At 48.1% G+C, this 135,548-nt stretch overlaps 14 protein-coding genes across 18 annotated transcripts in view; 7 read left to right on the top strand and 7 right to left on the bottom strand.

Moving 5' to 3' along the window:
- hmcn1 (hemicentin 1) overlaps positions 1-6,146 on the top strand; it is a 68,414-nt gene extending 62,268 nt beyond the window's left edge. Inside the window, exons 83-97 of the mRNA XM_067230229.1 lie at positions 108-278; positions 446-592; positions 728-865; positions 945-1,066; positions 1,507-1,744; positions 1,916-1,978; positions 2,121-2,240; positions 2,421-2,555; positions 2,669-2,782; positions 2,973-3,098; positions 3,257-3,385; positions 4,704-5,081; positions 5,249-5,368; positions 5,561-5,687; positions 5,780-6,146. Of these exons, the coding sequence (XP_067086330.1) occupies positions 108-278; positions 446-592; positions 728-865; positions 945-1,066; positions 1,507-1,744; positions 1,916-1,978; positions 2,121-2,240; positions 2,421-2,555; positions 2,669-2,782; positions 2,973-3,098; positions 3,257-3,385; positions 4,704-5,081; positions 5,249-5,368; positions 5,561-5,687; positions 5,780-6,146 (2,495 nt within the window). The remainder of the gene's footprint in view (positions 1-107; positions 279-445; positions 593-727; positions 866-944; positions 1,067-1,506; positions 1,745-1,915; positions 1,979-2,120; positions 2,241-2,420; positions 2,556-2,668; positions 2,783-2,972; positions 3,099-3,256; positions 3,386-4,703; positions 5,082-5,248; positions 5,369-5,560; positions 5,688-5,779) is intronic.
- Positions 6,147-7,488: 1,342 nt separating this feature from the next.
- arpc5b (actin related protein 2/3 complex, subunit 5B) lies at positions 7,489-11,457 on the bottom strand. The gene is made up of 4 exons (XM_067230291.1): positions 11,197-11,457; positions 10,228-10,300; positions 9,411-9,587; positions 7,489-9,102 (listed from the first exon to the last, which is right to left on the bottom strand). Exons 1-4 carry the CDS (start codon positions 11,334-11,336, stop codon positions 9,040-9,042), a joined length of 453 nt encoding a protein of 150 aa, XP_067086392.1. The 5' UTR covers positions 11,337-11,457; the 3' UTR covers positions 7,489-9,039.
- A 2,994-nt stretch (positions 11,458-14,451) lies between these two features.
- On the bottom strand, positions 14,452-27,519 carry pla2g4ab (phospholipase A2, group IVAb (cytosolic, calcium-dependent)). The gene is made up of 18 exons (XM_067230717.1): positions 27,452-27,519; positions 25,931-26,066; positions 24,999-25,080; positions 24,477-24,625; positions 24,270-24,383; positions 23,826-23,863; positions 23,317-23,461; positions 22,318-22,454; positions 21,954-22,176; positions 21,410-21,524; positions 20,155-20,292; positions 19,583-19,672; positions 18,658-18,723; positions 17,478-17,720; positions 17,141-17,325; positions 16,600-16,789; positions 15,622-15,779; positions 14,452-14,937 (listed from the first exon to the last, which is right to left on the bottom strand). Exons 2-18 carry the CDS (start codon positions 25,961-25,963, stop codon positions 14,800-14,802), a joined length of 2,244 nt encoding a protein of 747 aa, XP_067086818.1. The 5' UTR covers positions 25,964-26,066; positions 27,452-27,519; the 3' UTR covers positions 14,452-14,799.
- A 1,144-nt stretch (positions 27,520-28,663) lies between these two features.
- ptgs2b (prostaglandin-endoperoxide synthase 2b) lies at positions 28,664-33,432 on the top strand. Its single transcript, XM_067230718.1, has 10 exons — positions 28,664-28,786; positions 29,018-29,134; positions 29,257-29,400; positions 29,563-29,706; positions 30,157-30,338; positions 30,450-30,533; positions 30,661-30,907; positions 31,276-31,562; positions 31,953-32,100; positions 32,533-33,432. Exons 1-10 carry the CDS (start codon positions 28,720-28,722, stop codon positions 32,943-32,945), a joined length of 1,833 nt encoding a protein of 610 aa, XP_067086819.1. The 5' UTR covers positions 28,664-28,719; the 3' UTR covers positions 32,946-33,432.
- Positions 33,433-45,748: 12,316 nt separating this feature from the next.
- Positions 45,749-50,465, top strand: pdcb (phosducin b). Its single transcript, XM_067230721.1, has 4 exons — positions 45,749-45,805; positions 47,359-47,420; positions 48,750-48,898; positions 49,448-50,465. The coding sequence occupies exons 2-4, from the start codon at positions 47,372-47,374 to the stop codon at positions 49,961-49,963; spliced, it is 714 nt and encodes a 237-aa protein (XP_067086822.1). The 5' UTR covers positions 45,749-45,805; positions 47,359-47,371; the 3' UTR covers positions 49,964-50,465.
- Positions 50,466-54,558: 4,093 nt separating this feature from the next.
- tprb (translocated promoter region b, nuclear basket protein) lies at positions 54,559-75,044 on the top strand. Of its 2 annotated transcripts, none has more exons than XM_067230355.1 (50): positions 54,559-54,709; positions 55,113-55,217; positions 55,315-55,388; positions 55,476-55,572; positions 55,689-55,792; positions 55,899-56,063; positions 56,180-56,272; positions 56,539-56,619; positions 56,720-56,807; positions 56,904-57,044; positions 57,190-57,296; positions 57,441-57,638; positions 57,793-57,900; positions 58,042-58,268; positions 58,502-58,665; positions 58,815-58,957; positions 59,123-59,271; positions 59,581-59,743; positions 60,308-60,442; positions 60,596-60,736; positions 61,204-61,557; positions 61,659-61,811; positions 61,932-62,048; positions 62,198-62,401; positions 62,753-62,937; positions 63,116-63,263; positions 64,078-64,215; positions 64,481-64,612; positions 65,061-65,191; positions 65,473-65,683; positions 65,985-66,131; positions 66,406-66,604; positions 66,764-66,957; positions 67,102-67,175; positions 67,321-67,517; positions 67,837-68,100; positions 68,280-68,443; positions 68,843-68,923; positions 69,061-69,294; positions 69,398-69,535; positions 70,688-70,784; positions 71,229-71,380; positions 72,308-72,376; positions 72,450-72,541; positions 72,627-72,748; positions 73,032-73,130; positions 73,222-73,375; positions 74,036-74,154; positions 74,256-74,342; positions 74,610-75,044. In XM_067230355.1, exons 1-50 carry the CDS (start codon positions 54,559-54,561, stop codon positions 74,657-74,659), a joined length of 7,140 nt encoding a protein of 2,379 aa, XP_067086456.1. In that variant the 3' UTR covers positions 74,660-75,044. The 2 variants fall into 2 exon arrangements, with proteins under 2 accessions (XP_067086456.1, XP_067086455.1); XM_067230354.1 differs by having other exon boundaries at positions 68,280-68,444; positions 68,835-68,923.
- On the bottom strand, positions 74,474-81,688 carry prg4b (proteoglycan 4b). The gene is made up of 15 exons (XM_067230356.1): positions 81,401-81,688; positions 81,175-81,255; positions 80,707-80,823; positions 80,454-80,573; positions 80,129-80,203; positions 79,950-80,018; positions 79,396-79,455; positions 79,003-79,287; positions 77,782-78,615; positions 77,266-77,352; positions 76,863-76,999; positions 76,612-76,768; positions 76,381-76,488; positions 75,795-75,923; positions 74,474-75,187 (listed from the first exon to the last, which is right to left on the bottom strand). Exons 2-15 carry the CDS (start codon positions 81,239-81,241, stop codon positions 75,075-75,077), a joined length of 2,358 nt encoding a protein of 785 aa, XP_067086457.1. The 5' UTR covers positions 81,242-81,255; positions 81,401-81,688; the 3' UTR covers positions 74,474-75,074.
- A 954-nt stretch (positions 81,689-82,642) lies between these two features.
- Positions 82,643-88,947, top strand: scyl3 (SCY1-like, kinase-like 3). Of its 3 annotated transcripts, none has more exons than XM_067230806.1 (14): positions 82,643-82,703; positions 83,368-83,597; positions 83,822-84,007; positions 84,391-84,504; positions 84,652-84,708; positions 84,815-84,917; positions 85,278-85,389; positions 85,611-85,688; positions 85,830-85,969; positions 86,253-86,443; positions 86,595-86,766; positions 87,077-87,259; positions 87,346-88,112; positions 88,256-88,947. In XM_067230806.1, the coding sequence occupies exons 2-14, from the start codon at positions 83,433-83,435 to the stop codon at positions 88,316-88,318; spliced, it is 2,331 nt and encodes a 776-aa protein (XP_067086907.1). In that variant the 5' UTR covers positions 82,643-82,703; positions 83,368-83,432; the 3' UTR covers positions 88,319-88,947. The 3 variants fall into 3 exon arrangements, with proteins under 3 accessions (XP_067086907.1, XP_067086906.1, XP_067086908.1); XM_067230805.1 differs by having other exon boundaries at positions 82,684-82,904; XM_067230807.1 differs by lacking the exon at positions 82,643-82,703 and adding an exon at positions 83,023-83,068.
- A 1,866-nt stretch (positions 88,948-90,813) lies between these two features.
- Positions 90,814-99,138, bottom strand: firrm (fignl1 interacting regulator of recombination and mitosis). Of its 2 annotated transcripts, none has more exons than XM_067230542.1 (22): positions 99,050-99,138; positions 98,622-98,726; positions 98,396-98,536; positions 97,526-97,685; positions 97,343-97,427; positions 97,101-97,239; positions 96,536-96,625; positions 96,376-96,440; positions 96,143-96,291; positions 95,240-95,369; positions 94,808-94,994; positions 94,189-94,271; positions 93,907-93,958; positions 93,580-93,669; positions 93,151-93,336; positions 92,730-92,846; positions 92,566-92,661; positions 92,314-92,427; positions 91,846-91,950; positions 91,572-91,652; positions 91,286-91,462; positions 90,814-91,168 (listed from the first exon to the last, which is right to left on the bottom strand). In XM_067230542.1, the coding sequence occupies exons 1-22, from the start codon at positions 99,113-99,115 to the stop codon at positions 90,950-90,952; spliced, it is 2,637 nt and encodes an 878-aa protein (XP_067086643.1). In that variant the 5' UTR covers positions 99,116-99,138; the 3' UTR covers positions 90,814-90,949. The 2 variants fall into 2 exon arrangements, with proteins under 2 accessions (XP_067086643.1, XP_067086644.1); XM_067230543.1 differs by having other exon boundaries at positions 90,814-91,170; positions 91,330-91,462.
- A 3,898-nt stretch (positions 99,139-103,036) lies between these two features.
- si:dkey-51e6.1 lies at positions 103,037-104,288 on the bottom strand. The gene is made up of 3 exons (XM_067230657.1): positions 104,097-104,288; positions 103,401-103,525; positions 103,037-103,287 (listed from the first exon to the last, which is right to left on the bottom strand). The coding sequence occupies exons 1-3, from the start codon at positions 104,236-104,238 to the stop codon at positions 103,195-103,197; spliced, it is 360 nt and encodes a 119-aa protein (XP_067086758.1). The 5' UTR covers positions 104,239-104,288; the 3' UTR covers positions 103,037-103,194.
- A 1,901-nt stretch (positions 104,289-106,189) lies between these two features.
- On the top strand, positions 106,190-121,232 carry selp (selectin P). Its single transcript, XM_067230228.1, has 23 exons — positions 106,190-106,261; positions 106,396-106,474; positions 106,625-107,038; positions 107,287-107,391; positions 107,547-107,738; positions 107,865-108,056; positions 108,400-108,588; positions 108,685-108,870; positions 109,058-109,224; positions 109,408-109,566; positions 114,976-115,054; positions 115,171-115,560; positions 115,734-115,838; positions 116,257-116,445; positions 116,555-116,743; positions 116,892-117,077; positions 117,722-117,907; positions 118,047-118,232; positions 118,645-118,830; positions 119,132-119,320; positions 119,476-119,664; positions 120,186-120,308; positions 120,735-121,232. Exons 1-23 carry the CDS (start codon positions 106,259-106,261, stop codon positions 120,800-120,802), a joined length of 3,951 nt encoding a protein of 1,316 aa, XP_067086329.1. The 5' UTR covers positions 106,190-106,258; the 3' UTR covers positions 120,803-121,232.
- On the top strand, positions 111,535-114,550 carry LOC136937046 (L-selectin-like). Its single transcript, XM_067230782.1, has 9 exons — positions 111,535-111,577; positions 111,666-111,738; positions 111,845-112,237; positions 112,341-112,448; positions 112,646-112,840; positions 113,428-113,607; positions 113,961-114,050; positions 114,233-114,254; positions 114,333-114,550. The coding sequence occupies exons 1-9, from the start codon at positions 111,542-111,544 to the stop codon at positions 114,412-114,414; spliced, it is 1,179 nt and encodes a 392-aa protein (XP_067086883.1). The 5' UTR covers positions 111,535-111,541; the 3' UTR covers positions 114,415-114,550.
- Positions 121,233-124,764: 3,532 nt separating the features above from the next.
- lmx1a (LIM homeobox transcription factor 1, alpha) lies at positions 124,765-132,315 on the bottom strand. The gene is made up of 8 exons (XM_067230227.1): positions 132,288-132,315; positions 131,777-131,957; positions 126,929-127,146; positions 126,637-126,812; positions 126,352-126,429; positions 125,797-125,878; positions 125,534-125,704; positions 124,765-124,907 (listed from the first exon to the last, which is right to left on the bottom strand). Exons 1-8 carry the CDS (start codon positions 132,313-132,315, stop codon positions 124,765-124,767), a joined length of 1,077 nt encoding a protein of 358 aa, XP_067086328.1.
- Positions 132,316-133,336: 1,021 nt separating this feature from the next.
- rxrgb (retinoid X receptor, gamma b) overlaps positions 133,337-135,548 on the bottom strand; it is a 13,592-nt gene continuing 11,380 nt past the window's right edge. The window contains 5 exon segments of the mRNA XM_067230719.1: positions 133,337-133,864; positions 134,395-134,465; positions 134,467-134,501; positions 134,897-134,988; positions 135,109-135,241. Of these exon segments, the coding sequence (XP_067086820.1) occupies positions 133,717-133,864; positions 134,395-134,465; positions 134,467-134,501; positions 134,897-134,988; positions 135,109-135,241 (479 nt within the window). The 3' untranslated portion in view covers positions 133,337-133,716.

Genomic DNA, 135,548 nt, shown 5'->3' with positions numbered 1-135,548 from the left:
GGGGGGGGGGGGGGGGGACGGTGTGTGTGGGTGAGAGGATTTCAGATTTATATAGAAAATAAATATTTCTGTAATTCCACCATTTATTTATTTCGGTTTTCTCCCAGTGGACGGTAACTGGGGGGCGTGGCTGGCCTGGGGTCAGTGTTCTGCCTCCTGTCGGGGCGGAGAGAGAACCAGAGTCAGGGTCTGCAACAACCCGTCGCCTAGCAACGGGGGCCGTTCCTGTCCGGGAGACTCAAACCAGCTGGCCAGGTGCAACCTCCAGGCCTGTCCAGGTAGGGGGTCTGGAGTGTGTGTGTGTGAGAGAAAGAGTGTGAGAGTGTGTGCGTGTGTGTGTGTCCAATTGTACAGTTGTCTCATTTAATCCACTTGAATCAGATGGAAGTATAATATTGTTTTCACGAGTGTGTACCTGATCTGAGCATGCCTCCCTCTCTCCCAGACGGCCCGCAGACAGCCCGAGGCAGCATCATAGGAAACATCAACGACATCGAGTTCGGCATCGCCATCCTCAACGCCACCATATCCGACGACCAGTCCGGAGGCAGGGTGATCCAGGCCACCGTATCAAATGTACCCCGGACGCTAGGTCAGTGTCAGGACAGCTCATTACACTCACAGGGGGTGATCCTTGATTTGAACCACCAGATACACCATGGAGAAACAACGCTGTGAATCATTGGGTCATCGATACAACTCCTGACCTATGACCTTTTGAGCCTAGGTCCTGCTATGAGGAAACTCATCTCCATCCTGAACCCCATCTATTGGACGACGGCGCATGAGGTGGGGGAGGCGGCCAACGGCTACACCCTCACGGGAGGCGTGTTCAGACGAGAGACACAGGTGGAGTTTGCCACAGGTGAGAGAGAGTGGGTCTGGACCTGTGTGTGTGTGTGTGTGTGTGTTCCAGTTAAAACGTTTCTCTCTCTCCTCCACAGGTGAGATTCTGAGGATGACCCACGTTGCCCGGGGGCTGGACCTGGACGGAGCGCTCCTATTGGACATCGTGTTGAACGGCCACATTCTGCAGCTTCCCTCTCACGCTGACATCAGCATAAAGGCACGCCACAGCTCCGCCCACACAGCACTACACTGAGGAAACTCCTCCCTGTCCTGTAGCTTGTGAGAGCTTGGTTTCTTCTTGACAGTATTTAGCTCGTATAACTAATCTGGATGTTGAGGGCATTGACTTGTAGAACAACACATTTACATTTAGTCATTTAGCGGACGCTCTTATCCAGAGCGACTTACAGTAAGTACAGGGACATTCCCCCCGAGGCAAGTAGGGTGAAGTGCCTTGCCCAAGGACACAACGTTATTTTGCCGGGAAACAAACTGGCAACCTTCAGATTACTAGCCCGATTCCCTAACCGCTCAGCCACCCGACTACACCCTAACATGCATCTCAGAATACAACTTCCAACTCCCTTGAAAGCCTAAAATGATTCAAGTGAACATATTGAGGTTGATAAGCTGTCGATGTGTGTACTTCCTGTCCAGGACTATACGGAGGACTACATCCAGACAGGTCCAGGGAGGCTGTATGCTCTCTCCACCCGCATGTTCAGCGTGGACCAGGAGACCGTGCCCTACTCCTGGAACCACACCATCACCTACGAGGCCTCCAGGGGCAAGATGCCCTACCTGGTGCAGACTCTGCACGCCTCGGCCATCAGCGCTCAATACCGGCCCCTGGAGGAGGTGCTGGAGTACAAGATCCAGGCCAGCATTACCAAGGGTGAGGAATACCAGAGGAATACCAGAATCATGCTTCTTTCTCTCTCTCCTCTCTCTGTCGTGTGATCTGTGTGTTCTTTTATCTGCAGTCCTCCTGTCTTTCTCTCTTTTCCTTCCCTCGCTCTGTTTCTCTGTGTTGGTATGTAATGGCGTGTGTTCTTATTTTATTCAGGAGATCGTAGTAACCAGTGTCCTAATGGCTTCAGTTTGGATCCTGCTGGGCCATACTGTGCAGGTGAGTCTCTCTCTCTCTCTCTCTCTCTCTCTCTCTCTCTCTGTCTCTCTGTCTCTCTCTCTTTGTCTCTCTGTCTCTCTTTGTCTCTCTCTCTGTCTCTCTGTCTCTCTAACCGTGCTGTGTTCCTCTGTTGCTGATGAAGATGAGGATGAGTGCGAGGTGGGTCAGCCGTGCTCTCACACCTGTCACAACGCCATCGCTACCTACTACTGCTCCTGTCCTGACGGGCTCACCATCTCAGCTGACGGGAGGACCTGCCAGGGTTAGCGCCAACACACACACACACAAAGACTCTCACACACACACACACACACAGACTCACACACACCCAGACTCTCTCTCTCTCACACACACACACAGACTCACACACACCCAGACTCTCACACATACACACACAGTACCTGGAACACAGCAGGTGTCTGACGTCTCCCTCTCTCTCCAGATATTGACGAGTGTGCGCTGGGAGGCCACATGTGCCACGACGGGCAGGAGTGTGAGAACACCATCGGCTCGTACCGCTGTGTGACGCGCTGTGGGCGGGGCTTCAGGAGGACGGCCGACGGGATGAGTTGCCAAGGTTACCCAGCCCCTCCCCTTCTCCACGCTCGCACACAAAACCACAGATGAACTCACGTGTCATGTGACATACCGTACGTGGATGTGTGACAGATCGATGACGGTTGTTTTCAGATGTGAACGAGTGCCAGGAGCCTAACCTGTGTAACCAGCACTGTCTGAACACGGTCGGTAGCTACCGCTGTGCCTGTGAGCCCGGGTTCCAGCTGAGGAACAGACGGTGTATAGGTGACACACCAAACCAGCCTCTCTGCTGATGCAACATGCCTCCAACCCTAACCCAACCCTAACCTCTGAACCCTGACATGGTCCTCTGTCACTCTGTTCATTCTGCATCTCTTTGAATTTCACCCTTCCTTTCTCTCTCCTGCTCTCTCTCTCTGTCTCTCTCTCTCTCTCTCTCCCTCTCTTTCTCCAGACATAAACGAGTGCAGGCAGAGGGTGTGTCGTACGGACCAGCAGTGTAAGAACACCAGGGGTGGGTACACCTGCATCGACCTGTGCCCCGCGGGCATGACCAAGGGCGGCAACGGGACATGCGTGGGTGAGTGCCACCCGGGGCAAACCTTTAAACGCCACAAGTTCAAAGCCGTGTTTTTCGGGTTTCTCTAGAACCGGTAGTGGTGGAACTCGATGGTTGATGTTGTGTGGATAGAGGAATACGTCGATGGTGAGTGTGGCTGTTCTCCGTTCCTGCTCTAGACATCGACGAGTGCCAGGATGGGACCCACCAGTGCAGATACAACCAGATCTGTGAGAACAGCCGAGGGAGCTACCACTGCACCTGCCCGCGGGGGTACCGCTCCCAGGGGGTGGGGCGCCCCTGTGTGGGTACGTACCTCCCCCCCCCATCCCCTTCCCAGCCCTCCACCCCAACCGCCTTGCTTCTGGCAGCAGCTTCCGGCAGAACTCTCTCCCTCTCTCTCTCGCTCTCCTGCTCTCTCCCGCTGTGTCTCTCGTTCAAAGCTTCCCCCCCCCCGCCCCAGCCTTCTCGCTCAGCTGTGACATCACGCAGTGACAACACTCTGTGACATCACCCTGCTTGCTGACATCACTAAAGCAGTGCTAACCTCGTCGCCGTCACAGAGACGAAGGGGGAGGAGCTCTGGGGGGGCAGAGCAACACTGGAGGACGCTCCTAGGCTCAGCCCCGGCCTGGACGTCATGGGGTAGTCATGTAGACACGAGACTGAGGAGGTCAGGGGTCAGGTGGGCGTTCGGACTGGAAATGGTTTTGCTCGTGCTCCTGTCACAAGACCAGCGGCAGCTCCTCCGCCCCCTGTCCCGGCTCTGTCCTTCACTCTCTGACCTTTTACTTCCTGTCCTTTCACCTTTGACTTCCTGTCCTTTGACCTTTGAACTCCTATGGTTGCTATGCATTGTAACGGCACCCGTTCACTGTGACACCCCTGTGACATCGTTAACACTGGACCTTGATGTCTGAAATCCCCCCAAAAGAAATGTCAATATTGTTGCAATTCAATTTTATTTGGTATTTTGTATGAAATACTGATTGCCAAATTCTTTATTCATCAGTTTGGTTCAATGCAAGCTCTAGTGTTTGGTATGGGAAGCTTATTCTCTCATTCAAATATAAATATGTAGACAGAGCACTTGCATTGAGCCACAATACATTTCTGCCTTAAGGACTTGAATATGTATTGCCATGCAGTGGGGTCATTGACATATCCCCTTCTCTCTCTCATCCCCATCTCCCATCTGTTTCCCGCCTGAAATGTTCACCTCTTCCTCATCTTCATCTCAAACTACTCTTTGAACCCTTCCTTCATCTCTTCATCCATCCTGCTCTCCTCCTCCTCGCCTCCTCCACTTCCTCTCCCCCTCCTCCTCTTCCTCTCTTCCTCCTTCTCTCCTCCTCCTCCTCTCCTCCTCCCCCTCCCCCCTCTTCCTCTCCTTTCCTCTCCTCCTCCTCCACCTCTCCTCCTCCCCCTCCCCCCTCTTCCTCTCCTTTCCTCTCCTCCTCCTCCACCTCTCCTCCTCCCCCTCCCCCCTCTTCCTCTCCTTTCCTCTCCTCCTCCTCCTCCTCTCCTCCTCCCCCTCCCCCCTCTTCCTCTCCTTTCCTCTCCTCCTCCTCCACCTCTCCTCCTCCTCCCCTCCCTCGCTGCTGCGTCTCCTTGTGACGGGGGCAGACATTAATGAGTGCGAGCAGCCGCCCCAGCCCTGCGCCCACCAGTGCGTCAACACCCTCGGCAGCTTCAAGTGCACCTGCCCGCCAGGGCGCCACCTGCTGGGGGACGGCAAGTCCTGCGCGGGGCTGGAGAGGCTGGAGAGGCTGCCCAGCTACGAGAGCTTCTCGTACGGCTACCGCGGCTCCCAGCCCTCCCCGGAGCGCCGTTCCTTCCAGCAGCAGTACCACAGCCTAGCCTCCCAGAACTACCACTCCTACACTGCCAGTGGGGGGCGCTATAGGTTACGTACTCGCAGGGAGACCCCGCCCCCGGCCCCGCCTCCACGGCCTCGCCTCGCCTGTCCTCAGGGGTACGAGGCCGGGCGTGGGCGTTGCCGAGGTAACTATGGAGGAGGTGGGGGTGGAGTGGAAGGGGGCGGAGTCAGGGACTGAGTGGAGTCGTTCTGACCGCATGCGTGGCGGTGCTTTGGTTTGTATGTGGTCAACTCGGGGGTCTGAGTGTGGGTTTAATGGAGGATTTCTATTTGTGTGTGTGTGTGTAAACAGATATAAACGAGTGTGAGGTGAGGGACGCGTGTCAGCACGAGTGTATGAACACTCCGGGAAGTTACCGCTGTCTTTGTCCTGCTGGTTACCGCCTCATGACCAACGGCAAGACCTGCCACGGTACTCATCGCACTTCAAATACTCTATGACTTTTTATCTGTCAATTCATTCAAGAATTCCATCTAGATATAGCAAAAAAAATTGTCTCACTTTGAAGTGTTTTTTTCCTTTGTGTTTTGAGTGTTTGTTCCTTAAGAGTCTTGTCGGTGTCGTACTCGTTTGTCCATCCATAAAAAACATGTTTCTCCTCAGATATTGATGAGTGTCTGGAACAGAGTATCCAGTGTGGAACCAACCGAATGTGCTTCAACATGAGAGGAAGTTACCAGTGCATCGACACTCCCTGTCCACCCAACTACCAGAGAGACCCTGTCACAGGGTAAACAAACAACCCCAAGTATCCAATAGCATCTTCTGAAAGATGTCAGTACATTAAGTACTACGATTTTAAGTTTCCCATTGTCGTTACAGGTTCTGTTTGAAAAACTGCCCTCCCAATGACCTGGAGTGTGCCTTGAGCCCGTACGCACTGGAATACAAGCTGTTGTCCCTCCCCTTTGGCATTGCGGCCAATCAGGACCTGATCCGCCTGGTGGCGTACACTCAGGACGGCGTGATCCACCCGCGCACCACCTTCCTGGCGGTCGACGAGGACGCCACCCTGCCCTTCGCCCTCCGCGACGAGAACCTCAAGGGGGTGCTGTTCACCACGCGGGCGCTGCGAGAACCCCACACCTACCGCATGAAGGTGCGGGCTCTGTCCTACAGCCCCGACGGGGGCATCGAGTACCAGACCACCTTCATCGTCTACATCGCCGTGTCTGCCTACCCTTACTGAGAGCACTTTAACGGACGCGGAGGAAAAAGGGGGTTTAGGGGGGGCGAAAGGTCGTGACCTCTGTGCACGCCCGCCACTGAGAGAGAGAGAGAGAGAGAGCGTGTGCGTGATGTGTGTGTGTGTGTGGTCGGCCACGTAAAGGACTTGGGATGAGTTGAACCCTAGACAACTCAGAAGTCATTTGAACATATCAGGAACATGCTACATCACAAAACAACCAAATGACAATGGACCCGTGTATACAGAAATGTCCTTGATAGAAACACAGGCTTGGGTAAGCAAGGTCAGGAAGGGAGTGGGTGGACAAAAGGAACAGATTCAGATTGACAGTTGGAGGAGCATCTGAATTAGTGAGGGAGGACGGCTGAGAGGACAGCACTGCGAAGCCGGAGACAGACTGAGGAGGGACTGAGCACTGGGCCCTGAGGCACACCCAAGTCATGTGACACAATCAAGACCTTTGATTGGCCGGCAAAGAACCAGATATGTATATTTTGGACAAATGTTTCCAAATGTATGGTTTTTACAATTAACACCATGACTTTTGATATTACTCACAGACGATAATCTTGAAATGCCTGCCCGTTTTCGAAATTCTGGTCATTTCAGTTCACGGCAAAGGAAAGAGGATTCATCTGTGAAAATGTTTAACATACACATTAATGGTTCTTTTCTTTGAGGGTACAATTGTTGACCCGGTCAACCCTGACATGTTAGGTCTGCCATAGTGTGTACAGATATCTAGGGCCAGCCCAGACTGTTCCTTTAGACTGTCTCTTCAGAACCAGTTGGCCTGAATGTAGGCTCCCCTCTCTTCTTACTCTCACTGTGGTAAAGAAAGCAACACGAATAGCTAGCCTATATTTACATCTACCTATTAACTTATTTGGGAAGTGCTTGAATATGGAAAAAGGGGCGGTTCCCTCCTTGGCTCAGCTCTTTTCTGGTTGGTTGGTCGCCTGAATAGCGTGACGACATCAGAGGATAGATTTGTTTCATTTAATCGGAAGCTTTTGAAGACTCAAGATCTTTTTCTTGTCAAACTCTCACCCACCTCAGGTAATCTCCCATTAAATCAGTCTCAACCCCTGGATAAACAACACTCGCCATTTCACTTGTCTGTCTCTCTTGTTTTGGTCATTAAAAAGCAATGTTGTCAATCTAAAGACATATGTATGGCTCTGTTAACTGGTTCACGCATAGTAAGTTACCAAGGTGTATTCTATTTTTATGATTTGTATATAAGTGTTTTCTTATGTATTGCCATATTGTACTGTATTCTTTTTTTTTTATAAAAAAAAAAAAAAAAAATGGGACAAATATACAATCAAAACTAAAAGACTGTCTTTCATATACATCTTTATTAAGCACTAACATAAAAAAGACATTGAGTAAGGCAGTTTTTACACCAGTTTGGTAGGTTTTGTTGAGTTTTTGCACTTGGTCGGAAGACCATCAAACATTACTGCATTAGAAATATGTTTCCTAATGTCTGGATATATAGCCACAAATGAAATGATTAAAATCTAAAATAGCACGAAAATGTTATATTAAAAGTGGGACTTGGGATTTATGGCCACTGATTAAAGTGTGTCAAGAGAAACATAATTTGCATTTATAATTTTTTATCAAAATTCTTTTTTTTGTCTCACATTGGACAATTTTTTTGTGGCTGGACTTTGTGTCCCCACAGAAGTTGACACAAATCATGAAAGCAGCGATGTCACCTGTAAACACAAACTGCCGTTTCACTTCACAAAACTCAGACCCACACTTTCAGGAAAAACAAAATTTTGGCAACAAATGCAGTCCACCTGACGAGGCAGAAAAGACTGGGAGACACCAACTCAAGTGTGCCTTCAACAGAGGATAACACGCAAGACTGTGATTCAGAAAACATCAAGATAATTGAGGGATCATGCAGATACTGGCAACGATTAGTTTCCAAGGTAAAACCTTGTAAGTAAACTGAATAACATGTCTGAGATTCCTTTGTGTCACATCTGTTTGCAAAGCGACCGACCTCAGAGGGGAAAGTCAATCTAAATGCCGGACGCAGAATCTTTTCAGATAATAAGGGACGAGGACAAGCACAATACTATCTGGCGATGCCCGTTTAAAAAAGGGGGAGAGGTCTTTCAGGCTGCAATAGCACAGAGCAAGATAATGGCCATTAGGTGTGGGTGGGAAAGGAATTAAGGAGTGGGATTATAAGAAAGCTGTTAGTGAGGCATAGACTATGTTGCTCTGGGGGAAATAATCCCTAGACAGGAAGGATGGATGGATAAATGGAGGATAGACCCCTGTTGGTAACTGCCCCCCCCACCTTTTAAATCCACCCTGCTCCATCTGGGACTGTGCTTTTCAGGAGTCACCACTGCCAAGGTCAGACAGGGATTTTCTGGGATTCACACTTTCCCCCTCAATAAATCTATGCATCTTAAAAGCAAAAAAAAACTGAGTTATAATTCAAAACTACGAGAAGAGTAAAGACTATCGTCTGATAGGAGACTGTCCTGAGAAAAGTAGAGTGAATTAGCTAAATAAAAATGTGTTAGGATGTGTGTAAAAGGGAAGTAAAGTAGAAAAGGCTTAAAACAATGCCAATACAGCATGTTCAACTACAGTTTTTGTGAAGGAGGTGCGTACACTGTTTTGCATGTAAGGTGTGTGTGTGTATGTGTGTGTGTGTGTGTGTGTGTGTGTGTGTGTGTGTGTGTGTGTGTGTGTGTGTGTGTGTGTAGACAGTGGGACAGAGATGTCAGTGGCAGGTGGTTGGGAGTTCCTGCGCTGCACTGTGTGAACAGTGACGTCTGTTTGACTCTGTCCCAGACAAATTTCCCGGTGTGACGTGGTGTGTGCTCTTTTGTTGTGTTCTTCTTCATGAGTTCGGCTACACCGTCTTCCTGGCAGTGAGAACGCGGACGATGCAGCCCACTCCGCCCGCAGAGAGCGCCTTGAAATAGGAAGAGACAAGATGACTTCATTAAAAACAACTTCTATCAATTCTGGGTTGATCCAAGACGGCGTTGATGATGGCAGCCTCGGCCGGTCGGTGCGCCCTGTTTTGTCTGTTAATTCAGTCTGCCACAGTAAATTCTGTGTTTGTGTTAACTTACATGGCAATGAAAAACAATTCTGATTTAGCATCTCGGTTGTTGATGTGTGTAGGCTTCGAGAGAGAGACACAGAGAGAGAAGGCGACACAGAGAGAGAGAGAGAGAGAGAGAGAGAGAGAGAGAGAGAGAGAGAGAGAGAGTTTACCTTTTCATGCCACTGCAGCAGTACAGCACTGCTGTTCTCTGACGGGTTCTCAAATCCTTTGTAGATGTACTTCATAAGCAGGTCCACGCCGTTCTTGTCCAGAGACTGGACCCCCTTCTCGATGTCACTGCTCTTAAAAGCACTGAGAACTTTCAGTACCAGGCCCTCAGCACGATCCTAGTCCACAGAACCGTCAGGTCAACCCATGGAACAAAACAGGACACAGACAAACAGGCAGAAGGAGAATGTCAACAACAAACTAGCCTACGTACACGGAAATTTAAGAAGTTACGCATAAATAACATAAATAAGTCAATTTCAAGTTCAAGTTCAAGTCTTTTATTGTCAGATGCACAGAACAACACAGGGTCAGACTGGGCACTAAAATTCTTAGGACAAGACAACGCAAAGTCAGAGAGGAATTTAGGAATAATGTATTTGTTTAGCAGACGCTCTTTCCAAAGCACAGGGGGGAACTTGAACCTGCTACCTCTTGATGTGCAGTCAAATGCTCTACTTATGAGCAGTACCCATCCCTTAGCCATATGTTTAGCAACAGATGTGTTTTATAAGTTGCAGAGGTGGCAATATTTGTAAAAATCCATGGTTCTCAACCCTGGTCTTCAGGGACCCCTTACCCTGCATGTTTTAATGTTTCCCTGCTCCAACACACCTGATTCAAATGAAGGGGTCGTTATGAGCTAAATAACGCATCAGGTGTGTTGGAAGAGAGAAACATCTGAAACATGCAGGGCAGAGGGTTGAAAACCACTGGTCTAAAGTAAGTGTTCACTTCCTAGTGGTTTTGTTGACTAACCTTGACGTTCTGGTTCTTTGTGTTGATTGGCGGGTTCTTCAGCACGGCTTGCAACGCATCCATTAGGTTCCCTGTGCACTGAGGGTCAGGACAAACTAACAGGGAACAGACCTGAATACCTACACACCAGGAAGTCTAAATATTCTAGAAAATAGATCAAATCCCATTTCCTAGATGTGTTTGGTGAAACACATAGCTTATGCAGTCTGCAATACACACTGCACTGCAAAGTCTTGACACACCAAATTCTGGAAAACGATTAGTTCTTCAAAAGACTTATATGGTGTCAAACTACACTTCCTGATTTGGCACCCCCAGCTTCTGTCAGTCAGCCCACAGTTTTTCTCTGATGGTTGAAAGGTTGTCTGAATGGTTCCTTCTGCTAATTATATGCATGGAACAGTCTTGCTAGTTCGCTAGACGGAAAAGGAATTGTACCCTGCCTTTCAGGGGAGTTGCACGGGCGGTTATCTTTGGAATGTGGCTGTCAGACAAGTCTGGACAGTGATGAGCCCAAGGTACAGAACTTTGAAAAGTACACAAAGATGGTCTAAGGTTCGTCTGCAAGTAAAACATAGCCACAACTTTGCAATATTTCTTGATAATGCACTTACCCTTATTAGATCTAATTTGCAAATAACTTGTCATCGGGTGCAACAATTACACTACCTCCCAATAGCACCCGGAAACATGTTCTGTGATACAATTGTTGACACATTATAGGAATTTAAGATTATTTTGGCTAAACACACAAAATGAGTTGCTCTCCAGCAAACTAACTTCATAGCTAGGTGCATTAGCTACACGCTAACCCACCACACCCCGAAAATGCAGCTGCATTCATAATTGACAGTTCCAAGCTAACTAGTATATTGCAGCAGATAACAAAACATGTTGTGCAAGGCTTAAATAACTATCTTGCTAATATACCGGCTAAATAGATAGATGGCCTCATCATGAAAAGGATATTGTCTAATCAATGAATCAACCTCCGTCTCGTCAGGACCAAGTTGGTTTTCCCCTCCATCATCCTCGTCGACAAATTTGTTCTCGTCGTATTCATCTACGTCTACTTTCCTGAAACGATCAGATACTGTGTTCTTCGACATTATGCTAAGTAACTTTCACCTTGTGATTTTATGTGTAAAATAATACGGCCAAACGAGTCGAGTTCTCTAACGAGCTGTCTTTTAGCTTCCTCTATGATCAACGAGTCAGCTCTGCAGCAGCACTGGCTGCGGAATCGGATCGTTTCACTTCCGCGATCGTTAGCGCCCCCGTTGGCAAGAGTGGTACTGTAGTACACATATTACATTCAGCCACAAGAGGGAACCAAAACCTAAGCAGTAGAATGTTGACCTTTTTTTAAACTGTCTGTGGACGTATTTTTAAACAAACGATATGTTATGTTAGTATGAAATAATGTTTATTATGGAATCAGACCCAGCAAAATTTCTAACGCTTTTTTCTTCTTCGCAATTACTGAATCTGCATCTTTTAACTTGACTTAACGATTTACTACTGTGTAAAACGTCTGTATTTCCGGTCAGGGTGCAATGCAAACAGATAAAAAAGACATCTTCTCCATGGAGAGGCTGTGTGACTCATCCTCACTAGGCCTGCTCTTAAAAGGCTTACCTGTTAGTAAATCACGTTTTGAGTTGAGTAGCCTATATTTAAACATTGTTAACAAAAAAATTGACAAATGTTATCAAAAATAGGTAAATGAAGCACCATACAAGTTAATGTTACAATTTTAATGTTATCCATTCGTTATTTCGGTAGGTTTTAGTGGTTAGTTTGACTGAACTTCATAATGTCACTCCTAGTGCTGTTGTATAGGCATTTGGACCCAACATGCACTTTGTCACAGCAGATCTAACTTGAAACCAACTTCCAAATAACTATTTTAGGTCTGACGGAGTACAGAACTTCCTCTATGTCAAAAGACTACCCTTGGTGTGGTGTGGTGTAGTGAGGTGCGGTTGAGTGCAGACACACCTATTGGAAGGGCTGTTAGCATTTCTTATGTGACACATCTAGACAATTGGCCCTTCGCAGGAAAAATAAATATAAGCTAAACATGCTAGATTCCGTTTGGTCCCAACCGAACCTCACTTCAGTGAGACGGTATGGGTCAGGCCACGCCCCAGTCTGAGTCTGCTGGTTGAGAAACGATTGCTCACCGAGTTGGAAGTAGATGTGGAATGTAGATGCTTTTGACGTGGAATAATACTGGAAAAGCTTGCTGGTGTCAGAGACAGTGGAAGTCAAATGAGTGTGTGTGTGTTTTGTGTCCCGGCATAGGCCCGTTTTTCATACATCTGTGTGTGTGTGATAAATTGACCCAGACAAGTAATAGAGGCGGTATTTGTAAGACGGCTGCGTTTTGAATGTGTGAAGGCTTTGAGTGTCTGTCTGTCTGTCTGCTTGCCTGCCGGCCTGCCTTCTTGTCTGATGCAGCACCTCAAAGTGAATCCACAAAGAGGGCGTTCAGCAAGAAGTTTGTGTGCCAGACAAAAGCCCCATCAGACTTGCCGTAGAGAAAAGTATCCCAAGTACATAATTAGCCCCTCTAATAAGACTTTTGCATGATTCCTCAATTAGGGAATGTAATGATTTACTGTGTGACGTGTTCTGACAGGCCTTTGGGAGCTAGGAGGCAGTATGGGCGACTAAAGTTAAACAGTTTCCGGTGTTTCTGAGGCATAGACTGAAACTTATGGAAAGATACTGTACTGTACAGTGCATTTCATGTTAGTCAGAGGGCTTTAAAGGCCTATAGAGGAATTTTTCTGAACGTTGAGTTTTTATGACTTATTCTTGCCCACCAAAATATCTTGAGGGGGTTGGATTACTAAGAAAGTAGACAGAAAAGCAGTAATTTCCTTCTCTTTATTCATGAGTGGGAACTTTGCACATTGACTGTGTATGATATGAATGAACAGAGTAAAACAGAAGTTTATGTACACAACCTAAAAGGCCCATTATAAAGAGGTTACACGACGAGACTATTAAAAAATGTTACGAAAAAGAAATTTCAAACCAAAACATCAGGTGTACTCATTCTCTCTATTCACAATACCTAAATAGTTGGTATGTTATTGTATTTATAGTAAATATAAACATTGTATAAATCAAAAAAGAGGAAAAATGATGTCACGTCACATAATCCTCAAAGTGAAAACAAAACCCTACAAAAACAAAAACTACAACAAAGAATAAAAGCTAAAACCATCGTTAATTGAGGCAAGTCCAGTAAGACCAAGAAAAGCTGATCATTCTATATATATCATCTCAACAGGAAGAGCTAAATAACAAGCCTGGGGTCCCTAAGATTAGGGAACAGATTCCAACAGCAGCACGTGGCACCTGGAGGTGAAGGTGCAACGCCTCATATTCCTGCCCTCAAACGCTGCAGGTGGAGGTGTAGTGTGTCAAACTCCACCCAGAACTGTCGAGAACCCTGTAGAAGGTAAGAGAACTTACTAACTTTTCTTTCTTTTTGGCATCGCGCCACTCTTTCTCCACCCCTCTCACCTCACCTCAGCTGAGACACCCTATCTGGGAGTGGAGGAGGGACTGAATGGGGTCTTGGGTAACATCTCTTCAGCCTTTCTCTTGCTCTCTGAAGAGTCGCAGAAGGGTCAGAAAGAAAGGAAATGAATCGCTTAAAAAAAAAAAAAAAAAAAAAAACCTTGGTTGAGTGTCTAAGGGGAAACCCGAAACGACACACACTCCAGAATGTAAACACGCATGAATACGATCGAGGGAGAGACACAGGCAAACAGTTTCTACGGCAACCCGAGACTCGATTTTGTTAATTATTTTCTGAAAATCAGAGGGTTTCAGTTGTGAGATACTCCCTAGGTGAGTAAACATCATTGAGATGTTTGAGGTATTCCAGAGTGTACTTGTGGAAGGAGCATTCTCCTGGCGAAGGCTTCCAGTTTAGAGCATATGTTTAGACCAACAACGTTACTACATAAAGCTGCATGGTCCATATACAAGAGTTGCACATGACATAAAATAAGGAAAGTCTATTGATGACACAGTACAGTATATGCTACCCAAACCTCTTATTACCCACATTACTACAAACTTCAGGATCCTTTAACTCCTACTCCCTTTCGTCTTTCAGATCCAACAGGTTTCCTAGGTGTACACCAAACCTACTTGATTCACATCAGTTAACCCTTGTGTTATCTTCGGGTCATTCTGACCCATCAGTCATTGTGACCCACCGTCGTATTGCGACAGATTTACCGCATACAAAGACAAAGTGAAGCATTTTCTTTTAACAGCTAGGCTGTCTCAGACCCCCCACATTGCAAAGGTTAAAAGAAAAATATTTTAATTTGTTTTTGTATTGGGTCAAATTGGGTAAACACAACGATGGTTCGTTATGAACCTTTGGGTCATGTGACCCGAAGGCAGCACGAGGGTTAAAAGAAATAGGCACAATATACTTTTCCGAAAAGGAAATTGTCTTTTTTTTTCTGTCCGAAATGTAGGCCAATCTCAAGAGTCCATCTGGGCCTTGGACGCTGATTGGTTCACCCAGTCAGACTCTCAATTCTTGGGTCTTGGGCCAGGCTCTCGCTTGAGGAACTTCTTGTTGTGGATCTCGTTGAGTGACAGAGAGACGTTGCAACGAGAGGGGTTTTCCTTCCTGTACACGATGCTGTCCTTAATGGCATCTTTAATCACCTGTGGACACACGGTGGGAGGACAGGAACAGGTGAAAAGAGAACGCACACAGGCTTGCTCCATCGACTGTTCCTTGTAATCTTGATCGAACCATTGTTGGCAGGCAGATAGCTCCCTCTGCCTCCACACAGGCGTTTGATGTTGGGGTGACCCCGATTAGTTTCAGGCAATTGAACCCACTTTGATTCTGCTATATGAGGTTTTACATGCGTTATATCTGATTTGCTGAAGGGACATTTCCTTTAGGTGGAATGCTGTTTTACATGCATTACTTACGGTTAGCCAAGCAGATCTCCCTAAGGGCTTACCCATGGTACTCACTGCTTTAATGTTCCACATGGCTATCCTCAGGTGTATGTGTTTGTGTGTGTGTGTGTGTAGGGTTGGACTAAAACCGCAACATTGCATACAGAAATATTCTGGCCATGAAAAAACCCTCTTTAGTTGGCTAAACCGACATTTCCTATTACGTATATCAAATACAGAAAGCAATGTATCACTTTGAATAGAACAAGGAGTCCAGGCTGACCCTGATATGCACTCATGCATGAAACATCAACACCACACAAACTGTTACATCTACTCCACACCGCCCTCGACATATCTAACCATGCGGGTTCTCAACTACAGTGTCCTTCATGGACTGTTCTGAGTGATGGCTACTGTAGGCACTGCAGAACTGACCTCAATGTTGTTGAGTGTGTTGAACTCCATGAGATCGTGGAGTTGGGTGTAGGCCTGGTTGGAGTACTGAAAGTTAAAGGTGGAGTAGGGCGTCTCTGGGTCATCGAAAATGTCAAAGTCAGCAAAGTCCTTGTCTTTATCAGTCTCCCGAGGGACCCCTGCGAAGAAAACAACAGTTGGGCACCATATGTAGGTGAAATAGGAGAGTGGTGCTCACTTCTTGATTTTTACATTTACATTTAGTCATTTAGCAGACGCTCTTATCCAGAGCGACTTACAGTAAGTACAGGGACATTCCCCCAAGTAGGGTGAAGTGCACAACGTCAGTTGGCATGACCGGGAATCGAACTGGCAACCTTCGGATTACTAGTCCGACTCCCTCACCGCTCAGCCACCTGACTGATTTTTAAAGGGGCCGATTTTCATATCTCCTCAGTCGTATAGGACAAGTAAAATATTATTTTCCTATGATTGATGAAACCACTACATCTGACAAACGCAGGCCTTTGTAGAGGCTAGAGGAAACATGGAGGCATGTGACCTGTAGGGGAATGGTTCCATCCTGAGTGTATGACACAGGGTGGTCTGGTTAGCTGTAGTCTGTGTATCTTTCTATGGTGGATACATCAACCTGTTTACACACTGAGCTCTCCCGATGGAGTGAGAGATTCCTGCTTGGAGAATCCTTTAGGGAACCATAATTCAGCAGGCCTGGCATCTTGTAAAACGCATATCTTACAGGCATGCACAAACACACCCACACACACACACATACATTTCTACATGTTTAACCCCCTAGAGGTGTATATTCATTGAGGTCACAGGAGTTAGGGGCCCATTTACAGCCTCTACAGTTCACCAGAAATGAACTATGAGGAAATAAACTGGAACTTTCCAAGCCGACTTCCCAGAAGGGAACAACTTGCCAGTATAATAACAAGGCTACTGATAAGACTTTTGTTCGCACAAGATAATTACCAGGGGCTTTGAAAGTCCTGAAGTTGATGTTGACCAGGACAAAATGGATGACAGTGGGGCAGTTCTTGTCACCCTTGTTTGGCTTGAAAACGTAGCATTCTTTCAGACCTTCACGGTCAAAAACCTTGGGGTCGATCTTGGGAAACGACAGCTTGTTCATCCTAGCCCATTTCTCGGCCAGCAGAAGCTCCTAGATTGAGGACACCGAGTTAAAAAGCACTTCAGAATAAACGCATTCAATACGTTAACTTGTATTCCCCTTTTCGCTAAATCGTATCGCCTTACAGTACCACAGTCGCCTTACAATATATAGTTCATCCTTGTTTATTTTCACAGTTGAATGAATAATCTATTACTTTGATCGTCCCAGAATTTAAGAAGGAAGTGTTCCATTGTTGTGATACTGAAACCTACAGAGTTCTGCATTCCACATGTGACACAGCTGTTTCCATCCTGATCGATTCTTTCCACAACATCAACCAGGCATTAGACCAGGAAGTAAACCAGGAAGTAAACCAGGGGGTAAAGAGGGACCTCTGACCTTGAAGGGTGGGCTGGAGTCGCTGGGGCGTGCGGAGAAGTCAAAGGAGATGATGAGGTCCACGCCTCGCTGGGGCCTGAGGATGAGCGGGTAGGGGAGGTTGTATGTCAGCCCGCTGTCCACTATGTGGATCTTCTTGCTCTTGACGTCCAGAGGCTCGTAGATGCGGTCGAACTCATCGGGGTCTGCGTGCAGATACAACACACCATCAACGCGTTGCTTGGTTGACTAATCTGCCACCGATCTACAGCAGAATGTTGTTTTTCTAGTATGTAATGTACTGTATATATATAAAGCAGGTTTGACCCCCCCCCCCCCCCTCCACACACACACACACCTGTGACTGCGTCCACTTCATCCTCGCAGTTTGGTGATTGGCACATATGCTCGCCGAAGGGGGAGTAAGGCATGCTGGTGTTCAGGTTGAGACCCAGCATGAAGTTGTGCACCTTACCCGCTCGCCCCTCCCGCGTGTTGAAAAGTGTCGAGTCGCTGAACAGCGAGGTGATCGTGCGCTGGACCCAGCTAGCCTGGGCATGACGATGGTACTCCTCTTCCGCTTCCTGGTTCTCCGTGCCAGCTGATTGGACGGGAGGCGGCAGGGGGAGGGACAGTGTCCAAACATAAAATAATAATTGAGTTATGGGATGTTTACGCCCTTCCAGACCTGTTAGTCAAGGATGATAAGTTCACCTTGAGGAACCTGATGACCTTTTAGAGAACACAATTTTTTATTTATTTTTTAGTTCTGAATGTCAACTATATTTAGCTTTCCCATTTCTTTTTCTCACGCTTTCCTTTTGATGGGGAGGGGAATCGAACAGAATCACACCCATCATCTCAAAGCCACACTCAGACACAGAGGCACCTACACGCCATGTCTCGTTGTAAAAGCTAAACACAGTTCTTAAGGTAAACACCTGATGCAACACTAATTGTCAGGTGGGAAAAAAGGTAAATACCACGAAAACCATGATACAGGCTATTTGGGGAATCGGTTACTCAAAGCCCTGGGCGATTCATGGTGAGGCCCTAACCTAAATGTATAATGATTCCATGCCTTGTAGGTGAAAAAATGAGAAATGAGTCAGTGCGGTGATTTGTAATGTGTCAAAACATGACTTGACACACTGGAGACACACACTCTTACTGTTATCTTCAGAATCCAGTTCCCTTATATTTCCTCAGTGTCTCCTATACGAGTGACTACAAGTTTTATGGACTTCAGCCTTGTTCAGCGCACTTCAGATTGGACGTTGATGCTATGCTAATCCCTCAGTGCTGTGCCTTTGCCACGGTACAGTAGGATTTACATTACATTTAGTCATTTTAGCAGACGCTCTTATCCAGAGCGACTTACAGTACTTACAGGGACGTTCCCCCCGAGGGTGAAGTGCCTTGCCCAAGGACACAACGTCATTTGTCACGGCCGGGAATCGAACTGGCAACCTTCAGATTACTAGCCCGATTCCCTAACCGCTCAGCCACCTGACTCCCTAGGATTGAGCTGTTCCTACCTTTGCAGGGTTCCTCATCATTGTCCATGCTGTCCTGTCCCACGATGTGTTGTGGCTTTATCTGTTCTATGAGAAAAGATAAGGACACCTTCATTCATCACTGGAAACATCCACTGACTGAAACCGTGACTTTTGCCAAACTTTAAGGAGGGAAGCACATGAGCTACATCGTACGAGCTAATGATTTGTTTCATGTGTCCGTTTGGATTTTGTACTGAAAGCGAAATGTATGAAAACTTCAGCAAAAAATGTAAACTACGTCCACAGTAGGTACACGTTTCTTATGACGTATGTGAGGTCTATTATCTTTCTGTTATTTAATCCTTTTGACTAATCTGTGATTTACAATGGCCATCAAAACAAATCACCAGGCAATCATTTCTTTGAATGGGAAGAAGTCAATGGATCTATCAACACGCATGATGTGCAAAGGCGACCATTAAAAAATCAATTTAGACAAACATCTGAGATGCTCATCTTAGGGAGAACGACAGGGACCGGATATCTCTCTTTTCATCTCACGAATCACACCCCAGACAGAGAAAGGCCAAATGGCTATTTTGGGAAACACTCAAAGTAGTGAGTGATTATCTGCAACTACTGTCACTGTGTGTGTCAACATCGATCAACTTTCAGACAAAGAAACAGATGTAATGGGATACAAGGAGAGGTGAGATACTACAATGAGAGGTGAAGTTGGCAGGTTGCAGATAGACACAAATGATTGGAATGAGGGCCGGACTAACCACAATTACTTCAGCTGTCAATCACCAAAGACTTTAGTTTTCAAGCAGCTGAACAGGACACGCTACAGTTTATCCTAAACGGACAGGGTCTGGTTTTGAAGAACCTCACAGTGAGTTTGTCTTAGGTTCAGTGCCGAATGTGAAAGGTTGGTTCAGGGGGGGTTAGAGAGTGATTTTACCAAGCTCCTCTTCCATGGTGCTTCCCCCTGTCGTGTCCTTGACCCCCAAGACTCTGTTGAAGAGGATGGAGAAAGCACTGCCCCACACACCTAACAGAGAAAACACAGTTAAAAATGAGAAGTTTTGTTTTAATCCCAATCAGGAAACACAAACCTGTGTATTTGGCCCTCGGGCTAGAGTTTGTGAGTCAAAGTTTGGATAGTCATTACCTAGGTGGAGGGGATGACAACCCTGACTCATAGGATGTCTGTGCTGTTCGGCACAGCACAATTCCCTCTGGCAGTTTCGTTCCGCCTGCAGTGGCCATATTTGTTTTGGACGGAAGTCCAAATAAAAGCGGGATAACCACTATCCTCTAAGGTCCAGTAGGGTTTAAACAAAAGGCCTCTGTTTTGTATACAACACTAACAATGTGAGTAACGTAAGGTTTACTGAAGGTTTTTTACTCAGAATGTAGAGTTCCCGGGTTTACCCCTTGGTCTCTCATGCGGTGTATGTCATACAGCACACTATCAGTTCCCTCGAGTCGGGTCCGAACTTTCTCCTAAAACATCGGTCTGTGGAGCCTCACCCATGAGAAAGTGCAACGGGTTCTCTTTATACTTCTTCACAGCGGTTCCCATGAAGAACTTGCTTCCGAAGAGGTCCGGTGTCATGAAGGTGCCATACTTGGCCATGCCGATCTCGTACGGGCTGAACTCCACCCAGTCTGTCGAGAGAGAGAGAAAACGTCCATCCGTCAGTCAAATCGGCCAGGACACAGTGCACACACGCCATCGCTCGTTTTCCTCCAGCTCAAATCTTTTGTTTCTTTTCAAGCGGGGGAGGAGAAGACGTAGTTTGAAATAAGATAAGGTGAACGACATGCCAGCTAACGCAAGCCTCTACAGTCAACACCAGGTACACTTTTGTTTGTTGTGGAAAAAAAAAAGTGATGGAGGCACCGGTGTAAAGCAGTGTCATTGATCATTTGTCAAGTCAATTTTAAGAGGGAACACATTGAAGCCAATTCCATGTACTGTACTACACAAGTTATTTACACGTGTAAACATTGCACACGTTTTGACACTTCCTCAAAACGTACAATGCCTTCCTCTTAGTTGGTACTGGATTGTAATGAATACGTTTACAGCAGTTGCAGAGGTGGAGCGAATGTATTTATTTTATTCCGAAAGGTAGGGTATTTCCCTGTATAACTTGGCATAAAGAAGGGAAAGCCACTAACAATTCACTGGAAAAGCAAATATGTATTTGCATAAACTGCAGGAAGTAAATGTGGAATTGGACATGAGACTTTGTGCTTGTAGGACCGTGTGTCTTTTCTAAGAAAGATCTAAAGATCTTGAGATCATCGGGGTTAATCCCAGTCTTGTTTGGCATGCAGCCTTTACCCTGTGTCACCCTCCCACATTCTCACTGCTGATGTTTGGCTGTTCAGCACGCTGACTAAAACCATGTCTTATTTGTGGTCTAACAGTCTAACTCTGTACTCCTATTGGGTGGCTGCCTTTCCCCTTGCTGATTGACACCTACCTGGTTCCCATGGCCTGTTTGACGGTATTAATGTGGTCCGCTGTTAGTAACTACTCAACATTTTGAACACGTCGCACACAAATACAATTGACACTTCCTTCAAAGCAGACATTGACAGATCTACCTAACGACCTCTCGCGGTGCGCAGAATGAGCGGCTCTACTAGGAAACGCATTGAGATCATCTGATCATCTCTGGTTACTGATTATCTTGCAGTACTATGCAAAACATTTCATTGGAAGGCACACGCACGCACGCACGAACAATTCACGCGCTCTGAGAAGACGGCTGACCTGCGAACATGAGCTCAGACACGTCTGGTTTGACGTGCAGACAGGTGAAGAGAGGGAAGGGGCACTGGGCCTCGTCCACCTTCTCCTGCATCTCGCTCAGCTTGGTGTCCATCCTCTGGGAACGCAGAAACACACACAAAACACACACAAAAACCATCAGTTTCACTGATCTTTTTGAACAAGAAGAGAAAGAGCAAGCGAAGACAAAAGCAGGAAAATGAGATGGAGGAAGTCGGGGGGGGGAAGAAAAGATGAATCTGTCAATGTTTGTAGAGGCAAAACAGTCATGGGATTGGACAAACGAAGAGACCGGAAAAGTAGAACAGAGAAACAGACTAAACGAGATACAAGAAGCGCTCTCCAACCACGTTCTTGAAAAGCCACCTTCCTCCAGGTTTTGTGGTCCAGCCCGAATCTACCACCCTCTATCATAAAGATTTCCTTATTGATAAGACGGGTAAGGCGGTGGACAACCAACAGGAGGGTAGCTCTCCAGGAGCAGAACAGGGGAGGCTTGACACAGTGGTCCCTAAGATCTCCTCACCCCCGGGATGAGCGTGTCGCCGATGAGCATCCCGAAGATGTCGGTGAAGGTGACGGGCTGGCCGGCGGCCTTCTTGGTCCACAGAGCCTGGATGTAGGTGGTGATGTGCTGGGGCATCAGCAGACGCAGGGGGTTGCCGCTCACGCGCTTCATCAGTTCCTGGTTGATCTCCTTCGGGCCTTTGGTGGGGAAGTCGGGGTGGGAGTACAGAGTGGACATGTACCTGCGGGTGGGAGGGAGGGAAGGAGGGGAACACGACCATCTGTCAGAACACAGGGCCTGTGTTGGTGTTGATCTTGGCTCGAGGGTAGGGAGAGAGGGAGAGAGGGTGTTCTGTGGATGAAACGGGTTGAGTTCAACTGACCAGGTGGATCCTGAGAGACCAGCCACATATGTAGCACAGTCCAGAACCCCCGACTCATACAAGGCCTTCATCACCCCCGAGAAGCCCACCATGGCTCGGAATCCTCCCCCAGAGCCCACGATGGCAATGACTGGAACCTGCAGCACGACACACAAAACAACACTGCTGTCACAGGATGACGTAGATTAGGTTAGTCATATCACATGGGTGTGAAGATGCTATCAGTGAATCAGTACCCCAAAGTGTTGTTCCGTCATTTTTGGTTTTAGAGCTGATTTCCTGTTTTACTACTCTACTTTGTGCAGACTCACAAACCGTCAATCTGTTTCACTGCTGTCAAACCAAGCAGCCTAGACAATGTTCAGTAATATATATCTGTACAGCTCAATGTTGTGAGACGTTGCATGTTGTGAAACGGGCCAGCGATGGAGTGATGGTGTTTCAGGGGAGGGGGTGGGGGTGCTGCAATGTGCTGTTTACATTCGATGCAGGGAGATTTCCAGGCCTTGCCGGCTGACGCCTGGGTGTGCAGCCAGGGGTCAGACACGTCAGGCTCTCGGAGGAATGCTAAACTAGCCTGAGCGTTGAGCACGTCTGCGTTCTCTTGCTCTCTCTCTGTGTCTCTCGCTCTCTCCCTTTTCTGTTCCCCTATCTTCTGCTTCCGCCATTCCCCCTCTTCCCCTCCCCCATTTACTGTATCTTCTCCTTATCTCTGTTTTAATATCCTCTTCCTCTTTTACTCTCTTTCTCTGTTTCTATCTGTCAATGATTGCTGTAGTATTTACTGAAGTATTATCTTCATCTTCGTGGTAACAACCACGTATGTTGGCATATTCGCTCTTTTAAATGTTATCTTGTACGTTTAAAAACTGGTAGTCTGGTTTCTGGTCTGCTAGCAGAAGCAATGCGTTGCGTAACGCGTGACTTGCATGTGTGCAGTGGGTTTTAGCAATAGGCCTCAGTGGAAGCCTGGGTCCACAGTGTGGCTCTCTCCCCCACCTCCTGAGGGGAGCTGGGAAGAAAGCGGGGCTTCTCCATGCTCAGCAGTTTCTTGATACCCAGCATGGCCCTCTCTCTCCGGGTCTGCCTGTACAGCTTCTCCTTGTCACACAGGGCCAGGCTAAACCGCAGGTCCAGGTTGGTGCTGAGGACAGGACCGGGAGGAAATCATGACACTTGTAATGCAATATTAAGCAACGAGCAGAGCATTGTAAATCTGTAGTATCTTTAAAACACGTAAAGCTGTCCTGGAACTAGTGAAACCGTGTTAAAACAACCCTGTACTGTGCGCTTGGCGCATTGTGAATTAGCCACGTTGACTGGTGCTGAGGTCAGCTCTCTAGGTCAACTCCTATGCTTTGAAGTGCATGCCCATACAGCCCCATACATTTTGCTCGTGCATAGGATAAAGTCACATCGGGGTGAGCCAAAGAGATTCGCCATAGAAACATTACAAAACGAGTTTTATGATCAAGCAGCCAAGCAGGCTGACATATAAGAACACGTACCAGACCTCCAGGCACATCTCCAGGTATACTTTGGTTGCCTGTCATAATAACAAAGAGCTGGTTATTGTACAGTGCAGTAGATAATGATTAGTCGGTCAACACTGGGATACCGCAATCATGGGGTGGGGGTGGGATTTAAAGGGAGGGATGGGGGTTGAAGGAAAGAGAGAATGGGAAGAGGAAGGAGAGGGGTGGTAAAGAGAGGATGTAAAGAAGGAGGGGTGGTAAAAAAGGAGAGGCAGGAAAGAGAGAGGGGTACACGCTGTACAATAAAGAGAAGAATGACAAAGAGGAAGGAGGGGACCACAGAAGCAACACCACCACATTAACCTCAGGCATTAAAGAGTCAGTCATTAGAGAAGCCAAATCAGTCAAAAAGCAAATGAGAGGTTTTAGAGGTTTGTCTGTCATGTAGACCGAGTTCCTGGAACACAGGCATCTTACTTTGCCAATGAGTACAGGCACGGTCTCAGTCTGTCCCACGGTGAGCTTGGAGATTTCAAACGACGCCGTCCCAAGGGTCTCGTCCATAACATAGTTTGCGTCCATTAGTGTTATCTAGATAGGTGGAGAAAAAAAGGAATAACGTTGTTAAACTTGAATAAAACACGAGCCAACTGATCAACTGACACAGGGGGTTCCACGGCCCACCTCCAGAGTGTTCTCCTGGTTGGGGTCCAGGATGAAGTGGAACGTCTCGTTCCATTTCGGGTGGATGTTGTTGTCGATGTGCCGTGTCTTCTTCCTGCTCTCGGGGGTCGTGGGGATGAACAGCTCCACATAGGGGTCAGGCGTGTCCACTGCACACAAACACACCCTCGTCATGCACAGCAGAGGCGTTGTAAACGATCAAGGAATACAGGCACTGCATGGTGCTCGTCACTGCTAAACCGACCTGGCAATTTTACACGTTGAAATACTGATTTTGTACTGCTTTACTTTCATCAGGTGCGTTTGACCTTACGTTGTGTCCGTTTGGGCGTTTTGCATAATTTCATTTCAAACCAAACGGTTACATTTGAATCCAAATCATTTGTATTTAGCCAGATGGGTCAATTGAGAAACCAATTGTCATTCACAATGATGACCTGAACCTTCTAAAGACCCATGTCAGGGGTCTTCTCCATGCTGAACTGGTAGGATCAGAGGGACAGGTGTGTTAGACAGACTCACGCAAGTCACCGAGCGCGCCCTTGGTGACGTTTTCTGCTCTCACCACGGTCACTTTCAACTTGTGCGAAAACTGCTGTTCGACCTGGAAGACCATAAAAAACACCTCATGAGAAGACCCACTTCAAGCCAACACAAGCCAAGTTACATCACCGTGAGGTGTAGAGGACAGCGCCCCGTAAAGACATATCCACCTGCTTTCCTGTGTCTATATATATTATGAAAATATGTGGTTTTAAAGCGGCATGAAGACCTGTTGCTGATAAAGGAGACTAAACAATAAGGCTGTGTTCAGGGGCGTAGCCAGGACATTATTTCTGGGGGGCCAGCTCTGGCCAGTCTTTTATTTGGGGTGGCACTTGATTGTCAAAAACTACTATTTTAAAACTCACACACTGCATCACTCAGAGCAGCAGTTTTCTGACGGTATCCAGTGGTTAGCTGCTAGTCTCCATTGAAGCGCTGTCAGAATGCAGGTACGTTGGTTTGTGTCTTGCGCTGTTGATGGGGGCGTGGCCCAACATGTTGCGAATATGGGGCTTGTTGCGTAAGTGACAAATGACAATATAAGACGAATTTATAAAAAAAATACTAATGCATTTTTTCAGCTTCATACTGTTTCTGTTCAGGAGGGTTTAAAAAGGGTTTAAAAAGTTTTTTTTTTTTTTGGTGAGGTTGGGGGGGCCGGCAGGGTGGCCATTCTCTGACCAATGGTGGCCGTGGCCCCCCCTGGCCACCACGTGGCTACGCCCCTGGCTGTGTTTGTGACAATCCTCAAGATTTCTTTTATTTCTATGGTGTCCTTGTGGACCTTTCAGTTCTGCTTCCATAGACTCCAAATACGTTTTTACAACATGCAACAAGGATCGAGTAGGCAAAACAATATCTCGTCTGAGTAACGATACCACTGTACTGCAAATGAAAGTGTTACTCACGATGATGTACTGATACGGGTCTATGGCAGACATGGCTGTCGTGGAAGAGGATGTGTCCTTCCTGCTTCTGTCTGGACGCCAGCCGTGAACTTGGACTCAGGATGAAGTGTGAGTTACACACAGAAGCATCTAGAGACTGGGGATGCACACAACAGGATAACGTCAGAGGTGGAGTGTCAAGTAAGACAGGTTATTCGGATAAAAACATGACAGAGACACAGAAGAGCTTAAGTATAAGGCACAAATGATTTCAACACACCTGTTGATTATGATTGCAACTGTACAGTAACTGGTAAAAAAGAGCTGGGCTATTAATAGATGTGACAGCACTGAGGGGAAGTGTGCTAAACTACATGATAAATATTGCCCTGTTGGTTGGTGTGAATTTGCATTTGTTTTTGTGTGTGTGGGGTTGTGAGAGAGGGTGTGTGTGTGTGTGTGTGTGTGTGTGTGTGTGTGTGTGTGTGTGTGTGTGTGTGTGTGTGTGTGTGTGTGTGTGTGTGTGTGTGTGTGTGTGTGTGTGTGTGTGTGTGTGTGTGTGTGTGTGTGTGTGTGTGTGTGTGTGTGTGTGTGTGTGTGTGTGTGTGTGTGTGTGTGTGTGTGTGTGTGTGTGTGTGTGTGTGTGTGTGTGTGTGTGTGTGTGTGTGTGTGTGTGTGTGTGTGTGTGTGTGTGTGTTCCTGTAAATAGCATAGCAAGGTCAGTGAGGCTTTTCTCGGTTGGTTAACAAAGCGTAACATTTCTGTGAGGAGTTCAAGCACGTATCGTGTGTCCGCTGTGCTAGTCACGTAGTTTGCAAAGATGGTCCAAGTTCTGAATGTGCTCGATGAGCGCCTGTGCGCACATCCCTTCTTTCACAAAATACCACGTAGGCCTACTAAGAAGATGTCACATCTAGTCTCACTTGTCCCACAGTGTCATCAACACACTCAAACTTCTCAACGTTTTTACGGTATTGTTGTATTAATCTACTTATTATTGTATTGTTTATAAACACACAGACATTCCGAAATCAGGGTTTCTTCAATGAAATGTACAACCCAAAGTATCATATATCACCATAATCCCAGTTCGTTGCAATTGCGCGCCAGTGTGACACTTCCAAAATTATTACGGATTAAACCACGAACAAAAGTATCCCAGGACAGAATAAGTGAATATTGGCAAATATGTTAGAGTTCCATATGTGGGTACATGATCTTTACCAAAATGGCTACAAGCGATGGCAACGAATTGATCAACGAAATTATAGTTAGATATTTTGTCTAAGTTACAATTCCATTTGCCACCATAGATAATATGTTGTATTATTCAGAAGCCGATAGTAGTATGTGGCCGACGTGCCAATACATTAAAACCAGTCTTTGTATCCGCTCTTACGTAAAAACATGTGAAAGCCTGTCTTGGTGCCAACAGCGAGCAAATGCGCACCGTCAAAGTGACAATTTAGAAACAAAAACGGCATTAACGCCAGAGGTGTGATCATCAAACATGTGCTATTGTGTACCTATTTTTCCACGTACCTTGAGTTGAGAACTTTACTGTAATCATTAATCCTGGACAATATGACATGCTTTGCAGTCCACCGTGCACGGGGAAAGAGATGGAGGAGGTGCTACGAATTTCTGGGAAGGCGTTCACACCCCGTCACTCAACTCTCAACTTCAAGAATATAGGAAGTATCTTTGTCAAATCGAATTTTCAAGAGAAAGTTATCATGGGGATATCTGAACATTGAACAGTGACTGGTCATTCCTCTAATAAGATTTATTGTAAACAAAACAAAAAAACAGACAAAAAGAATGAGAGAGTTACAGGGTGAACCTGTCACGGCTTTAACTCTGGAGAGAAGAGCGTACTCTGAGGTGCGGAACAATTTCCAAGTGCGACCCTTCTTCCGCATAGCCATGTCCATTTTCTGTGGGAAACGTATGGCATTAGAATGTGAGTTAACCACACGAGGGCGCGCAAAGACAAGGTGGCTGTACACAAAATATGCTAAGGGGGATTATCACATGGAGGAGGGGATCCCTCACTGAATCGCTCCTCCCAAGGTTTCTTCCATTTTTTCTCCTACAGTGAAGTTTTCTGGGAGTCTTCCTTGAGGGTTTAGGTTGGTTGAGGGGCAGTTCTATGGGTGTATGTGAAGCCCTCTGTGACATGCTTGCGTGTAAAAAGGGCTATACAAATAAAATTTGATTTGATCACATCTGATTTATGAATATAACGAAATAACCTACACTACACACGGAATGTTTTTTCTTTTGCGAGGTTACATTACGCACCTCTTCATCACAGTTCTCTCAAACCTCGATATAGTTTACAAATAACATAATGTATAGGATACTAAAGGTTATGGCATTTAGGCAGCTACCATATATTTTATAGTATGACATTTAAACACCTCAAATGTCAGTCTCATATCACTACAATTTATGTAGGGTGGGTTGTTAATTACAAGCCTACACATAATCGAAATGTTAATTCCACTGAATCACAGACGTAGGCAACACTGATTGTCCCTAAATCAAGTGTCTGAGATTAATGACTAAAGTCATTTGGTATGGCGATGACCAATGCTTGCCACTGGTCAATTCTTTGGCTAGCTGTTTCATTCAATAGACTTGAGCTCCGAGTTTTGAACTAGCAGGCGGCAAAGGAGGTTGGAGTAGCTACTACGTCATTCTTGCAGTATAAAGGAATGAGGTCGAGCCTCGTTGGTCCATTCACAATCTCAGAAACGGACTCCTCTGGAGTGAATTGAAAACAGAAGCGCGGTATCAGAAGAGGCATGGGAATGAACAGAAGCATAGCTGCGGTTCTACTTTTGACACTGGGCATACTTGTCTGCGAAGGGGGTAAGTAGCGAAATGAGAATACGTTTCTTACAGTAAAAAATGTAACAGTGGGAAAATATTCTCAATATAGCATTCTACAATATTTATAATATTCTTAAACGGCATGTATCATCAATTATTAAAGATAGTTTTGGTTAGTCTTTTCAAATAATAATTTATAGTTTTTATTTGGACAAATGATTACTGTACATGTATGTTGATTTATTAACTGACCAAACGATTCATTTACAGGTAATCCTTGCTGCTCACAACCATGCCAGAACCGCGGTGTGTGTACAGCTATGGGAGCCGATGACTACGAGTGCGACTGTACGCGGACAGGATATTACGGCCAGAACTGCACCACACGTAAGTAAAGTTCTTAAAATAAAAAAAAGACAAAAGCAAAGTAACGAATTAGATCAATGTGTTATCTCAGGAAAAACATCTAATAATTAACGTTGTTTGATCTTAACATTCTCATTTGACAGCTGAATTCTTCACGTGGATGAAAATCACACTGAAGCCGACTCCCAACACGGTGCATTACCTTCTCACCCATTTCAAAGGACTCTGGAACATTATCAACAACATTTCTTTCCTCAGAGACGCTATCATGAGATATGTGCTGACATGTAAGTCTAACTTTACCGTGGTCACAGCTGCTCTTTATAGTCTTAGACCTAGATAGTCTCAAATTATGCCCTTTAATTAAACGTACTAAATCATGGAAATAGACAGTGCCTACGTAATGACGTTAAAAATGACTGTGCTACATTCGTTTATTCTCTCCACAGCTCGATCGCATCTAATCGACAGCCCTCCCACATACAACGCAGATTATCACTACAAAAGCTGGGAAGCTTACTCCAATCTCTCCTACTATACCCGCACCCTGCCTCCGGTCCCCAAACACTGTCCTACCCCAATGGGGGTAGTAGGTACGCTTCCTTTCCCTCTCCCTTTCTCCAAAACCTGTTCTCACAGATTCTTTAACGCTGAGCAAGAAAAGCTTGTTCCCGTAACATAGACCGCACATGACAGAAAGTTCCTGTCGATCAGGCAGACTCTCATTGTGAGGGGATATCACATCGCAACCTCTTAAGCTATCCTTGTTGTGTTGTTAAGTACGGGAAATTGTTGCACTGCAAGCCTAAGAGGGGAAGACACACTATGTGTGTTGCTCCAGTGTTGATCCCAAAGAGAATGCCTTCATGTGAATTGAAACCCGGCCACCCAAACCGAGAGTTCCTTTCAGACGATAGCTGAAACGCATATCTAAAAAGCAACACAAAATCTATGATTTGAAAGTCCTATCCAGAGTCCCATCCTGTTAAATCCTATCAGCTGAAACGTCGCGCTTTGTTAACCAACCGCGCTCTGTGTTGCAGGGAAGAAGGAGTTACCGGATGCTTCCATGCTGGCTGAGAAGCTTCTCCAGAGGAGAGCCTTTATCCCCGACCCCCAGGGCTCCAGCCTTATGTTTGCCTTCTTCGCCCAGCACTTCACCCATCAGTTCTTCAAGTCAGACATGAAGAAGGGGCCTGCCTTCACCAAAGCCCAGGGTCACGGGGTGAGCTTGGGTTTGAACAGCACAACACTGCAGGGAATCCATCATAGGAAGACTCGTAATGCCCAGTAAAAAAGAACTTAAATTCATATTTATTTCTTGACTGCTTTTCAGGTGGATCTTTCTCATATTTACGGGGACACCTTGGAGAGACAGCACAAACTCAGACTCATGAAGGACGGCAAGATGAGATATCAGGTATGGAACACATCTGTTCTACACTGCAGGCACACCTGAACACTCCCTAATCTGCATGTCTCCCAGCTGACAATCACCTCATCTTCTCCCAGCTGACAGATAATCATGTTTTGCTCGCCCTTGACAGGTGGTGGATGGAGAGGTGTACCCCCCTCTGGTGAGCGAGGTCGGTGTGGAGATGCACTACCCCCCTCACATCGCCCAATCAGATCGCTTCGCCGTGGGACACGAGGCGTTCGGATTGGTCCCGGGACTGATGATGTATGCCACCATCTGGCTGCGTGAACACAATCGTGTGTGTGATATTATGAAGGAGATCCATCCTGACTGGGATGATGATAGGCTCTTCCAGACCGCTCGCCTCATTCTGATTGGTGGGTTGCTTAATTTTTTATAATATAGGATATATTGTGTTTGTGACAGATTGAAATTGGGTTATTGTCTAGATATATTGTTTTACTCTATATCAAAGTCAGGCTGACACTATAACAAAGCTGGAAATGACTTCCTCAATGTTTTCAATATAACTTTGCCTGCTCTAATATTTGTCTTGTGACCACACTACTTAAACATTAACTTAACGGATAAGATCATTTATAACCTTCTGTAATTTCAGAAAGGGGAAACTCGTTCTGCTGACATAGAATTGTTGGATTTGATCCCAGTTTTACTTTGCCAAGCTCAAATAAATGTAGCATGAGCTGAACAAAAACTGTAACGTTACCCTGATCCGTTACCATAGGTGAGACCATCAAGATCGTAATCGAGGACTACGTCCAGCATCTAAGCGGTTACCACTTCAAGCTCAAGTTCGACCCAGAGCTTCTCTTCAAGCAGCAGTTCCAGTACCAGAACCGCATTTCATCCGAGTTCAACACCTTGTATCACTGGCACCCTCTGATGCCTGACAGCTTCCTCATCGAAGACCAGGAGTATAACTACAAGCAGTTTGTCTTCAACACATCGGTGGTGACAGAGCACGGCATCAATCACCTTGTGGATTCCTTCACCAAGCAGGTGTCTGGACGGGTAAGCCTCCTTCAGGGCCACTGCTGTCACACAAGCAGTTGCTACGCTTAAAATATATGCGAGTATCATAATAGTGATGTAGTGACTGTTATTATTTATGTATTTTCAAGTATATATTTTGGGCCTTTTTTATGGCTTTATTGGACAGAGGCAGTAAGAGATAGACAGGAGGAGTATGGGGGAGAGGGAGGGGGAAGACGTGCAGAGAGGGCCCGAGCCGGAATCAAACCCGGGTCTCTGCATGACCCCGATTTATATAGTGACGATTATAGTGAAGGAGTCCTTAGTCTGTCGGCTTCTTTCACCGTGTTCTTTGTCTTGCGTGTTCACTCTGGAGAGCCGGATTTGGACTGACCAGTCGTGACCTCTGACGTTTGTTCTCTTCACCAGGTCGCCGGAGGCCGGAACGTTCCAGGAGCCGTCATGTACGTGGCCATCAAGTCCATCGAGAACAGCAGGAAGATGCGCTACCAGTCCCTCAACGCCTACAGGAAGCGATTCTCCATGAAACCCTACAGCTCCTTTGAAGACATTACAGGTGAGACAAAGACACGAATGGGAGTCATGGCATTAGGAACATCCGTTTGCCATTTCTTGAGATTGCAAAGTTTGCAGTTTTATCGTTCCTGGAAAAAAGGAAACTTGAGAGGACAGATGTGCTCTGAAGCACCAGATAGTGTAAGCAGTTTGTAGAGGCAGAGATCTGGATGTAAACACTCAGTGAGACCTCCAGGAGTTCAGCTGCTCTGCACTGCCTCAACGACAGCAATGTGAATTCATTAAGATGAGGTTTCCCCTATGATGATGGCGTGTGGCATCTTTGAACGTGTATTCATGGCCAATTGTCATAACAATAACATTTATAGATAAGAACGTAGATTTATATGGATGTAAGGCAACAGAGAAGACATGGAGAGAAGCCAGAACCAGTAACTGTACTAACCCATCTGTTTGTGTGTGTGCGCTTCAGGAGAGAAGGAGATGGCTGCACTGCTGGAGGAAATGTATGGACATGTGGATGCCGTGGAGCTCTACCCAGGCCTGCTGGTGGAGAAGCCCAGAGAAAACGCCATCTTTGGGGAGACGATGGTTGAGATGGGAGCCCCCTATTCCCTGAAAGGTCTGATGGGAAACCCCATCTGCTCTCCAGAGTACTGGAAGCCCAGCACCTTTGGTGGCAACGTGGGCTATGATATCGTTAACACAGCTTCCCTGCAGAGGCTAGTATGCAACAACGTCAAGGGCCCGTGTCCCGTGGCGTCCTTCCAAGTGCCTGATGTAAAAGAAACAGGGTCCTTCACCATCAACTTAAGCACAGCACAGGCAGGTGGGAGGGAAGTCAATCCAACTGTCATTCTGAAAGAAAGGTCCACTGAGCTATAACACTTAGATTTGAGATTTGTTGTTAAAATGATTTATTTATATATATATATATTTATTGTATTTATACAATTCTGGATTTGATGCAATATTTTTTATACATATATTTTGTACATATTTAGTAAATTTAGATAGATTCTTGTCTTTGTTGTATTTATAAAAGTTTATTTATTGTATTTTGGAACTATTATGACCTCTGAACTGCACTGTTATTAATATTTGTTTTGTTTTTAATTTATTTTTAAAATGTTTCCATCAAAAAAATCTCTAACATGAATACTTGAATTATCCAACAATTTATAGTTTACAATCTAACTGTTACATTCCACCTGCCATTGTAAAGCTAATAACATAGTTTGATGAGAAACTGAATACAAAGCCTAAGTTGATTCTGTACTGATTTACAAAATGTTATTTTTGCACAGCAATGTCTCCAGAAGTGTCTTAAAGTGTTTTGTCCTCTGATAAATAAAACAGTTACTTATTTACATTGTGAATATGTTGTCCTTTAAGAATGTGGCACACACGCGCACACACATACACACAAAAGGACACAAAACCACCTCAGAACTCACCACAGGTGCGTTGCCGCCTCAGTGAAGTAGTTTATTGTTTGTTTTGGAAGAAGGTATCAGAAAGGGAGTTGTAGGTAGTGACTATGACTTGCCTTGGCATATTACTTGAATTGTGCACATAACAATTTACCAAGAAGGAAACTACTGAAACATGATATTTGGATGTTCCAGTTATAAACCAGGAAACTATTTAAAGAAAGATGGGCTACTATTTTCTAAATAACTTTCTTGATTTTGGGTCAAGGAAGCAGGGCCGTAATCATAATATATATTGGGGGGGGACATCCCCCTCAATATTCAAATCTGGTCAAAATGTACCCCCCGATATTTTGATATAAAAAAATGATATAAGTGTGCTACGCTACGACATGCAACCATGCATGCTGTCCGAAATTATCATAATTTTGTTTATCATTCATAACTAAACATAACAAGTTTTCAGGGGGGGACCCTCAGACAGCATATTTCGTCAATGTTCCCCAATGTTGACTCAATGGCTACGGCCTTGCAAGGAAGTCTTGACTTTTAGTCCACTTAATCCACTTTAAAACCCTCATCCAAACTTGGTAGGCTAAATATTCGTATCACTTCTATCCAGAAAAACGGTTTGACTAACCAGTGGTATATTCCAGTGGAGGCTTGAGGGCTAATATAGGTGTCTGTTACTTCACTGGAATAAGACTGAACAATACACAGTGACACACAAAACACGCACACATCCCATACGCACGTAAACGGGCGCGCACTCGTGGACAGACAATAACACGCGCACACTGAGATTAATTGAGTCATGTGCATCACTTGTCATCCCAATCAGACTTCGGTCCTGCCCCCTCACGCTCCTCATCCTTCACATCAAAGAGCAGGCGTAGGACTATCTGTCGCACGTAGTTTCACTTGGCCAGTCACAGCAGGAAAATGACCTGATTGTGCGTGTGCATTATTAGTGTGTGTCCCCTTTTCCTAGTAGCCCGAGGGGAGAGGACTGCTGCACAACAGAAGTTGCCGTGTCCAGGTTCCCGTCTATGAGAGGAGCGGGTGAACAAATCTGTCTTTGTGTGTGTGTAACAAGCGTGTTGAGTCCGTGGGCCCCGTGGTGGGAGGGGATCAGGAAATCGCCGGGGGGTGTTTTCCCACCGTGTGCCAGCGGACACCGCCGTCAGCGCCAGCAGCTCGGACGCGGTGACCGGCTGCCGGAGTTACGTGCTGCTGCTCAGGCGCTGGCGATAGAGGCGGGGGCCACCGGAAACGGCTGCCCTCTGGCTCACCACGGTGTCAGGGCCCGGTGTCAGGGCCCGGTGTCAGGGCCCGGTGTGGAGATGACACCGCTGATTGGTTATTAAGTTCACCTGCCGGTCACAGCACGCACAGCTCTCACCGTATCTGGTAGGTTACATCACTCAGGTCATGCATTACATTCATCACGACTCTGTGGTAAATTAGTCATATTCATTTGAATTTACGTTTTTATTCGGCTAATTCACTTTCAGTTGGTTTGTTGAAATGCAGCCAGTATAATGTCAGGTTTCTCTATCTTGACGTCTTGCTAAATCTGACTGTTGTGGTGTTGTACTCGAGGTGACGACTTGTACTGACAGTACCTGCCCCAGGACAAAAGGTGAGATCATACTTCCTGTCAAGTCTGCTTTCCTCCAACCAATGATGATGGGACATGTCCTTCGAATTGAGCAATTAGAACTTGCTGTACCAGTGACAGCTTTGAATCTTCCTCCTGTCACCAGGCAACAGCTACAACAACAAATCCTCATAAGTCGCACTGTATGTGGTCACCTTAGTGGCACAGTGTTTTTTGTCTCACTACGTCGTCAAGTGCCACATACGTAGTTGAGGTTCTTTGTTTAGTTTTTTTAACATTGCAAAAGTTTGCGACCTGTGTCTCTACCTATGTAGATCTGTGCCCTACGATACAGAGCCAAAGTTGGAGAACACCGAGATAGCAAAAAGACCAGCTTCAACCCCTTGAGCCTTTGCCTCTGTGAGTGTCTGTGTATCCATCAACACCCTTGAATCTCTGACCGTGCTATGTTTAGCGGATGATTTGAACGCTCACTGCCCTTCTCCAAGGAGGAATGTCTTCCGCCAGATCCTATGTTTAGATTCCGAGTCTCCACCTCTTCTCTGGACTCAAACCCACCCATGCCTCTGGTCTGACGTGTCGCTTGTGTGCAAACCCTAACCCTGGCTTTCCGGAGCCATATAAGGCAGTCGTACCACTCTCTAATTGTGTTATGATGAGACAAGATGAGAAGTTTGGCCAGATGAGGCCCTATGCTGAGTTTGTTGATACACAAACTCTATCAAACAGTTACTGTACAAACGCCCACATTTCCCATCCATACTGGGCCGGATTGATGGAGTAGGGATGCATGCAGGTGGTCAGCTTTGGGCTTTAAATCTGTTTGCATTTCTGTGAAATAACTTCTGGGCTGTTCAAGTGTGAAACTTCTAGCAACTCTTAATTTTGGAAAGGAAGATTCCAGTCTATGATTTGGTTGAAAGCAATTGAACTGCCATGGGTAGTATACTGAAGATAAAACAAACAAAGGATTCTGTGTGTCACAACTTCTGAATTTCCTTGATGGTAGTTGGGTTTCATATGTCTGGTGCAATAACATGACGATCCGAACTGTGACAACACAATACGATTCAATTTTCATTTTCAAAAATGAAATGAAAATGTCATTTTCATTTTGTGTTATTGCTAAGAACTGTTGTTGCTCCAGTTTGAATAAACAATACCTGGCAATATGACAAACCTGCACTTTCACCCACTCAGGTTGTCAAATCAACATTGGACATCACAAGCAAATATTTCCATTGTACTGAAATCATCAATGCATACAAAGCATTGATGACTAAATGACTAATGACTAAATACAATGAGTATCTATGCACATATCAAGGTGGGAAATTACTATTTAGCAACACAATGTTTTCTTATACATCTAAGTTCTGCAAAGCAGATCTTGATAGGAATCAATGTTTGGCTTTGCTGCTGCGCTGCCTCTAGAAGATCGGCTGAAGTTTCCCACGCAGTTGACCGAAGCTTAATCAGTGTCTGCTTTCAGCACGTATTTACAATTAAGTGAAATAATTAATCTCCCTGGGATGGTGTATTTGCACACTTTTGAAAGAGAGAAAGAGAGAGGGAGAGAGAGACCCATGGACAATGAATAGCCTTGAATCATCCGTAATAGGTTGGTCAGTAATGGTCCGAGCTGAAATAAGATGTGATTATATAACACTGTATTGATCCCCATGCAGAGGCATGTGGGTGGAAATGAGAAAAGAATGAATACACAATTAAAACACAATGGACAACAGTGTGTAAAAAATGTTATTGCGAAGACCATTCAGTCATGCACTTGTAAAACTTTACATGGTTCTTTTCCACTGTAGTCAATGTCTTAATTGATCAGAGGTCATGACACACCCATTTACTACATGAATCCTAACCACAAATGTGGTTCACTGACTGACAGTCATTTATGTATTCATACAAAAGCATCTGACAAAGCAGGCACTCCAATGATGCTTAGATATTCATGTAGGATGAGCACAGGAACCCAAGGTGGGGGTGGGGGTGGGGTGGGGTGGGGGGTGGAGGTGGGGGGTGGAGGTGGGGTGGTGGCTGGAGGTGGGGGCTGGAGGTGGGGGTGGAGGTGGGGGCTGGAGGTGGGGGGTGGAGGTAGGGGGTGGAGGTCGGGGGTGGAGGTGGGGGGTGGAGGTGGGGCTGGAGGTGGGGGCTGGAGGTGGGGGCTGGAGGTGGGGGCTGGAGGTGGGGGCTGGAGGTGGGGGGTGGAGGTGGGGCTGGAGGTGGGGGCTGGAGGTGGGGGCTGGAGGTGGGGGCTGGAGGTGGGGGCTGGAGGTGGGGGCTGGAGGTGGGGGGTGGAGGTGGGGGTGGAGGTGGTGGAGGTCCTGTTGTCTGAAAACACACCTCATGCTGGCTTGATCTGTTATCGGAAACCACACCATGAGCCAGAGATCGCTCCACATGTGGCATCGGCACAGGGTCAGTGCGCTGGCGGAGGGGGTTTGGCTCGGATTATTCAGTCAGTGAGCTGTTCATGATCTGATTTTGGTGCTGGGTGAGTTAGCTTTTCGCTAATGAGCCAGCACTAGGATGTGACACCTGGCCCTGATACCCTCCTGTTGACACTTGGTCACGTATGGTCTGAATGCAGGCTGCCTGTTACGGTTCGCAGCTGAAGTGCTCCTCAGGATCCAGTCCTGGTAAAACCGAAACTAGGTTATTGAGACCTTAACCTTTGCGTCACAATCTTTATCTTCTGACGCCATCCTTCCCTCCAATGTATACTGAATGAAATCTGTTATTAGGGACTGTTTGTGTCAGATGTAAATATGTTCAAGTTGAGGGGGTTCTGTTGTGGTCTTTGGAGTGTATGTTTGTTGGATGTGTGATGCGTGTGAAGTCAATTGTGGGTTCTTATCACACAAAGAGGTTATGAAAGATGCGCCTGCTAAATGAGGACACTACATTTAGTCATTTAGCAGACGCTCTTATCCAGAGCGACTTACAGTAAGTACAGGGACATTCCCCCCGAGGCAAGTAGGGTGAAGTGCCTTGCCCAAGGACACAACGTCAGTTGACACGGCCGGGAATCGAACTGGCAACCTTCAGATTACTAGCCCGACTCCCTCACCGCTCAGCCATCTGGCTTGTATAATAACACTAGGGTTATTATACAAGAGTGCACATAAACGAAAGTTACTTTTTACATTTAAAATGTGCAGTTTTTTTTGTGTGAAAGCAGAAGTTGTGTTTCTGATAAACAGAGAGCAACAAACTCAAGAAGGACCCCTGACCACTGTTACTGTCTTGTCATCATTTGTCACGTTTCAACTGAAATCTATGAAGATGGGTGAGGTGGATAACGTGTTCGTCAAGGTCAACGCCAAAATACTCTGGGTAGAAGTGAGACTTCCAAAGATAGCTGAAAATCAATATGTAAATATGATTACGCTAATATGTCTGCATTTAACTCTGAATGAATGAGTCATGGCGGGAGAAGAGATGAAGGGACCGTCTGTAAACATGCTTTGGTAAACAAAAGATGTAGAAGGGACTGGGGATAGTAATCAGAAGGTTGCCAGTTCGATTCCCGGCCGTGCAAAATGACGTTGTGTCCTTGGGCAAGGCACTTCACCCTACTTGCCTTGGGGGGAATGTCCCTGTACTTACTGTAAGTCACTCTGGATAAGAGCATCTGCTAAATGTAAATGTAAACATGCTTTGGTAAACAAAGGATGTAGAAGGGGAGCAGGGTGAGATGCGTGGGTAGGGGAGGAAGTCACGGCAAAGAGAGGGCCTGGCTGCTTTTCTTCTTGCCCTCTGACACAGGTATTTACATTTGTGTTGTTATCTTCCCCGGGGGTGACATACAACACCTACACTAAAAGTCACGTAAACAGCGATTGCGTCATCTTCTGTTAAGTCTTCAAGGTTACTACGGAAAACAAAATAATGGTTCTCACATGGGGGTATGGCTTCAGGTGGGGGTATGGCTTCAATCATCGATACTCCTCTTGCGTTTCTGTAATTCCTGGGTGTTTGTGAGTGTACACATGACAAGCACAAATATGACTGGGTGCACCGCCGCAACAGTGAGACACGTATGACTCTGTCAGGAGTTTCAAGTGACATACCAGAGCAGCTATTCCTCTGAGAATCACACACAGTTGGGACGCAGACATCCCAACTTGCAGAGACTCATTTCTGGGAGGTAGCTTCCCCCCCCCTCCCCCCCCCCGGGACGCAATCCGGACGCATGATGTACACCTGTGTCCACCAGAAATGAGCATTGGACAGTCTCTCGCTCGCTCTAAATACAAAATCCCCGATTTCCGGGAGATTGCGTAGAATTTGCGGGCGTCAGGGAGCCGCTATTGAAATGCGGGAGACTCCCGGAACTTCCGGGAGACTTGGGATGTCTGCGGACGTCTAAAGATCAGAGGATCTTGGCGGTTGCATGTATACAGGCCGGGAGAGGCATTCAGAAGGGCCATGCCACTGATTGTCCGCTGACTCGAACAGTGCACTGAAGAGAAGATTGGGGTTTCAAGTCTTGGCTTTGCCTCTAGTGCCCTCCAGTGGTCAAGCAAGACATAGGGAAAGTTCTGTCATAGTTTCCTCATGGGAGCCAGCGTTCACCAAAACAATAACATTACAGTGAAGTGAAGTGAGTAATGGCCCTGAATATAAACTTGTGTTGTCATTATGATAACACAAGATAGTAAAGGGGGGGGTGGGGAGTTGCCACGTCAGATTTCCCTCCCCGCTCTTACGCACGCAGCTCCACCGAACGGGAATGCTGTTGTGTAATGCACACACACACACACACACATGGCACACACACACGGTGAATCAAGGAAATAAGGGGTGTCATTAAATTTAAACACCAAACCGCTACTAGGAGATTGTCCTGTAGTGAAACGTCCGTCTGTGACTTTCTCTTATTTCCCAACCGCACATGTGTCATGACAAGGAGGAAAAGTACTGACCTTATGTTTGTCTCATCTGTGCAACTAAGGACCTAGAGATGTAACAAAATACCCCTGGAAGGTTTTGAATCTGTTTTTTTATGTGTCTGTGTGAGTGTGTGTGCGTCTGCATGTGGCGGAACCAGTTTGTAGAAGTATAGGGTAGATCATTTTCAACTTTTCCCCCCAAATCTCTTGCTGACCTTTGGAAGACACTATGACTGCTGTCAGAGTCATATAAACCGTTGTAATGGTCATAAAGCATAGAATCTGCTCCAAATGGGCCCACACATGGGCATGGCATGTGCACAGGCTATCACACGTAGACACGAACATTATCAAAGTTACAACCAGGCACACGCAAACACACACACACATATTCTAACATGCATAGGAAGCCTAGGAGGGCTGATTTTCATTAGAATAAAACTTTCCTTAAGAAAAGCAGCACGCACACACACACACGCAAACACATACCACACACAGAGAGACAAGTCCATTTACGATAAATGTCATAAATTGGATGCAGATGTGCTGAGCTCACAAAATCAGTCGACTAGTTGACAAAAAGCAGACGTGTCTTATGGTCAGACCTACGACTTAAAAGTCAAACTTTCCTTTCAAAGATTTCCCCTCCTGCACTCATTCAGACATTACAGTGTGGACCCCCCTCAAGGGGGTTGGTCGACCTCCCTGAAATATTTTTTTTGCAGTTTGGGATGGTCCCTGGCTGATCCCTTCTCCTGCAGGACCCACAGTGAGTTGCCTCTTGGTTCGGCTGTCACGTCGCGTTCAAAAGTTCAGTCGTTCTTTTCGCCAGGCATTTCTTTTCCCGCTTTTCCTTGATTGATATGTTTATTAGTGTGTGAACCCGCCGCTGCCCTTGTGCTCACCTCTGCTGTTACCGCCACTCAGCAGGCAGAGTGCGCCGGGGGGGGCGGGGGGGGGGGCAGGGGGTAACAGCAGTGCGCCGGGGGGGGGGGGGGGGGGGGGGAGGGAGGGTGGAGTGGAATTGACAGCAGGTAATGAATTAGCTCTAACCACCAAACCAAGCACCCCGAAGGAACAGCCTCGCTACGATTCAGCGTCTCTCTCTGCCTCGCACGCTCTGTGCCTGTGTTTGTGGGAACGAAGCTGTCTCTGAAACTGTCTCTGAGATGCTGCACTCTCAGGTGACTCCAAACGTTTAGGAGCAGTTATGGGGAAGGTCCTGTACCTGGGTGTTGGATCACGTAGTTGAGAGGAGATGGAGCTGATGAAAAGTTCAGGAAAAGGGTTATTAGGGGCACGACCGGCAGACATTGCATAATAATGGAAAATGCCATTTCTTGTGTCTCAAACATGGAAGAACCCACTGTCTGTTACTCAGAGGCTGACCCTGATAAGGAGGTCATAACTGAGAAAGCATTGACCCCATCCAACTAGGAAACAAACTGAAAGGGCCTGTGTGTTCTTCACTTTTCAATGAATACGGATGTGAAAAGTGGGAGTCAGGTGGCTGAGTGGTTAGGGAGTCGGGCTAGTAATCTGAAGGTTACCGGTTCGATTCCCGGCTGTGCAAAATGACGTTGTGTCCTTGGGCAAGGCACTTCACCCTACTTGCCTCGGGTGGAATGTCCTTGTACTTACTGTAAGTCGCTCTGGATAAGAGCGTCTGCTAAATGACTAAATGTAAATGTGAAAAGGAGTCAGAACAGCAGGTTATGGTACCCCCAAGCTCCTAACGACCTTCCAGACAGACAACATAATCCAACATCAACGAAGGAGCCATGCAACACAGCATTTCCCCTCCCCTCCCCCCCCCCCCCCCCTCCCGCTACACATTTATACCCTGACGGACGGAAAAGTACAGCTTCGTGAAACGGCCAACGTTCACAAACCTCACTTTCAGCTCTTCATGTATTTCTACAGGGAAGGGGTTGGGACAAGTACAAAGGTACTGCAGACTAGTAATTATTCCCAAACCCATTCTAGCCATGTGTACAGACACAAAAGGAAATCCCACCTTAGCTCTTTCGTCACTCTGACGTAACCAAACAGAGTTTCTGCTTCGAGAGTCGGGGGTGTGGAAGGGGGGGCGGGGGAGGGGGGAGGGGGGAGGGGGGAGGGGGGAGGGGGGAGGGGGGATTAGACCAGACTAATCCCTATACAGTGCACATACATATCTGTGGCATGGTTCAAGACTGTGATCCGGTTGTGAAACCAACTATGAGGCAAGGACCACATGGGTATCCCCTTATACAGTCAAGATGCCCTCATGGTTTAATTAAAAAACAACTGTGCTGTGATTCTTCAAAGTGACACAAAGACTAGAACAACCGAGTAGCTGATTGATTTACTACTGAATTGTTTAACTAACCAATAGATGAACTAGCTGGTAAAGGAAGAACCTGGCAGATCAGGCACTGATGCATCAGGGGAAATCCGAAAGGTGAATTCATCGTTCCAGACGGTACATTGTCTCCGGCTTCTACATCTAGTACTCGTCATGCTAACTTACACGCATCGTACCTTGGCACACATGTCCACGACCTCTCCTCTACTGTAGAAACCACATTCCATTCCATATATGTACATTGTGGAAGTCCCTGCATACCATGTCAGCATGTTCTGCTCCTTGCTGCTCCCAAACATCTAGAGAACCTTCTGTGGAAATGCATAGGAGATAGAAAAGTGATAACAGAAATGTGGATGTTCCAGTTGATCCTGTTCTGTGTACATGCATCTGCATATAATATTACAGTGCATTTAATAGTTACATGCTGACAGGATTTTCGAATAGGTGACTGATTACATATCTCAAATCACTGATTGCTTGAAAAAAAAAATCATAGAACAAGTATAGATAAGCATAAACTTCCATTAAACTTCAACAATTCTGTGTAAAAGGGTTTTCAGAATTTGCTTCGATGCATTTAGGAGGGAATGATTCCTAGTGACTGGTGACATTTCTCGAAACACTGTGTGCGTCAGGAAACATATGGTTCATATAGAACCACATGGTCTGGTGTAGTTATGTAAAAAAAAATGGGAAGTGATCATTCCAACACATGTTTCTGTTTCCTGTGGAGGATCCCTCTATTGTTCTTGGGCCTGCTTACCAAACTCTCGCACAGTTACACAAAAAATAAACAATGATTTATGTATTTTCACGTGCCTAATGGCCATATATAACTCTGTCTCTACCTCTCCTTCCGTAGCTGGCACAAGAGACATTAGGACATACATGAGTCACACTGAAACCCAAACACTGCATCAATCATCTCGGACATAGTTTTGGTTGCCTCCATAGAAAACAAAACATCTTAATGATCTATTAAACTCTTACCAAACACCACCACCCTACAAACAAAAGATTAGCAATCACCACAAAAATGCTAATAAACACAACGATCAGGTAGCTTGTAACCAGCCTACTGGCACAGCCTAGTGACACACCTTTCCTGTGAAAAGAATTGTCAAGAAAGAGTGTGTGTGTGTTGGTAATTCTCAGGACACCGACAAGCTATGATGACGTGTAATCCATTTTACTCTGAAAACATTTCAGCAGTTCTCACACTCATGTTCGTACTAAGCTAACAATAGCTTGGTTAGAGGAATATCTGACATAATTTGCATTTAGCTGAGCTCGTAGAAGGCATGCGTCTACTGTAGTCTAAGGCTCTGATTCAACGTGAGAATAGCACTGGATGCGGGCCCCCTACAAATTGCATTAATCCTATTTAAATCCGTTGATCTTATTGTTTTATTCTTTCCCTGACAATGGACTCAATTAACTAATTTAAAAATTGGATAAATACAAATAAATAGATAAAAATAAACGCCGGGGACCCAGTAAAGCTGCAAACAATGTCTCTCCGTTAGAGGTTACAACATGTCATTGAATTTCTATTAGGCCTCTGTTTGGTGCCTGGATCACAAGCTGGTTCCTTTCAAAGGAGGAAGATCATGTTTGGCAGTTGACTGTTGACATCCAGAGCTTACTGAGGAACTAACAGGTGTTGGCTAGCTTGTTGGTACCAAGACTTTATCCCAAGGCGTCTTACGTAAGACACTGCCACTCACAGGGATGGCGCAGGATGACGATGTCAGGAGAGATGTCACCGGCCACAGTGGTAGACAATGACACATCAGGTGTCGTCATTATTTTACCGTGTTTTTCTCACAACATTTGCTTGGCTCTTACGGTCTCTTCGTCACTGGGTTTAATGCAATCATGGACAAAAAGGTCCATAAAAAAGCCTAAACAGAATAGCTACACACAATTAAAAAACAGAATAGTTTGCTGAATCAATTCATTATGCCAAGAGCTCAGTGTCGAGTCTTAATTCGGGATCATTGTGCCGGTCATAGTGTACCGTTCTGAAAATAGTCAAGGTCTGAAAGAGAATTATGAGCTAATATGAGAGTGTGTCCTAAAATAAGTAGAGTCAGGCTCCATTGAGGTAATCTACTCTCAATGAGGAACAGAACTCTGACCCTAGCTGTCTGACATCTGCCTGTACAGCCAAGCCTGGTAAGCCCTTAAGCCTAAACTCTGAACCTGCGGTGAACACCGCTCCCACTGTCCTCTGGATATAATCTGTGTCCGCGGTTCGATATCGCAGTGCTGTGATTCAGCATTCCATATGCGAGTCTCACCTGTGCTAACCCGACTCGTACATGACCTTATAAGGGAAGCGTTTAACGTGTGACTACCTAACAGGGTAAAACTTTCACACATCTCACACTCGTTGTGTGATAAATGATCAGATCATGAGACCTTTGAGTGGGGCAGTGACACCTTCCAGTCATAGAATAAACACATAGATTGAAGCCCTTCACCTTTAATTACCTTGACTTCCAAAGCAGAATACCCTTACGGAAGGAAAATATATTGCAGTATATTGGAAAATATAATGTGATATATTAGGCAATATATTTCCATATATGGGATTTAATATTTATATTTTATAAAACATTGCAACATATTGAACATGAATATATACTTCTTAAAACTGAAAGTTGATAGACAAATCCATATTTGGGTTATGAAGCTCAGTGGGTTAAAGCTTTTGACTGCAGATCAAAAGGTTGCGGATTCAAATCCCTCCTGGACTGTAAGTCGCCTAAACAAATACATTATTATTGTTAGTGTGTTACATCTTTCATATAGCTAAACTGAAGTAAAACTTCCAATGTAAACTGGACTAATGAACGAATTATATAAGATTTGTTTTCATGTAGAACCAAATGTGCTGGTCATATATTATATAGAATGTTTGTATGAATTCTTAAAACTCTTGATAACAATAAATTAAAACGTAATTAATTCCTTCAGTCAAATTGTGATTAGCATCAAGTGGATTATTGACTTTCAGATTAAAGAAAATCCATTTGAGGTTAGGACGATTCCTTTTATACTCTGTGGCCTTTTGTATATTTTTATGTCAGTCTTTACATCGTGTCTCTTTGTATCTATAACGGTCTCCTCACTCTTCATGGGTCTCTAATTCCTGCATTGAAATCCTCTTAGGATCCATGAGCTATTTCTGTGAGACCCTACCATGATGTCTATTGCACTTTCTCTGAAATCTCCCTTGGGCCCTGCCCATTGGCTGCCACAGACACACACACACACACACACGCCCACACAAAAAACACACATCTAGACACACACAAACACAACCACAGTATTAGATATCTCAGTGAAGTGATTGACCAGAGTCCAGTGCAGGCAGCTGAGTAGAGTGGAGCAGTTTGTTCATCTCGACCTCAGGATCACAGGTAAGAGGAAAGATGGGGATGCCCGTTATGAAGAATGGCTTTCAGTCTTTGACCGTTTCTGTCTTGCTGTTGTAAGCAGCATGGCTTTATGTTGACGCTTTTACATCATTTCGTAGTGCTAGTCGTTGGTGAGACGCTGGTTGTTTCAGACATTATGAGGGATGATTTGAGAGAAACTTGGATACACTCTATGGTTTTGTTGGGGATATGTGTTTTGGGTGCTAAGCATGACAGATACATTCGGAGTCCTTGCGTAGCCATCTGTTTAAAACACATTTGTTTGTTCACCTAAAAAGTTTGTTTTCTACTCAACAAATACTATGAACACACAATTTCATTTTCATGTCCCCAAACGGCAATTGATTCTGCAGTAAGACTAGCATACTGACAAAACTTTATGGCACAAAAAAAAACACCTTATAATACCGTACAAACACAGCCATCTATGCAATCTCTCTTTAATTTGTTGCTTTACAGAGTGCATTGTCGTATTTATGTTAACAACTATTTATCATTGGAGAACAGGTTTAATATTGACTTTTATTACATTTGTAAGGTCTTAAGGTCTTTAAACTAAGAAGTTACGTCTCTATAAAATGTCTATATCTTCTAAGAATTTTCCAATTGATTGGTGATTGGAGAATTTTCTCACTCTACCGTTTGAACAGGGAGACACTAAAGTTCCCCTCTAAACTGTGTTAGCCTTTAGCACAGTTTTGACACCACCTCTCTACAAATCCATCCTAACCACCTGAGCTCAGAAACAAGACCCTGCTCTGATTTAAAGAGGTTGAACAGAGGTTGAACAGGTAGGGTCGAGATTGCATGGAGTGAGGAGGCGGTTGTCGACGATGGAGATTAGCCCATTTAATCCAATAACGTATTGACTTTGCACAGGCCAAAGCAAGTACCCATTGCCAAAAGCAGGTATTACATCACATGAATCACAGAGAACCAGAATGTCCTTGACTTTAGACCCAGTGCTCATTCAGGTTGTTAGCTGTCTTGAGACTTCGGGAGATTTGACTGAATAGAATTGGAAGATTCAAGATACAATTACAATCCAACCAAGATATCACTCCAAAGGAGCAATATTTGATCTTTTTTATATTAACTGCATATGCCAAGATCCAAAGGTAAAGTAATCTACTTAGACCACATCAGTAACCTTGGACTGGCTCTTAGGCCACTTTGTTCCTTGGGTGTTCCTGATCCCCTGAACTGGAGTAATCCAGCACCATGTGTGACATAAGGATTTTATTTCAGAACCCATGGTGACTCAATGCATGGTGGAACTTAAAGAACCTGATGCTGTACTTACCCACCCCTCCGACAAACACGCACACACACACACACACACACACACACACACCATACACTCACACACCATGCACACACACACACCATGCACACACTATGCACATACACCCACACACACCATACACACCCACACACCACAGTTGTTGGTTATTAGGAAGATAAGAGGGCCCTTTCAAATCTATACATATGCATCAATTTCATTTGAGTCCTTTTCTCTGCTCTTCTTACAACAGGTAACCCATAAACATGTCTGACAGACCAATAGACGAGGAGGAACTTCCAGTCACACACACAGGTAAGATAGAGTGTCCTTTCCAGGAAACAGGATTGGATTTCAAGCAATGAGCTGTCTTGTGTTTCAGAGTTTTAGGCGCACAATATCTCATCCAGGAATCACTCAAATTCCATATTTGAGTGATTCATAGGTACAACCTACGAAAAGTTAACAAGTGTTAATTCTTAAACAATTGAGGGTTACATGCTATAACTTTATGTACAGGAAAGAGGACAGTTTTAGAACAGATCACCAGGCAGAGACAGAGACAGAGAGAGAGACAGACAGATAAATACAGAGAGAGAGAGAGAGAGAGAGACAGAGAGAGACAGAGAGAGAGAGAGAGAGACAGAGAGAGACAGAGAGAGAGAAAGAGAAAGAAAGAGAGAGAGAGAGAGAGAGAGAGTGAGAGAGAGACAGAGAGAGAGAGACATAGAGAGAGAGACATAGAGAGAGAGACAGAGAAAGAGAGAAAGAGAGAGAGAGAGAGAGAGAGAGAGAGAGAGAGAGAGACAGAGAGAGACAGAGAGAGAGAGAGAGATAAGTAGTGTAAGTAGATAAAGCAGACAGCCAGACATGTAGCATGTTGGCAGTTTGACAGATGCTCAAAGCAGCTTTCCCTACTTGCTCTAACCCAACCATGGTGCAATTAGAAGGAAGCCTTAAGGATCTGGTTATGGCTGTAATCCATCACACAGATACTGCACGAACCCCCACCGCCCACCTATGATTCACTTCTCCTGCATGCTGTGCTTGTCAATCACACTGCAGTGACCATAGATATATATAAAGGGTAGATGTCTCGTCCGCGTTGCCGGCCAACGGAGTCGAACGTCCGCACATGGCGGCCATCTTGCTACAGTCAACTCGCTCACCCATAACATTGTGTTGGTGCTACATGTACTTTTTAAATAACCATAACTTGATCGATTTTCAACCGATTTTTAAACGGTTTGAATGTTATCAACGTCAGAGATGTCGTTATGCCACTGCATACTTAGGAATAATTATGTTATAAAAAAATATATAGAATAGAAGTATGCAGTGGCATAACGACATCTCTGACGTCGATAACAAACCAAACCGTTTAAAAATCGGTTGAAAAGCCGTAAGACATCTAGCCTTTATATATATATATCTGGCTGTGACAGCTTTTCACAGTCTAAACCTGAAACAAAGATGGCCGCCGTCGTGCTCCTGTGTTCCTAGGATGAATTCCATGTGATCTGATAATTCAATCAAACCACTCAATAACACAGAGGAGTAACACTAAACACTGGCTATTATGATGCCTATATATAATATACATATCATATTTATATGTGTTATATATATGTTATATTTTTACAGGCCCAAAAGGAGTCATCAATGACTGGAGGCGATTCAAGCTGGAGAGCATGGACCAGGACTCTCTGCCCCCACAGAAGAGAGAGTTGCTGCGTCAGATGTCATCCCCACAGAAGCCCAACGATGACCCCAGGGGAGGCCTCAACCGCAAGGTCTGTCTAAGTCTAGAACAAAACACAGTGCTATGCTGTCCAGACACAACCGTGAGACACACGACACACACTGCAAACCTCCATCTGATACCAGTCGTAATACTGCCTTATAGGGAGATAGTCAAGGACTGGCCGACACACTCAGGAGCAAATTACATTTACATTTAGTCATTTAGCAGACTCTCTTATCCAGAGCGACTTACAGTAAGTACAGGGACATTCCCCCGAGGCAAGTAGGGTGAAGTGCCTTGCCCAAGGACACAACGTCAGTTGGCATGACCGGGAATCGAACTGGCAACCTTCAGATTACTATTACAGATTCCCTCACCGCTCAGCCACCTGACTCCCCTATTTGCCAAATTGCTAAGCCACATGAACACAGCTGTGGAGTTCAACGTCAGATGGGCAGATGAAGTTTCCCCAACACTGTCCCGATCACCCTGTCATTCATGGGGGGTTATCGTCACCGGGGTATTTTACATCCCTACCGTGTGATGTTACACCCTACCGCACTGTCAGTGATGCTCGACGTTTGTGTCGTGCTTTCAGATGAGCGTCCAGGAGTACGAGCTGTTGAAGGAGGAGGACGAGAACAGCCTGAAGAAATATCGTCGCCAGTGCATGCAGGAGATGCACGAACGCCTGAGCTTCGGTCCCAAGTTCGAGGGCGTGTACGAGCTGGAGAGCGGCGACGCCTTCCTGGAGGTCATCGAGAAGGAGCACCGTCTGACCGTGGTGGTGGTCCACATCTACAAGGCTGGGGTCAAAGGTTGCGAGGAGCTCAACAGCTGTCTGGACTGCCTGGCTGGCGAGTATCCCAGCGTCAAGTTCTGCAGGATCGACGCGGTGTCCACGGGCGCCGGCGAGCGTTTCCACGACGACGTTCTGCCCACGCTGCTGGTGTACAAGGCCGGCGAGCTTCTGGGTAACTTCCTGGCGGCAACGCAGCACCTGAACGAGGAGTTCTTCGCCACAGACGTCGAGGCGTTCCTCAACGGGTACGGCCTGCTGCCGGAGAAAGAGGCGCCTGGGATGGAGGCAGAGGAGCAGGCGGATGTGGAATGAATGGAGGCAGGAGAGAGTGGTAAGGCAGGCGGATGTGGAATGAATGGAGGCAGGAGAGAGTGGTAAGGCGAAAAGGGAAATATTTTATATGTTAAAATAAAAGGTGGATTTGACGTTTAAAGACAAGAATAAGTTGAATTATTCTTCTTGGTAAGAGTCTAGCAAATACTGTACGCAGTCTCACCTGACTTCACTAGAGGTGCTCAAGCATAGAAGGTGCAGCGTGTCCTTGAGAGATCCTTTCACACCAACCAGGGAATAAACGTGAACAGCCTAAACACAGATGGCTTTTTTACCAAAGCAATGCTATACAGTGGTAACAGTCACAACAAGCTGGTCATTGTTTCAGTCTGAGTTTAGTGGTTGTATGCAGAATCTAGACAACTGCAAATGTGACGAAGGGAAACTTGTAGAAAATTTTACAGTTTTGGCTGTAAACCAAAGCTAGTTAGCGTTGTCTTTACAAGATTATATGAGGTTGTGTTGTCTGTATGCAACTGTAATTTGCACATTGTAAATATGTATTTCCACTACTAACACTAGTTAGAAATAAAAAATACAAAACCTTGAACCTGTCAATGAAGATCTTTTTTGGGAATCTGGATGTTGACTAGTATTTTGCACATATTTAGCTACAACTTGGATTCTAACCCGAAATCACAATGATTCACACAACATTACTTATTCCTTACGAATAACATTACGTTACATGGACCATGTGGTTGTCACTGGGGTGGTGGAGAGAATGGGTTCTTTCCTGTTTGTCCTTTTGAGGAGGTGGCATCAAGTCATGGAAACATTCCCCTGGTAGTCTCTTAGCTGGATTTGACAAGATTGTGATTATTCTATCATCCTGTTTGTTAAGATTAGACTTTTTCCCTACGTATTAACACTATAGGTTCAAACTCCTTTTCCCGTTACTTGGCAAGTCTAATGTAAATGGAGTATTTAGCTGTTTTGGAAAATGTAAGCAATCATGTCTAAGATCGTGAGTCAATGGTTTTGATAACAAAAAGCAAGACGTGTAATGGTTAGAGAGGGGGGATGTTCTATATCTTCTTAGTATCAGAAAAGAGGATTGCAATATAAAAAAGTATACATTTTAATCTACATTTTATTTATAGAAAATAGTGAATACATTTTAACGATGAAAGGAAAATAAAATAAAAACTCTGGTACAGGGAACACAGGAAATAAGTGGTTGTTGGTGCTGTAGGAAAGTGTAAAAGGCAGTTAAAACCTTTTATATTTTTACCAAATTCATATACAACTAACATTATACTGTAGATGTGACTCTCTGGTGACCTGACAATCCGTAAGTTGAAAAGTTCAAACATAACTATAAAAACTCAAAGAAAAACATGTCAAGATTTTGAAACACCAACTTCCATTTGTCACACACAGTTTGATAGGTCATGTCAACTAAATGGCATAGCTGCTTTCTACAGGCGTGAATCGAAAGAATCTAATCATTCATAGAAAACCGCAGTTTTATCTCCAGTTTGAACTGTGGCTGAACCCAGAACTCCTGTAGGGAACTGATTAACCCATAAACAGAGACAGGGATGAAAGTGAGTGAATAACCGTCATTTAAAGAATCAACACCCATCACCTCTCAGACAGTTGCAGCAGTCTTCTTGGCTACCAGGCGTCCAATTTTCTCAAAAATGTGTTCTTGTGCACCCTCTCTCGTCAAACACATCTTGTGCAACACATCTGGATACTCCAAGATTATAAAGCTAAATATTATCTGTCAAGAGATGGAGGGGTAAATTGGTTATCATAATGCACAGTAACTTGGTGTAATGCATAATTCTCAATTAAAGAGGATCATATTTTGACAGGCGGCCCTGTGGTCTGTGTGATCTTCGCTGAGCTGATCAGTTTGATAATCGTCTTAGAGGATTGGGCAGTAAGCCTTTGTGGTTGTCTCTATCTGGGTTTCTACATGTGCGTGCCAAATGAGATGTAAACAGTGTCTGAATCTACCCGCCTCCAGCCAATAGCAACATCACATGCTGTAGATGTTTTGAGGTGAGGATGAATTTGAGTCTGATGCTTTTAGAACTCAAGTTCTTAAAGATGACATACTGTACAGTAGAATTTACATTTACATTTAGTCATTTAGCAGACGCTCTTATCCAGAGCGACTTACAGTAAGTACAGGGACATTCCCCCGAGGCAAGTAGGGTGAAGTGCCTTGCCCAAGGACACAACGTCAGTTGGCATGACCGGGAATCGAACTGGCAACCTTCGGATTACTAGCCCGACTCCCTCACCGCTCCGCCAACTGACTCCCAGAATTTATCATATTCACACATCACTTAAGAACAAAATATGTTCTAAGTACAGCAACACTGTACTGTTACAATTCGTCCTTCTCATCAAACGCATCCTCGCGAGTATTCTACCATTAAAACCCATCTAACTGTGACATACTGATACATTCTTCTCTGGGGGGGTGAAGTGCAGGTGATCTCACTGTAGAGTAGCCTGTAGCTAACACAACACCCAGCTAGCGTGTCTACGGTTCATCCTCACTTCTGTGGGACACCTCCCTCTGGAGTCTTCCGTGCAACCAGGTCCTCCTGTGGTGCCCAAGCATGTCACGACACAGTCCCATCAGACATGTTTCTGTTACATACTGTATGTGGCCAAAGAGTTACCAAAGTATCTGCAGTATTCCTGGAGTGCCCGCCCTCTCACGGTCAGGACGTGCACTCGCAATGCATTAAATCCATTAAGGTATTATTCAGGTTTTCCTTCAGATGTCTTGTGTAAATATTTACCACAGTGTTTGAATGTTTACCCCGTCCCTGTCGCTCTGTGTTTGTAATATGTTGATTGTTTTTGCGTCGACGTTGCCTCGCTAATAGGAGGGCTTTGTGAGCTGAGATTCGAGGCCAGCTGCAACGCTCTACTTCACCCACACAAAAAACCTTGTTTCACCCTGCGGAGGAGGACACTGTCCGTGGCACGCCGCTTACCCCCTTACCAAAAGATTTACTGTGCAATTAACAGAGACCCTTTCTGGCCTGTATTGTCGTAATGATAACAATAAGCCGTTGCTTGAACTCAGTTTGGCAGGAAATGTGCTGTCTCAGCAAGTATTTTACCAATACAAGCGTCTTATAAACGTCGGATTTGATTTAACTAAACACACAAGACAGTTGTGGTAAAACATTTAACGTTTACTCAAGTCTAGCCTTCATAACTCAAGGTGGATGACTAAGTGTATGTGTATGGTCACTGCCACTCCTACACCACAACAAAGGAGTGAGTAATATGCAGGTAAATGGAAGAAGTGAGGTAGGTAGGTCGGGGAGGGGGGGAAGAAAGAAAGAAAGAAAGAATCGGAAGTGAGGAGAGGGGTAGGCTACCCCCCACTTAGACAGCTTAGCTTCGACATGAGCAGGACTGATTCGCGTCTCTCACGCAAGACGAGATGGGGGATGGATGTGTATGTGCATGTTTGCGTGTGTGTACAGACTAGAGGAAAAAAAGCTCACATGAAAGATACCTTAGAATTGGCTTCACTGAAACTTGTACACTGGGAGCGATGGGAGGGAAACTTTCACTGTAAAAAGTATCTGATGCCTGGAGCCATCCACTAACCAGATATTTGCCTGGCTTTCTTACTTTCACAAAAATTCCATGTTAATTAGTCATCTGTGTGGACTGTTTAAACCAGTCTGGACATGGCCTTACAATAATAATTGGTATATGCGGCTAACCTTACATTTTGATAAGAATGTGTGAATTAGATTTAATTAGATAGGCTCCTAACCACGTTAAAACTCAGTTGTTACAACAAACATTAAAGAGCCTTGACACCTCCAATATGCAGTATCCTATTATGCAAATAGTAGGCCTATGACTCCGCAAATTCCTCCCCACTTTGGTGCCACTCAATGGCAAATGACTTTTTAAATTGGGGTGGCCCAACTGGGTCACTGAGTAATGCAGAGGTGGCACGAAGTACGTACACACACACCACATATTTTTGGGGGGTTTCAAAAGGTTAAAATATATTTTTTACGTTTCAAAACTTTTTCTTTGAAACCTTTCTTTCGCATCTGGACCTGATAGCTCCACAAAAGCCTCACCTCGATATCCATGGTGACACAGCATTCCATCAGGTAAGCGGAACCGCACCCAATTGACCCACCTTTGAATGATTGCAAGTAGTCACACATAGACAGGGGCTGGTAACCCGTTACAAGGATTAGCATACACACACACACGCACCCACACACACTCACACACGCCCACACACACACGCGCGCAAGCACACTCACAAGTAGGTAAAAAAGTAAGGACAGGTGGAAATGTAATGACAAGCACAACGGTGTGTAAACAACGCCATCTTGTGGCAAAAGCATCCTTCTATGACAACATTTTGAAGATTTTGCAAGATTAATTGTAGTGTCTGAATTCTCATCACTCATCACATGTTCAGCTGGAATAAATGAAGTGTTTTAAAAACTACCATATAGATAGAAACTTTGCCGTTTAACTATATTGACCATCATGCACTACGTTGCGTTCAGATGTAATTTGCGCTTGCTCAGAAGTGCGTGCGTGGGGAGTGAAAAATGGCGGCAGTGTTGTTGCAAGTGTTGGAGCGGTCAGAAATAACTAAACTCCCCAAAGCTGTTCAAAATAAACTCGAGAAGGCTTTTTCTGATCAGCAGTACGAGATAGATTCTCTGAAAGCACAACAGGAGCAATTCCGAGTTGACAGTGGTAAGACATCGTGCTGTAGCCTATCTTCAGTGTGGTTAGAGAGCTAGCCGACTAGCACTAGCTAGCTGTTTGGCACTGGCTATTTACTGGAAATTGACCACCATCAAACAAGCGTGCCTATGGAATTATGCGAATCAATTTTTAATGTATTATTTATTTACTTTCCCCCTGTTTGAAAATTAATTGATTATTGATACTGGATTATGAATAGAATAGTTTAGTAAGTAGTTGGAGCCTGGTAGTTACTGTAGCTAGCATTAGCTAAACACCTAAGTTGTCGAAACGTTTTAGGCTAACGTTAAACTAGTTCAACAATAGCGATAGCTATCTATGCATCTTGCCAAGCGAACTCGACACACAACCCCAGTTTTTTGGGTAACTAACTAGCTTCTTATTTTTGCAGAGCAACAGTTCTTTGAGAAGGTGAAACGGCTTGAACAAAGCCAGGAGGAATTTGTGACCCAGACACAAGAACACCACAAACTAAAAGAGGAGTTATCCAAGTTTGGTAAATGAAATTAACCTCGTTCATTCAGCCATGTGCTAATGAGGCCATAACTAGAATGCACATTGTGACTTCAACAAATATGTCCCCGTTTTAATAGACGAACAATTGAAAAGTGCCCGTGAAAAGAACAGGGAATATGAAGTTACCCAAGAAAAGCTGTCTTCTGAACAGGTGAGGTAGCGAGACTTTAAACATCCCCCACCCTTCTCTGTCATTGTCTGATGAAAGGATGAATGGACATATGTTTTGTTTTCTAAGGTTGTGCTGTCAAAAGCCAAAGATGAACTTGAATCAGAGAAGCGTGAGCTCGTCCGCACCCTGGAGAGACGATCCCAGGATATCGAATATTTGAGCGGTATGGATGATTAAATTACTAAAACGCATCTACCAAGATATACTTAAATGACACATAGCAGCTGAAGATATTCAGTACTCTATACCATATCTGTGGTTTGTGGTATCACCCCCCAGAGGACCTGAGGCGTGTCAATGACAAACTGGTGGAGACCAACGCGTCCAAGATGGGTCTGCAGGTCAAACTGGACGACCTTGAGATATCCGAGATCAACATCAAGGCAAGTCACGCCGGACAGAGGGGCTTCTCTCCCCCCCCCCCCCCTCTCCTGGGTTTTGAACGTTTTGATTTGTGACACCCCCCCCCCCCCGCTCGTTGCTCCACAGTACAGGGAAAAGCGTATGGAGCAGGAGAAGGAGCTGCTGAAGAGCCAGATGGCCTGGCTGAACGACGAGCTGAAGGCCAAGAGCGAGGAGATGATGGCTCTGTCTCGACAGAAGGGCAACGAGATCCTGGAGCTCAAATGCAGCCTGGACAACAAGGAAGACGAGGTGAGTCAGGTGGCTGAGCGGTGAGAGAAGCTTTCGTCGTTTCCATTCATACATTTCTCAGTTTTAAAATGTTTGATTTAAATTACGGTGTTTTGTAACAAGCTGTTTTTTTGTAGTTGAACAGGGTTCAAGACCAGGTGTCCAGTTTGAAGACCGCAAACGAAAGCCTTCAGAAGCAGGTCGAAGACATGATCGTCAAGCTGAAAGAGGTACAGTAGCTTTGGGACCTTTTTTTAAAGACACTTGACACTCCTGGCTCTGAAGTCTGGAGTCAGGTGGCTGAGCGGTTAGGGAAGCGGGCTAGTAATCTGAAGGTTGCCAGTTCGATTCCTGGCCGTGCAAAATGACGTTGTGTCCTTGGGCAAGGCACTTCACCCTACTTGCCTCGGGGGAATGTCCCTGTACTTACTGTAAGTCGCTCTGGATAAGAGCGTCTGCTAAATGTAAGTATTTTTTCCCTTTTCTTTGCATCCAGGCCAAGGAACAGCAGGCCAGCATGGAGGAGAAGTTCAGGAACGAGCTCAACGCCAACATCAAACTCTCCAATTTGTACAAGGCATGTATCGCTAGTCTGGCGCACCCCTTAGTTTGTTGACAGACAGAAGTTGTTTTCCTTCTCAGACACCGTCCAGGACTGAACTCTTAGTTTCTTCCAGAGTGCAGCGGCTGATTCCGACTCGAAGAGCGAGGAGCTGAGCCGTGCCGTGGAGGAACTCCACAAGCTGCTGAAGGACGCGGGGGAGGGTGAGAGACACCGACCGGACAACAGAACCGCCCGTTCACCTCACCCTGCCGTGTCTGTAACGACGTGTTTCCCCCCTCCTCTCTCTCCGTCCGTAGCTAACAAGGCCCTGGAGGCGAGGCTGCAGGAAGCGGACGGTGCCACGGACAAGATGGCCGCCGAGCTGAAGGAGAAGATCCACAGTCTGGAGAAGGAACTGGAGAACGCCAACGACCTTCTGTCTGACGCCAAGCACAGAGGTGAGGCTTTCAGAACTGAGCTCCCTGACCCTGGGAGGTCAGTTGACCCCCCGGTCCAAACAGTCCAGCACTGAGCTTCAACCCATCCGTTTGTCCATGTGTACTGATGTTCGTCGTCGTGGTGACGTGGTGTGTGTGTGCGCAGGTCCCGGGGGAGCAGCCTTGATGATGTCAGAGGAGCGGATGACCACCATGTCGCCAACAGCTGCTGCTGTGGCCAAGATAGTCAAGCCTGGCATGAAGCTGACCGAGGTAAACAATTTGACAAATTTGTGTTGCGTTCGTCAAAAAAAAAAAACACAACACTATAATCGTACAGCGATGAGAAACGGGAGGATGGGAAGCAAGTGTTCTGCGTAGTTCTCCGCTCAGCCTGACGGTGGTTCCTGTGTGCAGATCTACTCGGCGTACGTGGAGGCCCAGGATCAGCTGCAGCTGGAGCGCCTGGAGAACAAGCGGGTCAACAAGTACCTGGACGACATCGTGCAGGAGGTGGAGGCCAAGGGGCCGCTCCTCAAACGGCAGAGGGACGAGCACGAGCGCATGCAGAAGTCCGTGGCCAGCCTGTCAGCCAAGCTGGAGCAGGCCGTCAAGGTCAGACCAGCCGCGTGTGTGTGTGATTCTGGGTCTGTTTGGGTGATTCTGGGTCTGTTTGGGTGATTCTGGGTGTGTGTGGGTGATTCTGGGTGGGTGTGTTGGAAGTGTGTCCCGTTGTTTGAAGTGGAAAGCTCACGTGTGTGTGTTCCAGGAGGTGCACCGACTGCAGCGGGAGACGGACGAGTCCAACAAGCGCTCCTCCGTGCTGGAGAGGGAGAACCACCGGTGTGAGCTGCAGCTGACCGACACGGCCCAGCAGGTAGGCATGGAAACACCGTTCTCTGCCCCTCCCCCCCCTCCCGCTGCCCCAACATCTCTCCCCCAACCAACGGCCGCCTGCGCTGTCATGGGGGATGTTTCCGGGTGGTTCTAAGGCGTTCTGGTGTGTCTCCGTCTCCAGGTGCGCGTGCTGCTGATGGAGCTGGAGGAGGCGCGGGGCAACCACGTGGCCCCGGACGAGGAGGCCTGCTCGGCCGATGTCAGCAGCACGTCGGAGGTCATCAGCCAGCACCTGGTGACCTTCCGCGGCGTGGAGGAGCTGCAGCAGCAGAACCAGCGCCTCCTGGTGGCTCTGAGGGAGCTCAGCGACGCCCAGGAGAAGGACGAGGTGGAGACCACTGGCTCCAAGTGAGTGTGTGTGTGTGTGTTAGGTGGTTTATATTTGTGTGTGTTGGTGGTAGGTGATCTGTATGTGTGTGTGTGTGTGTGGTAGGTGGTTTGTGTGTGTCTGTTGGTGGTAGGTGGTCTGTATGTGTGTGTTAGGTGGTGTGTATGTTAGGTGGTTTGTATGTGTGTGTCTGTTGGTGTTAGCGTGTGTGAGGTGGTGTGCACGCCTGACCCTCTCCCTCCCCCCGGCCCAGGCGTACTGAGCTGGAGCAGAGTCTGCAGGAGGCCCAGACGGAGCTGGAGGCCCTGAGGGGTCAGCGCGTCCAGCAGATGCAGCTGGCAGAGTCCATCGTGAGGCAGAGGGACATGTACCGCGTCCTGCTGGCCCAGGCCACCGGGGCCTGCTTCCCCCCGCAAGGTGGGCTGGTGTGGGGGGCGCATCCGTCAAACACCTATCCACACACACAACCCAGCAGGCCCTTCGTTAAGGAGCCGTATTTTCCGTCACCGATCAGCTGGGTTTGTGTCTAGGGGTTCGTCACCTTTGATCCCTTTTGTTTTCTTCAGGACCCGCCGCCCCCGAGGAGTTCTCCCTGACCTCCACCCCTCGCCGCTCCCCTGCCGCCACCCCCACCGCGGCCACGCCCACCGGGTTGATGATGGCGAGCGAGTCGACGGAGGCTGCCGAGGCGAAGGCAGCCCTGCGACAGGTGAGCCCCTCAGACCCTCCTCCTACCACCAGAGGTCGCTGTCTCTCCACAATTAGTGGCCTCAAATTGTTTTTTTGGTTATCTTTTCTGTAACGTAGAATTAAGTGGCTAGGTTGTTTCCTGGGTTATTGTTAAGCTGAAGTAAAGGTGTGTGTGTGCGCACAGCTGCAGGAGGTGTTCTCCTCCTACAAGCGCGAGCGGGCAGAGAGCGGCAAGGCCCTGACGGAGCAGAGCGAGAAGCTGCAGGAGCAGATCTCTGACCTGCACTCCCAGAACGCCAAGATCTCCACACAGCTGGAGTTCGCCTCCAAGAGGTGAGCTTCCTCCTGGGAACATTTGGGTCGGCATGTGACGCGCGCTGCAGTGTGTCGGGGAGGTCATGTGACGCGTGCTGCAGTGTGTCGGGGAGGTCATGTGACGCGTGCTGCAGTGTGTCGGAGAGGTCATGTGACGCGTGCTGAAGTGTGTCGGGGAGGTCATGTGACGCGTGCTGAAGTGTGTCGGGGAGGTCATGTGACGCGCGATGCAGTGTGTCGGGGAGGTCATGTGACGCGCGATGCAGTGTGTCGGGGAGGTCATGTGACGCACGATGCAGTGTGTCATGTGTGCTGGTGGGTCTCCAGGTACGAGATGCTGCAGGACAACGTGGAGGGCTACAGGAGGGAGATCGCCTCGCTCAGAGAGAAGGGCCAGAAGATGGCCGCCACGGCCCAGAGGAACGAGCAGAGCATCCACAGCCTGACCCAGGACCTGAGGGCTGCCCAGGAGAAGCTCACCATGGCCGAGGTCTGACCGGCTTGCACCCTTCTTATGGACACAACCCGTGTGTGTGTCAAAGCTGCTGTGTGTGTGTGTGTGTGTGTGTGTGTGTGTGTGTGTGTGTGTGTGTGTGTGTGTGTGTGTGTCAAAGCTGCTGTGTGTGTGTGTGTGGTCGTGTTCAATTACCCTTGTGGGAACAAAACTCCCTCAAGGATAGTAAAACATGAAGAATTAGACTGTCTTAACTTCGAATGCTGGTTTTAGGATTAGAATTGCATTAAGGATTAGGGTTTAGTGGATAGAGAACACGATTTTGAATGGGGAGTCAGTTGGCTGAGCGGTGAGGGAGTCGGGCTAGTTGCCCGACTCCCTGCCAGTTCGATTGGTTGCCAGTTCGATTCCCGGTCATGCCAACTGACGTTGTGTCCTTGGGCAAGGCACTTCACCCTACTTGCCTCGGGGGGATGTCCCTGTACTTACTGTAAGTCGCTCTGGATAAGAGCGTCTGCTAAATGACTAAATGTTAATGAATAGTCGGGCCCCACTAGGCTAGAAAAACCAACTTATGTGTGTGTGTGTGTTGTCCCTCAGGGCTGTGCTGAGAACCTGCGCAGGGAGAGAGACCTGCTGAAGCTGGTGGAGGCTAAGATGACCCAGGAGAAGGAGGCCATGCAGAGCCAGCAACGCAGCCAGACCCTGCTGCTCAGCAACCTGCAGACCATCCAGGTACACACACACACGCACACACACTTACTAACACGCACATTAACCAACGCACACAGGAGACACATACACACACACACAGATGTACAGTAACAGCATTCAACTGTTCAATCAGACACAGGCATGTTTCTCTAACGTGTGTGTGTGTGTGTGTAGTCCACCCTGGAGCGCTCTGAGACAGACACCAGGCAGCGTCTGAGCAGCCAGGTGGAGAAGCAGGAGCGAGAGCTGTCCCAGCTGCAGAGGAGGCTGGAGCACGAGGTGGAGCAGAGGCACGTGCTCAGCAGGACCCAGGACGTAGGTTCCCCCTCCGTCACGCCTCTCTACCTCCACCTGGAACAACACACCTCACTACCTCCACCTGGAACAACACACCTCTCTACCTCCACCTGGAACAACACACCTCACTACATCCACCTGGAACAACACACCTCACTACCTCCACCTGGAACAACACACCTCACTACCTCCACCTGGAACAACACACCTCACTACCTCCACCTGGAACAACACACCTCACTACATCCACCTGGAACAACACACCTCACTACCTCCACCTGGAACAACACACCTCACTACCTCCACCTGGAACAACACACCTCACTACCTCCACCTGGAACAACACACCTCACTACATCCACCTGGAACAACACACCTCACTACCTCCACCTGGAACAACACACCTCACACGTCCATCCTTTCTTCGAACTCTGTTTTCCCTCCTCCTCTCCCCTCCTCCTCTCTCCTCCTCCTCTCTCCTCCAGGTGCAGCAGGTGGAGGCCAGGAGGCAGCTGGAAGCCCAGGTGTCCCAGCTCCAGAAGACCAGGGACCTGCTCAGCGCCGCCCAGCTGGAGGTCAGCTCTCTGCGGTCGCAGTCAACCCCCGGCGAGTCCCCCAGGCAGGCCCGCCGCTCCCTGGGCTCCCCCACCGCCCTGGGCGCCCTTCCTCCAGGGCTCCAGAGCCCAGACCAGGACACGGAAGGCCTACGTGGCTGCCTCCGGCAGGCCGAGGCCCGGGCAGAGGAGCTTTCGGAGCGGCTGAGGACCGCCACCTCCAGCCTGGATCAGTACAGAGCCATGGCCCACAGCCTGGAGGAGTCCCTGGACAAGGAGAAGCAGGTCAGGACCCTGCCCATGGACCCCTGATCCCCATAGCCACCCAGATGAACCTTTGAAGAACCCAGTTAGCCTGTGTGTGTGACTGTGGGTTGTGTGTGCAGGTGACGGACGAGGTGCGCTCCTCCGTGGAGGAGCGTATGAAGGAGGCCGAGGAACAGCGTCGGCAGCTGGAGACCAGACTCCTGGAGGCCGAGAAGGAGAAGCAGGCCGGGCAGGAGGAGAACAGGAGAGCCCTGGCTGCTGTGGAGCAGGAGGTGCGGAGGGAGAGGAGAGAGAGAGGGGAATGAAGGGGGGGAGGGAGAAGGAGAAAGAGAGATGACAGTTTCACTCTGGCGTTTTCCCCCCTGGTCATATCTGCTTTTGTCCCGTACCAGATGAGCCAGCTGACGAGCCAGCTGAGCAGTGTCCAGGCCGACCACCAGGAGGCGCTGCAGAGGCTGGACCTGGCTGCTTCCCAGGCCCAGCAGACTGTCCTGGACAGCCAGGAGCAGGTGGGTCAGGCTAGCCTAGCCATGTTAGCTTAGCCACGCGGCTTACCATTCTCAATTCCATCTTCTCCCTCAACGTCCGCAAATGAAGCCCCTCACCCATCCGTCTAGGATACCCTCAGGTGTAACTCTCTAAACTCCCTCCCCCCCAGGCGCGCCTGGTGTCTGAGGCCCAGGACAAGTACGAGCGGGAGATGATGCTCCACGCCGCAGACGTGGAGGCTCTCCAGGCGGCCAAGGCCCAGGTCCTGCAGGCGGAGCAGCTCCACCACCAGCTGCAGGAGCGGGCGGGCCAGGCCAGCGTCCAGCTCCTGGAGGCCCGCGTCTCCTGGGAGGAGCAGGAGAACATCCTCAAGGTGGGGCGGGCGGGAGGGAACCGAACCTGAGAACTAGCAGGACGTGGAGTCAGACTTCGTCTTCCCGTCCAGAATGGCAATTTTATTGGGGGTGGTTGGTGGCGTCCTCGATCCTGTAAAAGACTGCATACACTTACATTTTCCTAGATTCCCTTTCACTAGATTCATCCATTCACATTTACTAACGCCTTAAAGGGTATTAATACATTCACCAACGACCGACCTGTCCCACTGCACGAGATGAAGTAAATAAACACACTGAGACATCCTATGCAGTTTGAAGTTGTCGTCCTCAAGTCTACCTGATGGTCTTCATATTGCCGTTTCTCTCTCTCTCCCTGCCCTCTTCAGGAAGAGATGTCGAAGGTGTCCGTGCGCTCGGAGGAGCTTCAGAGGCAGAACACCCTGCTCCACGAGCAGATCCAGACCATGAGCAGCAAGATGGCCGCCACCCTGCAGCGAGCCACCGAGAGCCCAGCCGCCATCTCCCTCGCCGAGGAGGCCCGGTCCCAGGAGCACGTCCTGGAGATCCTCCGGTAACCAAGGGAACGCCCCCCCGCCCTCCACACACCTTCTGCTTGTCTGTGTTAAAAGTTGCCTACAGTTCAGTTTACTCGAAGCGTTCTTAGTTTTCCCCCCTCTCTCGTCTCACGCCCTTCACCTCCCTCCCTCTCTCCCTTTTCCTCTCCCTCTCCTCCCTCCCCCATCTCCCAGGTTTGTGCGGCGTGAGAAGGAGATAGCGGAGTCGCGGTTCGAGGTTGCCCAGGGGGAGAGCCTGCGCCACAGGCTGCGGGTGGAGCACCTGGAGAGGGAGCTGAAGGAGATGCAAGACAGCCTCACTGCAGAGAGGGAGAGGATGCAGGTGAGCCGCGCTCTGGAGGTCATCCCGGCACTATCGCACACCGTGTCTAGATCGGGGTTCTCCTGGAGATCGGGGTTCTCCTGGAGATCGGGGTTCTCCTGGAGATCGGGGTTCTCCTGGAGATCGGGGTTCTCCTGGAGATCGGGGTTCTCCTGGAGATCGGGGTTCTCCTGGAGATCGGGGTTTTCCTGGAGATCGGGGTTCTCCTGGAGATCGGGGGTCTCCTGGAGATCGGGGTTCTCCTGGAGATCGGGGTTCTCCTGGAGATCGGGGGTCTCCTGGAGATCGGGGGTCTCCTGGAGATCGGGGTTCTCCTGGAGATCGGGGGTCTCCTGGAGATCGGGGTTCTCCTGGAGATCGGGGTTCTCCTGGAGATCGGGGTTCTCCTGGAGATCGGGGTTCTCCTGGAGATCGGGGGTCTCCTGGAGATCGGGGGTCTCCTGGAGATCGGGGGTCTCCTGGAGATCGGGGGTCTCCTGGAGATCGGGGGTCTCCTGGAGATCGGGGGTCTCCTGGAGATCGGGGGTCTCCAGAGCTGTGCCTCGAGATCAAGCATCTATAGGTGTTCACTAGTCAACCTGATTCTGATCGTTAGCTGGTGGATGTGTTGAGTCAGGTTAGTTACAACTGGAGCAGGAGCAAAACTACAGGAAATCAGGTCTCCAGGAACGAGGGATGGAGAGTCTTGGAAAACTAGTTAAAAAAACCAAATTGAGCTTGAGCCTCTGTCCTTGTAACCATGAGTCTGTGTGCTAGTCGAATACTTAAACACGCACTCAACGATGGAAGTATTGAAATTTGACCCCTCCCTCAGGTGACGGCCAAGACCCTGTCCCAGCACGACGAGCTGATGAAGAAGACGGAGACCCTGAGCGTCTTGATGGAGTCCAACAAGATCCTGAGGGAGGAGAAGGAGAGGATGGAGCAGGAACTACAGCAGACCCAGGCCAAGGTTGGTTAAGGATGGCCAGCTTAAGGCCAGTTCACTCTGCCCAGACAAACACCAGTAAACACTAGCAGGTGTTCTGTTGTGTTGGTTTGGTGCGAAGTCTCTGTCGACGTTTGTTGGGGGCAGTGTGACAAAATGAGTTATTTTTTTTAAACATTCTAAACCCAACAGCCAACAGTAGAGTTGAGGCCGTGCAAGCTGTCCTTAGACTGCGGAGAGAGGGGACACCAGCTCACTGTTTGTGTTTCCTTGGCGTGGTCTGTGTCAGGTGTGTAAGCTGGAGGCGGAGGTCCTGCCAGTGCAGCAGGCCAACGCAGAGCTGAGTGAGAGGACCAGCATGCTGCAGGCAGAGAAGAAGCTTCTGGAAGATGACGTCAAGCGCTGGAAAGCCAGGACCCAGGTCAGACACCCCTGCCAGGCTCACACCACCGCCAATGGTAGTCAGGTGGCTGAGCGGTTAGGGAATCGGGCTAGTAATCAGAAGGTTCCCGGTTGGATTCCCCGGCCGTGAAAAATGAAGTTGTGTCCTTGGGCAAGGCACTTCACCCTACTTGCCTCGGGGGGAATGTCCCTGTACTTACTGAAAGTCGCTCTGTATAAGAGCGTCTGCTAAATGTAATGTAAATGTAAGTACATTTCACACTCCTGGTCGAGCAATCGGTCATTTTTTATTTACACGCCACATTTAAATCCAGCTGGTGTCAACCAAAGTGCTATACAGCAGAACTAATTACAGACAGTATGACAGAGCGTGAGACAAACCAATATCGCAGGCCGCAGTAGCTCACGAGGTGAGCGTCTCCTATTCCGTGAGCGGGAGCTGAATTGTCCCTCGCGTGTTCCCGTAGCACCTGGTGAGCCAGCAGAAGGATACAGACCCGGAGGAGTACAAGCGCATGCACTCTGAGAAGGAGGGTCACCTGAAACGCATCCAGGCGCTCAGCGAGGAGACCGGCAGGCTCAGGGCGGAGCTGACCAGGTGAGGGGTGACGGGACGTCTGCATAACTCCCCTCTCTTTACTGCTGTTCATGTCGTTCTTTACCAGCTAGTCACTGTTGGGTGAATCTCTCTGTCTCTCTCCCCTCCCTCTCTGTCTGCCTCTCTCTGTCTCTCTGCCTCTCTCTCTCTGTCTCTCTCCCCTCTCTGTCTGCCTCTATCTCTCTCTGCCTCTCTCTTTCTGTCTCTCTCTCCCCTCCCTCTCTTTCTCTCTGTGTCTCTCTCTCCCCTCCCTCTCTGTCTCTCTCTCCCTCTCACACCAGGAGTGGTGGTTCCGTGACCTCCTTGCAGACCCAGCTGTCCAATCTGCGTGAGAGCCTGGGCAGGCTGACCGCAGAGAGGGACTCCCTGAAGAAGGATGTGGAGGCCAAGACCCTGGAGGTCCAGGAGAAGGGCCGCACCATCACCCAGGTCAAGAAGATCGGCCGGCGCTACAAGACCCAGTACGAAGAGCTCAAGGTGGAGCACGACAGGGTGAGTCGAGCTAAAGCCAGAAAAGGCGGCCCATATTTCTTTCTTAATTCTCTTTTTTTGGAACAAAAAAAAATGTTTATATACTGTAATTTTTTTAACAAAATACATGTATATCTTTTAATTTTTATGAGCTATTTTCTAGAAAAAATATAAAAAAAACACACACATAAGGTTGTGTGTGTATACACACACATATAGAAAAATGGGTTTGCATAATTTAAAAAAATAATGTAATCTCCTCTCCCTGTCAGTGGGGAAGAAGGTAGGCGCTGTGTGTTGACTGCTTGTTCTGGGTCTCCAGATGGTGGCGGAGGCAGCCTCGGCCCCGACCCAGGACCAGGAGGCCCGGCAGGCCTCGGCCCAGGAGCTGCAGGCCCTGAGGGGCTCCCTGACCCAGGCTGAGACCCAGAACAAGGACCTGGAGAGCCAGGTGGAGAACCTCAACAAGGTCAGAGATGGTGGTCCGATTTGTGTGTGTGTGTGTTCACCTCTTGAATATGCGTGAACGCGTTTCTCACTTTGTTTACAAGTGTTCTTATTTGTCACCTGTCCTGACCCTCTCACCTGTCCTGACCCTCTCACCTGTCCTGACTCTCTCACCTGTCCTGACCCTCTCACCTGTCCTGACCCTCTCACCTGTCCTGACCCTCTCACCTGTCCTGACCCTCTCACCTGTCCTGACTCTCTCACCTGTCCTGACTCTCTCTCCCTCCCCCCCTCAGGCGGTTGGAGAGCGCGAGGCGGAGGTGCGGGGCGCCCAGGAGCAGACCTCCCGCCTGCAGGGGGAGCTGTCCCGGCTGAGGCAGGACCTCCAGGATAAGGCTTCTCTGGAGGAGACCCTCCGACAGCAGATCAGCGACAAGGAGGAGAAGACCAGGAAGGCCTTACTGGTGGCCAAGCAGAAGATCAACCAGCTGACAGGTACAGAACGCATCGCCCTCCCTGAGAGAGGCCGAGGGGGTGGGGTCTCTAAGGTGGGAGAGGAAGGAGAGAGATGTAAAAACATTCTCTTGAGTATTTATTGTTCCTGACCTCTGACCCCTGTGTCCCTGACGACCCCTGTGTCCGTGCGCCTCCCAGGTTCAAAGGAGCAGCTTCAGAAGGAGAACGAGGAGCTGAAGCAGCAGCGCGAGGAGCTGGAGGTGAGGGTGAGCGCGCTCAAGTCCCAGTACGAGGGCCGTCTGAGCCGGCAGGACCGGGAGCTGAGGGAGCTCCGGGAGCAGCAGGAGAGACAGGAGCAGAGAGACGAACCCCTGGAGCAGGGACCCAGCAAGGTAGGAGGGGAGGAGGAGGGAGGGGAGAGGGTTGGGTTGGGTGGTGTAGGAGAAAAGGTGTCAAAACACAGGGGCCTCTGGAATATCTCTGCATGCAAAATGCTGCCTGTTTGAACACTTAACGTGTGTGTGTGCGTGCTGCAGGCCCAGGAGCAGCAGAGGAACACGGAGCAGAGACAGATCAGTCTGAAGACCACCCCAGCAGCAGACAGGGGCAGGTGCGATCACGCTCGCCCTATTCACCTGCTCCCTACACTCACACACCGATACACAGCATTCATACCCCCCCTGTCCTCTCCCGTTCAGCTGCACTACATCTGTTAACCTCCCCTCCCTCCCGACCCCCCCTTTGTGGTTCTCCAGTGCCAGTACCTCGGAGCCGCCCACTGCCAACATCAAGCCCACCCCTCTGGTGGCCACGTCCGGCAAGCAGCCAGCCATCCCTGGGAACAAGCCCACCCCACGGGCCAGCATCAGGCCCATGATCACCCCGGCCACCGTGCCCACCCCAACCCCCACGGCCACCGTCATGCCCACCACGCAGGTGGAGAACCAGGAAGGTGAGCGAGACGGGCCGGCACAGAGGAGGAACGACTAGGGGTGGGTGGGGGAATCGCTTCACATTTGAATCGCGATTCAGTCTGCTAGCGATTCAGATCGATTTGTTTTTTTTGTTTTCAAAAATCGGGAATCGATTTTTAATCGAATCATGACCCCACCAAGAATCGAATCGTGAGGTACCAAAAGATTCCCACCCCTAGGAACGACTCCTCTCTCTCCGTCTGTGGAGTTAGCAAATGTTTTGACTTGAGGGGATAAAAATAAATAAAATTGTGAAGCATTCTGACACCTGTGACCTTTGACCTCCCCGCCCCCTAGCCATGCAGTCGTCCGAGGCCCCCCCGGAGCACGTGACGGTGTACGGGAGTGCCAGCGGGTCGGTCCGCTCCACCAGCCCCAACGTCCAGACCTCCAGCCCCATGCTGGCCCTCCAGCAGGGCCAAACCCAGGCCACCGCCTTCGTCCAGCCCACCCAGCAGCAGAGCGCGCCCCACGCCGAGCCGGCCAATCAGGAGCCGGCTCCGGTGGTGATGGAGGCGCCGGTGGAGAGGCCCTCCACCTCCTCGGCAGTGTTCGGAACATGTAAGCGAGCAGGCGGACTTGAGATACTCATGGCTGGAATGAGACTGTTAGTTTTCACACTGCAACTTCTGTGTGATTGGCTTGTTGTTAGATTTGAGATGTGATTGGACATTAAGCGGATGTGTGTGAGTGCCTGAGTCCTGGGTTCTGACTGCTGTGACCTTGCCGCCCCGCCCCAGTCCCCCCCACCCCCGGCCCCTCCTCCATGTCTAAGAGGCCTCGCGAGGAGGACGTGGAGACCTCCGCGGGAGACGCCGAGGCCCCCCAGGAGGCCCCCCCGGAGGACCCCTCCGAGCCCCCCATCCCCAAGAAGATCCGCATCATCCAGAGGGTGGGGCCAGAGGTGAGCACCGGCACGCCCACTCAAGGCCCCCGTCACCCCCCCCCATCACACCCCGTCACACCTCTATCATGCCCCGTCACACCTCTATCACACCCCGTCACACCTCTATCATGCCCCGTCACACCTCTATCACACCCCGTCACACCTCTATCACACCCCGTCACACCTCTATCACGCCCCGTCACACCTCTATCATGCCCTGTCACACCTCTATCATGCCCCGTCACACCTCTATCACGCCCCATCACACATCTATCATGCCCCGTCACACCTCTATCATGCCCCGTCACACCTCTATCACGCCCCATCACACATCTATCATGCCCCCATCACACACCCCCGGAGCCCAGGGTAAGTGGTGGTGTTTCATGACTGTGTTGTGTGGTGTTGGCCCCCCAGGAGGAGGTGCTGGCTGAGGAGGGCCCCGAGTACGAGGGACCCGCGACATCAGAGGCTCTGGAGGCCCCAGAGACCAGCCAGGTGAGGCCTCGAGCACCCAAATAATACTAGATATAAAATAATACTCTGGGATAGGGACTGAAGAACGTGGATGTCCTCCTCCACTACGTATCTCAGTGTGTGTGTGTCCCTGCCCGTGTGTGTGTGACGTTCCCCAGCCGGAGGACTACCCCGTGTCGGAGCAGGACGAGGAGCCCGTGGTCCCGATGCCCCTCCCCCTTGAGACGCCCCCGTCCCAGCCCGCCGAGGCCACGCCCACCGCCGACACCCCCGACCAGCCACAGCACGAAGTCATCGTCATCGTGAGTGACAGTGAGGACGAGGAGGAAGAGGACGAGGAGGAAGAGGAGGAAGATGAAGAGGAGGAGGAAGAGGAGGAGGAGGAACAACAGGTGAGAAAAGGGAGTGTTGACAAGTCGCGTCTGGTGACTTGGAAATGTGTTTCTGACCACATCAAGCAATGGGGTGTTTCTGAAGCCGTCTTCCTGCTCGCAGGACTACGACCAAGACGACGAGGAGGAGGAGGAGGATGAAGAGGAGGAGGAGGATGAAGATGGAGGCATGGGCGAAGGAGAGGAGAGCAACGAAGGGAGCGGAGAGGGCAACGAGGCGTACGAAGCAGAGGACGCCGAGGTGAGACACACACACACTCCTCAAACCAGACCCCCAAACACACACACTTCCAGTATTATGCGATCCCGCCCACCTAACGACACACTTCCTCTCAAACCCACTCATCATTTCCCTTCGCCTCGACCCCCCAGTGTAGGGTCGCTGGGCTGTCTGCGTGGGGCTCTGTGTTTACTGTAAGGCGCTCTGTACGCGGTCCTTCATAGCATGAGTCAGTGTCTGAGCGCTGACTTGGAGTCCTCGACGCCTCTTTCCATTGATGTCTAGAAGGGTGGGTGGAGGGGCGAGACGGGGAAGTCCCCTGGCTGGAGGGCTGGGTGGGTGAGGGGGTCCTGGCTGGAGGGCTGGGTGGGTGAGGGGGTCCTGGCTGGAGGGCTGGGTGGGTGAGGGGGTCCTGGCTGGAGGGCTGGGTGGGTGAGGGGGTCCTGGCTGGAGGGCTGGGTGGGTGAGGGGGTCCTGGCTGGAGGGCTGGGTGGGTGAGGGGGTCCTGGCTGGGTGGGACTGTGTGGTCAGGGTGTGGTTAGCTGCCTGGACATTTACTAGAGTTCACAGTGAGGAGGGGAAATGAGTCATGATAGCTAGCATGTGGTGGGTCCTCCCATCGCTGCCTGACTCCTGTCTCTGTCTCCCACTTTCTCTCCCCCTCTCTCTCTCTGTCTCTCTGTGTGTGTCTCTGTCTCTCTCTGTCTCTCTCTCCATCTCTCTCTCTCTCTGTCTCTCTGTGTGTCTCTCTCTGTCTCTCTCCATCTCTCTCTCTCTCTCTCTGTCTCTCTGTGTGTCTCTCTCTGTCTCTCTCCATCTCTCTCTCTCTGTCTCTGTCTCTCTGTGTGTCTCTCTCTGTCTCTCTCCATCTCTCTCTCTCTGTCTCTGTCTCTCTGTGTGTGTCTCTCTCTGTCTCTCTCCATCTCTCTCTCTCTGTCTCTGTCTCTCTGTGTGTGTCTCTCTCTGTCTCTCTCCATCTCTCTCTCTCTGTCTCTGTCTCTCTGTGTGTGTCTCTCTGTCTCTCTCCATCTCTCTCTCTCTGTCTCTGTCTCTCTGTGTGTGTCTCTCTGTCTCTCTCCATCTCTCTCTCTCTGTCTCTGTCTCTCTGTGTGTGTCTCTCTGTCTCTCTCCATCTCTCTCCCTCTGTCTCTGTCTCTCTGTCTCCCTCCTCAGGGGGATGATGATGTAACAGACCCGGGCACAGAGACAGAGGAGAGTCTGGGTGCATCTGACTCCACACAGCGAGCGGCCGACTCCCAGACACCCAGCTGTAAGAAAACACAGTCTAGTCAACACAGTCTAGTCAACACAGTCTAGTCAACACAGTCTAGTCAACACAGTCTAGTCAACACAGTCTAGTCAACACAGTCTAGTCAACACAGTCTAGTCAACACAGTCTAGTCAACACAGTCTAGTCAACACAGTCTAGTCAACACAGTCTAGTCAACACAGTCTAGTCAACACACTTTACGCTCCCGTCATTAAGCTAGCTGCTGTAACGTGTTAGTAAAGTCTGTCTGGACAGGGATGAATGTGTTGAAGTCGGATACAGTTGAAATCCATTAGTGCTGTAATGCACCTTTATAACAAGCCTTATTTCAGCCCATATCCAGAACTAGTTTGGGTGGTAATTGAAGTGTTATATGGGAAATCCCTAAATACAGATCTGAAGGATTTCTAACTTGATTCTGACGTTTTCTTGACCCGCTCTCAGTTGAGAGCTCCATGGAGGTCTTCTCCTCCGAGCAGACCAGCTCTGTCTCCCGCATGCCCCAGTCGCCAAGGAGACCGCCCCTCTCTCTGCCCCCCCGCCTGAACATCCTCCCTGCCCCCCCCCAGGAGCTGGGGCCCCCTGCTCAGTTCCAGGTATGTACCGGTCTCTCTCGTGTGTGTGTATGTGAGAGAGAGTTCTTAATGTGAGAGAGAGTTCTTAATGTGTGAGAGAGTTCTTGGTGTGTGAGAGAGAGAGAGTTCTTGTTGTGTGTGAGAGTTCTTGTTAACCAGCTGTGTGTGTGAGAGAGAGAGAGAGTTCTTGGTGTGTGTGAGAGAGTTCTTGGTGTGTGTGAGAGAGTTCTTGGTGTGTGTGTGTGTGTGTGTGAGAGAGAGAGTTCTTGTTGTGTGTGAGAGTTCTTGTTAACCAGCTGTGTGTGTGTGTGTGTGTGTGAGAGAGTTCTTGGTGTGTGTGAGAGAGAGTTCTTGTTGTGTGTGAGAGTTCTTGTTAACCAGCTGTGTGTGTGTGTGTGTGTGTGTGTGTGTGTGAGAGAGAGAGTTATTGGTGTGTGTGAGAGAGAGTTCTTGGTGTGTGTGAGAGGGAGAGTTCTTCTTAACCAGCTGTGTGTGTGAGAGAGAGTTCTTGGTGTGTGTGAGAGGGAGAGTTCTTGTTAACCGTGTGTGTGTGTGTGAGAGAGTTCTTGGTGTGTGTGAGAGGGAGAGTTCTTGTTAACCGTGTGTGTGTGAGAGAGAGAGTTCTTGGTGTGTGAGAGAGGGAGAGTTCTTGTTAACCGTGTGTGTGTGTGTGTGTGTGTGTGTGTGTGTGTGTGTGTGTGTGTGTGTGTGTGTGTGTGTGTGTGTGTGTGTGTGTGTGTGTGTGTGTGTGTGTGTGTGTGTGTGTGTGTGTGTGTGTGTGTGTGTGTGTGTGTGTGTGTGTGTGTGTGTGTGTGTGTGTGTGTGTGTGTGTGTGTGTGTGTGTGTGTGTGTGTGTGTGTGTGTGTGTGTGTGTGTGTGTGTGTGTGTGTGTGTGTGTGTGTGTGTGTGAGAGAGTTCTTGTTAACCGTGTGTGTGTGTGTTTTCCAGCGTATTCCCATCCGTCGGCCGTCAGCAGGCCGAGGTCTGCAGCTGACCCCAGGGATGGCCAGCAGCGCTGTAAGTTCCAGCCTCTCACAACCCTGTATCACAAGTGTGTGCGTGCGTGTGACGGCCTCTCTCGTCTCCATAGCAACTGTTCTGCGAGGACGATGACAGGATGGTTCCCAGCACCCCGACCCTGCCTCTGCCTCACCGCTCTGACGGCTTCGCTGAGGCCATCCAGTACGTACACACACACGTCCACCCAGTCCCCCAGTTCTTAACCTCCCCGAGTCCGTTCTCCTAACCCCCCCTCCTATCTGACCAGCTCCCCCCAGGTGGCAGGTGTGTCCAGGTTCAGGTTTGGGCTCCAGGAGGACTTATCCCAGACCAGCATCGCCTCCTCCTCATCCTCCCACTCCGACCTGGGGCAGCTGGCCTCGCAAGGAGGTACGCCCAGAGGCCCCGAGGCCCCAGGGCCCTGACCCGCCACGCACCCACACCCGCCTCTCCATCTACACAACCTTCCTGTCAGGAAGGAAGCATGACAAGGCTCCTGTTCTTTTCTCTCTCTCTGTCTCTCTCTCTCTGTCTCTCTCTGTTTGTCTCTCTCTCTGTCTCTCTCTTTGTGTCTCTTTCTGTCTCTCTCTCCGTCTCTTTCTGTCTTTCTCTCTCCGTCTCTCTGTCTCTCTCTGTCTGTCTCTCTCGCTCTGTCTCTCTCTCTGTGTTGTAGGTCTGGGGATATACGACAGCCCTCTCTTCCTGGCTACTCAGGAAGAGGAGTCTGGGGGAAGAAGTGTACCCACCACACCCCTGCAGGTGTTAGTCCCAGGTAACCACACACACACACACACACATACACCCCATCTCCACCGTCAGAACAAAGTGCTCATCGTTGCTGCGACGCCCCTGTCCTCCTCCAGCGACGGCGTTCCCCGAGAGGTTGACCTCCGAGGGGCCGGTCATGGCCTCCCAGTCCGTCGCCGTGGTGAGCACCTCCAGCGTGGGCGTGGCGGGGACGTCCGAGCCCGGCTCAGAGGAGAGGGAAGACGTCTTCCTGGAGGGAGAGGGAGACAGGTGAGGCCACGTCACCATCACCCCGTCACACACCTGAAGCAGCCAGCCCCAGGTGTTTTCAACTGGTTTAATCATGTGTTTCTCTCTGTCTCTCTCTCTGTCTCTCTCTCTCTGTCTCTCTCTCTCTGTCTCTCTCTCTCTGTCTCTCTCTCTCTGTCTCTCTGTCTCTCTCTCTCTGTCTCTCTGTCTCTCTCTCTCTGTCTCTCTCTGTCTCTCTCTGTCTCTCTCTCTCTGTCTCTCTCTCTCTGTCTCTCTCTCTCTGTCTCTCTCTGTCTCTCTCTCTCTGTCTCTCTCTCTCTGTCTCTCTCTGTCTCTCTCTCTCTGTCTCTCTCTCTCTGTCTCTCTCTCTCTGTCTCTCTCTCTCTGTCTCTCTCTCTCTGTCTCTCTCTCTGTCTCTCTGTCTCTCTCTCTCTCTCTCTCTCTCTCTCTCTCTCTGTCTCTCTCTGTCTCTCTCTCTCTCTGTCTCTCTCTCTCTGTCTCTCTCTGTCTCTCTCTCTCTGTCTCTCTCTCTCTCTGTCTCTCTCTCTCTGTCTCTCTCTCTCTGTCTCTCTCTCTCTGTCTCTCTCTCTCTGTCTCTCTCTCTCTGTCTCTCTCTCTCTGTCTCTCTCTGTCTCTCTCTCTCTCTCTGTCTCTCTCTCTCTCTGTGTGTGTGTGTGTCAGGGCCAGCATGGAGGCCTCTCTGGAGTCGGTGTCCCAGGGGGAGTCGGAGGAGCCCTTCCAGCCGTCAGACGATGCCAGCCTGCCCTCCACCAGCCAGGAGCCTTCCTCCAGCTCTGCAGGTGCTGGGAGACCCCCCTCCCTTCCACACTACACACACTACACTTCACCTCTCCCTCCACACCCCCCTCCCTCCCTAACCTCTCCTGTCCTCCACTCTCAGACCCCAGCAGCAGTAGCCAGCCCAGGGTCTCCAGACCCCCCAGACAGCTGCAGCGCTGGACTGACAACCGCGGGCGCACGAAGAGAGGTGGGACTCGCACACACACACAGTCACACGCGCACACAGTCACGCGCACACACAGTCACACGTGCACACACAGTCACACGCGCGCACACACGGCTCGTAAATTAATGATGCAAAAAACCCAAGATTGATACTTCTCATTATACATTTTTATTTAAATGAAGAATACAGAACATTAAAAAAGTCATCTGAAACACAGTGACACACGTATACAGGCACTGTACAATGGTACAGTGGGTTCTGATTTTTCTTGTCGTTTGGTTTCTCCAGGTCAGACGTTGCTGTCTCGAGGTGTCCATGGGAGACGATTCGCCAGATAAAGCACCAATCAGACACTTCAACATCATTCCTGTATTCATGGCATTGTCATAGAAACAAAAGTAATCGAATATGACCCTAACAGTTGACTTTTAGTCTAGGAAGGCAGACGTCCTGAGCTATGTAGTGTACATATTTGAGATCAACAATATAGGAAATTGTGTTCTTCATAATGCCATCTCAAAATACTTTTTTAATCACTGGAGCAGTCTTGTATGGCCTCTGATTCTATGACGCTGGTTATCATTAGTCCTATTATATGTGTGTGTGTGTGTGTGGTCTCCTCGATCTGAATCCTAGTTTTTGTACTTGTAAGGTTTGCGAAAGCAGTTCTGGCGTAAGCCATTTGTTTTATGGACAATGCTAATAAAGTTTGGAAATCTGTGACAGTTTGTGGCACAAGTTTGTTTGGAGTTATCAGACTGTCTTTGGACAGTTGAAGAAGTCCTTTGCTGAGTTCTTCTTTGGAGATAAGCTCATGGGTGTGGCCAGAACAGGACGATCTTCCATCTTCACATTATAGTATTTGGCTAAGAAAAAACACAACGAGGAGGGCAAAATAAGATATGAGTACAATATTCACAAAGTATTATCATTTGACTGGCAGATACGGGATAGATTTAGTCATGGTAGCATCTTGGCAGAGAGGGGAGTTCCTGTTGATGTTTCTTTAGTGACAGAATGACTAGACGTTGTCAAGCTTGTGTTTTCTCGACCACTCAGACAGATGAGTCACCCCAGCCTGGACACATGTTTCTGGTCAGACATGACGTGTGTGAGAGGTTAACGCGTGTCTCCTAACTGCAGACAGGTGCAGGGACTAGCTGACGGGCAGGGGTTGGCCTTTTTACTGGAGATGTGATGCAGGGCTACGCCCTTCTGTTGCCCTTCTCTGGCAGCCTTTCTCAACCCTGGTCCTTAGGGACCCCCTGCACTGCCCGTTCTAGAAGTTTCCCAGCTCCCGGACGCCTGATTCATTATGAATGGGTCGTTAACAAGCTCGGAAAAAGCCCGATAACGACCCATTCAGTTGGAGCAGGAAGGTCACGAGGACGAGGGGTTCACGAGGACGAGGGCTGGGAAAGGGCTGCTCCGCGGTGAGAGCCGGGTCAGGAACGTGTGGATGTGTGTTCTTACACCGTGAGAAGACGTAGTAGCTGTAGCCCTCGGCTAAGCGGCGATTGGGGATGGACACGGCGGAGGTCACGGTCGAGGGGAAGCCCTTCCAGGTCACACGGATGTTGATGGCCGGTCCCAGAGGAGAAGCTGGACGGGTACGAACATAATCATCGACATTCACTCTTTTAGTAGCTTACATCATCTGGTATTAGTGTCCTGTCAGTTGATAATACTGTGTTAGTTCTTACATTTACATTTAGCCATTTAGCCATTTAGCAGACGCTCTTATCCAGAGCGACTTACAGTAAGTACAGGGACATTCTTCCCCGAGGCAAGTAGGGTGAAGTGCCTTGCCCAAGGACACAACGTCATTTGGCATGGCCGGGAATCGAACTGGCAACCTTCAGATTACTAGCCCACTTCCCTAACCGCTCAGCCACCTGACTCCCTGTTCTTCCAGTACATCGAGTACACACACCCACATAAAGAGGGGGACGGTTGTTTGTAACATGTTTGTTTTAGTGCATCATCTGTTTATACGCTGTGAACCTTGCTCTGTATTCCTTCCCCCTCCCCCAGAAGTCGAAACGGGAGGATTTATTACCTGCTTGTCTGGCAACCCGGTTGCGTGCTGTGTACACAGCATAGTGGACCTTCTTCCCACAGGTTGGACTGGTGCCCTGCTTATAAGAATACCTTTGGACCAATCCCCCTGGAAGAGCCAATCACATGAGAGTTGTCAAGTGACACACAAACAAACGACTCTTGCTATACAACCCGAATCGATACTGTGGTTGGATGTATCCTAACACCAACCACTGCTCAGCTCTCTTACCGCTTTTGAAAAAGTAAACAGCTTCTCCTCTCCTGCGGTACTCAGGCACTGATAGGGCAGCGGTGACCTGGCCTTGAAGCCCGTCGAAGCCCGTGCTGACCAGCTTAGGGTATCCTTGGTCCACCATGCCGTTCTCAAACCTCCAGTACTGAGGTCCCTGGACGAGATTCCAAGACACGCACACATCGCTTAGCTCAGGACACAAGCCAGCTACCATTCGAGTAGGTTTCTGTGAGAACGGGGGTGTTTACCTTCAGGATGTAGGTCTTGCCCTGGCAGTTGCAGCGCGTGAAGACTGTGTCGATGGGAGAGGGGACACCCCACACGTCTGTGATCCCTCGGGCTGGACCTGGGTTTCTGAAGCTGTCCAGCACCCAGAAATAGTGTCCTGACAAGAACCAGTACAGTACTGTCACCCATCCTCGTCATCTATAGCATCCTCAATTTGTCTTTGGACACTGTAGTGCAACAACACATTTTTTAATAACTCCCTTAACTAAAAAAAAGATATATTATCGGAAAAACTGTTTCCCTGTTCTGTTGGGAGAATCTTCATTCCTGTGGACATTCTAAGATGAGGAACATGTTCTAAGGTGTGAAGCTGGGTGGAACCGTCTGGAAGGTTGGGGCTAGCGTCTGGCATTGGCCACTGACCTCGGAACACCACGATGGTGCCGTTCCTCAGCGTGGTGGTGGCACCTGCCGGGCGTCCTGTGCAGAGGTTGGTGTTGTTGTTGTCATCTGGAAATAAGGAACGCGTTATGGGAGATGTGCGTGAGCAGGGAGCAGAGGAGGGGCATGGAAAACCGTGGGGATTGAAGCCAGACTTGAACCGGTTTGGGTGTGAACTGGGATAATGATTTTCCAATGCTTCCCATCAATTTGTTTAGCTTTTTGAAGGAGCTTTGAAGGAGAGCCCCCCCCCCCCCCCCCCCCCCCTTTTAAACAAACTGCCTGGCTTGTTATGGTGGGAGTAAACCGACACTTCTGACAGTTAACACACTGCAGTCTTTCTTGAGAAGAGATTTTCATAGTCACAAAAACCAAAGCTAAATGTCTGGCAAATTCATATATTGCTCAGTAGTAAAACAGAAGGGAAAACAATAACAGCTTTGAAAACTTTAAGACTACTTTTGGTATTAAAGGAAGACTGGGAATGCGTGGTCCTACCTGACTGGTAATCTCTGGGGTTATATGTGCCCAGAGCCTGTGCGAGGTCAGAGCTGGGCTTGGTTGGTTTGGGCTTCGGTTTTGAGGTGGGTTTGGCTGGGGCTGGTTTGGTTGGGGCTGGTTTGGCTGGGGCTGGTTTGGTTGGGGCTGGTTTGGCTGGGGTTGGTTTGGCTGTGGTTGGTGTGAGCTTCATGCGGTCTGTGGAAGTTTCCTCTACAGCTGCATCATCCTCTTCCTTTACCGAGGTTGCTGGTGTTGGATTCATGGATTCATCTTGAGCTTTGGGGTCAGAAATATCAGAGATGTCACCTTCGGCCTCTGAACTGGGTTTAGGCTCAGGGTCGTCCTCAGACACTGGAGTGCTGGAGGTTCCCTTGGAAACCTGAGGTTCAGAGGGAGAGACGATTGTGGCTGTCGAGGCATCGTTTGAGGCGTCCTGCTCTGAGGCTGGGGTGGTGGCCTCAGGGACAAGCGGGTTGGTGGAGGGGGCGGTGCTGTCTGGAGAAGCAGGGGTAGGCTCTGAGTCGTCTGGGGACGGTGGGTTCTTGGTGGGGCCTGCAGAGGTTGGGGGAGAGGCTGTGGTGGTGGTCAGGTCACCTGCACTTTCTGGGTCGGGCACAGGGCTCTCAGAGCCATTAGTAAGAGATTCGTTGTCCACATCCTGGGTCTCAGGCTGTGGTTCGCCCTGTTCGTCAGGCTGGGCGTCGCTCTCGGCAGGGGAAGTCGTCTGGGCCTCTGAGCTGGGCTGAGCGGAGGGGGATCCAGGGAGAGTGGGCTCAGGCGTGGGTGGGCTCGAACTGGAATCAGGCTGTCCCTCGAGATCACTGGGAGAGTCTGGGAGACGGACAAACATGACGTGAGACGGTGTTACATTTGACGTCAATCCAATTAGACAGAGGTGGATCCCCAAAGGAGACTTTTCACTTCACATTAAGATGACCTTAACCCTTGCGTTATCTTCGGGTCATTCTGACCCATTAGTTATTGTGACCCACCATCGTAATGCGACAAATTTACCATGTACAAAAACAAAGTGAAGCCTTTTCTTTTAACCGTTGGGCTGTCTCAGACCCCCCACATTGCAAAGGTTAAAAGAAAATTATTTGTATTTGTTTTTGTATTGGGTAAAATTGGATAAACACAACGATGGTTCGTTATGAACCTTTGGGTCATGTGACCCGAAGGCAGCGCAAGGGTTAAGAGGTCAAATGTCTCACACACCTGCTTCACCGCCGGGGACGGTCTGTGTGGGAGGACCGTCGGAGGGACCCGTGTCTCCCTCCTGGTCCCCAGGGAGGGTTGTGTCGGTGTCCTCTGCAGTGGCTTCTTGCTCAGGGTCATCCTGGCTGTCAACCAAGGCGGTGGTCAGGGTCAGGGAGGGGTCAGAGGGCACAGGCTCAGGCAGGTCAGAGAGGGAGGGTTCGTATCCACTAGAGGCTTCTGGGATAGGGGGGACCTCCAGCCCTGTGTCGGTAGGGATGTTTGGGTAGGTCTCACCTATCACATCTGTCAAAGAAGGGATGAGGGGAAGGAGAGAGAACATGATTATTACTATTACCTTTGACTGTGTGACATGCTGTTGTTGAAAACACCGTTTAAAACGACCTGTCTCACCGTCATAGGGATCCTGTGGGGATTCTGGGGTTAGTGGACTGAATTCACTCTCAGGTAAATCTGAAAATTAAAATCACACAGTTCAGTCATACAAAACCAGCCTACATTTTGAACTGACCTTTAAGTTACAAGTCCCTCAAAACATGCTCTCATTCATGTCATCCATGCTTCTCCTCTCGTCTGTTGTGCAACTTCACAGTCCACTTATAATTACATTATTTCCCTTTATTTTTCTTGGTCAGAGGAGCTGGGACAGAGCCCTTGGCCCTCGAAGAGGAAACTTGGACACAACTGACTCAAAACCCATGAGCCACAGAGCAACAGCCAACTCAAAACTTCTTGACGTCACACTCTCAAAAACGTCCCTCACTGATTAGGCCCGTTTTAAACCGGATTATCCAGGACGTCCTGTTTAAACCGTCAAGGGACAGTTATGACTTGACGTTTCATTGTAATGCTGTGTTAAGGCTCTATACGGATGAGCAACTAATGAATAAACAATCAAATAAACCTACCTAGTAAGTAACTATTTAATACTAAATAGAGATCCTTACCTTGGTCCTCTTCCAAGTCGCTGTTGACGGGAGTCTCCTCCGGCTGTTCGGCTGGTTGACTCTGAAAATCTGCAGAATTGTTGGATGTAAAACAACATGAGTTTTCTACATCCTATGTAACCGTTTCCTACATAGCTAAAAGCTGCCGTCTCTGATGGCTATTGCGTCGTAAATGATACCTGTTGGTTTGTTATCGTTTACGTTATCGCATGAACTAGTCTTCGCTGGTGTACTGGCTGGTCCTTTGCTTGATTCTGTGGTAGTTACCAAAACAGAGATGAGTGAACGATAAACTGATGCTTTCATGCAGCTGCCTTGCGTGCACATCTACATGCATATAACCTAAATAGCATGCCTTCATGCTTGACCACGAAGAATCTAATTCAAACCACAAAACAGGACTAGACTAACCACTAGGCCTACATGCTTTTTTTATACATAAATAAAACAACATTAAAATGTTTTATTTCATAAAACCGTGAGGGGACCAATGGGGGGGCTTGCCTGGATCACAGTTGTTCTTGAAGTCTGGGCAGCACTGGTTGTACTGCTGACAGTCAGCATCACAGGTACAACCTCTGCCTCTCTTGAACGGCTCTCCACAACGTCCTTTGCATGAGTCCTCTGTCAGACAAGTAATACAACCGTCAGTATCACTGTATTAGGTTGTCTGTCATCTTTCCATGACAGAGACAGGTCTGAGGTGCCACACCAATAGCCTCATGGGAAGGAATGGAACGTTGAGCAAGGGCCTTACTGGTGGTGCACTGGGATATGTAGTCTTTACAGCACTCGTCGTGAACTACACATTCGTAGTCACAGTGGCACAGAAAACCTCTGTAGTATTCCTCTCCGCATCTTCCACTGCAGCTTGCTACAGATTACAAATCACAAAGCAGAAGGCATGGGAAAACACCGCTAAAAGACACAGTAAGGCATCAGTGTCATTTTAAAAAACGATTCCTGTTTTTCCACTCAAATTATTTAACCCAAACAAGAGAACAAGTGACCAGTGGTAAATATTCTCACTTTCCTAGTTAATCATTTGTGATTGGGTCAACAAATCTGCGCAGGGACAATCAGTACGGACGGACTCATGCATTTCTTGAAACTAGGATCGAACATCAAGGATCTCCGAGGCTGATTGCTGGCCTTTGCTAAGTAGTTAACGCATAACAGTTTTTCATTGAAAGACTCAAGTTTGGCTGTATATGCGTATACTCACACTGAGCGACACTTGATGGTACGGCACAGGTCAGTAGAAGTATGACAGAAAGCACTGAGACAGTCATCTTCACTTATGAACCTGAACAGAAGGACAAACAAGGGGAAAATATGATAATGCAATTGAGTGTAACTATACAATCATTAATTACTAACGATGGCTAAGTGTCTGCAAAACAAAGCATTGAATATGTTGAACGGATCAGTTTGACAAAAGGTGATCTTACCTTGAGAGAGAAAATCCCTGTCCAAATCGTCTTGAATCTTTAGAAAACTGGATGTATGCTTTTATAAGGAGTGTGTTTGTATTGAGAAATGTTTCCAGTTTATCAGCGGTCCAGTCCAATTAGGTGATCTCGGAAACGTCCTCCTACGCTCTTGGGTGGCAACGATGGACTGCACATTCGCCCCCTCACATTTTTAAGAACTTCCGAACTCACTCGTTTTAGTTTTTTTGTGCCAATTCATGACATCAGACCGTAGACACAAATTCCACTTTTTTCTCTGACATTTAAATTTGGGAGCCGAATCGTAAGATTTGTATTAACTGTAAAGCGGATTTCATCTATGATTTTTTTTTCGATTTTACTTTGACAGGTGTCGTGCCAAGGCACTTATCCCCGCCAGGATTTGTATCCCCTGGCCGCGGGAGCGCTCGTGCACTGAGAGAAGCGGAGTTTACCGCTGCACTTCGAATTCACATGGAACAAATAGCGACGTGGAAGACTCGACAGGGTTTTCCATAGTAACAAGGGACTCATTTATCTACATAAATATGTTTATTTGTCTGTTACATTACGTTATTATTGTGTTCTTTTGGTCACAATGAACAACCTGAGATAATATGGAAATGTCTACTCTTTTCTAGAAAAAGTTACAGAGGGGATACACATTATATAAGGTGAAAAAACGGCCTAATATAATTTGTATCCCCTCTTTTGCTAGAATAGAGCAGCTTGGAGAAGCGTTTTGTTGTTTTGGAAGACCGAAAACCAAATTACCAAAGGACTGGTGCGCAGCTTAGAATAAACTCACATGCACCCTGTCATTAAAGATGTTTGGAATTGTAGTTGTGACAGTTTGTCTGACCCAGATATGGAAACATTTGACTTCCATGTTGCCCTTCTGTAGACCATTAAAATGATTATGCCCTATAAAGTATCCCACCTGAACTTAGTTAAAGGTTGTATGGTTATTGCAGGTCTACGTTTGGGTCACTGATAGCCTGAATGGGCGAATATATTTCACAGAGGGGAAGTGGCAGAACTTAGAAATTAGATAGCTGTATGAATGGCTATTAAATCGTCACATTTACAAACACAACAGACCATAAATGTTCATCTAACTCATAAGTGTAGTTACTTGTTAATATATTATTTATATCTAGGCAGTGCTTGTCTGTTACAGCTCTGATGCTCCCATTTGGCGTCAATAGTTTCGTCTGATATGACAGGAAGAGCCGGTGTTTACAGATTCTAATGCAGGAAGCAATTTCTTTGGTCCACGTTAGCAGTCAACACTCGCGGCAAAGTAGGTGGTAGCCAACACATTTTTTATTTGGGGATTGTAGGCCTTGTATTTACTGACATGATAACTTATAGTCGTACCGACTACCAAATGCAATGGTTACTTTTAGCGAAGCTTTCAGGGTAGCATTGCCAGCTAGCTAGCCTAGCAGCAATAGCAATCTGGAAGAAGTGCCTCTTGTGTCATCCAAATCAACAGTCACAGGTAACACACGTAGTGCTAGCTTGCTATCTGAGTTAGCTAGCGAGGCTAACAATACTTTGGTCATATATGAAATATGATACACTGCCACTTTCTATACTCGAGCATAACTAACCAGCTGGGAGAACTAACTTACTAGCGCTAAGCAAGAGCTTGACAACACGAAGGTGGATGCAAGGAATCACGTTATATTACGATGCATGTAATTAGCTAGCTGACTAGCAACACTGACGATGTTGGCTTGATTAGCTGTTTGTGATGTTATTCAGCCTTCAGATGCTTAACTTATGTTAGGCTATTTAGCTATGCCAAGGTTAGCTTCCTTGTGCAATTACTGAATTATTATAAATAACCCACTTTTGTTTTCACTTGGCTATATAGAGCAAACAGCAATGTTTTCCTCATTCATTCAGGCATGCTTGTGCGCCTGTTTACTCAAACATGCAATTTCATCATCCCTGTGTAGTGTGATCGCCAGACCCAACGGTCTCTCGGCTGGACAAACCGCTTCTGCAGCGTGAGCGAACGACCATGGGTTCGGAGAGCAGCGCTTTGCGGAGCTGCATCTTGGAGGAACCGCTCCTGACCCGGCCCTCGGGGCTGACCATGTACTCTGCCGTGCTTCAGGATGGAAAGCCAACGTCTGTGTTTGTTTACAAGCAGGGAAATGAAGACAAGGTCAACAAAGCTGCTAAAGTAAGTTAAGTTGTTACGTTGCAATGATCATCATCCTATCTCTGGCCCACTGAGTCTGTGTTGCCTTCTGGTATGAAATTCACATATAAATAAAGATTGATTGATTCAAAATACTCAATGATTGTCATCAGGATGTGTGTTATGGACATTCTCAGTTATACACTGCACCCACCTCCTAACCCCGCCCCCCTCCTAACCCCGCCCCCTGTCTCCGTGGCTCGCAGCACCTGAAGACGCTGAGACACCCGTGTCTCCTGCGCTTCCTGTCATGCTCAGTGCAGGACGGGGGCATCCACCTGGTGACTGAGCGCGTGCAGCCTCTGGAGCTGCTGCTGGACAGCCTCTCCCCTGAGGAGGTCTGCGCCGGCATCTACGACCTCCTGCAGGCCCTGGTCTTCCTGCACGAGAGGGTAGGAGTGCTCACACAAAACACAAACTCACACACACACTCACACACACTCTCACACAGACTCACACACACACACTCTCACACACACTCTCACACAGACTCACACACACACACTCTCACACACACTCTCACACACACACTCTCACACACTCACACACACGCATACACTCACACACACTCTCACACACACTCTCACACACGCATACACTCACACACATTCCACAGTGGAGCAGAGAAACATCAGAGTGATAAGTCTGTTTCAAGACTATGTACCGATAGACGAGCATGCACCCAGATCACCCATTGCGCGGTGTTCCTTATCCACGCGTTCGCTTCACGTTGTCGATGACGATTGACTCTGACCTCTCGTCTCGCCCCCCGCAGGGTAAATCGAGTCACAACAACGTGTGCCTGTCGTCCGTGTTCGTCAGCGAGGACGGCCACTGGAAGCTGGGAGGGATGGAGACAGTCTGCCAGTTTTCTGAGGCTACACCTGAGGTGTCTGGAGTTCACCTGAGAGACCAGCTTCCACAACTGTGTTTATACTGCCCATACACAAAATAGGATAGGAGTATGTTTATTGACGATTGATGGCTTGAAAAAATGAATCTAATATGTGACGTTTTTTAATTTTTCCCTCGTCAGTTTCTCAAAAGCATTCAGAATGTAAGAGAGGCGAGCACAGTTCCTCCAGAAGAGAGGGTGAGAGGAACATAATCATAAGAGTCATAATCATACATATTCAGTGTTTTGCGGTACGTAATAATGACCCGCGGACGTTGAGAGTGTGGACTTCTGTTGGCTGCAGGTGGAGGGGTTTCAGATGCTGCCCGATAAGCACGCCCACTCGCGAGACTGCTTCTCATTTGGGACGCTGGTGGAAACGCTCCTTCCTGTCCTGAATGGTTACGGTGACTACAGCAGGCTTTCTAGTCTTCCGTCCTTTGGACGGGTCTCTTCATTCTCACCACAGAGGGGTTGAAGGGTAGCTAGCTGTTTGTCTTTTGTTAATGGAATCTTAAGAGTTGCCTTTCGTCGGAGCGTGTAGCTTTGCCACAGCGGCCTGAGTCTGAATGTGGCCCAGGCACCTTTGCTGCATGTCTTCCCCTCTCCATGCCTTGCTGTCTCCCTTGAACTGTCTCTATCCAATAAACAAATAACCGTAACCCCAAAATATAAAAAATACAGTTGCCTTTCCTCTTCATTTATTGTCCCCTTTCCTCTCTCTCGCTGTCTCTCCGTCTCCCTCTCTCTCGTTGACCCTGGCTCAGTCTCCGAGGAGCTGTCAGAGAGTCTGAAGAGAACCCTGCAGGTTGGCTTGTTGACCTCTGACCCCTTGTCTCGGCCCCCCCTCAGTTCTCTGCTGACTCACGACTTCTTCAGGTTGGTGGAGTCATGTTGCTCCTGTCTCTACAGAGAATGAAACACTTGTGAGATCTAGACAGTCTAGATCTACACAGTGTAGATCTAGACAGTGTAGATCTAAATATGTCATATGTTGTGAGTAAGGGAGTGAATGTTTAGATGTTTTTATGGAATTGTTGTTTCTTATTTCTATCATTGTTCTATCACTGTAACATAATTTTTGCTACTTTTTACTACAGGAATGACTTTCTGGAGGTCATGAACTTTCTAAAGAGCCTGACCCTAAAAATGGAGGATGAAAAAAACGAATTCTTTAAGTAAGTTTATATAATCTCCAGAAAGAGCCAGAAGATCTGTGTTTGAATAAAAATAAACCCCAGAAGTTTGTGTAAATATGTACAGAATCACCACATATTGAAGACGTGTGTCCTAAAACAGATGGTGGCGTGTGTTTGTAGGTTTCTGTTAGACAGGGTACAGAACCTTCCAGAGGAGCTGCTCGCCTCACGCCTGGTCCCTAAACTCCTCAACTCTCTGGTGTTTGCTGAACCCACAGCTGTCAAGAGCTTCCTGCCTCACCTCTTCAAGCCAAAGAAAGGTACGGCCAAATCACCGTCACCCGTCTGGTCAGTGTGCGGCACGACCGGTCAACCGACATTTTCTGCTGATGTTCAGAAGATTCATCATTCTACTTTATAGCGTGTATCTTTTTTTTCCTGCCTTCCTAAACACAAGTCTACAGGTACCTGACTAAATGTTTCTCTCTCTCTCTCTCTCTCTCTCTCTCTCTCTCTCTGTGTCTCTCTCTCTGTCGCTCTCTCTCTGTCGCTCTCTCTGTCGCTCTCTGTCTCTCTCTCCCTGTCTCTCTCTCTCTCCTCCAGACTCAGGCGGAGGGGAGGGCAGTGAGGAGTGCCTCCTGTCGGTGTCTCTCTACCGGCAGCATGTGATCCCTCAGCTCCTCAGGCTCTTCAAGGTGAACGAGGAGCACGTGCGCTTCGTGCTGCTGGCTCACGTGCACGTCTACGCCCAGTTCTTCACCCAGGACGAGCTCAAGAACCAAATCCTACCTCAGGTTTGCTGGCTCGGTACCTTGCGCTAACTGTCATGCTTTCAGCAAGCCACAGCAGAAAAACACACATTTATAATGAGTTAGTTATATTAGTTATATATTGTTATAATATATACAAAAAAATGTAAAAATACTGAGTTATTTTTCTCTTCAGATTTTACTGGGGATGAGGGACACCAACGATGCCCTGGTTGCCATGACGCTCCAGAGTCTGGCTGTGCTGGTGCCGTTGCTAGGGGCGCAGGTGGTGGTGGGCGGAGAGAGGACCAAGGTGTTCAAACGCACCTCGCCTAACTTCAGCAAGTCAACCGAGGTCACCCCAGAGAGTAAGACCCACAACATTAACCGAGGAGCCACTAAGTCGAGTCTGAAAGTGCTGTTAAAAAACAAGATTTCTAATCTGTTTATTTTCATGCTCTCATGCATCATCTGTTTGCTTAACCCTTGTGAACCTTCGGGTCATTGTGACCCATCGTCGTGTTGCGACAACTTTACCTAATACAAAAATAAAGTGAAGCATTTTCTTTTAACCGTCGCGCTGTGGGGGGTCTGAGACAGCGGTTAAAAGAAAATGCTTCACTTTACTTTTGTATTAGGTAACACAAAAATAAACGCCCCCCTCCTTCCCTCCCCCAGCTTCCCCTGTCCACATCGTGGGGGGCTCCTCCCCCAAGGTGGCCCAGCCCCCCAAGGTGGCCCAGCCCCCCAAGGTTCTGAGTATGTTCCCCAAGCCGTTGGGGGGAGGTGGGCTGGTTCTGGGGGCCAGCCTGCAAGGGCCTGGAGAGGTCCCCAGGAGGTACCCTCCGGCTGGACGATCTGGTAAGGAACCGACCTGACACACAGTCTGACGTCGTGCCTGAATGAATATAGCTAATGGGGAAGTATGTTATTTTTATTTTTTTTAGCCGTGAGTAAGGAGATGTCGCTGCCTCTGAACGGGTTCACCCCGAACAACAAGGCCGAGTACAGCCCAGAGCAGCAGGAGAGGGCAGGGGGCCAGGAGGAGGACTGGCCGGACTGGAGCGACACGGAGGAGGGGGAGAGCCGGGACAGGGTCCAGATCCACATCCAGGCCTCGGAACGACCAGCGAGTCCCAGCTCGGGGGCCCCCCTCTCCCCCCAGGAGGAGCAGGAGCCCTGGGATGACTTTGAGGACCCGGAGCAGGGCTCTGACTTCTCCCCCGCCACCCCCGACCCCGTCGTCCTGCGACCGCCCGTAGGGGGTGCCGTCGCCCCCCAGAAGCCAGCCCTGGAACACCCCAGGACGTCCTCCAAACCCCTGAAGCTGAGCCCCCGCTCCCCCGCTGAGAGGAAGCCCACCTCCTGGGACAACGGGTGGGACCAGGAGGGGGACGCCGGCGACCCGCCTCCCTCAGAGCGCAAGCCCCTCGCCAGGCGCCGGGGGAACGAGGGGGCGGACGGCCTGGGGAAGGAGTTCACCATCGAGGTGAAGAAGAAACAAGAGAAGGACCCCGAGCTGGACTTCTTCGCGGACATGGAGCCCGATATCCAGCTGTCGTCCCCGACCCTGGTGCTGCCTGGGGAGCACAGCACCGGACACCCTGGACTGTGTACAGCCACACCCTCGGCGCACGCTGAGCCTGGAGAGACCTGCCCCTCCGTAGACGCTCTCAAACTCACCGCCAAGTTTGCAGCTGCTGACACGACGGAGGTACCTGTGTGTAGAACATAAGTGATAACGGAATCGTTTGAACTTAGGGGCTGAAATTGTAATTACGTTTTAAGTATTCTTATGCAGACCTGCCTTTTTCAATTCTGAAGTGTTTATTTGTGTCCTTTTTGTCCTTCTCGCAGACGGAGGTTGGAGGATGGGGGGATGGAGAAGACCTTAACTGGGAGGATGAAAACGCCTGGTGATGAACGGCAGTACACACAGCCCACGGTGCACACAGGCAACGCCCTGGACATGGCTCTCTATAGGACCGGTTTTCTCAGCCAATCGGAAAACTGGAATCCTCTCCATCTGCACAAGGACATTCATGGGCATTCTAAACAAGGAGTCATGTAGATAGTGCTTATCATGAAACTGTGATGGGATGGGAAACGGTTCATTTTACCATTGGGATTTCACTCACTTGTGACGATTTTCAGATGTCCTATATCAATGTCCTCGTTAATGAAGGACCCATGTTTATGATATTTTGCTTTTCTACAGACTTTGGGTTGTCGCTCTTACTGAAACGTAGACTGGGAAATTGTAGACTTTTCTTTTAGAACTTTGCCAAAATCTCATCGAAAACGAACGGACGATGGACCAAGACACTAAACGTAGGTGAATTACTGTACTTCAACTTTCCTTATCAGGATTTCCTTAGGTTTGTTGTGCCATATCAGAGCCCTACATTTCACCACTTGCGTTACCATCGGGACAAACGATGGGATTTCTACAGCCTCGGCACTTTGAATGAATGTGAAATAGAGAATGACAGATGTAATTTATTTATATCTTTCTGGTTGCTGGCAGAATAAAAAGGTTTTACGGTTTTGTCGTGCGACCAAGTTTCATCTGTCAGACCTGTGACATGTTGTTCGAGACCCAGACATTGCATTACTGTCTGACCACACCAGTAACAACTTCTGAGGGCAATTAACTAGGCATGGATGCTGTTCCTGCCAGGAACATTAAACCTCTATCAAATAGTTTTTATAAATGTGTGTTAAGAGCATTTGGCTGCCCACTTCAAAGATATATTCTTAACATAATTTGTTTTGACAGTGACAAGAAATATTTGCACCCAGCTGGATTTGAACCCATGCCCTTGCTTTGTCAGCTGCATGTACTTATCCATTGGGCTACTGGGGTAGTCCTGCTTATTCATTTTTTTTCTCAGAATTCACCTCTTCAAAAACTAAAACACCTGAAAGATATATTTTCAACATGTTCATGTTTAGTTGTGGCTCAGATAGCTCAATGGATAAGAGTGTGCAGCTTGCAATCTGAGTGCTTGATTCAAGTCCTGGGTTCAAGTCCCGCTGGTGGAACTTCTGAAATTCCAGTGAAATTAGGAAGAAGTAGAGGTATTTTGTTACATTAAATATCTTTATAAATGCCGACTTAACTTAAAATATTGTTTTTCCCCCTGGCACGCTTTCCTGCTTTTATTCAAGTATGATGGGAATCCCTCCCTGGCACAGTGGAGGTGTGATGGGAATCCCTCCTTGGGGCACACCTTCCTGCTGAGCAGGAAGCATGATGGGAAATCCCTCCCTGGCACATGGGGGTGTGATGGGGGTGGGGGTGTGTGTGCTGGACCCCTGGTGGGGAATTGGGGACCTTGCATGTTGGGCCCCTGGTGAGTCCCTTCCTGGCATGCAGGAGGTTGGAGACCTTGAGTGCTTGGTCCTCTTGTGGGGGATTGGGGAGTTTGTGTGCCGGCACCCTGGCCTGGAGGATCCCTGGGAAGCTTGTGTGCTGGTGCCCCCTGGGGGCGGGTTGGGGACCTTGCATGTCAGGGCTGCAAGAGATTGGTGTGGGTGCTTGCATGGTGGGCACTGCCTGAGCTGGGATTCGATGCTGGGCTGCCAGACTGCCAGGCTGCCAGGTGTCTTTGTGACCCACGTTCTTATCCACTAGGCCACCGGGGCCCCACTTCCCCTACCTGGAAAATTCACATTTGGCTTTAAAAAAAGCCCCCTTTAAAGGGATGAAAGAGATCAATGTTATTCAGGTTGTGATGGGGCCTCAGTGGCTGAATGGTTAAGCACGTGTGCCATGAAAACTGAGATTCACTACAGGGCCTGGGATCAAATCCCAGTCTTTACCTGCCCCAGATGGAGTAGAAATGTTATGTTAAAAGCACTTAAAGTATGAATTTGCTTCATGTTTTATTTGACAGTGGTCAGGTTTTTCCTAGTAAAACCCAACTCATTAGTGCAGTGGTTTTCAACCCTGGTCTTCAGGGAACTTCTGTCCTGCATGTTCTAGATGTTTCCCTGCTTCAACACATCGTTATCTAACTCTGCAGAAGCCTGGTAACGACCATTCATTTGAATCAGGTGTGTGAGAAAGAGGGTATGTGTGTGTGAGCATGAGAAGGAGAGTGTGTGTGTGTGTGTGTGTGTGTGTGTGTGTGTGTGTGAGAGAGAAAGCGAGTGTGTGTGTAACAAGAGTTTGATGCGTGAGAGCCTAGAACACTAGTCTAGGACTAGTGGATGTTAGGGTGGGTACCCTAACATCCAACCTAGAAATGAATGCAAGGTGGGGTGATCGAATGGACGTGTTTGTAAATGAACCAACTGGCTAACATTTCTGCCAATTTTACCCCACCGCCCAAAAACTTTTATTACTCAAATAAAAAAAACTAGTTTTACAAAACAATCGTCAGTCAGGGTTGACAAACACTCTTCTGTGTAAACACGGATTCCAAACGGCAAGGACAAAGGAAAACAAATGGATACGGTCAAGTTTATCACAACTGTACAAGTGCTTTTATAATCTATAAAAAGAGGAAAAACAGTATATTGAAGGCTGTAAAAACAGGCGGCCTGCTAGCTGTCAGGGGTGTGAGTCATACTGATTCGAGTTATCAGCGTCTGCAGTTCCTGTAGTCTGTGAGAGAGCCAGGGCGGAGGGAGGATGGAGACGGAGGTGCCGTCACCCCCGTGGGCGAGCGCCAGCAGGGCCCTCAGGGAGGCCTCCGCTGCCTGGACGTGGCGCTCGTACTCCTGCTCTGCGCTGGGCTCCAGGCGGGCTCTCTTGGGGCACGGCTGATGAAAGAAAAAAAAGAAAAAAAAACACAAACGCCTGTCTCCGTCACACATTCCCAACACAGAGACGGTCTTGGTGCTGCTGTGACGGTGTGCGTTTCCCCCAGCGTGGGTCACCTGTGAGTCAGGGGCGATCCTGTCGTCAGGGGCGATCCTGTCGTCAGGGGCTGCGGGCGACGTCTCCGCGGCGACCTCCTCAGGGCTGTCCAGCCTCTGTCTGTGCTGCTCCACAGCAGCAGCCTCGCCTCTCAGCCTCCACAGGCGCGTTTCCCCCGCTTCCTCTGTGGTAATGGTCTGGAGGAGAGAAGCGTGATTAAAGGAACACGATACGGCTCGCGTCTGTCGTCGTTAGGGTGGGGCCCTGGATACGGCCAGTGTGGCGATGCTGGCGTCGCTTGGTTACCTTGCTGAGGAAATTCACCACTTTGGTTTTGGTCTCCTCAGTGTTGAGGCTCCGGGAGATCACTTCCTCGTGGTTGGTCATCTGAAACACGTGAAAACAAGGCCAGTCATGGATTGTCGTATTTTTCAATAGATTATGTTCCACAGGTAGGAGCTTACAGAGTAAACTATAAATGGCATAAATAAATACGACTGTATATTCTAATAGCATGACGCTTTTATATATCGTTATGTTTGTGTCCATAAAGCAGTTGGGCTGTTGGGAAGTGTCTTACCTCTGCGAAGTGAGCGAAAGCCTCCAGGGCATGGTGCTGGAGCAGCCAGGAGCCCTCAGCAAGCAGAGCCCCAAACACGCCACTCACCCTGGGCAACACCTGGCTCTGGGTCCACACACACACACACACACACACACACACACACACACACACACACACACACACACACACACACACACACACACACACACACACACACACACACACACACACACACACACACACACACACACACACACACACACACACACACACACACACACACACACACACACACACACACACACACACACACACACACACACACACACACACACACACACACACACACACACACACACACACACACACACACACACACACACACACACAGCTGAATGGAACACACAGTGCACATTTCCCAGAGGCGATCGATCTCGGAGGTCACTTCTACATGAGACCTGAATCTGGGGGGGGTGGGGGGGTCACCTGGACATCCGCGGGGAAGAACACCATCCCAAGGGAGGCCAGGAAGTCCAGAGCAGCCAGGGCCACGTCGTCTGGACACGTCTGAGACACGAGCGCCCCGACACACCCCAGAGCCTGGACACACACACACACACACACACACACACACACACACACACACACACTCTCTCTCTCATTACAGGGTCAAACACAGAGGAGACACAGCGGTGCGGAGATGTAGTGTTTGATCTGTCTTAATAGCGAGCGATGTACCTGGCAGACGACCTCGGGGTCGATGTTCTTTACCAAGATGGCCGACGTGGAGAGGAGCAGTCGCAGCGTGCGCTGGATGACTGGGTGGAGATGCACCTGAGGGCTTTGGAGGATTAGCTGTGTAAGTGTGTGTGTGTGTATGTGTGTGTGTGGCTGCCTCTCACCTGACTGGGACACATCCGAGCCCAGAGCTGCGTGACCACGGTCAGGGCAGACGACACGCTCTCTGCCCCTGCTGAGTCGCAGCGCACCAGGGCCAGCAGGGCCGGCAGCGCCTCGTTCTGCAGACAGGAGGAAGGTCACGCGCTGTGCCCTGCTTTTGTTTTCACAGCTTTAGACGAGCTGAACAGCACATCCGGGAAGGCTGAACTCCCCACACTGGCCTCTACTCTCTCCCAAACCATCCCCACTGTCGTAAACAAGCTCAAACCGCTTCCCAATCACCATCTCGCCTCACGCACGGTCAACACCTATCCACCTAGCACGACTGGAACAACACAGTAGCCTTGCCCTTCACGAGCACAAGCTATTCCTCCGGGTCTTCCACGACCACAGGAGGCTGACCCTGACCCAGTCTCTGCTCACCACAGTGCCCAGCTCGGCCAGCCTGTGGCCCCCCTGCTGCCAGCCTGCCAGGGCGGAGAGGACCAGGGCCAGCAGGCCCTCCTCGGCCCTCTGACGGGCCTCCGGGGAGAGGGCTCGGAGCAGGACGTGTCTCCAGACCGGCTGGTTCTCAGGACAGGAGGCTGGGTGCCGCTGCACCAGCTCTAACTAAAACACACGGAGATGCACATCCTGATAAACACACACACACACACACACACAATACTGCACATCCTGATAACACACACACACACACACACACAATACTGCACATCCAATACCTGATAAAACACACACACACACACATACATTCATCAGGGATATGAAATAACATGTGCCCACAATTTCAGCACGTCAGTGCATGCACACACACACATACACACACGCTCAGGAGTGTGTGTGAGAGCTGACCTGATGACTGGCCGTCATGAGGAACACCATGCGTCGGAGCAGCAGGCCCAGGTGGGCCATGTGGTGCCCCTCCCCTGGACACAGCCTCACCTGGGGGGGCAGGGTGCGGCCAGGTTAGGGAACAGGTGTCCCGTTCCCTCCACGTCCAACAACACCAATTGTCACCTCAGTCGGGGTGTCTCTGAACCCCTTAGCTCTCCCTCCCCCCCCTCCCCGGGGTTAAACTCCTCCTCTCCCCCCCCCCCCCCCCCCAGTGTGCAGACAGGGAACAAGGTCACAGACGGGGGGGGGGGGGGAGAGGTCATGACCCCGGTGGAGATGACTCACCAGGTCAGCGAGGAGCAGCACATGGTGCAGACACATCTCTGCGGTCCCGTACCTGAACAGAGAACTGGGTCAGCTCGACGGAACACTACACTACCCAGGAGGCCTTTCTCCCAGCACTCTGGCGGCCCACAACGCAGGGTGTGCACAACGACAGACTGCTGCATAGCTTCACTCCCTCAAGGCAGTGCATGCTCCCTGAATCCCTCTTCCAATCACCCAGGTCTCATTTACAGGAACACAGGAAGGCCACAGGAGGGAAGGGGGGGGGGGGGGGGAACTCACCGGGCCAAGAAGCACCACACATCCACAGCCAGGAGGGCTGTCTGGGTGTCTGTCTGCAGTACTGTCGCTAGGAGACAGCGCTCCTGGGGAGGAGGGGGGGGGGGGGGGGGGGGGGGTGGAAATGAAGCATGATTTACAGGAAACAGAGTGAAAGTTTGAAAAATGAAAGAGAAACTGACAAAGAAAGGCTGTAGGTCCATAATGGCCGGACATCCTTTACACACACACACACACACACACACCCAACAACATTATTATCATCAGAGGAGCAGGAAATTATTTCCCCTGCGAAACAAAAACCTTGTTTTGTTCCTCAATTAGGTTCTCGTGCAAAAGGGATTCAGATGAAGTCCCAACTAAACATTGTCATTTAGCATTTAGCAGAGCGTCTTACAGTAAGTACAGGGACATTCCCTCCCGAGGCAAGTAGGGTGAAGTGCCTTGCCCAAGGACACAACGTCAATTGGCACGGCCGGGAATCGAACCAACAACCTTCTGATTAATAGCCCGACTCCCTAACCGCTCAGCCATCTGACCCCCACTAAATAAATGTCTTTCTGTGTCAGGTCTCTTGGCCTCTGAGGTTAGGATTAGCCTCTCAGCCTCTCAGTGGTCATACCAGGAGGTGGAAGTGTGCTGGGGGCAGGGCGGCCACACAGGCACACAGGTGAACACACACGTGCTGGTGAAGGGTGACCCTGCCCTGGGCCTGACCCTTCAGCATCACCCCCGGCAACAGCACCGGCACCCTCCGCTCCGTACTGCAACGCTGGAAGCTCTGAAAGACTGCCAGGAAGAGGGGGAGTCTGGGGGGGGGGGGGGGGGGGGGGGGGGGGGGGACACATGTTGCTTTATGTTTGGACGTCCATAGAATTACAAGGTACATCGTTAGTGGTAACGTAGCAGCAAATAAATAAAGCTGTGTGTTCTGAGTGTGTGTGTGTGTGTTCTGAGTGTGTGTGTGTGTGTGTTCTGAGTGTGCGTGTGTGTTCTGAGAGTGTGTGTGTTCTGAGTGTGTGTGTTCTGAGTGTGTGTGTTCTATGTGTGTTACCTGGGAGTGTCCTCTGGGAACTGGCTGCCGCTGTACCAGAGCTGCAGCGCCTCCTCTGGCTGGGAGGGCAGGTGGCTCAGCACGTTCACCAGGAGAACACACTGAGGAAGCTCAGCCTCAGCCGTCAGCTCTACACACACACAGGCCCATACACACACACACACACACACACACACACACAGGCCCACACACACACACACACAAGCCCAGGCCCATACACACACACACAAGCCCACGCCCATACACACACACGAGTTACAGGCTATTCATTTTAAGGAGTCCTTGGCAGTCATTGAAATGCTTACGATAGCGGATATTTCTCAACATTCACTAAATATTATTGTCCATAAATCACAGTAAAACCACAACCACACTGCTAAGGTTCAGAGTCACCGGCCACAGGGTCATCGTTAAAACTAAACCTTTGTGTGCCAAACTGACCTCTGACTCCACAATGTAGAGGGAAACAATATGGATCCTGCTTTAGCTGTGTGTGTGTGTGTGCGTGGGCCTGTGTGTGTGTGTGTGTGTGCCTGTGTGTGTGTGTGTGTGGGCCTGTGTGTGTGTGTGTGGGCCTGTGTGTGTGTGTGTGTGCGTGTGTGGGCCTGTGTGTGTGTGTGTGTGGGCCTGTGTGTGTGTGTGGGCCTGTGTGTGTGTGTGTGTGGGCCTGTGTGTGTGTGTGTGTGTGTGTACGTGTGTTTATCTGTGTGTGTGTGTGTGTTTATCTGTGTGTGTGTGTGTATGGGTGTGTGTGAGTCTGTGTGTGTGTGAGCGTGACAGAGATTATGTAACCCAGCGCCAGCTTAGCGTGGAGAGGGCATGATGCACCCCCCCCCCCCGCAGCAGGACAAGGCCCGCTGCCGGCGACCCCACGGAGGATGTGACCTCTGACCTCTGACTCACGCTGGTCAGGCTGGAGCACCGCCTCAGCGTAACCCCTGATAGGCAGCAGCTGGAGGAGCAGGGCGTCCATGGGAACCACGACCGCCACGGCCAGCTCCTCAGAGAGGGGGGGGGGCAGCGCAGGGGCACACAGGCTGGGGGGGAACTTACTGGTGGTGGGGGGCAGAGTAGAATCGTTGTTAAAGTTGTCGTTTGTCATGTGACTTATGATTCCGAGAGAAGGAAAATGTTACCTAAGAACACTGAGGTAGAGTTGATGAAACCGGCCACAGAACTTTGTCAGAAAGGATTTGAATTCCTGTTTTTGACAGACAAGTAAAATGTGAGTTGATAAAAGTAACCATGTTAAAGATGAGAAATATTCATAAATATTAGAAAGGCAGACTTTAGTACCTTTATGTAGTGAATTAAAGTGTTGGCGAAGAATCTGCACATTTTGGTGTTTTTCTGGAACAGCTTGTATTCTGGGCTTTGAGAGGTCACCTTTGAAGAAAACAAAACAAGGAAGCTGTCCTCGTCTATCAAACGACCTTTGACCTTGCCCACCACTTCCTTATCTATAAAATCATACTTTGTGAATGTTGTCCTGAAATGTCATGACACACTATACTCCACACAAAATGTGTTGCCTCTGTGTGTGGGTATAACTCCTCGCATGTTGACAATGTATTTATTTACCCAACAGAAGGGCATTAAATCTATGAACTATAACCCTGAGTGCTGACTATCTACACCATTGGTTCCCAACCCTGGTCCTCAGGGCACCCCTGTCCTGCTTGTTGTAGATGTTTCCCTGCTCCAAATGAATGGGTCGTTACCCAGCTCTGCAGAAGCCTGCTTAAGACCATTCATTTGATTCAGGTGTATTGGAGCAGGGAAACATCTACAACAAGCAGGACAGGGGTGCCCTGAGGACCAGGGTTGGGAACCACTGATCTACACTGCCCCTCTCCTGTACCTGTGGGCCAGCCTGTCGGATCTGCTCTCCCAGCTCCAGGCAGCTGTGCAGGGAGGCCAGGAGGTCGTCACACAGCCTGGAGCTGATGTCTCCATGACGAAGACGATCCTCCACCAGGGACTGGTGCTTCACACTCTGTCTGCCCCCGGGAGAACGGGCAGAGGTCAGCTGAGGACGAGCACGCGGAGGAGAGGGGGCCGAGCAAAACAACGAGTTTGGTGTGTGTGTTGACGCCTGCTTACTTGATGATGCATTTCCACGTGTTGGCATGTAGGGCTATGTCCAGGTTAGAGATCACCGAGCATATGTCCATCAGATTGTGAATCACTGATAAAAAATAAAAACAAATGGAAAGGTTACAATCCAATAAGAAAACGTCACATTGTGAAAACTCCCAGAATGCCACAGAAACCCTCTTCACCCACCTGTCACAATGTCGGAGACCTCCTCAGAGGCACTGGTCTCCACGGAGACTCTGTCCAACAGCTCCATCAAGCCCTTCTGGAGGGAGTAGGCCTCCTTGAACAAGGCCTGCAGCAGGTCAGCCACCAGGGACAGACGGCCACAGTACACAACCTCACTGTCCTGGAGACGTGAGGAACACAGGACACTCAGCCTCCGCCAGCCCAGCCTCTCAGCCAGCCCAGCCTCTCAGCCAGCCCAGCCTCTCAGCCAGCCCAGCCTCTCAGCCAGCACAGCCTCTCAGCCAGCACAGCCTCTCAGCCAGCCCAGCCTCTCAGCCAGCCCAGCCTCTCAGCCAGCACAGCCTCTCAGCCAGCACAGCCTCTCACCCACAGCACAGCACACACCTCTCACTGCACGCTGTCCCAAACCCAGATCCACTATCCAGACACCCATCACGTCCTCTCAGGCCCTCCCCAAACCCACTATCCAGACACCCATCACGTCCTCTCAGGCCCTCCCCAAACCCACTATCCAGACACCCATCATGTCCTCTCAGGCCCTTCCCAAACCCAGATCCACTATCCAGACACCCATCATGTCCTCTCAGGCCCTTCCCAAACCCAGATCCACTATCCAGACACCCATCATGTCCTCTCAAGCCCTCCCCAAACCCACTATCCAGACACCCATCATGTCCTCTCAGGCCCTTCCCAAACCCAGATCCACTATCCAGACACCCATCATGTCCTCTCAGGCCCTTCCCAAACCCAGATCCACTATCCAGACACCCATCATGTCCTCTCAGGCCCTTCCCAAACCCAGATCCACTATCCAGACACCCATCATGTCCTCTCAAGCCCTTTTATAAACTAAATTAAGAGGTTATTTACCTTACAGTGCTGGAAGGTGTCCGTTAGGACTTTGAGGACGCAGAAGGGTAAGGAGCGGATGGCATTCAGGGCCGGCGCCTCCGCCGATGAGCACACGTGGCGTACGCACGCCGAGAGCACCCCCAGCACCTGCACGGTCTCCTGAAAAAGGACGGCAGGTTTACGCTCCACGACGTCTGTCGTGTGGGTCGTCGGCGTGAGAGTGGACATGTCGTCCGAAGCGCACCTGTAGAGCGTTCCTTAGAAGCAGCTGGAGTCCCGTGTTCTGGCTGGACAGCCCTCCAACTTGGTTGGCGATCTCTTCCATCAGCCCGTCAAACACCTTGACCACCTGCGGACATTTCAACACGTGAACACGCGAACACACACAGCCCTGAAAACACACAAGCACTCAAAGCGTAGCCTCAAATTACATTTACATTTAGTCATTTAGCAGACGCTCTTATCCAGAGCAACTTACAGTAAGTACAGGGACATTCCCCCCGAGGCAAGTAGGGTGAAGTGCCTTGCCCAAGGACACAACGTCATTTTGCATGGCCGGGAATCAAACCAACAACCTTGTGATTAATAGCCCGATTCCCTAACCACTCAGCCATCTGACCCCCGATGAAATGAAACGAATGTCATCCCTATTTCACAGAAATCGTGGCACACCTTTGGTAAGAGCTTTGAGAAGCATTCGTCCTCCAGCTCTGAGAGGTCAATGTGAGGCAGGAACATGTCTGTGATGATTTTCAGCACACCTGGCGGGAGACAGAAAAACTTCTTTTGAAATCTTGTCAAAAATCTTATATGGATCTATGACAGCACTAATGGGCGGCCATATCCAAATTTACTTATGGCTTGTCCAATAATAATCTTTGCAATTACATTATTCTGATTCGAAGGCCTGATGACAGTTTAAATCAATATGCAGTCAATTAATATCAATTATGTGTTTAGTTAAGTTTGAGTGATGACTGAACAAATTATGGTGTAATTTTAGGAGGACACTTACGGATATGCTCCTCCCAGCTCTCGAAGCTATGATTCATGGAGTATGTCCAGTTAAAGATCAACAAAACTGAGCATTGGAATTGTAATAGCACAAGCCACATTTGTGCCAATAGTAATTGAAACTGAGAAACAAAATAATAAGAGTCGTCGTGAAAGGATATCATGAGTTTGGGAAGGACAGATTTCAGCTCTTTTCGACATGTGTCTTGACTCCACTGAAGGACGTCTTCCAACAGACTGGCTTGCGACATTGTGACAGCTAGCTACAGTGGCTGCTCGGTGCTACTAGAGCGCTGTCTGGAAACCAGGCGGCGTCACAACTTCCAGCATGAACAGCTAGTTAGCATTCCACGACACCTAGCAAGCTAAACCCCTGTGTAGTGGCTAAACAGTCTACACATATGTAACGCTAGCTACCAAGCTAAGTCAACACAAACGTTAAAACCAGCTAGCTAGTAACACAGCTGAATCAAGCTTCATATCATACTACTACTAGTTGTAGTACAAGGTAGCGTTACATCAATTTACTTGCAGGCTACCACTTTATCTTAAATAGTTTAACCACCAGCAGGGAAACGTTTGTTTAACATTCGCAGCGAGGCAAAATTATTTCCATAGTGTGTTAAGTACGCCAGCTGGATAGAAATAAAGAAGATTCGACTTGCAACCTAGACAGAAATTGTAAATAGTGTTGTTTCGCGCCCGTCCATCACAGCACATACGTTTAATATTCCCGCTGAACCTAGGGTGGTGCTTGTTTGCTTTTCAACCTATGGGATATCACAAAAACCATTGATCCGCCCATTGAGTGTTGCACGAAGTATCATAACGAGGAAACCTTACAGAGGGAAAAGGAAGTCATGATTTGATTGGTCAGAAAAAGTGACGTAGACTAAGTGATGTAAAACACGTGCTTTGAAAAGTTGCAGTGGATACTCGTATTTTAAACTCCGTTAGCCTACATGTAAATAAAAGTATTAGATTAACACAAAGTTATTGAAAACGTTTTGTTTAAACACATTTTGTTTTAGTTTTCACATAGGTTATGTGATTTTTTGGGGAAATGTTTGGTTTATTTGGCAGCTTAGTACAATTAATCAATTAAAGTTGTACATGATAAAAATGTCTTTATTATTTTAAATGTTTACACGCCATATGAATGCTACCAAAATGAAAATGAATATCTTACAGTTTTTCTCAATTGTTTACACACAAATACTGGTACTTGAGACACAATGACCACAACATGTAACTCATGCACCAACCCCATGAACCAATTGTGCTAAACTACAAGCACAATTCCTGCTTTACACTCAAATTGCAGTTCTAACACACACTTTTTTCAAAACACTACACACAATTCTGTATAAACAGTTAATTCTCTCAACTAAAATGCTGTTACCAGTAAACAGTTACACATACATCAGTGAAGCACGGCATACAACATGTTGGCTAGACCACTGTATATGTACAGCTGATGCTCATGATTGCTTGGAAGTGGCCTTAACCAACCCTGCACTTAGTGATACCAGATATACCTCCCAACTCTGGAAACAGTGGAACACGCATCTATACCTGTTTTAATTATTGTGCATATGTATGAGCTATATGTATGTATGTATGTATGTATGTATGTATGTTTTGTACGTTCCCTTTATGTAATATGTGGTAGTCAGTATGTCTGTATGTATTTATGTTTGTGTGTAGCCCTCTTGTAATATGTTATGTGTACTTTTCTATCTGGACCTTGAGTCTGCAAAATAAAGTTATATATATATATAATCACATTAAATAAATAAAAAATCATAACTATCACACTTTTAGAACCTATAAAAAGTGAGGTCTTCCCGTAAGTGAATCGTCAGACAAGCTGGCGGTCAGAACTCCAGCTTCTACTGTAGGAGAGAACAATGGAAGTAATTTAATTTCACAGATCACTAACTTTGTTGATGTAGTATTATTGGAAACTACAAGGAGACATGTAGAGTCTTAGCAATTCCAAGTTATTTGATTATTATTGTTTAGGGTTAGAGCCCCCATGACCCCACCTAAACCAGCCAATGTGACTTTAAATCTTGCCTACTTAAGAGTTTATATCAACAACAAACCGTTAAAGACCGCTTTCTTTGAAATGTTTGATTTCCAGTTTTAAATAGATTGTATAACATCAATGCGATTTGATGATAAGGTCTTCTGGCAGGATAGCAGGCCTTCTCCCTTGGGTGGATCCTTTGTTCCTGTAAACTTGAGGTGTGAGCTGTTGTCGCTACAGGAAACGACTGACTTCTGTTGAGGAAACTGGAGTCAATTAACGTTCATGCTTCTTTTTTCAGCTGTGTTGTGCTTGCTGCCATATTGTTATTAAGGGAGTCAGATGGCTGAGCGGTTAGGGAATCGGGTTATTAATCAGAAGGTTGCCGGTTCGATTCCCAGGCACTTCACCCTACTTGCCTCGGGGGAATGTTCCTGTACTTACTGTAAGTCGCTCTGGATAAGAGCGTCTGCTAAATGACTAAATGTAAGTTGGCCTACAGGCCAAGCTGAATGTCCCATTTGGGATGCAAGATCACTTTATTTAAAATCATGTAGAATATGTTGTGAGTGACACACCACAGTGTAACACTTCTTAGGTCGTGGTTCGTTACCTAACTTAGGTGATATGGCCATCTTTCTAAATCTCCATAACCATGGAGCTGTTTAACCCTTGTGCTGCCTTCGGGTCACAAGACCCAAAGGTTCATAACGAACCATCGTTGTGTTTGCCCAATTTTACCGCATACAAAAACAAATAAAAATATTTTTCTTTTAACCTTCGCAATGTAGGGGGTCTGAGACAGCCCGACAGTTAAAAGAAAATGCTTCACTTTGTTTTTGTATGCGGTAAAGTTGTCGCAATATGATGGTGGGTCGCAATGACTGATGGGTCAGAATGACCCGAAGATAACACAAGGGTTAAACATGTCCCCTCTCTGTGATCAAGGTCATCTCCATCTTAGTCTGTAAAACTGCTAAAACATAGTTGTGGATGGTGCAAACATAATAATGGAAAGCCCATTTAAAAGATAACTCGCATACTAATCTGACAATAGCTGCTGTTTATAACTGTGCCTACATGTCCGGAACACAAATCTCTTCAAAACCAGAAGATATCGTAATAAAATAAGAGGTGGGTCAGGAAATGAGCTTCCTCAATTTTTAATCCACCGGCCCATAATCGTTTTGTCCCTTCGATCTTTACGAGAAACAGACAGGAATCATACCTCCCACAGTGGAGCCTCTTGTCTGTACACAAAGACTACCATCCTCCCAGTACAGGAAACAGTCTGAGGGCATGAGTCTGTGGGATGAGGCCTCTCCCGGCTAAGGTGTAGTCTCTTTCAGCGGTACGTTGGAAGCCTGGCGCTAACGGCAACTAATGAAGAGGATTTTTTTTTTTTGCACAATTCTATTCTTGCTTTTTTGTCTGAGTGCAACAGGATATGTTCTGTTTTCATGGCAGCTCACTTTCCTGTACGGACTTTACGTTTGGCCGATGGCCTAAAGTTCCATATGGACAAAGATGATTAACCGTTTCGGTTACGTTTGCATAGTAGACACACTGAAAACACATTACCATTCCTAAATCAGTGTACTGCAACTGAATAGTACCAGAATTGTTGTGTTTATTAAATCTTCACATCCCTGTTTCAGTGACCAAGATTTTCAGTTTTAACGCACTTACATATTATCTATGTTCAAACTTTAAAGCAATTATTTGAGTCCAGTCCTTAATACCACCAAGTATGGTACGTTCAAGTTTCATTCTATTTTGTGTCATCGGACCAGGTGATGTCATAGTCTTTGAAGGCACCTTTCAGCTTCTCCACAGACACCGAGTGGTCAGCTTTACCGAAGGCCTAAATGAGACAAACACAAATTAAGAAGAAAAGAAGGAATGCGTTTCGTCTAATTAGTCTCTTCCTTCTTCATGTGATTACTGGTAGCTTTCATTGGAAGTGAGCCAACTTACAGATGATTCTCCAAACACCCTAAGTTTCTTGTCCTTGCTGTTGTGCTCAATCTTCCCTCCTCCAAGGCAGTTGCACTCGAGGCCCAAAGCCTCCATGGCAGGCTTGACCTTCTCAAATATGTGATCTTAAATTCAATGAGAGAATATTGGGACTTTAGTCCAGGGTTTATTTAACCCTTGTGTTATCTTCGGGTCATTCTGACCCATCAGTCATTGTGACCCACCGTCGTATTACGACAACTTTACCGCATACAAAAACAAAGTGAAGCATTTTCTTTTAACCGTTGGGCTGTCACAGACCCCCCACATTGCGAAGGCTAAAATAAAAAATGTGTTTTTGTATTGGGTAAAATTGGGTAAACACAACGATGGTTCGTTATGAACCTTTGGGTCATGTGACCCGAAGGCAGCTTAAAGTAACCTTTCTTACAAGTAATGCAGGACACAGGGTGGGTTTCTCTTTGTTGCTACAAGCTAGCTAGCTAGCTAGCTAACTCTGAGCACTAAAGCTTTTCTGCATAATAATATGTCAAACATATCCTCGAATTGCAATAAAGTGTTAGACTTTAGGGGGTGGTAGCCTATGCATCTCGATATAGCTAAGTTTTTGCTGAACACAACTGTTGCTGAGCCAAGTTTGTTTGGACAAGCAACTGGGACTTAACTGAAAGCAATTGAAGCACACGATTAACTTACTGTGATACTCTGCACTCTTTGTGCCTCGCACTATATCTTTTTGTTCCGTTCCATCTTTTACTTTAACCGTCACTAATATGTATTTAAACGTTCCCTCGGGGTCAATTTCAACGTCGGGAAGTTGGGTCAGTGCGCCTGCCATTATTACTTAGACGAGTAGCTAACTTCGGACCAACTTGGCTTGGCAGTGCACCGCACTGCAGACAAATATAAGCTCGTTGCCGACAGTGCCGTCACTGCCATGCAGAGACCATATCAGGTCGGGGCGGAGACGTAGCCTACTATTAAAGATATATTTGTAATTACCTAAACATTTGTATTGCAATTATTGCACGAGATAGGCCCCTACAGTAGGATTATTTTGTCCAAATTGCCAATTGAACTTTTTTTCAGGTTTTGTGAACTTACATTTTGCTTGCAACTTAATACAACTATAGTTGTTTATGTTAGCCATTGACACATTCTGGAAATGTTAATAAAATAAATTATCAATGTGACGGTGTTAACAAAAGCCTATAAACTGAAGTGGTTATTACCCGTCCTGCAGACTATATTGAGTTTAGTACGGAAGCCCTATCGGGCACCGCTCTCTAAATATCTCTTATGATGTGATTTCAAAGAATGTGGGAGTTTTTGGGGGTCATGGCCAATCTCCCATTATAACTGCCTGCTCGTGCGCGATCTAAGGAAGGATATGAGCCATCACTTCTGGTAGCACGAGCAATTTACAGGCGCCATTCTTTGTCTCCTAAACCTCTCAAAGGACAAGACTAAAAGGTGTTAAGCGTTTGTCGATCTGCTCATTTGTGTTCTTGTGTTGAACTCTCTCTGACATCTTGTTATGGATTCATGTTGAGCCATTGTGGTGAGAAGGATGAGAATTGTGCACCTGAATGTAACCTTGATACGGATTCTGATATGGAAATTAAATACTACATTATAATATTCACTCAAGTTGGTGGTTACAAACAAAGCTTTTTATTAATAAAATGAGAAATAGCCTACTCTAAACCAAGACAGAGAAGAGGCTTTTTAATGTAATCAAACTGGGAATGTACCTGGCAACAAATATTACCCTCTGACCAAAGAAAATGAAGTGGAATAATATCACACTGATGTAATGGCAACCTTCAGATTACTAGCCCGACTCCCTCACCGCTCAGCCATCTGACTCCCCATTTATACCTTTATATGTTACACTACTGAAAAAGCCTGATGCAAAACCATTGACTGTTTAGTATTTCCCCTAAGATATAGAAGGAAAATTAAGCCCAGAATTGTTAATCTGGATGATTGGGGCTGGGTGTGAGAGAAGGCTGTGTGATCAGGCTTCTACTATAGAAAAACTACAAAACCCAGCAGTAATGAGGCGATTTTACAACCCACGGCCCGGAGCTCGATGTGACTGGCCTTCAAGGTCAGAGCGGGCTACAAAAAATAGATGATTTCTCTATGCACCTGTAATCTGAAGCCTTTAGAGAGAGAGACCAATAGAGTGTAAAATGAATTATGCATTTGTGATAAACAATATTGTACCAATAGAAAATTTACAGAACTGATAAGGTTTTGATATAAAAGAGTATGTCCGAAGAAGATTTCTCAGTCTGATTCTGCAGAATCTGGCTCACGTTTGAAAGGAATCACCCTGTTTGTATTGGATTCTGATTAAACACTTTGCATCAAACTCTGGAAGTTTTTGTGCTGTTTCAAACTTAGAGAAATTAACCCAAGGACTTAGTACTTTGATTTTCTTCATCAAAAATATACATGATGTATTCTCTTCATACTACATAAACCCATCAAAGTAAACTGACTGTCTTTATATTTTGTGGGACAGGGATGGAAGTGTTGTTGTTACAGTGAAAGCTTCCTGCTTACTTGCTCTACTTCCTTAGAAAAAGATAAACGTATTTATCGGACCAACACAATGGTTCAGGCATTAGAGCTAAGAGAAAGTTTCCAAGGGGGAAATTCCAAACTAATGCGCAGCCTCATTCGGGGTTCCGGGAAAGATGGTCCAGGTCTTTGTGGGTGTGTATGTCCGTGTGTATATAAATATCAGGCAGCAAAGAGAAGCATCATTTCATCGTCTTAAAGAGACTTACCTACAGCTATATCTGATCAGCTTTCTGCAGAGAAGCACATAAGACTATATTCTTACCATGGTAAGTACAGGGAATGTAATTCAGTCATTTCTGATATGGTTTAACATGTGTTAGTAGTAATTCTTTGCGACAGACAGACAATGTATTTGTCTGTTGACATACATGACTTAAAAATTATCTTGTGATTTCTGCAGGATTTTTGCATCAGCTATCAGCCTGTCCGAGGTTCCAGGATCTCCACCTTCTGCATTTCCTTCGCCCTCATTTACTCAGGTTGGAAACTGACCCTAACTAACAACATCTGTGCATTTACTCCTCTGTTTAGGTTGACAACAACAAGAAAAACGTTTCTAAACCTGACAGTCCTAAACTAATCAGTTTGATCTTTTGACATGTCAGTAAAGTCTCTGTGTCCTTCCTCAGGACTGTGCTTGTGGAGCAGTGTGGAGGGCTGGTCGTACCATTACTCCAACAACACCATGAAATGGGAAGACGCCCGACTGTGGTGTAAGGAGCACTACACCGACATGGTGGCCATCCAAGACCAGCGGGAGATCGCTCACCTCAACGCCTTCCTCCCCAGAAACCCCAGTGGGCCGGGATCCGGGTACTACTGGATTGGGATCCGTAAAGTGGAGGGGGTTTGGACCTGGGTGGGCACCAACAAGGCTCTGACGGCCGAGGCGGAGAACTGGGCGGCCGGGGAACCCAACAACGGGAGGAAAGCCAACGGGAAGAATGAGGATTGCGTGGAGATGTACATCAAGAGGGAGAAGGACAACACCAAGTGGAACGACGAGTCGTGCAATAATAAGAAGAGGCCTCTGTGTTACACAGGTGAGGTGGTGCTCAGCTGGGACAGTTAAATGACTGTTTTACCCCATAAGGCATGGTGACTGTTACTTGTGTATCATTGAATGTCAGTTACAACTTTTTCGATGTCCTTTTTTAACATGAAGACAATGTTTTGATACAAATACCTGTTTACCAAAGCCTGCCCTATCTCCCCACAAGCAAAGCCTAAAACCCTTTGCTAATGCTGATGCTGTGTCTTAGTTAACTCAAAGTTATTTTCTCATGTCCAGCTTCCTGTGCAAAAGACTCTTGTTTTCATGGAGAGTGTGTGGAGACCATAAACAGTCACAAGTGTCAGTGTTTTGAGGGATTCTATGGCGAGCAGTGTGAGCACGGTGAGAACACAGTATATTCTAATTAATCATAAAAATGTTAAAAGAAAAGTTGTTTACCTCAACATAATTGAACTTTTTCTGTAACTGAAACAAATCTGTTTTCACTTGGTCAGTAGTTATTAATGCATTCTTTGTTTTTATTGGCCCTTTTACAGTGGTTCAGTGTAAGCAGGAGGAAGTTCCAGTTCTGGCCAAAGCTAGCTTTGAGTGTTTACATCCAAATGGACATTTCTCCTACAATTCCAAATGCCAGTATTCATGTGAGCAGGGCTATCAGCTGAACTCCTCTGGGACCATGACATGCACAGCCACTAAACAGTGGTCAGAACAACCACCATCCTGTGAATGTAAGTTAGCAGTCTCCAGATGATCGATCAAGAAAAAAATCTAACAACTATTCATTGGAAACCACATATTGACATCTGCTCAAATAAATTCGAGTAATATATTCTCTGTGGATATCTTGTCCTCAGTGATTACATGCAGCGAGCTGCTCGTTCCTGAAAACAGCTTGATGGACTGCCAGCACCCACTGGGGTCTTTCAGCTACTTGTCCACCTGTGGGGTCACCTGTGAGGAGGGCTTTGAGCTGGTAGACCCAGGCTCTACCAGTCTGCAGTGTGGAGCTTCAGGACAATGGAACAACTCCCTGACACAATGTGCCGGTATGGATCTGATAACAAACAGTGTATAATTCATCGGTACGGGCATTTGACTGCAGACCAAGAGGTTGCAGGTCGCTTCATTTCATTTAGTCATTTAACAGACGCTCTTATCCAGAGTGACTTACAGTAAGTACAGGGACATTCCACCGAGGCAAGTAGGGTGAAGTGCCTTGCCCAAGGACACAACGTCATTTCGCACTGCCGGGAATTGAACCAGCAACCTTTGGATTACTAGCCCAATTCCCTCACCGCTCAGCCACCTGACTCCCCTAAACTGAAGCTTGAAAAGCTGATTGATTTCCTGGAGACTGATTGTCGTTACTCTGTCTGTGTCTGACTGCAGCTGTTCAATGCCCTGCTCTCGGGGCACCCGATAATGGGACCATCACCTGTGGTGAAGACCCGGAGACGGACTTTAGCTACGGACGTAGCTGCAGCTTTAGCTGTGCTGAGGGCTACCGTCTCCAGGGTGCCAGTCTGGTGACGTGCGCTGCGGATGCTAGCTGGAGCGAGGAGATGCCACGCTGCGAAGGCAAGGAGGAACTCCTAAATGCACCGTAAACACAAAACGAACTCTGTGAGTCCTATCACATCCTTTAACGGACATCTTTTCTTTTTCCACCCTCAGCAATCAAGTGCTCGAAGCCTGTGGGAGGAACTAAACTGCTCACCCGGTGTAGCCCTGCTGCCGATGAGCTGTGGCAAGGCTCCAGCTGCACATTCAGCTGTGCTGCGGGCTATGAGATGCAGGGAGAGCCCAGCATTGAGTGCTCTAGAGAGGGGGAGTGGAGCGCAGACACGCCAACCTGCAGAGGTATGGAGAGATGGAGACTTGGTTATCTTACGTTTCGTATTTCAGCCAATGCCATTACGCCTTTAACGACTATGTGTGTGACTATTTAGATAGTTTTCCGTCCTACACTATCTCGCTCTTCTTTTTCCAACGTTTATGTTTTCTCTGTTTACGATGTGTACTGACCTCTTTATCTTGTCCCTCTCAGCGGTGCAGTGCCCCTCTCCCAGCGCTCCTCTGGGGGGTCAGGTGAGCTGTGTGGCCCCCTCGCCCTCCACCTCGGCCCCTGTCGGGGGCGCCCATCCCTGGGGCTCCGTCTGTTCCTACCTCTGTGACGAGGGCCATGACCACCAGGGGGCCCTGGGCACAGAATGCGTTGGCTCAGGTGTCTGGAGTTCTGAAATCCCTACCTGTACAGGTAGGCCTATACCACTGCTATCTATTTGTCTACTACTCTCATACACACTTGAACAGAGCGTCATCAAGATTTGAAGGATTTGATGTTAAAGACTGTCTCTGTCTCTGTAGCAGTGAGATGCCCCTTGCTCCAGGCTCCAGCTAACGGCGCTGTCAGTTGTTCCAATCGAGATCTCAATGAGACCGTCTTCGGCTCAGAGTGCTCCTTTACCTGTGAACAGGGGCACGCCTTACACGGACACGCTCACATCACCTGCAACCTCCATGGCAACTGGACCAGAGAGGCTCCCCGATGCGAAGGTATGTGAAGGATTTCGGGAAAACAAATATCAGCGGTCGTTTGAGTGGTGCTCGAGATGCAAATCGGTTATTTTTCCGATATGTGACAGTGTTTTTTTTTCTTTTCTTCAGCCGCTCCTTTTCTTGAGGCTCTGTTGACGCCGACTAACATGGGTCTGGCAGCAGGGGGCGCTGTCTCGTTGTCCGGCCTCTCTCTCGCGATGTGGCTGCTGAAACGACTCAGACAGAAAGGTAAACTGAATTCTACACAGTCAACTTGTATCAAAGACAGAAGATATTTGTTTTCCATAAAAACATTGTGTGACCACAGTCATCAGTCTGTCTTTTTGTTTCATTTCCTCAAGGTAACAAGTTCGAACTGAACAGGTGAGTTCAATACATTCTCTATAAATTCATTTCATCTGATGTAAAGCATTTAATTCCATGGATTTTTCAAATCTGTTCCCATTGGGGTTAAGCGTGACTCTTACACTTTTTTTTATCTGTCTTGTCTTGTCAGTTTCTCAGACGTAGAAGATCCACCGCAAGTCTACAAGAACAGCATTGACAGCCTCATTTAGAGAACAGCATTAAGACGTCCAGTAGGGCAGAGGTCAGAGGTCAGGATGAAGAGGAGGTCAAAAACAGCCGGATCTGTTATGGAAAATGACCTTCTGGGTGTTTCACAGTTCTTCAGGTTTAAGTTATTACTTTGTTACCCGATGATCTAATGCATTGATTGTTACTGCTGGATGTATTAAAGTAGTCTTTACTATACTGACTGTGAATAATGCCCAAATGAGAAAAACCCTTTCACCTTTAAAGCGAAACGCTTTATTTGTAGATTATCTGTGCTGCCTGTTGTCAAAGTTTTTCACAAAAGCATGATTTCCTCCCAAAGGGAGTTTTTGAACTGAACACATTGTTCTCCATCCTCTTTAGTTAAGAAGTTGTTTTATACAATTTCTAAAGTTGTTTATTATATTGTCATGTTTTCAAATCTGTGAAAAGCTATAGATTTCAGTATTTAAGTCATATTTATTTCAAAGCATACATGTTTCTATGTTTCAAGTGCTACTATTAAAACTGACATGTTTTCATATGAATAAAGTTTTTTAACTCAAATATCTTAGCCTCTCATTGCATCCTTATGTAAAACTCTACATTACGTCAACTAATTAGTTCAAATATGCCCAAAACACAAACGATCAAATCAATAATGTTACTCAAAACACAGTTTCAGAGGATGTGTTTTTGCAAGGGGTGGCCCATTTCCACAGAAGCTGGGTCCAGGAGGACACAGAGGCACGCTAGGACACAGAGGCACGCGATGGCACGCCATCCTGTCAACACGGCCTTTTGTCATGCTTTCTGAGGACGTCGGCCTGTTTTAATGACACAGGTCTTTTCCAGGGGTCCTGTCTCGGTCGTTTCCACATCCTGAACCCTGTCCTTTCTGTGTGTGTGTGTGTGGGTGAGACAATACAAAGTGACACACAGACCCCACCCCACACACACACGCACACACACACACACACACACACACCCACACACACTGGTCTCAGACGTCAGAGCTTCTTCTTGTGCTCAACAGCACCTTAATTCCAGAATGTGAGTGGCATGACGAGAGATTTAAGTGTGCTGTAAATTGTGAATTGAATTTGAATGAATCAAGCTAAAAAAGATCTACTGCATTGTACCTAAAACGGCTTCAATTTCCCAGAATAACAGTTGTTACCACAAACAATTACACATTAAATCAGTGTATCCACACCAGTTCCCATCACGGGAAAGTAAACTCGGTGGCATCCAGGTATTCTATGTTAATCATGGGACCAAATGCCCAAAGGACTCTATGTGGTGCATTGACTGCTGATAAGAATCATCGGAGGTATGACAAACAGTTGTAGAACAGGAGTCTGGAACCATTCTCTGGCTAGTTATCTTCACAGCACATATTGCACTTGCCTCATCCTGAGCCTGGTTCCACACAGCAATGCAGCGCATTCTCTGGGCTGTACGAGAAATCAAGGTAATGTGCGAGCTGCGACATTTATATCGAAGTATTTGATGTGATTATGAAAGTACAGACTATGATTTCCTTTGTTACTGTTCAACAGATACGGGGAAACCACGGCCCCGTCTTGAATCTGCCGGGGACAGTCAGGTTGATGTTGACAGTCCTAGTCTTGGGTATGTACTGTTCTTCGTTGTGTGAAAACACAGATGCATTAGTCATTCAGTCGATCGTGAAATTAGACAATCGTTCCTCAAACAAATATCACAAACACATTCCTAGGTGGATATTTGTCGGCTGGTGTGATGGGTTGGACACTCCATTACGACAACGCAAACGTGAACTGGACGCAGGCGAGGGATTGGTGTCAGGCCCACTACACCGACCTGGTGTCCATTCAGAACCAGAAGGAGAACGATTACGTGTCGAAACACCTGCCCGTCAGAACCGGAGCTCCGTATTACTGGATCGGCCTCACTAGAACAGCTGAGAACAGCTGGGTCTGGATAGGTACCAATGGAACCTGGGCGGGGAACAACTCCTGGGCATCCAATGAACCAAACAATAACCTTAAAGACGAATCGTGCGTTGAGATGTACGTAACCAATGATGCACGCAGTGGGAAGTGGAACGACGAAACATGCTCTCTGGCTAAATTTCCAGCTTGCTTTAAAGGTGACACGAAATGTTGTATGTTTTAAAATGTTCTTGTGAAGTTAACAGATTTGTATTTATATCCCAAACTATGTTTTATAAAAAACAAAATATTCGGTTACAGCTCAATGCAACCAAACATCATGCAACAAACGAGGGAGATGCCTTGAAGCTATCAACAATATAACCTGTCTGTGCGAGCCGGGATTTGAGGACCACAGGTGCCAAACAGGTAAGGAAAAGTATGCTGGGAAATCTTCCAAAATCAAAACTCATACACAGAAATAACAATCCCTTTGAGCTTAACTCCAACTCGGAGTTGCAGAAACTAAGGAGTTATATTCCTTAGAATTCTACCAGAATTAGAATTCGAATGCAGAAGGCTGCTCACTGTGAAACATGTGACTCATTTAGAATTATGTTTTGCAGCCGTGACCTGTGAGCAGCCAACCAGACTGCGGAACGGCAGGATAGAATGCCGGGGTCCCTATGGAAACACTTCCTTCAACGCCTCCTGTAGCTTCCTCTGTTTGGAGGGTTATGCGTTGTCGGGGGCGACGGCGAACATCAGGTGTAACTCTTCTGGGTCGTGGGACGCCGAGGAGCCTGTCTGCGAACGCCTCGGTCAGAATCAGAATCAAAATCAGAATGGGATTTATTCGCCATGAAAGTTTGCACAGACAAGGAATTTGCTTTGGCAGGAAGGTGCATACAATAAACATATAGGGACCTAAAATTTAAATATGTGGACTATCTATACTAAGGGTACACAAACTAGCAGTACTAAGTGGGATTAGAATGTGTGGGTCTCTGAACCGTTCCAACCTTTCGTTCTAGTGTGTTTCCTGTGTATGAGACGACCAAAACATTTTTTTCTGCAGGATATCCTATGTTTAGATACTACTCACACATACTGTAGTTGGAAAGTTGGACACACTGGGTAAATATTGAGCTATAGATGACAAAGAGGGGGACTTTTTCCTTTTAGCTTGCAGGTCCACTCTTACACAAACTCTTGCTCACATCTCATTTCCCCCCTCAACCCAGCCTGATGGGGGTCACCATAACTCCTTCATCTGCTTCCTAAGGGAGTACCCCCCTGCACGAACCCGAGCCTGCCATCTCTGGCAGGGAGGTGCAGTGTTTTGACAAGCCACCTCAGGTGGGGGTCTCAGCGCCCAGCTGACAGCCCGTGTGTCTTCCTCCTCCAGCCGTGCCATGTGACCCTCCGTCCCAGCCGGAGAACGGGTTCCTGTGCTGCCCGGGGGGGAACCGCACCGTGGGTTCTGCTTGCCGCTTCGGCTGCTCGGAGGGCTTCCTGCTTCTGGGGTCGTCGGAGGTCACCTGCGACAGCGCGGGAGCCTGGAGCGGCCCGAGGCCGTTTTGTGCCAGTAATGAAGTCCTCATTATCATGAACCTCATTCCAGAACGACATGATTATGTTGCATGTTACATCATCAGTGGACATGATAAACAAAACTGTGTTGATGGTTTTATGCTGTACAGTCTTGGTTTTGGGTCTGTTTTTACATTTACATTTAGTCATTTAGCAGACGCTCTTATCCAGAGTGACTTACAGTAAGTACAGGGACATTCTCCCCCGAGGCAAGTAGGGTGAAGTGCCTTGCCCAAGGACACGTCATCTTTTTTGGCACGGCCGGGAATCGAACTGGCAATCTTCTGATTACTAGCCTGCTTCCCTAACCGCTCAGCCACCTGACTCCCTGTTTTTGCTTGTCTGCAGGTTACGAGTATGTTTTGATAGCTCTGGCTGGTGGAGTGGTCGTTTCAACCTTCTGTTGCATCTGTTTCTGTTTCACTCGTCACAGGAAAAGTAGGCCTAATCTCCTTTCATAACATTTCGGCATCATTTTAGAAAATAAGTTTCTCAGTTTATTTATGTTTTGCATCCTGCGAGTAGGCGTAATCAAAGTGTATGAGTTTGATGTTTCTGTCAGTAAATTTGCACGGAAGTATGAAATAATTAATTTTTCTTTCTGTGCTGTTTTCTATCAGGGAAGAAACCCAACCAACCAAAGTAAGAATCACAAAAAAAAACAAACACATGGTGGATTGTTTCGGTATGATTCAGTCTGACATGCCTGTTTCCGTCTAGAACACTCGAGGAGGGGCCAACACCATCCTGTCAAACAGGAGAAGAAGAGAGCCGTACTGAAACATCAATCATGTTTCAATAATAATCTACTTTTAAACATCCATTACTTTAAATTTGTTCAATCTATATATACTTTTACAAAAAAAAAATAGTTAGTGCTTGTTAAGGATGATCGACTGTATGTATGGTAAAGATTTAATAAAAGATACTGAATTCTACTCGTTGATTGGTGTGTGTGTCTGTTTGTGTTTGTGTGTGTGTGTCTGTTTGTGTTTGTGTGTGTGTCTGTTTGTGTTTGTGTGTGTGTGTGTGCCGGCATTCATGGACGTGTGGAGGAAGTCTGATAATACCCCAAAAATACTGGCGAATAATTTTACTTTATCACACCAAATTGTTCCCAGCATTAGTACTTACGCAAATTATTTCAGTGACACTGCACATTTCAACACTAAGTGTTGACTCATCTGGGCGGAGAGCTATAAAAAAAGATCTGTCCATTTCATCTATTCACTCAATGACAATATGGAGGTAAGACTGTTTTAACATTAGGTGTTGCATTTCTAAGGGTCATGTGTGTGTCGACGTATATGTAGACGTATACATTCTTTAATCTAAGTTGTTTCATTACACGCTCAAATTCCAGATTCCTCAGGCTTCAATCCATTTCAGACAAAGCCGATACTGCAGGCTGCTAGCTGTGATCCTGATAGCATTCAACCATGGTAAGATGTCAAACAGTCCCTCAAAAGTTTACGACATCTAGACCTAACTATTCAACGTCAGTCTGCGAATCGGCTAATTCAGCTAAGTCAGTCACATGTCCTCTCACTGACTCCAGATTCCGGCGGCAGGGGAGGAGTGGAGGCGTGGATGTACAACTACACCACCGTCCCCATGCGGAACTGGGACTCGGCCCGACTGTGGTGCCGGGAGTACTTCACCGACATGCTGGCCATCCAGAACCAGGAGGAAATATCTTTCCTCAACCAGCTCCTCCCGTTCAACCCTCAGTATTACTGGATGGGGATCAGGAAGGTGGAGGGGGTTTGGACCTGGGTGGGGACCGGCGCCAGGCTGACCCCCGAGGCGGAGAACTGGGCCGACGGGGAGCCCAATAACGTGGGCGTGGGGCAGGACTGCGTGGAGATCTACATCAAGAGAGGGAAGGACACGGCCAAGTGGAACGATGAGAACTGCAGGAAACAGAAGGGAACGGTCTGCTACACAGGTGTGTGTGTGTGGGTGTGTGGCTGTGTGTGTGTGTGCTTCAATGCACCCACAAAAACAACGTTTTTATCCAGAGTATCAGTGCTTTTGCGTGAGTGTCTCATCTGTGTTGTTGGTAAACTCTTGTAGTGTTTGGTTGGTGTGTTTGTGCATGACTCCTGTGTGTGTGTGTAGCTTCCTGTTCCGCTCAGTCCTGCAGTGTCCATGGGGTGTGTGTGGAGACCATAGGAAACTACACCTGCCTCTGCCCCCCTGGCTTCCTGGGCCCCAGGTGTGAAGGTGAGCTCTCCCATCTTCCCAACCCCAAACTGTAGCACTGGCACATAACATCTCCTATCCACACAGGGCCACAGATTGTGCCCGTGCATGTGCACCATTTGTCATCGGCTCAAACAGAAAGTTTTTGGTGTTTCCTCTCTCTCTCTCTCTCTCTCTCTCTCTCTCTCTCTCTCTCTCTCTCTCTCTCTCTCTCTCTCTCTCTCTCTCTCTCTCTCTCTCTCTCTCTCTCTCTCCCCCTCCCCCTCTCCCTCTCCCTCTCCCTCTCCCTCTCCCTCTCCCTCTCCCTCTCCCTCCCTCCCTCCCTCCCTCCCCCCTCTCTCTCTCTCTCTCTCTCTCTCTCTCTCTCTCTCTCCCTCTCTCTCTCTCTCTCCCTCCCTCTCTCTCCTCTCTCTCTCTCTCTCTCTCTCTCTCTCTCTAGCAGCCGTTCAATGCGAGCCTGTGGAGGATCCAGGGCAGGGGTCTGTTGTGTGTGACCACGCCTATGGAACCTTCCGGTTCAACTCGACCTGTCAGTTCAGCTGCTCCAGGGGATACCAGCTAGTGGGAGAACCAACCCTGACCTGCCAAGCCTCTGGAAACTGGGACAACCCTGCCCCTAAATGCCAAGGTATAAAAGTACCAACGTTTTCCCCATTTAATATGAGTCTGTGCATCATATCAGGTGAGAAACGCAATGGTTCCAAGTATGATGTAATCCAATGATACTTCCCTTTTAGTTCAGGAGTGTCTGACCTTAAACAGCGCCCCCAGTGGCGGAAGTATGAACTGCAGCGACCCTATAGCCCTGAACAGCTTCAACTCGACATGCGAGTTCAGGTGTGATGAGGGCTTTGAGCTTAAAGGGCCTGAGAAGATTCAATGTGACCACACAGGCCTGTGGACTGGCAATGTGCCCAACTGTACAGGTAACATCACCTGTCAGCTGTATGCAAGTTAGCATGTATTCATCTTAACCGATTATGTTCCATGACACTTGTAAACTGAAGCAGTTACTACAGCTGTTACTAACTGTGGCTATCTACGATGACTGTGCCCTGTCCACTCCCTCCCCAGTGGTGAGGTGTCCCCCCCTCTCCTCTCCCCCCCTGGGCAACATGAGCTGTGCCCACCCCCTGGCCTCCTTCTGCTTCACCTCCACCTGCAGCTTCAGGTGTGAGGAGGGCTACTCTCTGACAGGAGACCACACCCTCACCTGTCTGCCTGCCGGGCAATGGACCAATCACACTCCTGCGTGTGAAGGTGAGTTCGATGGAAACAAACATTTCTGTCGGCTCATGCTTGTTCTTCAGAACATTAAGTTTAGCAATTAAATAATTTTTTTACACAACAGAGTTCAGTGTAATTTACCTCATGGCTAGTGGGATGAATTACTGAAAATATGTGTCCAAACCCTGATTGTGAAATAGGCATGTTGTTATAATCATTTCACTATTCTCTACAACTGTCACTTTCCCCAAACTTCCTCTTCTGTGACAGTACACAATGTTCTAAACTCTATCTGAACCTAGTTGCCATGGCGAGCCACACACTGCTTGGATGTATGGCACGAGACAAAGTCTATGGTCGTGATTGTAACTTTAGGTCACACTGTTTTGGAATGGGACAACATTGTAAAACTCTCTGCTCTAAGTGTACAGAGTTTTGTACACATTTTGCTTTGACTAAAGAATAGGTCACGTTGATTGTTTGCAATGGGCTTGACATCATTTAATGTATATGAAGCATGTTGTTGATGCTACAGTAGTGAAAATAACTCGCACTGCTAACTGTTCACTTATATTTCTGAGGTGGTAGCATAGCCCTTAGCGATGGATGTTGTCAGTTCCATGTGCCTCCATTACAGGTTGTGTCAAATGCTTGTCCCCTGTCCACTCCCTCCCCAGTGGTGAGGTGTCCCCCCCTCTCCTCTCCCCCCCTGGGCAACATGAGCTGTGCCCACCCCCTGGCCTCCTTCTCCTTCACCTCCACCTGCAGCTTCAGGTGTGAAGAGGGCTACTCTCTGACAGGAGACCACACCCTCACCTGTCTGCCTGCCGGGCAATGGACCAATCACACTCCTGCATGTGAAGGTGAGTTCGATGGAAACAAACTTTTCAGGTGGTGGGTTAATGTTTGTCATAACAGTACCACTGTTAAAACAGATTACAATGCAAGAAAAGGCATTGTTTTTGTGTGTTCAAATGTCTAAATTGTTGTTTTTTTGGGCAGTGGTGCAGTGCGACACCCTAATAGTTCCCCACCGTGCCTCCATGAATTGTTTGGACCCTGTGAAACCGTTCAGTTATGGTTCCGCTTGTCGTTTCACGTGCGAGGAGGGTTTTCTTCTGAGTGGATCAAACACCACACACTGCTCGTCACAGGGCAACTGGAGCCAGACACTTCCTGTTTGTCAGGGTGAGACCAGTAGTCCTGGTACGACTAGAAAAAGTACAAATTCGGAGAGTAATTTTGGACAACAACGTCTGATATGGAAGCAAATCAGTGATATAATGTTTTGAATTTTTTAATTGAAATATAAACACCAGTGAATTTGAAAAAAAATCTGATCCAAAGATTCAAGGTTCGGAAATTCAGGTTGCTCAAATTTGAACAGTTTTTTCAGCTAGAATAGTTTTTTAAACATTGAAATAAATTTAGATTTCAATTTTAAAGAGGTGAATTCAAAACCAACACATTCAGTGGTGTTTACATTTCAATAAGTATTCAATGCCTTTTAAAATTCAAAACATGATCATGTAACAGCTTTGCTTCCATAGTCTGAGCTCAGCCTTGTGAGTCAGAGCCTGTTCTCTCTGCTCCCCTACAGTTCGGCCGTGCGACACCTTAACCGTTCCCCCTCATGGATCTTCTTCCTGCTCTCACCCCCACGGTCCCTTCAGCTTTGGTTCCCACTGTGTGTTCTCCTGTGAGGAGGGCTTCCAGTTAAATGGCACAGCCCAAACAGAGTGCTCCTCCCTGGGCATGTGGACCAGTGAAGTTCCCCTCTGTCAAGGTAAACGATCTTCGCATCCCAGCAAATGTCACACATCCCTACTTGTTGGGAAAATGCAAACACATACATGTTTGTGTGCGACAACAGTAGTGGTCAGTATGATCAGGATCGATCAGTTTACTAGTTTATGTACCAGTCCATTGACAAAAAAACACTCTTTAGAAGTCTGGAGGTTTCCTTACAATCTTCCCCTCCCAGACAGGATTTGTTCTTTCATCTTAGTTTTGAAGTAAAAAAACCCAACTAAAAACGGACCTCTTTCTCATGACCTAATTTTCCTGCTCCATATCAACACCCACAGCTCGCCCCTGCCCCCTGCTGGCGACACCGCCACATCACGGCTGGATGAACTGCAGCAATCCCTACTCCAGCTTTAGTTACAGATCCCGCTGCCAGTTTGGCTGCGATGAGGGCTTCCTGCTACAAGGAGCTCCCTCGATTAACTGCAACACCTCAGGACTCTGGAGTGAAAAGGTGCCTCTGTGCCAAGGTGAGGCACCTCATTACACTTTTTCAACAAACTTATCGCAGGTCTAAGAACCCACAGGGACACTAGGACCTGCAGGACGCCGACCGTGTTTGTCGTACAGCTCAAAAGATCACATTCGGTGAGTAAGGATGTTTACTTACTTGCTCCCCATACAGTGGTGCAGTGTGAGGCCCTGTCGACCCTTCCCCCACCCCTGTACGGGAACTGCTCACACCCCCTGGGGAACTTCAGTTTTGGGTCCGAGTGTCTCCTGTCCTGTGGAGAGGGCCACTTCCTGAACAGCACAGCCGCGCTGTCATGTACCTCCAACGGGCACTGGAGCCACCCTGTGCCCACGTGCAGCGGTATGTCTCTGTTACATCAAGTATTGCTGAAATGACACGTGGTACAGTAGTAAGTAACAACTAGTAATGAGAATGTATTCACTTCAGACACTTCTATCAAAGGTTATGTACACAGGGAAATTTAACCAGGGACCTCTTGATCTTAAAGGCAAATGCTCTGCAGCTGAGCTACGCACCCCTAACTGGTCCTTGTTCACATCTTGTTTACGTCCCACACTTGTTTACATGACGACAGTGTAGCCCCCGATCTAGTCTGAATGGGGCACCAGGGGCGCACCAGGGGCGTAGCCAGAATAATCTCTAGAAAAATATTGATAGGCATCTTTTCTTTTTCTTTTTTTTACTTTGCGATGTGCACCCGGTACATCATTTTTCGGAGATATTTTCGTTTCTGGGTAGGCCTTAGAACAAATTGGGTAGGCCTGTGCCTACCCAGGCCTACCCGTGGCTACGCCTCTGGTCTGCATGTGTCCTGTGCGACACGACTGCATGGTGATGGTGGTCCTTGCTGTGCGTTGCAGCGGAGGAAGCTCCCCGAATGATGCTGCTGTTGTACGTGGCAACAGGAGCAGGAGGAGCGATCGTTGGGATCCTCCTGCTCGTGGGAGCGGCTCTGCTGGTCAAACGCCTGACAGGGAAGACCGGTGAGGCCTCTGGACCAGTGGTTCCCAACCCTGGTCCTCAGGGCACCCCTGTCCTGTAGGTTTTAGATGTTTCCTTGCTCCAACACACCTGATTCGAATGAATGGTCATAAGCAGGCTTCTGCAGAGCTGGATAACGAGCCGTTCATTTGAATCAGGTGTGTTGGAGCAGGGAAACATCTAAAACATACAGGACAGGGGTGCCCTGAGGACCAGGGTTGGGAACCACTGCTCTGGACCAACACTAACACCACAACAACAGAACAGTTTACTATACAACTGAAACATATATATACATATGTATATACCATATATGTGTTCTCACATATAATATGTATATATATACATATTCATTGATTTTTATCATTGTATAATGTGTGACAGTTTCACCATCTTTCGTGTCCTGACTTGCGACTTGTGCCGTGCAGGTCAGCTCAACATGGACAGCTCTGCCTTTGAAGAGAGAGAAAACCCGGCCTTTCAACCAGACGAGTGAAGCATCACTGCTACGACAGAAGGAATGGGACTCTTCAGTTTGGTCAAACTGTTTTGGTTGGGGAACATATTTACGTACGATGCCATATGTGTGATGTGTGGGATGCCATGTGTGGGAATCAGGTGGCTGAGCGGTTAGGGAATCGAGCTATTAATCAGAAGGTTGCCGGTTCAATTCCGGCTGTGGAAAATGACGTTGTGTCCTTGGGCAAGGCACTTCACCCTACTTGCCTCGGGGGAATGTCCCTGTACTTACTGTAAGTCGCTCTGGATAATAGCGTCTGCTAAATGACTAAATGTAAATGTGTTAAGAATACTGTAAAGCGCTGTAAGTGTCTTTTACATCGTGATGGTAGAATCTTGTCTTGAACAAAACTCAGGTAGGACTTGCAATAGAAGTTGCTCGCTTTTTAACTTTTCTCTCAGGGCCCATGCACGATTCGAAAATAAACGTGACACATTTTTAAATCATTCTGAAATCGCAAGTGATGTAATGACAAACATAGAACTCTAGTGGACACGTGTACCAATGAAAACAGACACAGGAAGTGGTCACGTGTACCAATGAAAACAGACACAGGAAGTGGACACGTGTACCAATGAAAACAGACACAGGAAGTGGACACGTGTACCAATGAAAACAGACACAGGAAGTGGTCAGGTGGGTCCCCTCTCACCAGACATGGTGCCCACCTGGTATGCCCATCGAGTAGGTGGCCGTTCTCGCTGGCCGCCTCACCCCTCTGTCACCCCAGCGTGGGCGCATCTAGGAGCAGGGTCAATAGGTGACGACCCATATGGGCAGGGGACACTGCCAAGCCTCAACAAAGTGACAACTTGGCCTGTTCTGTGGCCTGACTGTGGCTGTGATGGACTGGGGAGGTGATCCATTATCTAAACCCTCATAGGTGCCAGAGCACAACACTGCAACACAGGGGCACCTTTGTGTGGCAAAGGTGTCACCACGAGTCATCTAAATCATCTCAATTCAGTTTGTGACTTAGGAAACGTGACAACCAGTTTTCCATCCTTAAATATTCCGGAAGGATGTTACTGTCATGCACTCTTTGACTAGGGGACATGAGCTGGGAAAGGTCTTCATCTGCCGAAAGTCATCAGATTCGTTGTTCACAAATAATACTAAGCAGACCCAGTAAGGTGTGTGTCGCTGTTGTATTATGTCACGTTTGACTAATGCCACATTCAAGAGTGCTTTGCATTTAGACACAAACTCATCTGCTCGAGCTTCCAGATTCTTCTACAAAGTGAGCGCATCTGTCTGCTAACTAAAACAGCGTGACGCCAATTATAACGGTTAAAAGACAGAGGGTTTGTGGCCTGGGGGTTGGCACAAGGAGTGCAATAAATTACCGAACTGTTGACGGGAAACTGTTTGGCTACCGTCAGAATAATAATGAGGTTATTGCTGCCCGCTGTGACCGTATGATCACGGTTTGATTATTTTTTCTCCTCTCACCGGACACTGCTGGCAACTGCCTGTACATCTGCCAAGAATGCACCGGACACACACACAAACACACACACACACACATTAATAACTAGACACTCGAAGTTACACATCCACGATACTGTTCTTCTTGGAAATCACATGGTTTCAAAGGACAGGTGTGGTTTGTGTGTGAGGACGTTTTTTGAGGTCCTTCCACACACACACACACACACACACAGACACACACACACACACTCCACCTATCTTACTTCAACACTCCTTGGCTGCTTGGCAGTAACATTCCTTGGTGACAGACAGTTAGATTGTTCCTGACCATTGACTTGCGCTCCGTGCTCTGTGAGCTCTGATTTCATAGTAGGAAACGTGAGCCGGGTCCTGGCGGGTTCACGGCTAGGGCAAGGAGGCACTGCGCACACAGGGGGCTTCCTATCTGTGTGTCACACAGCGCAGTCTACCCTGACACAGCTTTCAGCCCCTCTGTTGTCTGGAGCCCCCTCCCCACCGGCCGTGACCTCCCTCCCCAGGATGGGTGCATTCCAGCTGGGCACGGCGCCTGGGTGGTCTCCCCCCGTTTGGGCCCGGAGGACGGAAGGTAGAAAAATGCAGCGTGGGGGTTTTTTTGGGAGCGAGGAGGGGAGCACAATGTGAGCGTTGAGGACGGGCAGTATGGATGTGATCCTTACCTGCCGGTGACCCTCCGTGCTGTCATACCCCAGCCCTCCAGCCCTCCAGGAACCATCCCTCGCTTGTCTCCTGCGTGACAGGCAGACAGAGGGCCATGTCTGGGTGACCTGTCACCCAGATCGGACCGATAAGCCCCGTGGACGGGCCGACCCAGCAGTCACCCTCAGTATTAATTACCCTCTCTGCACTCCTGTCAGATCCAACCCTTGGATCAATCCTGAAGTCTTCACAAGACACAATTCAGACAACTGCGTATGTTACATACACTGTTTATTCGATGTTGATTCCTTCTGGCCACAAACAAGCCCACAAACAAATAAATACAAACACACACCAGAAGTTATGTACAGCATTAGATATATTACATTCTCATCTGTTCTCACAGGTAGAAAAACCACACAGTCCAGTGGTTTAGCTTTCATGTCCCACTTTTTATGACAAAAATCATATTTCACGGTTTTTCAGATATAAAAAAAGCGGTCCCACCCACATCTGAAAACAAACGTCCCTGGAAAAGTCCCACTTTCATGCAAAACCCAAATTCACACTGGGAGGATTCCCTGGATGATGAGGCCTTGATTTCTGAATCACTGGAGGTGACACCCAGGTAGAGGGGGGGGTGAGAGGCATGATGTGCCCAGGGAGGTGATGACCTGGGTGGGGTACGCCCCGGCGCTCAGGAGGTGACACCCAGGTAGAGGGGGGGGTGAGAGGCATGATGTGCCCAGGGAGGTGATGACCTGGGTGGGGTACGCCCCGGCGCTCAGGAGGTGACACCCAGGTAGAGGGGGGGGTGAGAGGCATGATGTGCCCAGGGAGGTGATGACCTGGGTGGGGTACGCCCCGGCGCTCAGGAGGTGACACCCAGGTAGAGGGGGGGGTGAGAGGCATGATGTGCCCAGGGAGGTGATGACCTGGGTGGGGTACGCCCCGGCGCTCAGGAGGTGACACCCAGGTAGAGGGGCGGGTGAGAGGCATGATGTGCCCAGGGAGGTGATGACCTGGGTGGGGTACGCCCCGGCGCTCAGGAGGTGACACCCAGGTAGAGGGGGGGGTGAGAGGCATGATGTGCCCAGGGAGGTGATGACCTGGGTGGGGTACGCCCCGGCGCTCAGGAGGTGACACCCAGGTAGAGGGGCGGGTGAGAGGCATGATGTGCCCAGGGAGGTGATGACCTGGGTGGGGTACGCCCCGGCGCTCAGGAGGTGACACCCAGGTAGAGGGGGGGGTGAGAGGCATGATGTGCCCAGGGAGGTGATGACCTGGGTGGGGTACGCCCCGGCGCTCAGGAGGTGACACCCAGGTAGAGGGGGGGGTGAGAGGCATGATGTGCCCAGGGAGGTGATGACCTGGGTGGGGTACGCCCCGGCGCTCAGGAGGTGACACCCAGGTAGAGGGGGGGGTGAGAGGCATGATGTGCCCAGGGAGGTGATGACCTGGGTGGGGTACGCCCCGGCGCTCAGGAGGTGACACCCAGGTAGAGGGGGGGGGTGAGAGGCATGATGTGCCCAGGGAGGTGATGACCTGGGTGGGGTACGCCCCGGCGCTCAGGAGGTGACACCCAGGTAGAGGGGGGGGTGAGAGGCATGATGTGCCCAGGGAGGTGATGACCTGGGTGGGGTACGCCCCGGCGCTCAGGAGGTGACACCCAGGTAGAGGGGGGGGTGAGAGGCATGATGTGCCCAGGGAGGTGATGACCTGGGTGGGGTACGCCCCGGCGCTCAGGAGGTGACACCCAGGTAGAGGGGGGGGTGAGAGGCATGATGTGCCCAGGGAGGTGATGACCTGGGTGGGGTACGCCCCGGCGCTCAGGAGGTGAAGTAGGAGTCCTGCATGGAGCAGAGACGGTCGATGGGAGTGAGCAGGGAGGAGTCCCCCAAAGAGAGACAGGAGCCGTCTCCTAGGTGACAGAAAGGGGCCACGTCCATGTCGTCATACAGCCCTCTGAAGCCTGTGGAGAACAGGAAGTGACATCAGTCGAAAGAGATCAAGGACAGGAACCAGACTTTCTGATCTCTTACTTGGCATGAAAGCAGAGCATGCCTGGTGGTGTGGGACACCGTTACCACTAGGGGGCACCCAACAGGCTTTTTGCAGGATGAATATTTTCCATGACGCTCTATCACTAGTGATGTTGTGTGGGTAAGAAGACACGCAACACCTTTTCAACACTAAGGTAGGACTGGGAAGACCAGACAGTTATTTCTGCAGTGCCCATTAAAGCCCAATCACGACTGTCCGGCAGCTGTTTGGAATGCCTGTTTGGAATGTTTACATATTCGTCTGTTTAGTTTAAAAATAAGTGTTATGGTAATGGTGAACATAGTGTGCAGGTGAACATGGTGTGCAGGTGAACATGGCGTGCAGGTGAACATGGTGTGCAGGTGAACATGGCATGCAGGTGAACATGGCGTGCAGGTGAACATGGCGTGCAGGTGAACATGGCGTGCAGGTGAACATGGCGTGCAGGTGAGCATGGCGTGCAGGTGAGCATGGCGTGCAGGTGAACATGGCGTGCAGGTGAACATGGCGTGCAGGTGAACATGGCGTGCAGGTGCACCGCGACGGGTGTTTTACCGTAAGGGTGCATGTGGTCTCCGGGCATCTGAGGGGGGGTGAGGCCCTGCTTGAAGGGGTCCAGGTCATAGTCCTGCTGCTCCAGGGTTGTGCCGCCAACCTGCTGCTGCTGGAGGCCGTGGTACGAGCCCAGGGGGTCCAGGTCAGAGGTCAGACTGCCACAGGAGGGCGCTGGCGGAGACGGGAAGGAGAGGGGAGTGGGTGTGACGGACATCTGAAGGTTCCATTACGTTGTGACTGTGTGTGTGTGTGTGTGTCGCTACCTGTGTGAAGCGTTGCGTGGTTCTGATGCTCCGGTCTTGAGGATTGTTGCTGTTGCTGCTGCCTTCTGGCCAGCTTCTTCATCTACCACGAAATAACACGCATTTCATACATAACAGGTCTTATATATACATTGTGTGTGGATATGCAGTCAAATTACATCTCATTCAACAACCTCTGCCCTTCCTAGCCGGTCAGTCGTTCGGACCACACAGTCTTCATAAAAACATGTGCACTCAATTGAAACGCATTAATTGTAGGGAAAGACAGGGTTGTCATTGAGGCTGGGAGGAAAACCACACACACACACACACACACACACACACGGTTGCTTTGTAAGGAAATACAGCCCTAATCAGCGGGGCATCTACAGGTGAGATGTCATCGGTTTCCTCGGCAAAGAGATAACCTGACTGATTTCCAGTTTGGCAGAGCTACCTGCCGCCGAAAGAGTCCCTTTCTCAATGGGACGTATGGAAGTTTCGGGATGGAAGGTGGGAAATGAGGGGTGGGGGCTGGGGGGTACAGGGAGGGGGGCAAGGGGGGATTCACGTTACCTTGGCTCTCTGGTTTTGGAACCAGACTTGGACGACTCGCACACTCAGGCCAGTCTCTGCTGCCAAGGTCTCCCTTACCTTGGCGGAGGAGGGTAGAGGGAGAGAGGGAGGGAGGGTGAGATTAAAACAGAGAAGGAAAAAGTTAACTGAAGGTGACCCCCAGGGTCTGTGCTGAATGGACCGTCAACAAAGTCTTCAGCTCATTCTAGAAAAACAGTCCCTGAAAAGATTTGGGCGGTTTGGTGTTGTGAGTGTGGACACGTGAGTGTGTCCGAGCGCCCCCACCTTCCTGCAGGGCTTTGAGGAGACCTCGAAGGAGGCTTTAAAGGCTCGTCTCTGCTGGGTGGTGAGGATGGTGCGCGGCCGCTTGGGGCGTTTGTGCTCGGGGTCCTCCGCCCCGCTGCGTCTGCTGGACGACTTCACGCTCTCCTCCAACTCCTCCTCTTCATCGTCGCTTTTACCTGCCGCGAGAACAGCACAACGAAAGGCAGAAAATGAGGACGCGCCAAAACGCACACACACACACAAACACACCAACACACACCATCCCACACACACACACACATACACACCGTACCTGAGTCTGAAGAGACGGGGCTGGCCAGCCCTTGGTCAAGGTCTCTGGCACACAGTAGCTGTCCTTCCCTGAGGACGCAGCGGTCTCCGGTCTGCAGCCTGCAGGCGCACACGCTGCAGGTGAAGCAGCGCAGGTGGAAGACGGCGGCCCCCGCCCTCAGCACCAGCTCTGCCGGGGAGATGGCCTCGGCGCAGCCTCGACAACGCGCCGCAAACAGTCTGCAGAGCACACAGGGAGGAGAGGGAGAGAGAGAGTTAGTGAAAACAGCTCCTCTCTCTCCCTCTCTCTCTCTCTCTCTCTCTCTCTCTCTCTCTGTCCAGTCACCTGACAGTTCGCCGTCAAGCTCTCCTCCCTCAGCAGCCCTTCGCATGTTCCCTTGGAGGCCTCGAACCAAGACGCTAGCCGGGTTTAGCTGTCAGTCAGTCACCCCCCTCTCCCCCCCTCCCCCCCTCTCCCCCCTCCAACCTCCCCAGACACTCAGACACATACCCCTAGAGTCGCGAGTGTGCGTCTTAGCGCCTGGCAACCAGGGCCAGTGGGGGCTAAGCCTGAGAGCCTCTGGCTGCCGTGTCCGAGGCCCCCTCCCCGGGGGGGGGGGGGGCCTCGGCAACCAGAGATTGAGGGGCTCCGCGGGCCGTGGCTCCAGCCCTGTGGGGGGGGGGGGGGGGAGGTTCAGGGTTCCCGGTGGGAGAGGCTGGGCTGCTGTTCCCGGGAATTATCCCCGGAATTATCCCTAAGTCTGCTTAACCAGGGTGGGACAAAAGCACAGCCGACCCCCTCGCGGAGGGTCCATTGTGTCCCTCTTTGGCACGGCGGCTTCGTGGGTCTGTCAGGCAGGATGGTGCGTCATCGCTCTGGGTGTGAGGGGGTGGGGGGGGTTCCCGATTTGATTAGGTCACCAGCGGAGTCGCCATAGATACGTGAGCTGGTGACTGCTCTCTTTAGCACAATGCTTGACGACTCACGTCTCAATGTTCCTAAAGATTGACAGACAAGCGCTGAAAAAGTCGAATAGTAAAACACTTTTCCGGAGGTGAACAGACAGCAGTGTGTTAGTATCAGCAACGTTTCTTTTCCTGTGAAGAACGGGATTCATTTCGGAAAAAAGGTTTCCAAATGCAAGTTGCAAGCAGGTGCAAGTTGTATATTGGGTAGACAGACACAAACAAACATTGAAATTAAGTAGAAAAAAAACGCCATTATGAATAGGTGTGAACGACAACATCCAGAAGCTTGGCATTGCTGGGAGATATTAGTGTTGCCGTGGGGTCGCCAGGGAAACCGTAGAGCTCATTCTAAGAAGCTCTGAAGAGTCAGACTGGATGGCTGACCAATCCAGACTGTCTGGCCGGCAGCATCCATGCTAGGCCGATGATCTTTCACATGGACGCAGGGAAGTCCATGGAATGTGCATTCCTCTGATAAAAATGCGTGCATCACAGTAGAGAATGTCAAAGAAAGTGTATCATGTACAGGTTAACACAACAATGTTTCACGGCGTTCTTTTTGAGATTGTTCGTTTGTGACGCAGTACCAAGTTGCAGACTCGATATATTATATACAAAATGTATATAATATATATTTTTTACATTTTTTACAGTCTCCTTGCTGCACTGTTGGTCACACTATAGGCTGTTCCCTCACCATAACGCCGTGCTTGCTAACACCTCACATGTAGAAGTCTGTTATAATGCTATCAGTGCTCATGGTAACACTAGCGGAACAGTCTAGTCAGCACATGGTCCCGCAGGTGAGAGTTTACCATGGTGATTCACAGGCTTGTTACTGCCCAGGCTGAGACAGGGGCCTCTCCTATGCAGGGGGAGTCGAGGTGGTTAATATTTAAACGTTTCCATTGACATTATCGGCGCAGAGTTCCTGCCAGGAAGAGTGGAACACTCAGAGAAAGAATCGGTCACGGTGAATTTAAACAACAAGGTAGAATGAGCCAGCCATCTATCTGGAGAGAGGAGCTTTCTCATGCAGCAGCATTTAGGTCAGAGTGTTGTGAGTCCAATGCACAGATGCACGCACACACACACACACTCGTGAACACACACTCCCACAGGTATACGCACACACCCTCACACAGACACACACACAGTATACTCATGTACACACAGGTATATGCACGTACCCACACGCACGCACGCACGCAGGATCATGCAGGTACACACGCACGCACGCGTTGGCCAGATTGATGTGTTGTTCCTGGGCTGGCTTCTAAACCTGACCTTTGCTGCAGTCTGCTGCTGGACATGTAGATGGATCCTGTTTCTAGATCAGGTGAACCTGGCGAACACACACAAACACAGCCCGCGGATCAGATAAGGACCTGAGGGTCAAGTGGACCGCTGATCTGACCGCTGATCTGACCACCCCATCTGCTGTCCAATCTATCAACCAACTGGACCGTTCAGTCCGTCTCCTCTCCCGTGACGATCCAGCCAATCAGACTCTCGATCTGTCCGTCAGCCCTCACCGCGGACACAATGGGCTGATCCTGGAGGAGGGGGTACAGAGAACGCTGCTGACCCCGTTTCGGATCTCTCTCAACTCTGAGACCGTAGCAGGCCAAGATGTGTGTGTGTGGGATGGAGAGGGCGAGAGAGAGGGAGAGAGAGAGAGAGAGAGAGAGAGAGAGAGAGAGAGAGAGAGAGAGAGAGAGAGAGAGAGAGAGAGAGAGAGAGAAAGAGAGAGAGAGAGGAGAGAGAGAGAGAGAGAGAGAGAGAGAGAGAGAGAGAGAGAGAGAGAGAGAGAGAGAGAGAGGGAAGAAGGAATAGAAAGAGAGTGGGGGGAGATGACAGGACCCTAACCCAGAACCCTGGACTGTACAGCAGGGGAACGTGGAGAGGGGGTGAAGAGATGGGGCCTGGCACCAGGCCTCCTGCTAATTGGTCAGGTCAGATATCTCACGGTCGGGTGGGCGCCCTCCCATTGCTCATCTTGGGTGGGGGGGAGGCTGTGTGTGTGTGTGTGTGGGGGGGGGGTACACCTGAGCGCGAGACCATCCAGCCAGATGCCATGGCACAGAATGCTACATCTCGTGTTGCCACCGTCCCCCCAAAAAAGTTCACGCCAAACCCCACGACTCTCCTGGTGGGTTCCCCCTCTAACATATGGCCCCCTCTGTCCTCCGTCCTCCGTCTCCCCCTCCTCATCAGACCCCCAATCTTCTGAGAGCCGGCCAGCCAGGCATTCCCCCTCGTCAACCCCATAGATTTTGTCCGCTTTCGAACAAAAATGCTGGAGACGTTACGTATGAGTTTTTCTTGTTTGTTTTTTTGTGAAGGAGAAAACATGGTGATCGAAAACGTGGTTAGGGCTGTTCTGGTGTGTTTTCCCTTCGCTGTGTTAGCCGCTGAGATAGTGTACCTGGGCACCGAAGTCTAATGAACTGAGTGGGAAATGTTTTCCTACCGCCGAGTGCTCACGATGTTTTCAGTCTCGCTGTTTGCTTGGCAGGTGACCATGACCAAATTGTTCATATAATGTGAGCTTTGAGAACATTTTCTGCTTGGCTCTAAGGTGAGAGTATTTAGATAGAAGTGTGTGTGTGTGTGTGTGTGTGTGAGGGAATGGAGTGTGTGTGTGTGTGTGTGTGTGTGAGGGAATGGGGTGAGGTGTGTGTGTGGGGGGGGGGTTCTATCTGACGATGCCATATGCTGTGCCCAGCTTGCCATTGCCACACCAATGGATCTTGAAAATGTAACACATTTTGACAATGTGTCAGTTGAGCTCTACCCCAGATCGTGCTCTGTCTGTATGTGGAGGTGTGAGTGTGTGTGTGTGTGTGTTTGTGTGTTCTCACATTCCAGGGCCCACAACGCCCCTTCCTCCTGCAGTCACCTTGTTCTCCAAGGTGCATTGTGTTACAATCCCTGGACTCATACACACAATCCTATACACAGAGACACACACACTCACAAATAAAGACACACACCACACGTACACTGACAAACTAGAAAATCGAAGAACTATCCCAATTTAAAATGACCTAGACAAACTGAAAAAAGCTGAAAATGTATTTAGTGTTTAAGTGTAAGTGAAAAAAATCTAAAATCTCTTTATCTGAAATTAAAGAAACCTATGAATCAATCACATACACATTTTATCCTTCATATGTACACATACACACACACACACACACACACACACACACACACATACACACACACACACAGCTAGTCAAGGGCAACAGGGACACAAGCTCTCAGACTTAAGTGGTTTGATGCGAATCAAATATCTGCCAGTGCAGCCTCAAATATTCATGCTACTAAATGCAATTCTTGACATGGAAGCAGGAATTGTCTGCAAAATGTTTCCTGTTCAATGTTCTCATGCTCATTCAATAAATCATTACCTGTGATGTATTGTAAATGTAATGGCATTCTAAAGTGATCACGTTACAATAAAATGCATCTGAATAACTGGGTTCGTAATTAGCTAAATAACTGGGTTTGTTTATTTTCTCTTTTACAATTGGACATCAAGCAGGTCACTTTGTCCAATCATAGTTTTCTGGCTTGACTAAGATGACATAACTAACTGACATTAACTAAATGTAGGCTCATACCAAATCAGATTTTTCATCTTAATTTTATATTCATAAAGATATCAAATGATCAAGCTTCAGAATTTTCTTTATATTATGGCCTATGTCAAAACATTATAAAATAGGTATTTTTATATTTAGTATGTTTCAGACAAGGAAAACTTACATTTAGAGATTCCGAATTAAGAGGCCTATTTGAGCATTGTTTCTGTGTGTCAGCTAATTTTGAAGCTGCCGAAATGTATTCAACGCAACAACAAAAAAAACTATAAGACAGTTCAACCAGCACTTACTTCGCATAGTCCAGCTTGCAATAGAGTTTCTTGTCTCGCAAAAAGCAAGAATTCTTTAACGGGTCACCGCAAGCCACGCAGCGCACGCACCGCTCGTGCCACAGCCCGTCGTTCACTCTGAGCAGGTATTTATCACGAATGAGACGGTGGCATCCCGCGCACACTGTCCTTTCTGTCAAGCCTGCAAGAGAATGTAATGATGGATTTAGGATTGGCCACTGTAAAACGAAAACACTAATATTACAAATAGAATATCAAATCATGTAAATGTCAAATTAAGTGAGAAAGTTTCATTCAATGTATTTTTTTTTTATATTATAGGCCTAAGAATGTGTAGTCTACAATGGGTAACTTTGACAAAAGGCTAACACTTTAAGAGCATCTACTATCTACCTACACGTTTTTTTTAAATATAACATGTAAAAACACGAATTTGTTAAGTTTGTGAAATCTAACTGCTCACAAAAATATTAATAATTGCAAAAGTCATTAAACAAAATTCTCTGCTCACCAAGTAAAGACGTAGGGTGTTCCACCATGGTTTTATCTAAGCAAAATTCTAAAAGGGGAAACAATGTTTTCATCTTTGCAAATAATGAGAACAAAAATGTACAATGTACAAATAATAAACAACTAAAGTTTTACATGGTCGTAAAGATCAAATTAATTTAGATCCGACGCAAAAATGGTTAGGTTCATTCATTCATCAAGGAACAGTTTAAATTCAGACAGTTCAGTGTTGTCTACCTGTAAGCAATCTTGATTAACGAGAATCAAACAATAGCCAACCTACCATTCAATTTGTTGAGTTGTTATGTTCAGTTCTGTATGAATTTATTTCCGATATTTTTGATAATAGATGATCGGACAAACAACAAGAGCACAGAGTGGCCAGGAGAACCGGAGATAATAACTTTCTCTGCTTCAGGCGGTCGATTCCAGTTCCTCCTCCGTGTGTAGTAGTTATTGAATAGGCCTATTTATCTATCAATTAACCCATTAGTCAGTGAGAGGGAGAGAGGGAGAGAGAGAGAGAGAGAGAGATAGATAGATCTGTGCCTACGGATACCTGCGCATTAAGAAGGAACGTCTTCTTCAATCCCTGTTCCCCTCGCCATCTCTCATGCCTCCCACACCCCCCGTGTCCTATAAAATACGGTTGAAAGAGTTGTCAACTGGACGCATACAACTTTTACTCACCTTTACTGGAAGATTAAAAGCTTAAAGTGAGATGCCTTTGATAAAATTAAGCCTTCAAATTGTCCCTCACAATTTTTTTTTTAATGCAAGGCAAAACACTTAGTATGCCTATGCTCATCAAGTTTCAATAAATTGCGTCTTTTTGGTGTTTGCATAATAGGCTGAAAATGCAAGAGGCATGCCATAGACTTAATTTAATGATCTAGACTAAACCTATGACTCAAATATTGTGAATCTCAAGCTAGCGCTCTTGAATCCTTCCACCAGGAGTGCTCTCGCCATCTACTGGTAACTGGAGTAAAACTGCATGGTATTCATTTGCTGTGTGCAAAAGGAAGCCACAAACGATATATAAACACGTGCATTTTAAATAATTTTATTCTGGCAAAATTCTAAAATGCATTTTAGAAATGTAGGGATGGTTTCCGTTTTATACAATTAATCTTTGAATAAAATATTTTTTTCATATTGCATTGGCTTGCTTTTATGGACACCTGAAATTATCTATTTACAAAAAAACATCTGTTAATTCTATTAGAATTCATTTTAACAGTTTACTTCTTTTAAACCTACCCACCCCCCTCCCTTAGAAACAAACCGACCCCCCAAAAATACAAATTTTGACATTAATAATAATTTGTGCTTGGTACAAAATATGTGTTCGTTTTACAACTTGAATCAAGTTTCATCTTTATATCAATTACATTGTGGGGGTATATACAGGGACAGGGGGACTCGTGTCATGTGATCTGGTGTGGCGCTTCAAGCATCTCCATGAGGAAGGTATCTATGGGCGTGTCTCCGATCAGCTTGAAGAAGAACAGGTGCTCCAGACATTTGAGCCCTATGGAGCGTAGCGCAGGGAGGCGGAGCAGCAGTTTGGCAAACCTGGAGGAACACAACAACAATGACATATTTGAATACATCCTCCCTAATAATTGAAAAGAAAAAGAAAGTCAGGGCTGTAGGTGTTCTGGTGTGGAGTGTTGGGGTTAGGGTGTTCTGGGGTGGAGTGTTGGGGTTAGGGTGTTCTGGTGTGGAGTGTTGGGGCTAGGTGTTCTGTTGTGGAGTGTTGGGGTTAGGGTGTTCTGGTGTGGAGTGTTGGGGCTAGGTGTTCTGGTGTAGAGTGTTGGGGCTAGGTGTTCTGGTGTGGAGTGTTGGGGTTAGGGTGTTCTGGTGTGGAGTGTTGGGGCTAGGTGTTCTGGTGTGGAGTGCTGGGGCTAGGTGTTCTGGTGTGGAGTGTTGGGGTTAGGGTGTTCTGGTGTGGAGTGTTGGGGTTAGGGTGTTCTGGTGTAGAGTGTTGGGGCTAGGTGTTCTGGTGTGGAGTGTTGGGGCTAGGTGTTCTGGTGTGGAGTGTTGGGGCTAGGTGTTCTGGTGTGGAGTGTTGGGGCTAGGTGTTCTGGGCATGTCTTGCGTACCTGCCGGGCTGGTCGGGGTACTTCTGTTTGGTGTATGATTCTAGTGAGGCGTAGACCTTCTCCCTCAGTCCCCTCTACCTCTGTGGGGTTGGACAAGCCCTTGGCATCTGCAGCCACAACAGAGTCCCAGTCAGACACACCGAATCACCTCTCGGTCACACAAGCAACATCTCAGATGAACCAGCAACGTTTAAAGGCTCCGATGAGACCATAAGTACGGTCATAGATGCTTTATTGGAAATGACAAATCATTCGTCTGAGACAACTGTGAGAATGTTTATTTCCTCCGAAACCACCTCCTCAGACCAACAATCATAACTGACAGGCCACATGCCGCGTTGATTAAACATGAAGGGTCATGAGTTGACAGCCATTACGATCCGTCACAGAAACGTCCTCTCGAGTGAGCGGAGAGCGTTATTTCCCCCGCGCTTCACAGCAGAGCCACGAGGAGTGGTGTGTGTGCGTGTGTGTGTGTGTGCGTGTGTGCGAGCATTCTCACCAGGGTTAAACAGGACGATGGCCCGCAGACAGCCCAGCTCAGTCTTGTCCATCTGCATGTCCTTCATCTTGGATACCAGCTCCGTCAGAACCCTGTCGGAGACAGGGGAACGCCCCATGAGCAAAACGACGACGACAAAAAACGACCAATCGACAAGGAGCAGCAGAACGAGGACAGCGGGCGGTGTTCGGCGCGGCGCTCGGGACGCTCACCTGTCAAAGATGGAGCCGACGCCGGCGCTGTGGGCGCTGCTTCTGTGGACGTGGAGCCCCGTGGCCAATAAGATCCCGTCTTTCACGGTGACCGAGCGGTGGGAGAAGGAGGCGATGAGCAGCTCGTTCCAACCTGGAAACAAACAAAACGGAAAAAATTGACGATTCTTCTTGTCTAAGAGAGAGTGTTTTGTGTCTGTGTGGTGTTTTCTTATTCTCCCCGGCCCTCGGGCTATGAGGGTTTGGCGCTTCATTAGAGCCACTGTGCTACTTTCTCTCTCCTTGATTTAGGCCTCCGTGTGAAATATCTAACCAGCAGAGGTCAGCCTTGGGTTGGCTGTGAATGAGGCTGACTGGGCCCTGGCAAAGAACCATGTTTGTCTCGAGTTACATTCAGTGTAGGAACGAGGTGCCAATTCAGATTCTATGATGCACACACC

This window comes from Osmerus mordax, chromosome 27 (genome assembly GCF_038355195.1).
Source record: "Osmerus mordax isolate fOsmMor3 chromosome 27, fOsmMor3.pri, whole genome shotgun sequence".
NCBI classification, from domain to species: Eukaryota; Metazoa; Chordata; class Actinopteri; order Osmeriformes; family Osmeridae; genus Osmerus; species Osmerus mordax.
This window is presented reverse-complemented; position numbering and strand designations above follow the sequence as displayed.

Excerpts from the sequence above, each read along its gene's own strand:
- arpc5b (XM_067230291.1), bottom strand. The coding sequence starts at position 11,336 with ATGTCGAAGAACACAGTATCTGATCGTTTCAGGAAAGTAGACGTAGAT. Across the intron at positions 10,301-11,196 it reads GTTGATTCATTGATTAGACA|AGGGAACCTAATGGATGCGT; the intron begins ATATCCTTTTCA and ends CCCTCAGTGCAC. Across the intron at positions 9,588-10,227 it reads CAAAGAACCAGAACGTCAAG|GATCGTGCTGAGGGCCTGGT; the intron begins GTTAGTCAACAA and ends TCTGTGGACTAG.
- pla2g4ab (XM_067230717.1), bottom strand. The coding sequence starts at position 25,963 with ATGTCTGCCATAGACCCGTATCAGTACATCATC. Across the intron at positions 24,384-24,476 it reads ACCAGGAGAACACTCTGGAG|ATAACACTAATGGACGCAAA; the intron begins GTGGGCCGTGGA and ends CCACCTATCTAG. Across the intron at positions 23,462-23,825 it reads GAGATGTGCCTGGAGGTCTG|CACCAACCTGGACCTGCGGT; the intron begins GTACGTGTTCTT and ends TCCTGTCCTCAG.
- ptgs2b (XM_067230718.1), top strand. The coding sequence starts at position 28,720 with ATGGGAATGAACAGAAGCATAGCTGCGGTTCTACTTTTGACACTGGGC. Across the intron at positions 28,787-29,017 it reads CATACTTGTCTGCGAAGGGG|GTAATCCTTGCTGCTCACAA; the intron begins GTAAGTAGCGAA and ends ATTCATTTACAG. Across the intron at positions 29,707-30,156 it reads TACCCCAATGGGGGTAGTAG|GGAAGAAGGAGTTACCGGAT; the intron begins GTACGCTTCCTT and ends TCTGTGTTGCAG.
- pdcb (XM_067230721.1), top strand. The coding sequence starts at position 47,372 with ATGTCTGACAGACCAATAGACGAGGAGGAACTTCCAGTCACACACACA. Across the intron at positions 47,421-48,749 it reads ACTTCCAGTCACACACACAG|GCCCAAAAGGAGTCATCAAT; the intron begins GTAAGATAGAGT and ends ATATTTTTACAG. Across the intron at positions 48,899-49,447 it reads GGGGAGGCCTCAACCGCAAG|ATGAGCGTCCAGGAGTACGA; the intron begins GTCTGTCTAAGT and ends TCGTGCTTTCAG.
- tprb (XM_067230354.1), top strand. The coding sequence starts at position 54,559 with ATGGCGGCAGTGTTGTTGCAAGTGTTGGAGCGGTCAGAAATAACTAAA. Across the intron at positions 55,218-55,314 it reads AGAGGAGTTATCCAAGTTTG|ACGAACAATTGAAAAGTGCC; the intron begins GTAAATGAAATT and ends CCGTTTTAATAG. Across the intron at positions 55,573-55,688 it reads GGATATCGAATATTTGAGCG|AGGACCTGAGGCGTGTCAAT; the intron begins GTATGGATGATT and ends ATCACCCCCCAG.
- prg4b (XM_067230356.1), bottom strand. The coding sequence starts at position 81,241 with ATGACTGTCTCAGTGCTTTCTGTCATACTTCTACTGACCTGTGCCGTA. Across the intron at positions 78,616-79,002 it reads CGTCCCCGGCGGTGAAGCAG|ACTCTCCCAGTGATCTCGAG; the intron begins GTGTGTGAGACA and ends TCCGTCTCCCAG. Across the intron at positions 76,769-76,862 it reads GCAAGACCTACATCCTGAAG|GGACCTCAGTACTGGAGGTT; the intron begins GTAAACACCCCC and ends AATCTCGTCCAG.
- scyl3 (XM_067230806.1), top strand. The coding sequence starts at position 83,433 with ATGGGTTCGGAGAGCAGCGCTTTGCGGAGCTGCATCTTGGAGGAACCG. Across the intron at positions 85,390-85,610 it reads CTGACTCACGACTTCTTCAG|GAATGACTTTCTGGAGGTCA; the intron begins GTTGGTGGAGTC and ends TTTTTACTACAG. Across the intron at positions 87,260-87,345 it reads CCCTCCGGCTGGACGATCTG|CCGTGAGTAAGGAGATGTCG; the intron begins GTAAGGAACCGA and ends TATTTTTTTTAG.
- firrm (XM_067230542.1), bottom strand. The coding sequence starts at position 99,115 with ATGTTCCTGCCTCACATTGACCTCTCAGAGCTGGAGGACGAATGCTTC. Across the intron at positions 95,370-96,142 it reads GGTGCTCCAGCCTGACCAGC|AGCTGACGGCTGAGGCTGAG; the intron begins GTGAGTCAGAGG and ends GTGTGTGTGTAG. Across the intron at positions 93,670-93,906 it reads TGCTGCTCCTCGCTGACCTG|GTGAGGCTGTGTCCAGGGGA; the intron begins GTGAGTCATCTC and ends CTGCCCCCCCAG.
- si:dkey-51e6.1 (XM_067230657.1), bottom strand. The coding sequence starts at position 104,238 with ATGGCAGGCGCACTGACCCAACTTCCCGACGTTGAAATTGACCCCGAG. Across the intron at positions 103,526-104,096 it reads AAAGAGTGCAGAGTATCACA|ATCACATATTTGAGAAGGTC; the intron begins GTAAGTTAATCG and ends ATTGAATTTAAG. Across the intron at positions 103,288-103,400 it reads GGGTGTTTGGAGAATCATCT|GCCTTCGGTAAAGCTGACCA; the intron begins GTAAGTTGGCTC and ends TGTCTCATTTAG.
- selp (XM_067230228.1), top strand. Across the intron at positions 117,078-117,721 it reads TCACACTCCTGCGTGTGAAG|TGGTGAGGTGTCCCCCCCTC; the intron begins GTGAGTTCGATG and ends CTCCCTCCCCAG. Across the intron at positions 117,908-118,046 it reads TCACACTCCTGCATGTGAAG|TGGTGCAGTGCGACACCCTA; the intron begins GTGAGTTCGATG and ends TTTTTTGGGCAG.
- LOC136937046 (XM_067230782.1), top strand. The coding sequence starts at position 111,542 with ATGCAGCGCATTCTCTGGGCTGTACGAGAAATCAAG. Across the intron at positions 111,578-111,665 it reads GGGCTGTACGAGAAATCAAG|ATACGGGGAAACCACGGCCC; the intron begins GTAATGTGCGAG and ends ACTGTTCAACAG. Across the intron at positions 112,841-113,427 it reads GCCTGTCTGCGAACGCCTCG|CCGTGCCATGTGACCCTCCG; the intron begins GTCAGAATCAGA and ends TTCCTCCTCCAG.
- lmx1a (XM_067230227.1), bottom strand. The coding sequence starts at position 132,315 with ATGGTGGAACACCCTACGTCTTTACTTG. Across the intron at positions 131,958-132,287 it reads ACACCCTACGTCTTTACTTG|GCTTGACAGAAAGGACAGTG; the intron begins GTGAGCAGAGAA and ends ATTCTCTTGCAG. Across the intron at positions 127,147-131,776 it reads TGCAAGCTGGACTATGCGAA|ACTGTTTGCGGCGCGTTGTC; the intron begins GTAAGTGCTGGT and ends TGTGCTCTGCAG.